The 116,975-nt window shown below is 33.1% G+C and overlaps 6 protein-coding genes and 1 long non-coding RNA gene across 20 annotated transcripts; 5 read left to right on the forward strand and 2 right to left on the reverse strand.

Annotated features, from left to right (window-relative positions):
- The first annotated feature begins 5,647 nt into the window (after nt 1-5,647).
- LOC123693476 (pyruvate kinase-like) lies at nt 5,648-16,256 on the forward strand. Of its 4 annotated transcripts, none has more exons than XM_045638616.1 (11): nt 5,648-5,790; nt 9,343-9,475; nt 9,877-10,100; nt 10,620-10,842; nt 11,360-11,466; nt 12,134-12,280; nt 13,348-13,449; nt 13,789-14,034; nt 14,368-14,590; nt 14,996-15,152; nt 16,024-16,256. In XM_045638616.1, exons 1-11 carry the CDS (start codon nt 5,761-5,763, stop codon nt 16,034-16,036), a joined length of 1,605 nt encoding a protein of 534 aa, XP_045494572.1. In that variant the 5' UTR covers nt 5,648-5,760; the 3' UTR covers nt 16,037-16,256. The 4 variants fall into 4 exon arrangements, with proteins under 4 accessions (XP_045494572.1, XP_045494573.1, XP_045494571.1 ...); XM_045638617.1 differs by lacking the exon at nt 5,648-5,790 and adding an exon at nt 6,211-6,367; XM_045638614.1 differs by lacking the exon at nt 5,648-5,790 and adding an exon at nt 7,901-8,111.
- A 3,743-nt stretch (nt 16,257-19,999) lies between these two features.
- Nucleotides 20,000-86,598, forward strand: LOC123693445 (tropomodulin-1). 9 transcript variants are annotated; one of them, XM_045638545.1, is made up of 12 exons: nt 20,000-20,142; nt 73,535-73,687; nt 76,901-77,068; nt 78,217-78,340; nt 79,344-79,459; nt 80,045-80,149; nt 80,649-80,900; nt 81,491-81,638; nt 82,885-83,143; nt 83,756-83,809; nt 84,313-84,367; nt 85,061-85,186. In XM_045638545.1, the coding sequence occupies exons 1-10, from the start codon at nt 20,065-20,067 to the stop codon at nt 83,784-83,786; spliced, it is 1,434 nt and encodes a 477-aa protein (XP_045494501.1). In that variant the 5' UTR covers nt 20,000-20,064; the 3' UTR covers nt 83,787-83,809; nt 84,313-84,367; nt 85,061-85,186. The 9 variants fall into 9 exon arrangements, with proteins under 9 accessions (XP_045494501.1, XP_045494498.1, XP_045494499.1 ...); XM_045638542.1 differs by lacking the exon at nt 20,000-20,142 and adding an exon at nt 41,842-42,171; XM_045638547.1 differs by lacking the exons at nt 20,000-20,142; nt 83,756-83,809 and adding exons at nt 41,843-42,171; nt 83,330-83,412 and having other exon boundaries at nt 82,885-83,021; nt 85,061-86,598.
- LOC123693448 lies at nt 65,237-80,419 on the reverse strand. The gene is made up of 3 exons (XR_006751688.1): nt 80,409-80,419; nt 75,543-75,546; nt 65,237-65,450 (listed from the first exon to the last, which is right to left on the reverse strand). It is a non-coding gene; the product is annotated as an uncharacterized LOC123693448 (long non-coding RNA).
- Nucleotides 86,599-87,372: 774 nt separating the features above from the next.
- Nucleotides 87,373-93,573, forward strand: LOC123693447 (geranylgeranyl pyrophosphate synthase-like). Its single transcript, XM_045638552.1, has 10 exons — nt 87,373-87,465; nt 88,014-88,089; nt 89,192-89,346; nt 89,640-89,784; nt 90,140-90,260; nt 90,887-91,026; nt 92,129-92,173; nt 92,294-92,402; nt 92,910-93,037; nt 93,393-93,573. The coding sequence occupies exons 2-10, from the start codon at nt 88,045-88,047 to the stop codon at nt 93,453-93,455; spliced, it is 951 nt and encodes a 316-aa protein (XP_045494508.1). The 5' UTR covers nt 87,373-87,465; nt 88,014-88,044; the 3' UTR covers nt 93,456-93,573.
- A 732-nt stretch (nt 93,574-94,305) lies between these two features.
- Nucleotides 94,306-99,253, forward strand: LOC123693069 (geranylgeranyl pyrophosphate synthase-like). 2 transcript variants are annotated; one of them, XM_045638018.1, is made up of 10 exons: nt 94,306-94,640; nt 95,105-95,174; nt 95,548-95,702; nt 96,027-96,171; nt 96,430-96,550; nt 96,836-96,975; nt 98,067-98,102; nt 98,231-98,333; nt 98,668-98,795; nt 99,052-99,253. In XM_045638018.1, exons 2-10 carry the CDS (start codon nt 95,115-95,117, stop codon nt 99,109-99,111), a joined length of 948 nt encoding a protein of 315 aa, XP_045493974.1. In that variant the 5' UTR covers nt 94,306-94,640; nt 95,105-95,114; the 3' UTR covers nt 99,112-99,253. The 2 variants fall into 2 exon arrangements, with proteins under 2 accessions (XP_045493974.1, XP_045493975.1); XM_045638019.1 differs by having other exon boundaries at nt 95,113-95,174.
- Nucleotides 99,254-100,690: 1,437 nt separating this feature from the next.
- LOC123693071 (geranylgeranyl pyrophosphate synthase) lies at nt 100,691-109,896 on the reverse strand. Its single transcript, XM_045638020.1, has 8 exons — nt 109,545-109,896; nt 109,276-109,430; nt 104,962-105,106; nt 104,519-104,639; nt 104,068-104,207; nt 103,858-103,960; nt 103,183-103,310; nt 100,691-102,578 (listed from the first exon to the last, which is right to left on the reverse strand). The coding sequence occupies exons 1-8, from the start codon at nt 109,587-109,589 to the stop codon at nt 102,486-102,488; spliced, it is 930 nt and encodes a 309-aa protein (XP_045493976.1). The 5' UTR covers nt 109,590-109,896; the 3' UTR covers nt 100,691-102,485.
- A 152-nt stretch (nt 109,897-110,048) lies between these two features.
- On the forward strand, nt 110,049-111,834 carry LOC123693068. 2 transcript variants are annotated; one of them, XM_045638016.1, is made up of 3 exons: nt 110,049-110,495; nt 110,565-110,766; nt 110,898-111,834. In XM_045638016.1, exons 1-3 carry the CDS (start codon nt 110,261-110,263, stop codon nt 111,625-111,627), a joined length of 1,167 nt encoding a protein of 388 aa, XP_045493972.1. In that variant the 5' UTR covers nt 110,049-110,260; the 3' UTR covers nt 111,628-111,834. The 2 variants fall into 2 exon arrangements, with proteins under 2 accessions (XP_045493972.1, XP_045493973.1); XM_045638017.1 differs by having other exon boundaries at nt 110,574-110,766.
- The last annotated feature ends 5,141 nt before the right edge of the window (nt 111,835-116,975 follow it).

A 116,975-nucleotide genomic window follows, 5' to 3' on the forward strand; every position in this document is an offset into this window, starting at 1 on the left:
TATTAAATAAAAAAAAAAGATTGATTAACCTTAAATAATTATCGAAAAACCTAATAATTCCAACTAACTAACTCACTTTATTCTAACTCCTGGGAATATTGTAATTATTGAACTAAAATTTTATTTTATAAAAAAGTTTAAACTTAAGTATATGCGTCATTTTGGAACTGTAATATTATGTTAGATATTATCATTTGTTTTTAACCCACATCTAGTACATGTTCCCAATTCAAGGATATTTTAACCATTAGTTAAATTTATTATTTTCAACAACTATATTAAACAAACATGCGTCAGAATAAAAAATAACATGAATAAATTACACATAGACTTCGTACTTACTGTACAAAATATGAGAAAGCATATTCTCTTTAAGATCTTCGTATATGTAAAGAATGAATGATTGTCATGTAGGTACTTGTTAAAATCTCAATAATATTGTTGTTGACTAGACCTAACAAGAAATACAATTTATTATACCAGTTTTAGTTTATACTAGAGAAATATACGAGGTTAATGTAAGATCATCAATAGTTATTTAATCGATATTATATTAAGCAAAAACATATATTTGTGATACAAGAATATTTTCCCCCCAAATAATTTCCCGAGTTAGTGTAATGTTTTCGATCTTAATTTTCGATGATACTAATGTAGTCGTATATTATACAAATTGTGGTTGTAGGGTTGTTTTAAAAGTACGGTATATCTTTTTTATGAATAGAATAGCGTTTTTTCAAACAGCCCTGTACTGTATAAAAGCATACTCTAATGCTGTGACGTTATTTGAACAATCCACGTATGTACATCGTAAATTCGCTTTATAAAATAGAAAAATACACGCAAGCAAAAATTTTATACATAGTTTCTTGTAAAAGCTAAGTTGGGTATTCATTGACTGCTACATAAATCATTCATTCAATAAAATGGTATGTTTTACAATAAAATTATTGTGTTTGAAATGGTATAAAAAATGAAAAGATTGTACAATTTTTCCTGCAGCTTTAGATCAAACTTTTAAAATTGCTTGCTTTGTGACTGCTATCGTGATATATATTTAACAAATATTAAAACGAATTTGCTGTAATTAAGACATAAAGCCTTCTTCACAACTATTTTTCTACTTGGAGTGTAATTATTATCCTTTTCTAAATCTGTTTATTACCCTTTGTAATAGTTAAAATTTCTAAAATATGTTAATATAGTCAATAATATAAAGACCAGTTATAACTAAAATTGCTAGTTGGTAATACATATTATATTGTACTATTAATTTGTATAATTTATTTTTTGCTAAAACCTTATAAGATTTATGTTATGTTTACTGTACACACACACTTTTTTTTAAGATTCAGCGATATTGTGTATAATATTTTCCAGAGGTCGAAGGTCAAAATTATTATCCAGATTTAAAGAAAACAATCTCGGAATTAGTTATTCAGTTTTGCAATTATCTACAACGGAAAATTTAAATTTCGTAGTCTGTAGACAATTTGTGTACAATAACTTTTATATAAGTAACTAGGGCATAGTTTAAAATGAGTTCCGGACCCCAGTGTGTATTAGCTTTAAACTTAGCAGCTATATTTTGTGTGTTAACATTAAAGTCCAACAATTTTCTAAAAACAACTAAGCAATATTGCATTGTGTACGTCACGTATTTTTATTTTTAAAATTATTGCCCTTGTATGTTTAGTGTGCTGTATATTTGTTGCAAATGCCATTCCAAAACCTTTCAAAAAGGTTATATCTTGTCAGTAGTTATAATTTGAATAAAAATTATTTCGAATGTATATTGTTTTTTCTTGTTAACCATGTATCCAGTTATATTTGTATACCTATGCACGATCATATCACCTATGAAATTATATTTCCTTTTATGGTGATTATCAGATATGGTATCACAAGGTCTACGCGTGCTTGCTATCTGCACAGTATAACAATATTATTTCCTACTATCTGTTATTACTTACTAGCTTTCCACCCGCAGCTTCGCCCGCGCAGTCAAAAAAAACCCGCATAGTTCACGTTCCCGTGGGATTTCCAGGGTAAAAAGTAGCCTATGTCCTTTCTCGGGTATCAAAATATCTCTATACCAAATTTCATGCAAATTGGTTCAGTAGTTATGGCGTGATTGAGTAACAGACAGAGTTACTTTCACATTTATACATAATATAAGACATAAGCTACTTTTTATCCCGGAAAAATGACCAAATCCCACGGGAACGGGAACTATGCGGGTTTTTCTTTGACTGCGCGGGCGCAGCCGTGGGCGGAAACCTAGTAATATTACTTATATAAAATAATAATAGTATGGATTAACTATCGTCCATAAGCCATTTGGTTTCAGGCAATAAATATTACACTAAGTTTGGGGTTTTATTCTCACAAAAATGAAGTTGGCTACGATTCAAGTGTTATTGATCGTTATGCAACCAGATAAAATAGACCTTTTCATTATCAATTATATTTCATCTTGTAATCTGCTTCTCTATCACAAAAATATCATGGCAGTAGTTATGTGAATAATAAAAATTACAAAAATTATGTAAGTATTCAAAAAAATGTGTGCGTGTACTAGTGTACACACGTAAGAAGTGAAACTTCTTTATGACCTTATTTTTCAAAAAATAATTAATAAATATGCAACTTTACAGAAATATTATGTCGAATCACGCGTGGTAGGGATAAGAAAAAGATGGCGCGTAACGGAAATATGTCACGCGTAACGAAAAAATGTTACACTAAGGGCCGATTTTTCAATGCTTGGATAAAACTTATTCGTCGAATAATGTATAAAACTACCATTTTAAAAACGTATTCTAATTGCCCGTATTTGACAGTTTACGTGACATTTTAATATTATCGTGTAATACTTTATTGGAAAAATCGGCCCTAAATTTTTTTCCAACCCGTTAAAGAAGTTTCACTTCAAAAAAATATTGGTAACTACGAGTAGGTACCTATATATAATATTATAGCCTAATTTAGGAATATAATACTACATGCCTACTGATGTCACATGGATGTCACATTACATGTTTCATACCACAGAACTATATCGAGATAGAAGGAAATAGTTCGTCGATTTATATGAGAACCGACCGTGTAACATTTTGCGTAGGTATTTTGACGTCACGCCGCACGCGAGTCTTTTAGTGATAGTACGGGAGCTAGCAACGTTTAAAAAAAAGTCATTTTAGTATAGTTGGGTTTTTGATATACTGTTTCTCTTGCTATTTCGGTTAGAGTCCGGGCTGTCTGGCTGGCCGCAGTGGTTGCGTTTATTAGTGCGCATCTTATCTGCACAGGAAAATATCCCTAATTTAAAGTCATTTTTAACGCGTAATTTTTAATCTATTGCCTTTAGATAGATCCATCAGACATAATTTTTTTATTGCAAGACGTTTTTTTCGTTGTAAAATAGGTGCCATACGCAATTTTTATTTCAAAATAACTAAAATGTCATCGAAATAAGTGAAATTACATCAACATGAGTCCGCTTAAAAGGTAAGTAATAACTTTATTATTTATATTATATTATCCTTTTTTAATACTTATATTGAATAATTAGTAAACTAATATTTTTAATAGATGGTTTCATATTTATTACACTTTTGGGTATAAATATGAATTTGATGATATTTGTATTTTCTAGTGTTTGATTTTACGCGAGTATTATACATTTTGAAATTAAAGACTTGGGAAAATAATACAATGAATAAATCGCGTTTAAAATCCGTTAAAAAGTCTTTAATTTCTTGATGATATTTGGTTTTTATCAAGTTTACATTAACGTCCTATTTGAGGTTCGTTGGGAAAAAGGAGGCGATATGGTAGATTGTTGCAAAAAAACTCTAAATAGTAAAATGAATATTATATATAGTATAAGTAACACAGTGATTACTTATCCTTCACTGGGACTCATGTTGATGGAATTTCACTTATTTCGATGATATTTTAATTATTTTGAAATAAAAATTGCGTCTGGCACCTATTTAACAACGAAAAACACGTCTTGCAATAAAAAATGTATGTCTAATGGATCTATCTAAAGGCAAATGATTAAAAATTACGCGTTAAAAAATTACTTTAAATTAAGAATATTTTCCTGTGCAGATAAGATGCGCACTAATAAACGCAACCACTGCGGCCAGCCAGACAGCCCGGACTGTAACCGAAATAGCAAGAGGAACAGCATATCAAAGAACCAACTATACTAAAATGCTCACTTGTCAACGTTGCTACCTCCTAGAATATGATGTTCACAACGTCAAAATAATTGTCTCTTAATAAATGGAAACTAAGTAGGTAGTTAAAACATTTTATGGAATCGAATTGGGAATCGATTTTGACCTTGACAGAATAATGAGAATAAGTAAAAATGTATGATAATTTTTACAAGCTTTTTATTAACTTAAACTGTATGTATGTATATATGCATGTGTATATGAATGTATGTATGTATGTTCGGATCAAATCTTGCAATTGAATATTATAGAAGTTTTACTCAACTTATTGAGCTGAAATTTTGCATACATGTGCAAGTCAGGTGACAATATTAAATTTTAGTATCATGGTGCTGAGCTAATGATGGAGACGGAAGGAACTCCTCAACCACTTAACATTATTCGCTGAAACTTTGATGGGCCAGTAAACGAATCTTCATGAAAATGTATGGAACAAATCAGACTGTGTTTCGTAGGAAACCAGTTTTTGTTTTTGCTTCCATCCATTTATTTTTCACAAGAGAATCTTTCGGAAAACTGAAACAAATTTGCAATATGTATATAGTAAATATATTTTAAACCATCGATATACCTAACAATAATATAACTTTAAACCATGATATACCTTACAATAATATTATAGGATTAAAAAATAATTATCATTTTTCTGTTTTCAATAGGTATCGATTTGAATCGACTAAGAAATCGGCATTGAAAATCGTGGCGTACAACTCTATATGCTTACTTTTGACAGAAAAATGAGAAATCAACCTTTACCGCGTTTTGACAGTTTGGAATGTTTTATTTTCATTGCTGGTTTTCAATGCATCTCCAGTCTGGCGTGTAAAATTAAAACCGTAATGGAAAAGTAGCATCATTCCGTTACCGTTTACATTAAATTAATACGGAGCACAAAAATAAATTGTTTTATAAGTAATAGCAGATATTTTAGGGCAAAAAGTACTTACAGGTGAAAGGAAATATTTTTATTGACACCTTCAACTTTTTTGGTGGTGTTTGCACAGTTAATTATCGAGCACGGGGTCATTTTCTGTTTGCATTAGTACGTCACACACGGAGAGCGGTCGAGAGAGGACTGAGCATCGTGGCGAGCAAAGACGATGATTAATCGTCTTTTCGCCACGCGAGGTACATACACTCTTTCCTTCTATCTCGATATAGTTCTGTGTTTCATACAATGATGAACCTATTATAAGCCTACCTACTAAGTAATATTTTTTTTGGAGTCTGCGATATCTTGATTTATTATTAGGTATAAAATTAATTGTAGTTAAATAAGTACAAATTTCACTATAAAAATTTATTGCAGGTTGACATCTTTCCAGATTCCTAGGCACAGAATTGAGAATAATATTCCATAAGTAGGTACCTACATAACGTAATGCGTGCGGGGGGTTAAGTTTATTGACATTTCAATAAGATAAGTGGAAACCGAAGATAACTTGCATTTGAACTAAACCGGTCATATAAAGGTTTCGACGTGTTGTGAATCAGTTGTGTGGACTGTAAAATGAAAGCTATAGTGCGGGACGGGATAAAAGTAAGTTTTTAAATATTTTTTTACATAATCAGTCAAAAAGTTTTAAAAATACACCGCCTTTTTATCTAGGTCATTTAAATGAGAATTTAATCTAACTTCGATTATATGAAACAAAAATCTGTAGGTACGGTCTACTGTTTACAGGACTTTTAATCTTAGAGCATTTATAATTTATATTGCTCTAAGCTTTTAGTAGGTACCTATTTTTTTTCTAATTGTCAACTGTCATAAAAAATCGATTTTCGAATAATAATCGATGTTTTGACTTTTCTCCTTACTTCGTAGGTTATAAACATTTTTGTAAATATTGTGTTTTATTTTAATTAAGACCTCATAAAATAAAATAAAAACACTAAGAGGTTAAATAATAATTATTTTTAAAATGTCATCTGATAGCTAGCGTAGAAATGAACCTGTACCTCTGACATTGCAATGACCTTTAGAATTCCATAGAGTTGCTGTCAAAGTATTCCACTACCACTATTTCTGTTTATTCGGAACTTTCGAGTTTCGACGTGTTATAGGTACCTAGTTGTAGTTTAATTTCTAAAGGCAAAATATGGCATCCATGGAAATAGTAAGTAAATTTTATTTTATGTTTAGTTCTAATATAAGTTTTACGACTCTGGTTTATTTAACAAATGAGATATAAAATAGATAAATAAATTGTTGGAGTACGTAAATACTGAATCATCAGGTGATGCCGGTCAACCCACCATCTTTAATCAAAAAGTATCCTAATTCCTATTTAAAAAATATGATTTGTGCAAACTGAGACATTTTTGTAATTGGAAATATTACCTATATATTCTCATAAGTTACTTACCTACCTATATATTTAAAATTTATTTTATAAGAAATTAAAATCCTAACTAATCCTAACGTGTTTGATTACGTGCATCTTAAAGAAGGAAGCATAAAATATAAAGGATTAAGGATATGAACCAAAACAAATTGTAAACAAAATTTTTTGTTTTTGTTTTATAATTTGAGCCTAAAAACAATAAATAAAGATCAAAATACATACAATTCAATGCTCACCTAGCATAAGTAGGTGATAATTTAGTAAAATAAAAACATCACGTACCTATACCTGCTGCAACAGGTACCTAGGTATAATATCTTATTTTAAATAGGTACTTACCTATATGTTTTTACGTTGAGTTACTTACCATTTCGGCATTTAATTCATATGAAAAATTATATATAAGAAACACTGCAGTCTGCATATAAATACATTTGACTCGGTGCTGTGTTGTTGTTGCACACAAAATATAAAACATTAAAATATAATATATGCGCGATCCGAAGGTTTCCAATACCGCAGAAGTAGCACAGAGAAGTAGGTAGTTTGCGCCTTGCTAGTTGCCAATACAAATCACATACAATTAATTATTATATAGGTACCTAGGGTACCTAAGTACACTACATTGAAAATAGCAGGACACACATGACAAAACGGAAGTGTTGTCATGGAAACAAACAAAAAGTCAAATGTATGTCCTGCGTCGAAAACATGTCGAAAATTACGAATTTTACTGCCAATTTTGAAGCAATTATCTACTCACTTCTTTTGCTAGTAGGTAGAACTAATCGAACTACTTTTTCTTCTAACATTGGCACTTACACGGAATACTTAATAACTTAATATAATAAAATATATATATTTTACTGTTGATTGCTCCGAGTTTAAAAATAAAACTGTGTAGATACCTTACTGTAACTTTTACTACACTGAAAACACACTTTAATGTAAAATTATTAAAATAATACCTAAGCAAGTTTCTAATAAGGGATATTGGAACTGGAGTGATTACATTTACATTAGATAAGTATTAGTTAACACTACGTTCATAACAAAGGGTTACAAACAAGTTACAAACATCAGTTTGGCAAACCGAAAGTCTGTTTTGGTTTCTGGCACACCATCAAAGTTTAAAATTAGACAAAATTATATTTTAGCAGTTAGCGGTATTTTAATGTTCGTTCATAGTTTTTAAGAACTTAAAGCAAGTAGGATAGGGCTACGGCTAGGGCGAAGGGTCGTATTTTGAAAAGGGGAGAAAGGGAGAAATAAAACTTGTATTGGTTCGTGTTTCTATTCTCGCGTCACAACTTTGATGCGCGCGCCAACTGTCGTGATTCGACGTTCAATACGCAAGTCCGTATTTCAATGCGGCCGAGAGAAGTTTTCTACGCTAAAGGGCAGTTCAAGATCATATGCACCGTCGGTTTCACCACTTGCGAATTTTCAGAGAGGTGTTCTTAGTAACAATAGTGTAAAAATGGTTTGGTGCACAATTTACGATGGAAAAACAGAGGTATTGAACACAACAGTCATAAAATTTAAGCCCATTAGTACAGTAACTTTTTGTATTTCAAAATGTATTAATGTACCTACAAGCAATTTGGGTACAATTGTTACATTAATTCTTTCACTTTCATCTCAAGAATAAAATACCTATACCAATGAGACCTGGAAAATGTATAAATAAATAAAAAGTATGGCTCCACATCAGCTTGAGTTAATTTCATACAAGTAATAAGTATGTGTAGGTAATAAAATAAGTTTACCTACATATTATAATAATAATTTAATATAATATGTACATTGTACATACCTTGAAAGTTGAAATAATTGTACCTTATCCTTATCCATATATTTTAATGAGCACTACTTAGAAACACTACAATTTTCAGTAGGTAGTTAATCTTTCATGACTATAATTTTATATAGAATATTAACGGCAACTAATATATTTAGCACCTGAAGTTATAGACTACAGTCATAAACAGTGGCAAGGTCAACATAAATACATTATCAGTTCATGTGGAGTGTGTCTTAGAAATAAATGTATGCAGGTATACAGTGTTGTATTGAAATTGCTACCTAATATGTTTTCCACAAATATGCCTGAATAAAAGACTATTCTTATTTCTAATTGGAATCATATTTGATGTCTTGGAAATTGTATTTGGTTTGAAATATTTATAGTTAACAATCAACTCATACTAATGATAGGTGACCATTATTCCAAAAAATTTTTTTTTTTAAACATAGATTTTCATACTTCGATTTTAGTAGTTCTGTAACATTATCTGTAACTGTGTACCTATCTTTTGGAAACTCAAGAAAAAATCAAAATAATGACTCTTAACATTATTTTTAAAGCGAGCATAAATTTCCAATGCCATATTTATTTCAAAATAATTTGTCAATGAAATACCTATATTATATGTACATTACGGATATGGTACTACTTACATACTAAATTTATTCTACAGTAGAATTTTCATTTTTGTAATCATGTATGTAAAGTAACTTCTTAAAACCAACTTTATCACACCTAAATTAAAAATAAGTATATTTTATTGATTTTTTTATTTCATCAGAATAAACTCATCAAACAATTTAGCTTACCATTTTATCCCATTGAGCCCCAAACGGCCCGATCGGTCCCAGACACAATAGATTTTCTATTGTGTCTGTGGTTCCGAGGCATGAGTTATTAATATAGTATCCAGATTATTTATCAACTTAATATTTCACAGAGTGGGTGTGCAGAGAAGCCATGCATGCAGCTGGCTGCATCAAATGCCCTCTCCAACCTAGACCACATGTGCAGCCTGGATATCGACTCCAGGGCTTCATATGTCCGTCTTTCTGGAATCATCTGTACCATTGGTGAGTTGATTACTAAGAAAATAATAGTACATATGTACTAGGTATTTTATATTAGTGTGTTTGATTAACAAGCTCTAGTGGATGTTGGCTATATTGGGTTATCATGTTACAGTAGTGGGTTTTATAAGGTATTTGATTGGATAAAATTGCTGCACTAAAGTAATATTACACTATAAAAATCAATATAAGTATTCTAGTATCAATATATGGTACCATAAGTCTACATCACTTGTCAATTATTAAAATCACTTTATAATAAAAGTAACGAATATTGAATGGTATAATTTTAATTACTTACTACAAAAGAAATATCAAATTCATCAATATCTATCCTATCTTCCAATAACACTTTCGAGAAATTCGTTTTCAACTAAATATTTATATTTTTTTAATCTGAACAGGGCCGGTATCCCGCAGCGTCGAGATGCTAGAGAAAATGATGGAAACCGGCATGAATGTTGCCCGTATGAATTTCTCGCATGGTTCCCATGAATACCACGCAGAGACAATCCGCAACTGCCGGGAGGCTGAAAAGAATTATAGCAAAAAGCTTGGCATGCCTTTCTCGTTGGCAATTGCTTTGGACACTAAGGGACCAGAGATCAGAACTGGCCTTTTGGAAGGTGTAAGTACATAGATACAGCATTTGAAGAGATGAATATTGGTTTAGATGTCAATGAAGCTGTTTACTCCACAATAGGAAAAAGAAGAAAAAATGATAAAATGATCAATTAAGAAATGTTTTAATGTGCATTGAATTATACATATATTGTTGATTTGTCCTTGCTTGTTAAATTGGAATTACATTACTTCCCCAACCATCAATTTTACAATTATGGTAATAAATGTATGCGTTATCACTAATGTTAATTTATTAGAATAGCTATGTAAATTCATGTGCTCATTATTGATTGGTTGTTCAATTATAAATAAAATGAACTTGCATACATAATATGAAAGAATAAAAAAATGCATTTTCATCTTCTACTCTATTAAATAATAGATACTAGATAGTATTGGTTTATGAAATCTGCAAAAACTCTCTAGAAGATATAATATCCGAATAAATACAACAGGACAATTAATTTATATTATTTCTTTTACTTCTTCATATAACTGGTCACTTATTACTTTTTATATACAGGGTGGTTCCGCGGAAGTAGAGTTGAAAAAGGGTGAAACTCTCAAACTGACAACCGACCCGTCCTACCAAGAACGTGGCAACGCATCCACCGTGTTCGTCGACTACAAGAACATCACTAACGTAGTGAAGCCCGGCAATAGGATATTTATCGATGACGGCCTCATCTCTGTTATTTGTGCGTCATCGACAGCTGATACTTTGGTCTGCACTATTGAAAATGGAGGTGGGTAGTTTTAATGAAATCTTATATACAACATCCTGACAAGAAGCTGATTCGCCTATGAAATTAATATATTTTGTTCAATTCGATACAGAATTGCATCCTTTTGTTTTAAATCCTATTACATCCATACTAATATTATAAATGTGAAAGTAACTCTGTCTGTCTGTCTGTCTGTTACTCAATCACGCCTAAACTACTGAACCAATCTTCATGAAATTTGGTATGGAGATATTTTGGTATCTGAGAAAGGAAAGGCTACTTTTTATCCCGGGAAAATGATGCAATCCCAGAAATTCAACGGGAACGAGAACTATGCGGGTTTTTCTTTGACTGCGCGGGCGAAGCCGCGGGCGGAAACCTAGTATCCTATAGAATTTATGTATTTTTTAACCCCAAAAACTATGGAAGTTTTTCTATTTGTAGCTTAGGTGTTTTTTTTTTTTCTTTTTTGCACATATTTATTTTTTGTAATTATATGTTATTACTTCAAATACAATAAAAATATTCCTATATACAGGTATGCTTGGATCAAGAAAGGGTGTGAACCTCCCCGGCCTGCCTGTAGATCTGCCAGCTGTGTCTGAAAAGGACAAGTCTGATTTATTATTCGGTGTGGAACAAGGCGTAAGTATGGATTAATATTATTCAAGCATTTTTAAACTTTTATTTAAACATTTACATGTAGTGATAAGGTCAAAAAAAAATAAAATTTATAAACAATTTTTTTATAACCCAAGATAAATAGTTTAGTTCCGGCAATCGACATACAATTTCCAATACATTATCATTAGAGATTCCGCAATAAATACTTTATCAAGTGTTTTAATAAGAAATAAACCTCGCTAATCAATGTCATTGCCTGACATTCTTTTCGGATGAGTAGTGTTACTGATAAAAGCGTGATATCACGAGAGAACAGCACGTGGTCCATAATGTAAACACGCCTTATCTATACTTGTATATATTTCGTTAATTTTATGTTCGTAAAAGGTGTAATTAATTTTTAGGTCAAACTTACTTGGTGATAATATTTGTTGATGTTTTTGTAGGTAGTCGAAGATTTGTAAAATTAATGCCGGGATCATAATTCATTTAGTTGATATTGATAAGCTGATGATTCATGTTTCTAAGATTTTCCAGAACTTGTATATATTATAGTTTTCATAATGCATACTAACAAATCTAACTATCAGTCTCCTCCAGATTAATTATACTAATAATATTGAGAGTTATTTTCATGAAAGTAGAATAAAATATGATTTCAAAAGATTTCAATTATTTTTTTTCAAAGGTGGACATGATTTTTGCCTCTTTCATCCGTAATGGAGCGGCGTTGCAAGAAATCCGCGGCATCTTGGGCGAAAAGGGAAAGAACATCAAAATCATCTCCAAGATCGAGAACCACCAGGGAATGGTCAACCTTGACGAGATTATTGCTGTAAGTTAAATGAATAAAAAAAGGAAATTAGACTAATGGGGATGAGGATTAAAATTAAAAAATATGGAAAAGTAATATATTATGTAATAACACTACTGTACAAATACTTAAAAAAAAAAAACAAAAAAAGAAACAAACCTAAAACTTCGCAAAATATCGAATGTTAGACAACAACTATTGAACATGTCTGCTCACAAAGCCAATAACGACTAAGAATTAGAATTTCTGTTAAATATAAGCAATAATTCGCCTTACAGCACAGGAGGTGAAATATTTTTGAACATTGTCTATATATAAATTTATAAAGAATAGAAAAAATTCGATCACGAGGCGGGACTCGAACCCGCATCCTTCGCGCCATTCCGGGGCGGATGCCTAACCAACTCAGCCACTCGTGACCCGCCCGAGTAATCGAATTTATTCTATCCTTTCAGTTTTATGTGTCTTAAGGGACACACCGCCTCGTGATCGAATTTTTTCTATTCTTTATAAATTTATATTTATAAAGCATTTGAATGCCATAAAAACCAAAAAATATAAATTCATTGTCTATTATTTAATAAAACATCTGCTCTCTACCAGTTCAAATTGTATTAAATTCGGGATCACATTAAATTGCTTCATACTTTTTCATTTGACACGCTAGAAACTAGTTTCTGCAATGATGTACTGGCTCTAAAACGCGGATGCTGCCAATTTATAGCATGCATTATCTAATGACTTTATGATCTGAATAAGGTTATTCTTCAATTGTCGCAAATTACATAGACATATTGGAACCAGGTTTTACTCAACAGGATTATTTAATTCTATTCTAATCTTTTGTTTTCACCTTAGTTTTTATTCAGTTTTTACGTAGGTTAGATTCATGGCTGCCATCTTGGTATAGAGGGTGCGCATGAACATAAAACTTTCACATCGAGTCCATAGAGATTTTTATGAATGCCAAACTACATATACTGCATTTTTTCATTATTCTATTCCTTTTCACCTTAAAACATACTTTAATGTAAGTGTGTGTAAAGTAAAAATGAAATAAAGTTTGGTAATAATACTTCTTATTTCAGGCATCTGACGGTATCATGGTAGCGCGAGGTGACTTGGGTATCGAAATTCCTCCAGAAAAGGTGTCCTTGGCGCAGAAGACCATGATCGCGCGTTGTAACTTGGTAAGTAATTTGTATGTTACAAATATTCTTCAATGTAAAAACGTAATATTGAAATGTATAAAAGCTTATGTGTTGTTGCATATTGTATTTTGATCTCACTGCTATTTTAGGTGTATTTGCACACTATTTATAAAAGAACTTGTTCTTTCAATAAGTATAATATAGTTCAATTTTTTTTTTCTGACGTTGTTCACACACTTGATACTCGTATTTTTTCCATCGATTTTGACATATCCAAATGAATGGAAGATGTTTCACAACCTGTACTTTTTAATAATAAATTATTTTAGACACAAATTATTCCAAAAATAGCTAATAATGATGCCATTTACCTTCCAGGTCGGTAAACCAGTTATTTGCGCAACGCAAATGCTCGAGTCCATGGTGAAGAAGCCGCGTCCAACCCGCGCGGAAACTTCAGACGTGGCCAACGCGATTCTGGACGGAGCTGATTGCGTCATGCTCTCTGGGGAAACGGCCAAGGGTGATTACCCCTTGGAGTGTGTACTCACTATGGCCAATATCTGCAAAGAGGCGGAGGCTGCGATCTGGCATAAACAGCTGTTCATCGATCTGGTTGCGCAGGTCTGTTTGTGGTGTTTTGTTAAGTATTATGTGCTGTAACTTGGTGCAAGAGAAATTTCAGTACGTATCGGTATTATTGGAAAAAAAGGAAAAAACTGCTACACTTTAGATTTAGAATATTTTCATACTTAATATCTATTTAGATCCGCACGCTGGAAATAAAGTTTTGGAAATGATTTGAAAAATATTATGATAAATTAAAATCGCGTTAAAGTTTGCAGTACCTCTAACAGTTAGAGGAACTGCAAACATTAACGGGTATGAAGAGTCTAACTTAATACCCATTACATTTACAATTTTAAATTGAATTATAAAATCCTAATCTTTTTGCAGGTGAAACCACCAATTGAACCTGCCCACTCTGTCGCGATCGCGTCCGTAGAGGCATCGTCCAAGTGCATGGCGACTGCCATCATTGTGATCACCACAAGTGGCCGGTCAGCATACTTGCTCAGCAAGTACCGGCCCCGCTGCCCCATCATCGCAGTAACACGGCAGGCGCAAACCGCTCGCCAGGCGCACTTGTACCGCGGAGTACTGCCCCTGGTATACGAAGGTAAGACTAACATGCGGAAATACCACCTTTTACAGTTCAATTCAAACTTAATGGCGGTTCGGAAGTTAGGTGCAGGTGCGTGTGCGGGTGCGCACAGATCCCTTAACGTCCGGCTAATATCTAAAATTGTTTTCTTTGCATCGGATCGTACAATGTTCCGAGCCGTCATTAAGCTTGAATCGTACTTGTACCATTGAGATTAGAGAGATTAAACTGATATGATCATTTATTAAAAAAATATATTTTACTACTACTTTAAATTGGCCCTTCCACCCAGATAAATTATTGGTATTCATTTTTTTACACATTATATTACATTACATTATATTGATTATCAAAAAATAAATATAATAAACCTTTAACTTACTTTATAAATAGAATATTATCACAAACAAAAATTTACAGAGGGCGTGGCCAGCGACTGGCTCAAGGACGTCGACAACCGCGTGCAGTACGGTCTGCAGTTCGGTCGCAAGCGCGGCTTCTTGCGCACCGGCGACAACGTGGTGCTCGTTACCGGCTGGAGACAGGGCTCTGGATACACCAACACTATGCGCATCATGTAAGTTACATTACTCACAAATGCACACTTATTAAAAATTACACACGCACACCTATACACAATCACACACAAACAAGCTCGCGGGCTCGGTAGAGCCTTGGCAACACCAATTTGCTATAATCTATGCACATCATATGAGTTTCACATATACACACATTCAAATTGCACACGTATGCACAATCACACACGCGCACATACATGGACAAATACACATATGGATATACCAACAACATGCGAATCTTGTGAATGACACCAAAGTCCACATACGCATGCACACGAATATACACACACACACAAAAAAACAATTATACATGATGTAGATATACACGTGTACGTGTCGTGGCCATATCGTAGATTTGCTCATTTCATGAAATGGCCAACATAGTTTGATCAGATCATTAAATCGTCAACGTTTCACGATTTGGTCATCGACATTTGGCCAGATCGTATAAAATGTAGATTAGGTTAGGTTAGGTTAGACTTTAATAAACAACGCACGAGCCGAGCGAGCAAAGCGAGCGTGCCGCGGCAGCGGCCGGCGAGTGCCAGAAGCGATTCGCTTTTTTAAAAAGAAACAAAAATTGTCGCATTTCGTGAAATGGCCATCCACGTTTGGCCAGATCGACGATCTGGCCAAACTAAATTGGCCATTTCATGAAATGAGCAAATCTACGATATGACCACGACATACGCACGCACGCAAATTTTCGGCTATATACGCATGCTACTAAATCCCTACCCTACACAAAAATGCACACTCATAACTGCAAAATTTACTTTTACATTGATACAACACACCAAACATGTCTAATTATAAAATTTATCTGTTTCGTAATAATAGATTATTAATCCCATAATATTTCTTTTCCAGCCAAGTGGAATAAGGAAAGCTGGTTGAAAATATGCCGGTTATTAAGATATTCCTATGAAGTATTAGAGCAACCAGCAGTGATAAAAGATCTACGCACTTAAAGTGATATTATATAAGCTATGTAATGTATGTCGAAATTATGCCTAGCGTAGGAAATATTTATTAAATGCAAAGTTTATAGAACTATGAGTGTTGCGTTTGTATGTGATACTTAATAAAAGTTTTATTTCTGATTTGGTGTTTTATTGAACTTTTAATGTACGCAAGCATGTTTTAAAAAATAAGCTATATTATTTGTAATAAGTTTTTGACTGAATTTTGCAGTCAAAAGTGGTGGTTCCAAAAAACTAATAATTAAGTAATTACAAAAAACTTCAGGCTGTGATAAGAACGTGCAAAATGTTTACCTTTTTGTAGGGTTGTTACAAATTTATTTACTTATCAGTTTTAATGTGTTTTTAATCCTTTTGATGATTGAATTATCATAGGTACACACTGCAATAAAATAGGTACTACGTTTTTTCCAAAATATAGATTTTTTCCAAAATATAACTAGCAACTGAAAAAAACAAACAACAATGACATTGTCAACTAGATTCAACTGACAGCTGTGGTCAGTGCCTGTCTAAACGGGATTATGTCAAATCATGTCAGAGATGACAGCTTCATAGTGGCCACGCACACATGCTTCGCGGTCGTGTGCTTGTAGTAGTGCAACCAAAGTGCAACCGATTCGCGCGGTTGTGTGAACTGTGAAGATTAATGGGTACCATTCACAGGCGCACCCATCCGCTGGATTTGTAGCTGGCTACAAGTCCGCGGACCAATCTGCGTGTGTATGTGTAGTTGTGCGCGGCTCGCGGCTCGGCGCGGGCTCGCCGTCTGGAGACGCGAGCGCCGCGCCGCACCCGAGCCGCGCCGGACAAATCCGTACGTGTGTGTGCGCGCGCGGATTTGTCTGTGAACTTGTCAAAATAACTAGCTTTCCACCCGCAGCTTCGCCCGCGTAGTCAAAGAAAAACCCGCATAGTTCCCGTTCCCGTGGGATTGCCGGGATAAAACCTATCCTATTTCCCGGGATAAAAAGTAGCCTATGTCCTTTCTCGGGTATCAAAATATCTCTTTACCAAATTTCATGCAAATTGCTTCAGTAGTTAAGGCGTGATTGAGTAACAGACAGATAGACAAGGTTACGTTCGCATTTATAATATTAGTATGGATTAAAAGAATTCATAAATCACAACGCATTTATTTATTTATGGTGGATTCTAGATAACAGATTTCGATTTTTAGAGTAACGTCTCTAGTAAGTATTTAAAAAGAAAAAAGGTTCAGTTCTTTAAATCAGAAAATGTTTATTATGTTAAGAATGGTTTATTAGTAAAATAAAATATAAAAATTACTCGTATCGGTCATTATTATTATAAATATATTATTTTAATTGAAAAAAGTTAATCAAATGTGCAGTTCTAGTTCGTTCGTTCTTTTTTTTCGTGGTAGGATAGATACGTGCAAGGCTCATCAAAGTTCACAGTCGACTGGACTGCAACTCGGCGCTCGTGTAGTGTGTGGGCGATGACGGATTTGTCCATGGATTGGTACGGCTCGGGGCTCGGCTCGCGGTGCGTGTAGTGAATGCCGGGCTTTATAATTATGTCAAGAAGCTTTTATCTAAATCTACATTTTACTCACTCATGTGCTTCAATAAACATAATACACAGGTGTTATACCTGCTTGAACAATATGCTTGAGTAAAATAGTCGCTCAAGCTAGTAGGTACCTATATAAATATTTATATTGAAATCAGTTGCAATAGGGTTCAACGCAGGCGCGGTCCCAGCCTGACATTTTGGGGGGGGGACACGCAGCTGGAAAGGTATGGAATCCCCCCCCCCCCCCAACCGTACTCGCCAAATATCGTATTCACGTGAAGAAGAAGTGATAAGCAAAAACTTGAGAAAATCGTACTTGATAAAATAGAAAAAAAATTCTTATACTGTACAATATATTATAAAAAAACCGGCCAAGTGCGAGTCAGAAGCCGTTAGCTGCAAATTTTCGCAAATTTCAACATTTGCAAGGGATTAAAAACAGGTATAAACAGAACTTTAGGTGTGCGAGTGACTCCGATTTGCACCAGTTTTTTATATATTGTACAGTATAAGAATTTTTTTCTATTTTATCGAGTACGATTTTGGGGGGGGTCATGTCCCCCGTGACCACCCCCCTGGGACCGCGCCTGGTTCAACGAAAATCTGAACTAACAATGAAATTATTTTTGCCTTTTAATCTGAGATTATTTCATGAAGAAGTGTCGGTCACAGGAATAATTTAGGAAAATTTAGTAAATACACACTGAGATCACACACTCTCGAGAGATTTCGAATTCAAACTATTATTAATATTAATTTATACTATCATCTTCTTAACTATTATATTTAACTAAGGGCTTAAATATTTCCGCGTACGGACCATATTAAAAGCGCTTGCTCTTTATAGAGATTATTTAATATGTATTGCAAGTAATTCCATTTAAATAAAACATGACATTAATAATTTATCTCGAAAATTAAATTTAAACTTTAACATTTCTCACACGATAATAATTTAATATCAATGTCACAATGTGGTAGGTATTAGTTTAATAATTCAATTAGAAAAATGTTTACTTTACATTATAAATTTATAAACTATACTATACTATACTTTACATTATTCATAATGATATTATAAACGGACTATAAGTCCGCCTTTTGATTTTGAAAAAGAATTAACTAATGAATTAACTCTACCGTCTACGAAAGCTATTGGGAGCTGAAAATCGTTATCGATGAAAGCTCTACTTTAGTAGTGTCGGGCGCTCCTCGCTAGATGGCGGGATTATAAAAATGATCATTAAGGCTTTTTAGCATGGCTATAGATCTAAGCTCCCAAATATAATGTTTATATATTCGTGTTCTACGAAGTTGGCTAAGTTTCAAGGTTTATTTTTAAATGTAAAGTTCTGGAGTGCGAATATAATAATATTATGCATTTAGAAATATTTGAGTAAAGATTTTAGTTAGTAACTACTTAGCTTTATTTTAGTGATTTATTTATTTTATTTATAAGTAATCGTAGAACATGTACTTAAATAGGAATGTTAAGAGCATTTAACTACAAAGTGACTCTATTATGATAATGAATAATATCTACAGCGAAAAATACTGTGTACTTACCTACCTTATTCAAATAGATACTTTTATTTGAAAAGTATTAAAATAAACAAATATATGTATACAATTTAATTCATTATCTAATTTTCGACAGGATAGAGGCTACACACACAGTCAGCTTCTATTTCCTTTCTATTATTTTTTTACACACTACTCATTGATAGAGTCAACAATAAATATGTTTTTAAACTACCTTACTTATTTAGTTTACGTTCTTTGATACAATCGTTAATTTATTAGAAGATTGAAATAACTCGTACAAATCCCCTAATGAATATGTCCATGACAATGTATCGAGAGGAATTTATTGTATTTTAAACTGTTGTCATTAAAGAAAAGCAAGGTCGACATCAATCGGGGCAACAAACGACCATTTTATATCAAGACATTTGTTTACATGTAATGTTGCATGCTACATTACTCGTCACTATATTTGCTTCAGTATTTATATATTTTATTGCTTAAATGTCCTCGTATATACTTAAAGCTCAGATAAATCTTATGGCTTATTTTTTAATTTTAACAAAGGACTAAGGAGTAAACGTAAAATGATTTGAAATCATGTTTTGTATGAAAACAGTTAGGTAAGCATTTTTTTTCAGACGTTCAGAAATTAGCGCGATACAAAGCAGATCAGAAGCTATTGCGGAGGTTCTAAGTAAATAATTTAGTCGAGCGTCCTGGGTTTATTACACCCCAATTCCCAAGTTCGAATGAGACAGGCACACCACACGGACCGGCGACTGAAAACTAAAAATAACTGCGCGCTCTTCAGTACCGCCTCAACGACCGTGCGCGACGCCCGCGCAACACGCGAATCGCAACCATGGCGGAGACAATCGAAGAAACATACGAGACCGCGGTCACCCGCAAGGTGGTCCGCACGAGCCTCAAGATAGAGGAGGTGAGGACACGACTGCTTTATGTAACGATGCGACACAAATAGACGCGCACGCGTCGACGCGACGCCACCGCACCTGCTCACATAACAGATAACACATTTGACAGTGAACACGGACGTAAACATTAGCGTTATCCTGAACTAGTAGTGTCCAGGCCGCGGAAAGTGCAACGCATCAAGCATAATGGGTTCAAAATTGTTTAGTTCTTCTTCGTTATTTCTAATGCCTTTGTCAATCGTTGACGGATGGGCCGGTTTCCGCCCAACCTATTCCGGGAATGAGACAAGTGGAAGCCGGTCCAAACGGTTTTCAGTGAATCGCCCGCGAAGGTCCTACGTCAGTGGAAGTGCTCGCGGTGTCACCCATATATTTGTGTTGTAAATAGAAATGAAGCTTGAATGAACACCCGTACCTTGACGCGTGTGCATCGGCCTATCTTGTGACACGGACATGACCACGTGTGACCTTGCAAGACAACACAAACAACATATGATTCAGAATGAAACCCACCACACTATTAGGTACATTCCTCATACATTCATACTCTACATTTAATAAGAGCTCTTCATCATAAAAGTTGTTTCAGTATTGATTATGCAATGATAAAGTTTTAATGACCGTCAGTCATCAAGACGACCGGTAGAACATCCATGCCAATACACTACTACATCGACGAAAGACACGTAAGGGCGGTAGTGATAGGACATTGTCGCGTTATCGCATTCCTTGAACAAATTAACAATTAATGTCAGCGGGAACTACTGTCCGTTTCCAAAGCGCAAAATCCAATGGAAAAACGCGCCGTGGCATATTTTCGTCTTGGCTCCCATCCTAGTTTATCTGCTACATTACGATGTTTATTCACAATACGAAAGCGAGCATTAATGTGTGCGTTTCAGCCACTTGGGTTTGGGACTTGAGGTTTAAAAACCATTATTCCAACCAGAGCCCATCTAGACCTACCGCCGAGTCGTGACTCTCTAAAACAACAACATTCTTCTTGGAAGTTAAAAGTAAACACAAAAATGTGCACAATTATACGCATCATGTAAAAGCATCATTTGTTATAATGACTAGAAGATGTAAGAAATATTTTCATGTTATCTGAAACTTCAAAAGTGCCGCTGACTGCCAAATCTACAGATATTTACTTGGCATCTTCATTCTAGACGTTTGCTAATGTAATAGTGTTAAATGTATTATATAGTTAGATCTGTTTTAAAAAAGTTATAAAACTTGATGGATCTTCAGGGATATACGCTTTCAAAGCTCGAACGGGTTGTATGGGTTTCTTGCATTTTAATTTCATTATAATATGTATAATGTAGGTAGTTTTATCAAATCCCATGAGATGATTTTAAATGGATTTGTTTTGACATATAAACCTTCAAACTGATTTAGATCTTGAATTTATTGTTTTTGACGATACGTAGTTATTTGTTAACATTAATGTTGTCTTTGAAGATAGTGATAGTACCTAAGTAGTTGGTAAGTAGGTATAGAGATTTTCTCAATGGGAAAAATTAGTGTCCGTTGAAATACGTCACCTACGTTTGTGTTGTCTTTGGTCTTTAATTTCTGCTCTATAATAAAATCTTAAAGTATACTCTTAGAATCTATCCTTAAATGTATCTAAAAATTAAACGGCTTATGCTTGTTAGTAGAGAACAGTAGTACAGAAATAATAATATTCATGATGAAAACACCAAAAACAATGGCGTTATTAAATGTTTTCGGAATACGAATCATTCATAACGGTATCCGGAGCATTTGTTTACAAAATAAGCGATCTTTCAGATACGCACTGCACACAAAAAAATGCATTCAAGTACAAAAAATAAGTGCATTAATAAATACGAATATTACTATTGCGGTTTGAAAATAGTAAGTAAAATTATCGATAACAAGGTCGCTACATCCCGTATAATATTTTAACGTTCAGTGCTATTAGTGATCGAGATATTTCTAACTATTTCAACGACCCACATCCACATGATAGATGTTAAAATTAAATTAAACTAACAATCTTATAATACCAAAGTGCAAGATGTGTCACGTCGTAGCCCAGCCTCTATCGTAGTTTCGAATGTGATTATTTTTCTATATAATATGCAGAATGCAGATACAAGGTACTACGATTAACAGACTTTGAACTCTTGGCTCCAATAATATAATATAACATAAAAAATTAATTAATAAAAAATAATTATAGAGATGAAGAACCATAGATTATGAATTTAAATGACTAAACTGCTTTCTGTCTCTTAAGTCGTAGTCGTAACCAAGTCGTAACTCATAATATTACACAGATACACACTAAATCACACTACTATCTTATTGCATTAAAACAAATGCATGTATGTAATCATGTAAACAATGCATGTCGATATCAACCAAATATGTAGTGGTAAAGGCGTATAAGATCTGAACCAAGTAGGTAAACCATATTTCGAACGAATCATCATATTATTATCTCTATACTACTAGATATTACATTATATAATGATATGGTTCTCGATTTAGGTAAAATAATATCAAATAGAAATAAATTTAATAATCTGTGATCATGGTCAATATTTTCTACATACATTCATCTAATTTTTATTTTTTAGTACCTAGGTACATATTTCATTTTAACTTACTTCATTTCTTTGCATTTATTGCACTAATTATGTTTATAACAGCCATATGTTTTGCAATTTACGGCTTTTTTATTAAATTAAAAAAAGCAAAACAACGTTTAAGTATCCAATAAAACTTTTTAAAGTTTTCCTTTCCTTTGAGTGTCGAATATACGTTATAACGAAGGGTTTTTAGTGATACAATTAAGTTAAAAGACGACAAAGACACGAGAACATGACCTGATACATTTTCTTGAAACGGATTAACGAGTTTACCAGGCCATTGAGGTTTTGCCAAATGTTTCCTTTCCAAAACAGTCGTACACATTTTGTTAATCTCTCACAAAGTATTTTAAAGGTATTTTCTGAAAAGTTTTGGTAAATGTCTATGAAATATGTTATAAGCTGCAGTGTGCACTGAATCTTCATCAAAAATCAACTGCATATACACATTTTAAGGATTTTTACTACTACTTTATGTAGATAATACCTTTATATTACCGTTAAAATATACACATATTAATTGTTGTTTGTTTTAATAACTATAATAATACTAGCTTACCGCCCGCGGCTTCGCCCGCTTTCTCTTAAACGATTTGAAATTTAAACTATCCTATCTCTCAAGTTGGATCGAACTGCACATAGTGTGCGAATTTCATTATAATCGGTTATGTGGTTTAGGAGTCCATTGAAGACAAACATTGTGACACGAGATTTATATATATTAGAAAAAAAGAAGATTCACATTCACCAGTTTGACAACCTTCATGAACATAAGAATCTAAGACATAAAGTTAATAGTAAAACGGAAGTTTGGCTAGACCTTTTTTGTATCCAAAGCAGGAGTAAATAGAAATGCTATTCATAGTTACACTTATACGTAAATTCATTATGTAAACAATAAATAGGTACCTAAGTACCAAAATGACGAAATTTTGCGACGTATTTATATAATCTAATCACTAAATAAGACTTTTTTATTGTAATGAACAAAAACATGGTTACCATGTTTCCAAGGAGATATCACAGAACATTAGGTAGTTCGTAGATGTCGTAATGTTACCTTGAGGAACTATTGACGTCTTTGATTTGTTTTGGTGTGAATCGTCATCTGGAAGAAAACTATGTAGAGCTGATATTAATATGTACACATAAATTGCAATGTTTCATATACTTATGGTGTTTGTTGTGAAACGTGTTCAAGTCTTTGTACACAGTTACCTATATTAATAAATTGTTGTAGAATTAGAAATAATAAGACAAGATAGTCTTCAATAGCACTAATCTTCAATCATAGAGTAGTTTACAGTACGAATACTATAATATTATAGTTTAATGACCATAAATCAGTCCGTACGTAAATAAAACGGTGCATTACAGTCCAAATAAGGGTGTACGTGCGCTGTTCCGTTCCTCGAATCAAACGCGCAAAACCCACAAGTTGAACAACTGCTCGGGAAGCCTGCCAAAGTGCGATTTTACCTAATTGACTAGCAGAAGCACAACATCCCATCCGTTTGATCGCACTCCAGAGATCACTGCTAACACAGGAATAACACCGTGTAAATTTCATTATTCTATGAACGCGCCGCTTTATTCTGCTGCACTTTACGTCAATTTTGACAGTTAATTAGTGGGGAAATTGCGCTGGAAAATAAATTATGTGAGACACACTTTTTATAATAATATCAATCATGATTCGTGTTAGTTCGACAACCGATCACCATGGCGTCAAGTCGCGGAAGCAACGCAACGCACTGTTGGTTTGCGAGCGCGAAAATGGAACGCAGCGGATATAATTAAAACTGGACGGACACACTGGCGGGGAATTAACACGCGAATTCGGTCAACTATCGAACATTGAACGATCGCTTTTTCTAGACAGATTTTATTGTTGGTCAATACCCTGGGTTTGCAAAGATGAGACTAAAGTGTTGGTTTTGGCAGCATTGGAAAACTGGATTGTTGTATATCAGCCATTTATTACTTACGTAAATAAAATCTGACATGAATATAGATTAAACGTTATTTTAAGCAGGAATGGTTTAGCTCAGTAAATAGTCCATTTTCTGTTAAAGTTTTCGTTTATAAAATTATACCTAATTAAATATTTTGTTAATACCTTGTGGCAGCAGAAATACTTACATCGTCTCTGAATATATCAAATGTCCATCTATCACGGTTCATGAGATACAGCCTGCTGACATTCGGATTTACAGACAGAAAGCGAAGTCTTTGTAACTGGGTCCCATTTTTTAACCTTTTCAGTTTTCCTACAAGACAGGAAAATAGCATTCATTATCGATGATTTTATGTACCTATATACATTATACAATCAATTTTGAAAACATAGAGTTCCAAAAGCAATAAAAAAAACCATATCTATTGCTTTCGATTGAGTATCAATAAAATTCAGACTGATCACAGATATGCACAGGGAATATTCCGAAGGTCATGTTATACGTGCATTGCGCTCGTTCACTATGAATTTACGTTCCTTGTTACGTAGAGTCTAGAGACGTTACTTGTCTATGAAAATGTCATTTGAATATTTTTAACCGCCATTTCTAGTTGTAACTACGTAGTTTCTAAGCGTAGTTTAATGAGATTGGACAGGTAACATCTGAATGTTTACAAAACAAAACAATATTGCCAAGCAAAATTATATTAACTATTAAATTAAAGATTTAATGAATATAAGACGATACACAAGTCGTTTATTTACTTTGTACTTTGATTATTGTTCCTTGAATTTATATTTTTTGGTTTTTATGGCATTCAAATGCTTTATAAATATAAATTTATAAAGAATAGAAAAAATTCGATCACGAGGCGGGACTCGAACCCGCATCCTTCGCGCCATTCCGGGGCGGATGCCTAACCAACTCAGCCACTCGTGACCCGCCCGAGTAATCGAATTTATTCTATCCTTTCAGTTTTATGTGTCTTAAGGGACACACCGCGCGCCATCTATTGAGATGATTTAACAACCATCTCAACCAATATGAAGCACTTTTCAGTGAATACAATATTGTAACGATGGAACACGACCTTTTCTTGAATTTATATTTTTTGGTTTTTATGGCATTCAAATGCTTTATAAATATAAATTTATAAAGAATAGAAAAAATTCGATCACGAGGCGGGACTCGAACCCGCATCCTTCGCGCCATTCCGGGGCGGATGCCTAACCAACTCAGCCACTCGTGACCCGCCCGAGTAATCGAATTTATTCTATCCTTTCAGTTTTATGTGTCTTAAGGGACACACCGCGCGCCATCTATTGAGATGATTTAACAACCATCTCAACCAATATGAAGCACTTTTCAGTGAATACAATATTGTAACGATGGAACACGACCTTTTCTTGAATTTATATTTTTTGGTTTTTATGGCATTCAAATGCTTTATAAATATAAATTTATAAAGAATAGAAAAAATTCGATCACGAGGCGGGACTCGAACCCGCATCCTTCGCGCCATTCCGGGGCGGATGCCTAACCAACTCAGCCACTCGTGACCCGCCCGAGTAATCGAATTTATTCTATCCTTTCAGTTTTATGTGTCTTAAGGGACACACCGCGCGCCATCTATTGAGATGATTTAACAACCATCTCAACCAATATGAAGCACTTTTCAGTGAATACAATATTGTAACGATGGAACACGACCTTTTCTTGAATTTATATTTTTTGGTTTTTATGGCATTCAAATGCTTTATAAATATAAATTTATAAAGAATAGAAAAAATTCGATCACGAGGCGGGACTCGAACCCGCATCCTTCGCGCCATTCCGGGGCGGATGCCTAACCAACTCAGCCACTCGTGACCCGCCCGAGTAATCGAATTTATTCTATCCTTTCAGTTTTATGTGTCTTAAGGGACACACCGCGCGCCATCTATTGAGATGATTTAACAACCATCTCAACCAATATGAAGCACTTTTCAGTGAATACAATATTGTAACGATGGAACACGACCTTTTCTTGAATTTATATTTTTTTTTTTATATTTTATTTTTTTATATTTTATATTTTATTTTTATAAATTTATATTTATAAAGCATTTGAATGCCATAAAAACCAAAAAATATAAATTCAAGAAAAGGTCGTGTTCCATCGTTACAATATTGTATTCACTGAAAAGTGCTTCATATTGGTTGAGATGGTTGTTAAATCATCTCAATAGATGGCGCGCGGTGTGTCCCTTAAGACACATAAAACTGAAAGGATAGAATAAATTCGATTACTCGGGCGGGTCACGAGTGGCTGAGTTGGTTAGGCATCCGCCCCGGAATGGCGCGAAGGATGCGGGTTCGAGTCCCGCCTCGTGATCGAATTTTTTCTATTCTTTATAAATTTATATTTATTGTTCCTTTTTTATCGAAGATTGTGTGCATGAACAAAACATATTTGCAATGTTTCATTCTCATATTTTATTGGGATGCTATTTGAAGATCAATTTACAATACCAAACGACCAATAACACATGCATGCATTTTACATCTATTTCATTGGCCAATTTACGGACAAGTAGGTAACCAGCCTTCTGTTTCCTGGCATTTTTTTCCCAAATGGAATTCTGATCATTGAGTCTCCTTGTTTCAGTTGCATTTAAGCATGATGTAAAAAGACATAAACTACTAATTATAATTTGACAAATATCTAGACTTTAATGAGCTAGCTGCTATTTAGGTTTATGATTTCATCGTTACTGACACTTACAAATTAATACAAATTAGTTTATATTTGTGAGTGATACATTGAGAGATAATTATCATGAATATTCAGTTAAAGATTAATAAAAGTCCTTTTCTCTCAATATTTAAATACTCACTCTAAAACATAGACAAGAACACACGATTCTTCCTCAAATCTCATTATAGAGTCTTTGGTAGAGCTTTGAACAAAACAAAATAACCAAAGTATTCTTATTCTTAATTATTATAAAGCCAAACATTTAAAAAGATAATACTTAATTACAAACTGTCTACAACATTAAAAATACTTTCTTGTTTTAACCGATGTCCACAAAAATTAGAGAGACTGAGATAACCTTATTAAGCCTTATTTTAAAATAAAACAACAAGTCATGTAATACTGCAGCACAAAATAAAATATATTACTATGTAAAATATATTTTATTTAAAGACTTGATTATAAAGTATATATTTTATTACACACTAGCTTCCGCCCGCGACTCCGTCCGCGCGGATGTCGGTCTTTGCGTGGATGGTTTATTTCTCCATTTTGAGTAACTCGGACAATGACATCTTATAAATATCTATTGGACCCAAATACGGCTAGGTCTATAATAATACGCAACGCGCAACGTGTGTTCGCGGTACCTACTAGGTACAGAACAACGTCTTTGGATAACTGAAAAATTGAGATTAATTTTTTTTCTACGTATTTTTCCAGGATAAAAAGTATCCTATTTTACGCCCAGGATAATAAGGTATAATTATACCAAGTTTCATCGAAATCGAACCGGTAGTTTTCACGTGATGTCTTCACATACAGACAGACAGACAGACAGACAGACAGACAGACAGACAGACAGACAGACAGACAGACAAAAATTTTTTTAATCACATATTTGGGTTTGGTATCGATCCAGTAACACCCCCTGCTAGTTATTTTTTCAATATTTTCAATGTACAGAATTGACCCTTCTACAGATTTATTATATGTATAGATTAAAGTGAAATTGTACCTACTTTTTAAAAACTGTAAACAACTTATAAAATGTTAATAGGTTTCTTGACACCGAAAAGTTCAAATAGTTTTCAGGTTGAAATAATAGGTACTTTATTATTGTAATTGAAATATATCAAGTAGGTACTCATTAAATATAATATGCAACGGTAAATTGAAAAGCTTCTACGATTTCCTTACACAACTTTGTATTCGTCTTCCTTAGTTGTTATACTTCATTACTTTCATCTATCTCGATAATTCAATAAAAAACAGATGGATTCTGAGGAATAGTACCTAGTACCTACTGATTGTCAGTCAAGATAATCAATTCACAATAATTCCAAAAGTTTTGGGACGACAATAAATCTCATTTTGCAACCTTGTCCGCTCACTTGACCGAAGTTTGAAAACTTTTGGAATTATTGTTAAATTATCGATGTCGAATGTCGATGTATAGAGTCTGTTTTTAATAAGTGAATAGCTAAACAACAAGCATACAACATCCAAAGAAAAAACGTGGAAAATTCATTGAAAGACAAAGACGTAGGTAATAAACAAAGCTTAGGGTTAAAAACATGTTAAAAACATTTCGAACTAAAAATAAATTTCTTTACGTCACGACTTTATGTTAAAAGATAAAGATAATTAAATTATCGCAAGTTCAACGTGTATGTAAAGACTAAAGTTTTTCTTTGTTACTTAGTACCTATTCGTAAAATTGTGATTGAAAAGATTTTCTAATTACATTGTTTTCTTTTTCAAACTTAATTAGATTTGTCTTTCTATTTTACAAACTAATGCTGTATAAACGCATTCAGGGAATCATTCCTCTCTAAACCAATTGCTGCTAACTAAAGCTCCTATAATAAGATCTTACGCGAGTAAAATTATGCAACTTATCGTTTGTTTTTTGTTTATGAGCGACTTTTGTCGCACTGAGTGAAAATGAAAAACATATCGCGCACAGAAATAGCGCGTCGCGACGCCCGCGCGCCAATGTCGAGGTGATCACTGCATTGTCTGTGTTCTCTTCTATGATTATTTCATTTTACTGAGATATAAAGGGTTTTGCTCTATGAGTATATAATTTTATTTTACTTAGTATCTGAGCATCTTTATAACTTTATTCTATATGCTTTATCTCAGTAACATGAAACTTTGAGTTTATAATTTCATCTTACTGAGATAGGTATTACGGACTAGTTACTAGACTATGTATAATTTTCTTTCTTCTATGAGTTTATAATGCCATTTTACTCAAACACTACGGTCTGTTTAGCGTATTTTGTCTTCTACGAGTTAAAATGTTAGACTTTAGAGAATATTTCGTTGAACTAAAAATTACCCGTACAAACTCCAGCAGCAGTCAACGTCATTCCTTTTCAAACAAAATATGCATTACAGTTTAAGGTGAAATTGTATGGGGCTATTGCACTTTTTGAGGAGACGAAGCCGCGCGGAGAGCAAGATCGCGCTAATATTATTATTTATACCAACAATAAAATTATACACAAAATTACATCCAAGTTCAAAATGGGTAGACACATTCAACAACTAAAAAAGTATTTTATATGGGAATATTTGTCCAGTCCATTAAAACTATTCAAACAACTGAGTAATATAAAAATGTTTGAGTAATATAATAATTTTGTGTATAATGTATAACATCTTGCGTACCTACTGTAAACTAAAAATAAGTCTTTCTGAGGAGTTAATGAAATTAGTTGGATTAGAGTAGATAGGTATTATTTTACTAAGAGTCGGCTTTGTATAATTCCATTAATTATCTACTTACTGTAACTAATCTAATTCGGCTCTACATAACGTTTGTATTCAGATATAAGCTTTTTTTTCAAAGAATGTAACAAAATTATTATAATGTAGATATACTTGTGTTTTGTCTATTTGGTTACCAAAAAGTTAAAAAATAATTATTTCGTTACAGTACCTACTTGTAAATGTAAAACACTTGTATAGCCATTAGCCATGGTACAATTTTTTCTTAAAACTCTGTATTTCAAACTAGATGAAATGAGTCGTGAAAACATTTCGCTTTCATATACATATTCAACAACATTCACACACATTCACAAAAGCTATGTCTCAAAATATGAAACTGTACAAATGAACAGCCCCTTGCGGTCATTGACTCATGAGTCATGACTAACCCCACGGCACCCACATGGCTTCAAACTGACGATAATCTATAAATACAACTTAATATCTGGCGAAAATAGAGCAATCTTCACTTCTTATAAAAACGACATGTTTTTAATTTCTTGTCAACATTTAGAGCAACGCCCGAAAGTTATTTATGATATGTATAAAAATATTTACGCTAATGTGCGTTCAATGTTTTAGATTGGATAATTTGCGAATTGATCTTCATTATAATAATTGATGGCTTTATTTTGATTATTATAGAACAAAGAGAACCCCTAAATTAATAAGTAAATTTTCGAAGCTTTTGATACCTACTTTTAGAAGTACATAATACGAATATAATTAATAGAAATAACCTATGCCTTTAAATTTCATACGTTTCCGATATAAAAATCTACACGTATAATCTTGATTGTTGATCCTTTTGTCAGAAATCAGCAAAAGTTCTAGTCTCTCTGGATCGTAATAATGAACACTGAAAATGTTGGTAAATGGTAATAATATTTCGGGATGAGTTTTTGAAGTCAATTGATTTGAAGAACCTTGTTACAGTAGGTACGTTATTATTAATAACTCAATATGAAATGGAATAATTTTAACTTCATATACTGCAGAAATTACCTATTTATTTTATAGCAATCTCAACAATCTTTAAACTTTACCGCAGTTTATTATAATTGTCACTCAAAAGTCTTTGTTCTCTTTGAAATTTTACAGCGACACTGTGAATATGAAATGGTAAGCACACATTGCTGAAACAATTTAATGTGCGACCCAAATGCAGGCGGGATTAATGAGTCAGCGAGGTCGGCCAATGGACTTTTTTGTTAATACAACATTAACAGAATGACAAATCGCTTCGAATAACTGTGGAATAACTCTACTCACAATGCCAATTGTGATTCATATTTCAATTTCATGTTATCTTTTTCAAGTGATGCATGCAAAGCAATTTCTAAGATGTGCTCGATTTTGTAATGAACTACGCACTTGGCTTCATAATATGGGCACGTATAGAGTAACAATGAGATTTGAGATTATCCTGTATGCGATTATGGTCACCCTTTACAACCGAAGAAAACATCAACGCATGAAATCGTTACATAGAGATGTAAATGCATTTCAGAGTAAAAGTTCAGTTGTTTTGCTCTTAACTGTTTTTAAACTGGACCACTAAATTTTTACTTATTTCATAATATTTCCATAAATAGCAGTTGGCCAGCGTAGGTAATCGATAATGGACGAAAGTACGCCTGTCTCCCTGTAGTGAATTTCGGTTAGGCTGAAAATGTATCTTGTTATGAAATTGTTAATTTTCACGTCATTTTAAGTAGATACCTATTCACTTTTGTATGAATAAAGGTACTTTATTCCTGAAATTTGCAATCACATTTTTCACACGAATAAGCAAACCTTTCATAGGATTAGAAATTCACGCACTCATACAATTGTATCCATAAATTTTCTTCTGACAATAAATACTGACACATCAGTTTTAGATTGACCAAAACAGTGATTGGTACATGTTTAATTTACATGATCAAGTGGCCGCGGTACCGTAGCGACAAAAACAGGATGTACAACAATACATTTTGTTTGTGTTACCTTTGTTTTAACTGGACTATCATTACGCGCTGAAAGGTTTATAGACCGCTGCGTTTGAGAACTATTAAAGGCCTATTTATAATCTACGGCAATCTATTTCGATATATTGCATAATGCGACAACAGGGACCAATTAGCTATTAATTATGCGAGCGTTTCTGCGCCCACTCAACTGTCCGTCACATTACAGTCACATTTGAGATGTTGCGAAATGTGTAAGCTCATTCAATAAACTAAATTGACGTATCATAAATAATAGTACCCAGCGGTACGAATCAAGCATGTAATGCAGTTACTACCTAACTGCTTTGCAGTGCAAATATCATTGGTCTCTCGTTGACTTTTTCATGCAAACATAATAACATTCGAAGTTATACTGTATGAGCTTACTTAGATAATGAATCACCAAATCTTTTGGTGTTTCAAATACAAACACGTTAATATTGTATAGTGTCAGTATAGTTAAAAGACGAAGAAGTTACAATGTTTACTAATTTCATGTTATCCACAAATCACATTGAATCTATTTAAATTTCACCATTGAACTTTTAATATGTATTGTAGTAACAGCTCTACATTTCAACATTGTAGGCATTTCTGTCGCTAATGATAGCCAATAATTTGTAAGTGTTAAGGTTACCGTCATTTACAAGGATTTTCCCTTCTCCATGCATCGATTACATTACTTCCTAGTCGAAGATTCTTTGGCATGGTTCTGTTCGGCCCACACTGTGACGAATCTATGTATATTTCACGAAAGCACAACTCATTATGACGCGGTAACCTACGTGTCACATACGTTTTGTTAATTACACATCGCTTTTAAAGTTCAACACTCATTGTTATATTAGTTTTTTGCATCCCACTTTTACACCTACAGACAAAGAACAATATATTATTTAAATGTCATGATTCTTTATAAGGATTTCAATAATGCATAAAGCTCTTACTTTCAGTAGATGCAACTTGTACCTGCATATATAAAGGACCTCTGTTATTCATTACATTATAAGCAATATGTTTAAGAGAAATTAATGAAAACATTCCTAATTAAAAATAACATAGGTATATAAACTTATATCTGAGTACAATGATGGAAAACGTGATCAATTAGACGTGATCGGGTTTCAATGAAGGGAAAAACTTTACCGTATCTACTTGTAATTCTAAACAGTTACTTTCTCTCGCTTCATTTACATATAATACAGGAATCACATCACGACTGAGACAATACAATAGACATGTTAATTGCATTATAATTTATAAACGACTTTTGCTATTTTCTATTGTGCAACTTTAATTTGTTACCACGGTGGATTCACTTTTTATATTGATGAACTTATTTTAAAACAAAACTAACGCTCTCGTATTTAGTATTGTATTTATATTGTAATAATAATATAATCTATGGGCGTAGGGATCAGAAGCGTAGCGTGCCTTGGCGGGGCCCCGTATAAAAATCTGTTTGGGGGCCCTTAGGAAGGGTAAAGATTTCTCTTCTTTTCTGGGAAGTTTTTAGTAATTTTTGCTTACGCACGTTGGGGGCACCCTTGCCGCGGGGGCCCCGTATAATTGATACGGCAGATACGGCGGTAGCTACGCCCCTGGTAGGGATGTGACGACCCCATCGCCCACGGTTGGAATATCTGTTGTCTACGTGACAACAGATATTCCACCCGTGCAATCAGTCAACCCGCAGGACACCTTGTGGCGGGGTGTCGGGGAGTAGCGACCCCGCGGGAACCGAGTGCTCCCGGGGGAGGCCCTTGTCTTCATCTCCGGCTTGCCTTCACCGGCCGGTCGGAGTGAAGCCTGACGAGGACAGGACCCCCACCTCTGGCTTGCCTTAACCGGCCGGCCAGAGTGGAGCGAGTCGCGAGAGCTTTTAGCTCGAAGGGTGGATGCGAAGCGTAAGTGGCGAGTGGGCACGTGATGCTGGACCCTCAGGGAGCGCGTGATCGGAGTTTAAAGTCCAGGGACGCCTCTCCACCCTTAGCTGCTCACAATATGTAGCCCCCTTGTCGCACTATTGCAGCGACTTATTTCGGGGGCCCATACAGTGAGAGGGCGAGTCACCACCTGCCAACATATTTTTACTTTGTTTTAGTAGAAAGGCAGGTGCCATAGTTTCCCATAGTCCCCAACACCAGTCCATTTAGCATCCCAATCCATAGCCCAATTATTAAATTTCCATACCCTGCAATAGTCCTACATCGGCCGCGGACTGCCTAGGGCTGTATCTCTATAGTGCAGTCATGGGCAGGCTGCGGCTGGTGTCCCATAACACATTAAAATTCTCGAAAGGGCCTCTGCGTGTTGGATCCGTGTCCCCACGTAAGCCTTCCAAAGATCCGGGTACCGTCCTTCTGGTGGTACCCGAGTATTATGGAAATGAGAAATATAATCTATGACAAGGAAAATATATCTACCTAGTAGAATATTAGTTTTTTGATTGTACCGATAATAGTGGCCTTTTATTTTTTAAACCATGTTAAATTCTAACAGATTATAAATAACAGCATTCTTGGAAGGTGGGTTACACTGGTTACACTTGAGTCGTGGGAATAAAGAACATGAGATTAGAAATACCTTTTTTCATTGTTAAAGCCATAATGACTCATACTTTTGCAGTCACAACCCTTGCATTGTCGATGTTTACAGAAAATGGTAATCTTGATGCACATGCAAGCACGAATGAAAATATACATACATATAATATTAGTGAATCGTGAGTCGTGACGTTTGATAGATGGCGACAAAGGTTATTGGCACTTGGCAAGATATTGTTTCCGATAATCGATTTGCCCTTTACGCAATGTGTGCAATGGTGTTGAAAACTCTTGTTTTAGTTTATTGTTTGATTATATTGGTGTCGTTGGAATATCAGGATTTTATATCAGCAATATTGATTGGTTTTTAGTTGGGGTGTATGGCTAATTTTGCCTTCTTTAAAGGTATATGGTTATTTCAATTGACGAAAAGGGTAATCATAGATATTACTTAATTTAACACTTTTATATAGTTAACTACTACTTATAGAATAAAAACATGAACAACTTAAAAAAACAACTAAAGTAGAGTTAAACAACTCTACCATACAACTTGCTAAATATTATAAATATCTACTCCAAAAAAGCTCAAAATAATGAAACTTAGATTCAATTACCCGCCTTTACGATAGATGTCGCTAGTTGCACTGCGTTCACAACAAAAGCTTACGCAAGCGAAGTTTGCGGATTGAGTCATAGAAATAATAATAATTCTTCATTCAGACGCGGCTGAACAGTGAAACAGTAAGCCAAGGTTATTTCAATACTTTATCAACGTTTAAAAAAAGTAGGTAAATTTTTTTTAATTTATTTTTAGACGAAAACTTGGTGTAGTACCGAGAAGTAAGCTTGTAAATCAAAACAATTGTAGTTACAAATTATCTACGAATAAAAAATAATAATATTAAGTATTACATTCTGTAAACTGAAATCCCGTGCCATAGCGGGCGGGTTCTTGTAAACAAGAAAACGAGCAATCATTGCATTTCCAAATGATTCATACTAGAGCGCCAAGCCAACAACTGTAAAGATAATTATATACAAGGATACCCGTTTGGTGACGATTATTTACTTCCTATTTGTCGTAAATAGACGTGGCGTGGCGGCGCATGATATGTGCTCCGGCACTTGCATTAATAAATAATATCTGCACTCTCGTGCACTAGATAAACGAGATTTTAAAACGCATTAAATTAATGAAAATAATTAATTGTTTCATAGAACATATTTATGCAGCAGCAACGTAATATATTTCTCTTCGCATTACCTAGAATATGATAGGTTTATTAGGTACGTGTTTGGAATTTTGGCAAATGCTTCATAGGTATTTCTTTTCAAGTCGTTAGAAACACCAGCATGTGTATGTGTAACTCGCTTATAAAAATAATATAATATATTATATTAATATACATAGGTAAAATAGGTACCTTGCGTAACTATGGGAAAATCCGGAAATTTCGTTTATTTTTTTTAAAAGCTCATTGATGACAAATGACTTGTAGGTTTTAACTTGTAAGTACATGTGGTTGTACACCGTAGATTTAGATTTAAGATTCAGATACCTATTTTATTTTAAAAAAGGCCTTTTCATTCCAATAATATTGTGACAATTGACAATGACGTATGTAGGTAGGTACTTAGGTACCAAGTACTTACCTATAATTGAAATTGGCACACTCATTATTATCACATCACAGTCGTTTGTGTCATTGTAAAGGAATTATAAAAATTCCAATTAAAAATAATAAAAAATACTTTCCCTTTTTGAAATAAATTATGGCGCTTAAACAAATGTCAAAATTATTTCTAAAAACATAAAGAATGTCTTTAAAGTGTCACAGAAAACAATTTTTTGTGATTTGTGAATTAGAAAGCGTGTCTTTAGGTATCTTTACTTGGTCTTTACAATAATTTATGACAGAGAATTCATAACCCTATAATATGAAATCGTTTATGGAATGTGATGAACTTACTCGCGAGCATTGTAGGTACCTACTTGCATCCAAAATTCCAAATGTGTTTTGAATGATAATAATATATCAGAGCTATCATAAGTATAAAAAAGCAATTAACTGCAATGTAGAGATTAAAAAATCCGGAAATAGGATGATTAAAGAACTACATAGATATTTATTTATTTTCAAAATCATACCATTACATAATTGTAAACATGCCAGATCTCTAAAACGATCTGAATTTTGAACCTTAATCATTTATTTTTAGAACTCAATGTCATTTCAATTTAATGGTTTCATACGCGTTCCTACAACTATTTCCTCTTATTATAAGTGTTAACTGTGAATCCCATAAAAATGACATAAAGCACCGATATTTTCATTCGTTTATTTTGTTCCGGTCATTTTTGACCTACAAAAATGTACCTAATTGAGAACGTAGCAAAAAGATAGTTCTCGATCCCAAGAGGAATACAAATTTCTGGCTTGGTTAGTTTCCATGGAAGAGAAATCTTGTTAATACTTGCTAGGTATAATAAAAATAAACATACCTAGTTGTTAGTAATAGAACAAACATAGATTTTAGATACTACTTTCGCTAAAACATTTAAAGAACAATTAAATTAAATGATAGGTATCTATAATTTATTATTTACCAACAAAGATGTTATTCAATTATCTAAAAGTAAAATAATGTTGTGGCTAAGAGCAATGAAGGCTTTGCGGTCAATGCCTCTGACTTCAATATAAAAGTCAAGGATTAGACAAGTGTGCCAAAAATAATAAAAATTTTCCATTAATCCATACATTATTCAATTCTCCATTGCTTCGATTGTTATTGAAAAACATCGTGATGATACTTATGAATTTCCTAAAACCAAAATTTTGAAACCATTCATACCTATATCTTAAAACACTGTGGTGGATGTTGGCTTCAACCGTTATTTACTTTTGTTTTTCTTTATTATTGTCAAGCGCGGATCCAGGGGGGGGGTCACGGGGTCATGACCCCCCCCTGGGCTAGGTCCACGACCTAAGTGGACTACTAATTTAATATTACCTTTTTTAAATTTACAAATTGTAGTGTAAGTGTAATGGTAAAGTTGTAGGTAATTAATTTTTTACTACAATTTTTGCTGTTACACTTTTCACACAAAACCTCAATATCGAAATATCCCAGTTCGTGGATAAGACATAAAATAGCAATTTTTTTTTAATTAACAATAGAAAATTACGACAAAAATCGGCCAAGTGCGAGTCGGACTCGCGCACCGAGGGCTCCGAGCAAACCTATTTTTTTAAAAGGTTGTATCTTAAAATTTTGTTTAAAAAGGAATTTTTTTCTTTATCTGTGCTATAAGTCGTTGCTTTTAACCAAATTTCAAGACTCTGTGTTCACGGAAAGTACCTTGTAGGTTTTGATTTCCTTTCAAGTAGTTGCGAGTTATAGAATATGCGGCTCTATTTGATTTTTCTTCAGATTGCGTTGACATAGATTTTGAATTCAATAAAAGATTTAAGTTATTATAGACCTGAGTTCTGATGTGAATATCAATTTAATACATGTTCATGCGTAAAGGGATTGTAATTTTAAAAATATTTAAAAAATATATTTTTATTTAATTTAATTAAATAATTAGGGTTTTTGCAGTTATTCCTACATCTGTGCTATAAGACGATACTTTTTACTCAATTTCAAGACTCTGTGTTTACGGGACAGGGTGCTCCCTGCAGGTTGATTGATGATTCCCTTGCTAAAGTCGAAATCCTACGATCTACGGTCCCGTGATGCTGTGAAAAATTCAAACGTTTAAGCCAACGCAATCAAAAGATGCAGCTGTAAATGCTGAAATTTTTCGCAAAATTGGACACTCCCTAGGAAATCAAAACCTACAGGGTAGTTCCAGACTCAGAGTACACAGACTCATGAAATGTAGTACAATCTTATAACGCAGACTAGCTTACCGCCCGCGGCTTCGCCCGCTTTGTCTAAAACCTTATATACTATTCCTCTTGAATCACTCTATCTTTAAAAAAACCGCATAAAAATTCGTTGCGTAGTTTTAAAGATTTAATCATACAAAATGACATAGACACAGAGAATACGACGATATTAAAAAAAATTAAACTTACAACCCTGTTACTCATGAACGCTTACATGTATGAAATTGATATTCATGCCAAAAACTCAAGTCTATGATACCTTTAAGCTATAATAAAATCAAACTTATATGTCTACGAATCAGAAGATACAGCCGTAAATGACGAGAAATTTCGCAAATTTCGACATTCGCAAGGGAATCAAAACAAGGTACTTTCGTAAACTCAGAGTCTTGAAATTCGGTACAAAGCAACATCTTATTATTTAGTACAGATACAGGAATAATTGCAAAAAATATATTTTTTTTAATTACATCATATAAAGAAATATAATATTATCTTGAACAATTTTCAAGTTTGTCTGCCTGTCAAGACCCTTTTTCTCAGGAACGCGTGGAGGTTTCAATCTGAAATTTATACCGAATACTCAAATCTACGGTTCCTTGAAGCTGTGAAAAAATCAAACTTATAGCCAACGCAATCAAAAGATACAGTCGTTTATGCTGAAAATTATCGCAAAATTTCGACATTATCGCAAGGGAATCAAAACCTACACGGTGGAGTGGACTACATCCGCAGGGTTGCTGGCCACAATTGGCGGCAAAGGGCCGTCGATCGGGCTCAGTGGCGTGCATTGGAAGAGGCCTTCGTCCAGCAGTGGACGAACAAAGGCTGTTAATGTTGATGATGATGATGAATCAAAACCTATATTGTACACCTCACAGAGTCTTGAAATTTGGTTAAAAGCAGTGTCAGCACAGAATATGGAGGAAAAATTGCTAAAACATACATTTCATGCTTATCAAATTTCTCAAGTGTCGCCAGGAATAAAAACCTACAGGGTACTTCCCGTGAACACAGAATCTTGATATTTTGTAGAAAGTTACGTCCACAGAACAGTAAAAACACTGTTCTGTCTTATAGCACAGATAAAAGAAAAATTGCAAAAAGCATGAATTTAAAATTAAAAATGTTTGTACGGAACTCTTGGTTCGCGAATCCGACTCGCAATTGACCGTTTATCATACTACATATCACCACGTACTATTGACCACGACTATGTGACCCCCCCTGGCACTAAAGCTGGATCCGCCCTTGATTATTGTTTTATGAAAACATTTATTTATTTAATTAAATGATTTTTAATTCTTTCGTGATATCCAAATAATTAGTTTAACGGACACAGTTTCGCATTTGCTTTTTTACATAAATATTAGATACACACATAACACAGTCATATTAGGATTCAGTCCCTATATGATTTAAATACAATATTTATAACGACTAAACATTATATTATATTATACTAGGTTACCGCCCGCGGCTTCGCCCGCGCAGTCAAAGAAAAACCCGCATAGTTTCCGTTCCCGTGGGATTTCCGGGATTGCGTCATTTTCCCGGGATAAAAAGTAGCCTATGTCCTTTCTCGGGTATCAAAATGTCTCCATACCAAATTTCATGAAAATTGGTTGAGTAGTTTAGGCGTGATTGAGTAACAGACAGGCAGGCAGAGTTACTTTCGCATTTATAATATTATTATAGTATGGATTATAAATAAATAAATAAATAAATCATTTATTGCATAAAAACATGGTACATACAAAGATATTAAGATCAGAATTAAGGAACATTCATGTTTTTACTATAACTACATAGCATACAATAATTATTATTAATTGACAAAATGAATGAAAATGATTAGATATTTATGGTAAAAATATATATTATAACGACTAAAGATGCGTAAGTACTTGCTATCCAAACTTACTTAATACAATACTTGTAAACTTTTAATTCAATTTGTGTTTTACAGGTAAGTCACCTTGGATGATGAAAGACGTCAATGCGGAAAATGGACGCAGATCAAATCATATTAGCAACATCACGTGAGTTTTGACGACTTTGTACGAATTCTTTTTATACTCATTTTATGTCTACTAAGTCTAGAATCGTTGATTTGCTATATACCGAAGCATCTCTACCAAATTTATACAAAACACGTTAATTCTTAGTCATGCTGCAAAAAGCTTCATAAAATCGAAAGTTTAAAGGCAATATGACCCATTTACAAAAAATGGATATTAAAGATGCAACATCTCTTCCTTAATTCATTAGAGAAAATCTCATTATTAAAGCTAAGTACGTGTAGGTGAAAATGGACTTTAATAGTTTGGTATCAAAATTGATTTTCATTAAGCTTTCGCATTATTGCGAAGCGTTAGAAGAGCCGCGTTTATACTAAGTGGAAAGCTGTCGGCGCCTACGCTTTGAATGTGGATGGTAGCATACAATATATTTTATATGAAAATTATTAAGGATTTAATAAAGATTTAATAAACATGTTTATGGTGATAATTTCTCTATAGGAAAGTATAAAATAGGGATTAAAATATTCCAGATTACGGATGTAAATTTCACCATTTAATGTTGCAGATAATCAGTTAAATAATTATTATTTATGTAGGAAAAAAGAAAGATTACCACTTAAAATAGATAAGTATTTGTGGAACTATGTAATATGTTCAATAAGAAAAACCTTTCATAATGGCCAAGAACTTGGAACAAGTACGTAACAACTTGTAAATGATAACATAATAATTCATATAAGACTTTCTTACGGTACCAAAACATAAAAGCTCTACGATAAACGATTTGTCAAGAACTGAAAATTATATTTCTGTACTGATAGATCCAAAATAAACGTACAAAAGAAATTTTACTGTCTCTTTATCCATTTAACATACAACGCATACAGCAGAGACAGCGAAAACAATAACTGTCTCATAAAACTCCGAAGACCGTAACACACGTATGGGCCCTCGCGCTAAAAAAATAGCAAAACGCTGTGCGTAGCAAAATTATCATTAAGTATCAATCTAGTTTTATTTGCGTAAAGGTCGCCACGACACTTAGCTCTTTTGACTAGATCGTCCAACTAATAATAATCCCGCATGTGAAATGTTTTGGCTGGTGGTTTTTGTTCGCGGCGGTTATTTCAGTTTTCCAGTAGGATTCCGGGCAAGATCAGCTCTGGCCGTCTCCGCGGTGCAATTTAATAAAACAATCGTAAATGAAGTAACCCGTCCTAGAGTGCCCTAGAATATCGGTGGACAATTCTGACAATGGATACAAAACGATGGTGATCTAGTGCTTCTGTGAATGAGTGATTTAATGTGTGAAATTGAGTGATTGTGAAACGTTCATTTACACAAAATGACGGAGTTCTTTGGCTCTTGGAGCAACAAAGATGACGACGGCGAAGATGTTGAGGAAACAGTGGAGACTGTGGAAACGGTCACCACGACGAGGACCACGAGGAGGCAGTCACACGTCCCATCAGTAAGTCTCAATATTGGTGGCAATTCTATTCGGACCGGGCGCCCTTGATCGTGACTGCCGCAGGTGTATTTTTGCCACCACGAATTATTTAGCACCGCTCTGGTATTTAACGATAATTTTCACTTCACCTGCCTTTGATCTTGGCAAATCCTGCATCCTCTTCGAGCGGGTGATATATTCTCTCTCTAGCATCATTGTTGAGGTGTTTATTTTGGACAAGTGTAGCAGTTTGATGTCATGGACGGTGTCACTGCAAGCTTTGATATAAGCCAGAACACGGCAAGGTGAAGGCGACGTATATGTCACGAAAATCTTTTTAAAATTAAATGACGCACTGACTAACTACCTCTAAAAATACCTACAGAATCTTCTAATGTTGAATTCTGAATGTGCTCGTATACAATAATATTTTTATATCACGGGAGCATTCCAACTGTTTCTCAATGTTGTATTTTAGGAGAGAGATAAAATATGTATTAGTTAACAGTAATTATTTGCTGTTCAGCTTCACCGTCCACATATTTGTTGAAGGTTTTCTTATTTATGTTTTTGCTAGTGAGAAATGCATTCTGTATCGTTGAACTTGGATAACAGAAACATTATTTAAATGACAAATAACATAATGAACGTATGTATCCTTCTAAGAAATAAAGTAGACGATACACATGAATAAAACTTAATGATATCCGCAATAATGAAGAAAATTTTGTGGCAATGTCTTTTGTCTCTACTTCTATTTACCTCCCAAAGGATTTCAAAAAAGTATAAAATCGTTAAGGAAAACACTAGAAGTATTAAAAACAGGAAACCTCTTGAACGCTTCCTTATTAGTGTCTCAGTTTTATGCGAAAAAGTTGGAAGTATAGTCAGTTTATCACTTCAAGAAACTGCAACTTAAATTAACCATTGTTCGACGAACACAAAAGTACAAAAGGCTATTCACATTCAGTAAATAACAATGTTACATTGTGTAATCATATACCTATCAGTGCACATTATTTCCAAGATACTAATAATTAAGAATATTAACCCCAGAATACCAGCTAATAGGCATGGGTTATGCCAGATGTTTAAAGATGAAAATTATGACTTTTTAATAACAAAATCCAAACCCAATAGCACATTAATAAGAATACATATTTGAAGACTCCTTAATCCTATTATACCGTTTAATAACCTTATACCTAATAAACTAATACTTAAAAAACACATAAGCACATGACGATGCACTTACAAAATAACCTAACTATACATATAGGGATACATCAGGATACGACATTAGGTACCTACTTCCATGATTGACGTAGGTAGAGAATGATAACTTCACCGAATTATCCATTAATAGAATGCTAAATTGTTTCAATTATTTTAGAACTGGTGTTAATTCTAGCCAGTTACCGAAACGGGGTTCTTAGAAAATCTAAGGAAAACAAAGCTTTGATTTATTGAGTTGTTCTACATTCTAAAAACACTGCAGTAACTCGACCAGCCTCGCGGGCGCAAATACATTACATTGTAAATACTCCATGAAATTATTGATTACATCTGTCCTGTACAAAATGAAAAGTACAAAACAAAACAATTAAGACAACTAAAATGTGTCTGTTATTAATGATTTTTCTTAAAAATAAATTTACGTGGTAAAAACATGTTGTTTTTTGTCATGACGAATAAATCTAAATCACGCTTCAAAGTTGACCTAGAAAATAGTTAATAAATTGACTAAAAGTACGATAGGGTCTTATAAGTTTACATTTATAATAGAACCTATCGCTATATGCGAATGTCTATTGATTTTTTTTAATATTTAACTGAAAATAGAAGCGAAGCTGTAAGCTTCAAGCTAGGAGCAAGATATAAAATGTAAAATACTATACTATACTACTAATAATGTTTTATGAAAATCTTGTGCCAATTACATTTGTACTTTTAATACAAAACGGGTAAGATACGGTAAACGTTCATATTTTCGGATAAAACAGGTGAGATAGCTAGACATGTAGGAGTTAAATTATACCTCTTTACCTGCCAAATCTAAAAATTCTGGAGAACAAAGAGCTGAATTTTTACACCTCCAGACACAAGTAAGTAGGTTGGGTGCGTACAATCAACGTAATACGTAGCAAATGGTGAGGAATGTCTCGTATATTTCTAGCATAGTTTCACCACAAATATAAACATTTTTGTCGTTTGAGGGCGTCAGAGCGTCGACCCCGACTGCAATTTGCCCCTTTCTGTGATTCGTACTTATTCATGGAAACAGTTTTAAACAAATTACCTACGTAGGCTACATTATGTTGAGCAGTTCGTAGATATGGCTTTAAAATATATCTATATATATATGCCGTTAATATTACCTATACAATGCTGCATTGATGTAAAATTAAATTATACCGTGTAAAAATTAAAAAGAAATGCTTTAAAAAGATGAAATTATGTATTATGTGACCGATCCTCGATAAGTATACAGTTTGAATTATAATGTCTTTTCAAAGGCGGTCAAAATCGAGTCTAAAGTCAGTGACATACGAATACCTATATCTACAGGTGAAACTAATAAAGGCGACTACACCACCGAAACTAGCGCCCCCCCAACATTTTATTTTTTTACTCCTAAACCAGATCAAATTTAAAAAATGTAGCTCGGTACTTTGCTAGTATATTACTTGTAGTATTTTTGGTATTACTTTTCATTATTTTGCATTCGGTAAATTAGGAGAACTTTTGATTACCGCCAAAAGTGGCCACTTTTGGCGGTAATCAAAAGTTCTCTAGAATAATGAACAGTTAGAATAGTGAAAAGTAATACCAAAAATACTACAAGTAATATACTAGCAAAGTACCGAGCTAGAATTTTTAAATTTAATCTGGTTAAGAAGTAAAAAAATAAAATGTTCGGTGGCGCTAGTTTCGGTGGTGTAGGCCTCTAACAGAATGAAATGGAATTGTAACTACGAGTTTTTTCAACCAAAACAAATGACTCATATTGCTGATCCCGTTAATATGTGCAATTAAAAAAATGGTCTTGAAATAAGGGCTCACGTGTTGTATAAACTTTTTATGGAATAAGATAAGCAAGCATATGGCGTTACTTGTGTTGATACAATCTCTTCGTGTTGCACTTACTAGTATACATACTTTATGCATTTATTTTTCTTCTCCCGATATCTTGCTTATTAACCCTATTTGGAAAGGCTTCAAAATTGCCCATCATTTCATCATATAGTACTAGATAATTTATGGTAGACGAATTATTACGATTCGTATTAATATGTGATAGAAAAATCAGGTATAAGGTCTCCATTTACATTATAATCCTATCATGAACAATGAACATTGATAAATGAATCTTTGCCAATTTGAAATTGTGTTTATATCCAAACAAAGGACTGTTGGTTTTACAATCTTCATAAAGCCACATTATTCTCATAGTGTGGCATTTTATAGTTATCCAAGCTCTTCCAAGTAATGTTGAAATATAAAGAATTCATTACGTCGTTAAAATACAATTATGCGACATAAAATTAGACTGTGCATACTTTAGTTTATTTACAACCTTGAGGAGGTGAATCTCTCTAACAATAATCAACGTACTGCGATAAAAAGCAAGGACTTTTTACAAAATATTATACTTAAGGAAAAAGTCTTTATTTAAGTTTTATACAATATTTTCAAATGTAAATGATTCAAATATGAACCATCATCATCATCAGCCCATATACGTTCCCACTGCTGGGACACGGGCCTCCTATGAGGGTACAGGCCATAATCCACCGCGCTGGCCAAGTGCGTGTTGGCGGATAAATATGTACCACATATCGTAGCAATACACGCTTATCAACGCTGTAGCCATGAAAAATTGATTTGCAATATGCATTGATAACGTTTAATCTATACGTTACCCATAAATAAAACTCAGTTCTATAGAAGATAAACTAGGTAGGTAGTCAAAGGTCTCAGTAGTTATTTGCTTTAATAAGACTTCTTACACCTACTGTTCTTGTTAACACACTTACCGACCTACGATACAGTAATAACAACTTATTTACTGTTATGTCTTGCTCCTCATTTCCACGCGTGTCTGAGCTCTAACTCAATGAATACATTATAACAATTTAAGTTTCTTATAATAATACTATCACTACCATTTATAACATATTCAGGGTGTCCCACTATTGGTATACTAAGCACGAAGGAACTTGTAGTTTTGCATACACTGATCATGAAAAAAAATACAACAAAATTACGTCAAAAAATTTTTGCTAATTTTTTCCTGGAAATCCATGTTTTTTTCTCTAGCTTCGCGCAGCCGGCATATATCGCTTCGCTGATTTGAGCATTTTGTCTATGAAAACATAATCTTAAACGATAGCTCACGTGCTGATGGCAAAGCTGGGCGGGTTGCTTGTTATGGGTGTACACATAGAGTTTTAAGACTTTATCTACTTATTTGAAAAAAAATACGTCTGGAATTTTATAATTATTTTTTACGTACTCATCGTATGCAACACTATAACCTACTTTGAGCTTAGTATATCTACCAACAGTGGGACACCCTGTATGTTCTAAACCGTTCCATCTGCTTGATCTCGTTAAGATAATTAAACATTTACGAATTCAAAACGTATTTCAAGCACCTACTAAATAATAGTAGTAATATGTTGACTTCTAAATAAAATTGACTGAATCTAATGTGTTAGTATGATTATAATGTGAATTTAGAAACGTTTCTGCAAATAGTAACATTAGGGTGAAGAAATAACGTATGTAGAGACAAAAAATAGAGAACACTGCACTGCACTACAACATTTTGTAGTGCAGTGTGTTGTTTGTGTTGTGTTTTGTTGCTTATGCATGATATGTACCATAGTATTATCACAATTCACACCCCGGACACTCCATACAAAATTATCGTTTTGACAGTCACAGTGTAGAGACTGCAAATGTGTGTGTTAACGCTTTATGGTTGGCACATTTGTGACTAGCGTAAAAAAAATTCGCGTTTTTCTGATGAAATACATCCGTAAACAGCACAATATCTAACCATTTTCTACGAAAAACGATTATCACAAATCAAAAAAATCTTCGTTGCGTATCGTCCTTGCAGACAAATGCGGACCATTTTCAGGCTGATCGTGCGGGGTGAGGTAAGTGTTTAATTTTGGCGGGAGGCGGAGAGTGTCCGTTCTGTAGCGTTTAGCTACTATATTATGTAATCTGTGGTATTATCTTTATACTATCATGATACGTTCATCATATTCATAACTAGACAATTAATACTAATATTATAAATGCGAAAGTAACTCTGTCTGTCTGTCCGTTACTCAATCACGCCTAAACTACTGAACAAAATTTCATGAAATTTGGTATGGAGATATTTTGATACCCGAGAAAGGACATAGGCTATTTTTTATCCCGGGAAAATGACGCAATCCCGGAAATCCCACGGGAATGGGAACTATGCGCGTTTTTCTTTGACTGCGCGAACGAAGCCGCGGGCGGAAACCTAGATAATTATATGTCTTTGTAAAATATAGATATATAGGAAACTCTTTCATGGTATTAAAATATAATTCTTTGGAACCAATGGGGAAGTGGCGCTAATTTTTAAATCTTGGCACAGTTTGACACCCGCTTTGGCTTAAGTGCTGATTTACACAGGGTCAGTAACTGACTACAAATTCGAGGCAAATCAGTGTTGACCCGAAAAAAAACCCTGTGTAAACAGATTTGAAGTCAGTACAGAGGCTTGAAGTCTATGTAAACAGTTTAAAGTCAGTCGCGGCGCCGAATTTCGGACTTGTCTACTGACCCTGTGTAAATCAGCACTAACACTCGTGAGAAATAATTATGATAATGTATTGTCAATAAAATATTATTGAGATCCCATATGCTAACATTTCTACTATCAGCAATAACTAGGTACTATGATGGTCAAAAAACAAAGCTATTTATTCTATCAAATCATCATAATATACCTAATCTACACTAATATTATAAAGCTGAAGAGTTTGTTTATTTGTTTGTTTGAACGCGCTAATCTCAAGAACTACTGGTTCGATTTGAAAAATTCTTTCGGTGTTGGATAGTCCATTAATCGAGGAAGGCTATACGGCATAGGCTACATAATATCATCAGCATCATGCTAAGATCAACAAAAGCAGAGCCACGCGGGAGAAACCGCGGAGCGCAGCTGGTCCATCATATATCTAGAGACTCTATTGTGCGTCTTCTGTTTTGTCCAATTCCATTAGCCCCTGAAAATGATTGCATTGATAAACTTTTATTTGAAGATATGTACTTTCAATATAAACTCGTTAATTTATCGATGCAATTATGTACTTTAAAATGTGGACAACAAAGACGAATTTTATATACAATCTTGCCATCTTTCTGGTTCAGTGTACTCATAAAATTTCGTCAGACTGGACGAGCGCGTTGACAGCCCACGAAAGCGCTAATTGCTTGCGACAAACAAACTAAATACGTTATTATGTGCGAGCCAAAGAGAATCATTTGTATGGTAAAAACTTCAATTTTTGTAATTATTTTTAGGTATAAAAAATTTGGACGCTATTTGTAAACAATGCAATTTAAACGAAATAAAAATAAAATTTTAAATTAGGTTATCTGCTGAAAGAAATTTATGATAAAATTTTTAGGATAGATGTAAACTGCACTGTATACTATTTCAGAATAGTAATTTGCATTTTTAACACAATTAGTTACTTAGTTAACTACTTCAAAAATTGTTCTCGAGTGTTTTTTAGTGGTTTGAGAAATAGCCCAGATTAATACGGTGTGGGGTAACCTAACTGTATTCTGTATATTACAAATAAGTTCTGAGTAGAATATTTAAAACTCCTTTGTCTGAGCTCTTAGTTCTAAAGAAGGTACTATGATTATGATAGTGAAGGTACTATATATTTGTGAGTGGAGACGTTATTGTGAAGTCTCTTTAAATATTGTCTTACATAAGTCATCAAATTTTAACAAAGTTGTAAATAAAGGTTTGTAACCTAGATCAGTAAGAAGGGAATTATTTTTTATTGCCTAAGAAAGAATTAGTAAAAAAATGGGTTTTCGTTTGATTAATAATTCGCTTTGTTGTGAGACCATCGAAGGATGACGTCGAAATGTACAAAAAATTTAGAAGTCAATAAATTTCTTCGCACATTCTATCACACTGACGGGGTTCAATATAACAAAGTGTAGAAAAACAATAGAAAATATATAGGTGTTAGATTTGTATAGCTGTCTTCACGCAAAAAAGTACTCTCTGTAGAGTCAACAAAGTTTAAAATCGCTGTACAATGTTCTTTAGATACAACGTTATAGTATGACTCCAGGTTGATTCGAAAATAGCACGGGCGGCTTCGCCCCGCGAGATAGGTACATTTTTGGAAGTCAAATAAAAAGTATGCTCTAAAAATAGACCAAATGCAAGGTTAGATAAATAAAAAGAGTTGACGGAAAACCTACGTTAGGAAAATCTTTCGGCTCATAGAGGAGATAGGTACCTTTCATATATAGGTAATATGCAGGAAATGCATTTTCTTAATCATATTTTGGTACACCTGTAATGGTTTAATTAATTTAAAAAAGGGACAATAATAATTATTTAAAAAGAAAGTTTAAAAATCGCGTCACTATAATCAATCCTGTATATTGTTGCAGGTGTGTATATATTGGTATCCACCTCTAGCATAAAAATTTATGATTAAAAATGCTTGCATGCAAAATGATTGTTCCATCGTTACAATATTAATAAGTCCAATTACCTTCATATTAAAAAATGTGCCACTGTATAAAATTAAAATGTCCTACCAACATCATCATTATATTGCAGTATCCTTACAAATAAAAATCGCAGTCGCAAGGAATAATAATTTTAATACGTTATTTTGCATACAACCCTTTATCCTTACATTTATATCGATTTCCCGTTCTGCTGCGTCAAATGAAACGAGCAAGTCGACGCACAACCACAAATCCGCGGCTAAATCTGCCTCAGAACATCAACATTACCATTATAATGTACTAAAGCCGTGCACAAACACGATCGAGTACACACATGACGCCAATGCTGCTATTAAATTAATAACAGTTATGTTTATCAAATAAAACACGCATGTTTTAAATACGGTGACATTCTAAGGGCCGAGGTAAGGAAAATTTGGCTGATTGGAGATACATGTCATCATAAATACTCGTTATTTTATTTATATAACAAAACCTTTTATTTTGTAATCTAAGATACAAACAACTAGCTTTCCACCCGCGGCATCGCCCGCGTATTCAAAGAAAAACCCGCATAGTTCCCGTTCCCGTGGGATTCGGTATAGTTCTGCGGGATTTCCGTAATAAAACCTATCCTATGTCCCGGGGTAAAAAGTAGCCTATGTCCTTTCTCGGGTATCAAAATATCTCTATACCAAATTTCATGCAAATTGGTTCAATAGTTAAGGCGTGATCGAGTAACAGACAGACAGACGATTACTTTCGCATTTATAATATTAAATATATAAATACTTAGTAGGTATATGGATTAGTGACAAGTATTTAGGTTGCATGAAAGGACGACATATTTCATGGAAAAATATTTTAATACAGCCTATATTATAATAAAGCTCTATAATCTATATTGTAGAGCTCCTGCGATTAACATTTTTCTACAAATGGTTTTAACTTTTAACCCATTAAAATATACCTACATACAGAACAATTGGAATAAGACATACCAAAGAAAATTGATTTATAGTTGTAAGAACTATGTAACTATTTATTAATTTACATTTAACATAAATTAAAAGAACTACCTACGATCCTAACAAAAAATTCCGATTGTTATCGCTTTAAAAATTATTAATTTTCATATCATGTCAAATCCATGTTGCCAAATCCATAATGCCTTTTCCGTTTTTCACATACATAATGTTTCATATTTTATCTATCTCGAGGGCACTTTCACCGGCAGTTAGCTTATCTTATAAGGAATTACATGCTAACTTAAATACATTTAAATGTTCAAATTATATAATTCGAACGTACTCGCACAAAACTCTATACATTAACGTTATCCAAAAGATTAATTGTATCATGACTATTTATGATTTTATTTGTTTGCTGTATTTTTTCGTTTTAGGGTGATTTTTCACCAATAATATGCGAGGAATGTGTTTGTAAATAACCAATTGGTTAATTGGTTAAGCGATACAATTGTATCGCTTCAAACGCTAAACGCTTCAGACTTCAAACTAAATGATGCGTTATGATTGGTTCTTTACAAACACATTCCTCGCTACACATCCTCGCACATTATTTGTGGAAAAGCACCATTACGAGGGCATAGCTGCACTGACTTTGATCTCATTTATCAGTACATATTTGACAACTAATAACAAATGAAAAATGCGACTCATGTTAGTTTAAAAATCGAATAATAAATAATAACAGTGTTTATTCATCGAATATATCTTGTTGTATTTGAGGTATAAATCAATAAGTCACAAAGTGTAGTCCAGATATTTTGGGAAATACGAGTCGACGCTTGCCCTAGACAACCACTGACCTCGAATTTAGGTCTATGCTCCCACTTCTTTTACAACACACGTATTTCAGCTAGAAATGAAAGATTTGTCGACACTCCTGAGAATTATACGTAGGTCTACCAATATGTGACTAGATAATAATATTATATTTTATGTTGTAACTTTTTATCTCAAAATTAATGGCACCTTCTAGTCTACTTTTAATGAATTTGACATGCAAATTGAAAATCGCAAACCGTTCGAAAATTAATCTCACTTACTGACTATTTCTGATTCTGACTTAATATTTTTTTACTCTGTGGATCAATCATTTTTGTATAAAATAGCAATTAGTTTTGAGTAAAGATTATTATAATATAGTCGCATAAATGTATAATACATAACAATAACCGTTTCATATTAATAACTTAGCAAGTCGCGCAATCTCTCATTTCACGCATCAAACGCACGAACATGGCAACTGTCACAAATACATACTTACTCTAAACGTCTGCATTTTATACGATTGCTATTGAGAAATAATGATGAAATATTTACATCAAGATGAAAACTTTGATCTAGACTTTTATTGTTATAAATTAATGTAGAATCTGTCGCGGCATATACATGTACGTGGTGTTAGGAAATGACTCAAATATTTATTAATTCTGACTGTGGGCGGAGGTCGGCCTTGGGTCGACCATCGCGGAATGTCCACTATCCACATTATCTGTTCCTATTTGCCCTATTTATATTCATACATTGAGCATAAAAATAATTTACACTGATACCCAAATATCTGTTATATTGTGAATCAAATCTTCCAAACAATCATGTATTTTATGTTCTATTTCTAAACACTAAATTTAACTACGAACACAAAAATAAGTTTATGCGGTTTTTTGTATGCCAAGAATACCTTTGTTTACCAAGACAACATGTTTCTCATGATGGAAATATTTTGTTCAAAAAACATGGGTTACAACTACCTTTATAATAAGGTGAACGCAGTAACTATTTAGTAATTAGTGGTATTAGTTGCTTTAATTTTTGCTTTATATTATTATGTTAAATATTTTCAACCTTACAAGTATGGGAAATTACTTCCATTATAATTTAACCTGTAACAGAACATTGTTGTAATCGGTCATTAAAGAAAATTCTAGGTACCTTTTCATATTGTTTGTGTATTAATTCAAAAGGTTATACCGATATAATATTACGCAATAATGCCAACGACAAAATAATAATATGAATCAATTCAACGCTCAACTAAATATAAATGAGAATAAAATAGAATAGTTTACAACTAACACCTCACTAAGTAACATAGCAGCATTGAACCATTACAAGTTCATTTTAATAGAATAATGATAGTAATAAAGATAGGTCATCTATATTATGTTGCTTGACGATTCATTGATATTTATTATGGTTGCTATTAGAGTAAACGATTTTCTAATATTTGTAAACGACGCCTAATCTCGTTTTAAGTGACTTCAATTAAATGATTGAGATTTTTTTTTTCACCTAATATAATGAACCTAACTACTTAGGGTATCATTATTGAAAATTACGATCTAGCCTTATACTATAGGCTAATGAGTAATATAAATCTAACTTAATTTGCTAGGTAAAGTATGTCTAAGAACGTGTCCATTAACACTTTTCTTAATGTCTCTATTAAGGCGAAGACACTTCGTTCATGTGTTCTTTATGAATAGCACTCACTATATTACACTAACACTTCACTAAACTAACTCAAAAGGTTTTGTCCTTTTCAGTCTTCTCACTATGTCCGTGTTGTCAAGGAGCTGGATAGCCTCGACGTTCACATGGTGATGAAGTCTGCGTTCGTGAGCCTCAGCGTTCTTTTTAATTATGTCCGTGACGAGATCTACTTTCAGGTCCCGATGTAGGTCGTCATTTCTAATGTACCAGGGAGCGTTTACGATCTCCCTGAGTACTTTATTTTGAAACCGTATTTTGAAACAAATGATTGAGATGATGATCTTTCTTTTGAAAATTGTTTACTTCTGTTCCATGTTTACAAACCTGGTCTAGCAAATATATATTTTATTTTATTTTATTAGAATAAGCATTTATAGCATTCTGTCGCAACTAGTTGCTAAATAGAATCAGTATTATTAAAACCTTGCACATTTCCAACAAAAAATAAATAAATCTAAGGCTTAGTAGGTAGGTAGTGGTACTATTAGATAGCTACAAACCTAGGTACCCATTTAAACAAGAATTTTATCAAACTCGTAAACGTTAAAACTACGTATTTCTTGTTAAGTAGTATACGGTTTCAGAATCAGGAATTTAATTAATATTAGTCTCAGAACTATTTGGTCGAAAACAACACATTTATGAAGTTTAAATAATCGAACAAAATTATAGTAAGAAATTTTATTATAACGCAACGCTACCACAGAATATAATATATTTTAGGGGAGGAGTTATGAGTCAAATCTCATCTAATTGAAAAAAACAACCTCACGTAATTTATGGACGCTCCCTTAGTTTGGATAGAGCATGGTGATAAAAAAGTAAATCAAATCAAAATCAAATCATCTAAGTACTTACATAATATTATAAAAATAAATTACACAAAAATATCGATTTTTCCATCAACAATGCATGGGCATGGCAAAAAATATAATATGAGAGAGATTTGAGTACACTATGTTTTGTCGCACAAATTGTGATTGGCTTTTTTGAATCTTTTTTGTCCATTTGAATGAAACCAGACATTGTAACGGAACGTTACTGAATCACGAAACACAAAAAACTTAAGTTCCCCGTTATTTATTATAGGCGAACGATAGTAATTACCTGAAATAAATTTATAAATATCAGAATATTGTGTTTTTGCCAATTCTAATTACTTAGGTAGGTACCTACTTCGAATTATTTTTGCGTAGAAAACACACATTATTTTTTGCTGCGTTGTGCTACGTATTTTTACCTAGTTTTTAAGGCTTTAACATAGTTAGTCTTCAGATAAAAAAATAACTATTATTATATTAATAACATTACATAATTAGAATATCTTCAGCATCAGTGTTGGCACAAATATTAAAATTGTTTTTTTTTACTTATAGTACTTAATCGTAATTACTCGGGCAACGCTAGCACGAAGTACCTATGCTTAATTTGTAATTCAATAAACCCATGATAATACCATAATATGATAATATCCCTAGAAAAGTCCGATAAAATATTAGGTATGCCGGGCGCATATGCGTATATATGTATAGGCGCGGGCGATAAAACACGTTTAGATAATATAATATGCAAATTGATAATGTAAGAATTGCATAATATCTTACTCTAGATTTAAATAATATATACTAGTATATATTTAATTTATTAAATTATTATACCTACTATGTGATTTTATTAAAATCATTCTAATTTTTTTAACGGTGGTTAAACCTAATAGCCGTTTGAAACCGGCATACATAGCAGGAAGTGAAAATATATAATTTAATGTGTAGTTAATTATATAGGTATATCTATGATTGTACCTATTTAATACGACCTACCATTTAGCCGGTCATAATAAATTGCATGTCTTTGAGCTTATGTGTTGCATGAATTGGGTCACTCTTGACCTGGCATAATCTCCAACAACTCTACAACATTTTAAGCACCCGTCATAAAAAGACCATGGGGCAAATTGATATCAAAAAAATAGGTAACATAAAACATTGTGATCTGGAATAAGAGCTCATGATTATACATCTAGAGCTCAAACTAAGGCAATAAAAATTTTATTATGCAGTATGCAGTATCAAGCTTCTAGATAGCAATGCATGTACAAGAAGTATAATGATAAAGAGGTTTGAACTATTATTTTTGGCTGAAAAATTACTAAAAATAATTGCAATAGTGCCTTTTTTACTTAAGAAACCAATTATCAAATATTTAAAATGTTAAAACTTGTTAGTTTGTCCTACATTTTTGCAATATCTAACGGCCTTTTAAGTTTATCGAAAAACTTGTTTCAATGGTCGTATTGCGTGTTAAAAAATTATTTCACGGAAATTTTAAATGTATGTGCACATTGCAATTTCCAATCTAGTTTTTCTATTTAAAGGCGTAGAATTATATTATGAATACCTACGTCGATTTTGTTCCACTTGCATGCAAGTATGTAAAATATAGTTTGAACTTTGATAAGATTGGCTACTCATGCTTTGATTGCTTACAGCCATTATGTATAAAACCTAAAGCCACATAGTATATAAATATATGGGGTAGTACTAAAATTGAATAGAATTCCTTATACATAACTACTTCCGGGAAATCGGATGTAAAGAGAATTGTTATATTCAATGACTTTTGTATTTTGAGATATCTTTTCTCCGCAAAACGACACGGTCTTAGCCATAATTTGCATTTATATATAGATAATCACGTAATGCGATTCATGCATAACTCGAGTATTAGCAGAACTGTAATAAGCATAATTATTGTTAATTATAATTTTCTGCGACTTATACACTTGGGAAAGACGCAAGAGTTAATCCTGTTATCCCATTAGTTTTCTTAGGTGTATTGTAATTATGCGAGTCTTTCTTAGCGTAAATAACAACAACGCAGTTTATTTCGAGTGACGAATTGTGTTTAAAAAACAACATAAAGCAGTTTGCTATTAATACCACAGAATATACCTAATAGTTGCCACCGCTACTAATACTATAAATGCGAAAGTTTGTGAGGATGTATGGAACTGTTTATTACACTTTCGCTGCATTTACATCATGAGCGAATGCTTAGAGCTAGCGCGCAAGAGCAACTTTTGTCTCCGCAACTATTTTGTCTCTCCCATCATCTATATGGGGAGTTGCGTCGCTACGTGCGCCCACTTTCTTACTAGCCCATAGAGTTGATGGGAGAGACAAAATAGTTGCGGATACAAAAGTTGCTCTTGCGCGCTAGCTCTTATTCTAAACCCTTTATTATGTCAAATTCAAAGTTTAAACAGGTGACTGAATACGAGTTTTCGTTTACACGAAAAGATCACGAAGTAATGGTCTTGCTCTATGTTCGTTTGATATACTTAAGTGCATCGTTTCACGAAAAAACTACTGACGGATTTGGATTAATTTTAACAGTCATATTATTACATCATAAAACACATGAGCTCTATATTTCTAGGTATAGACAGTGATTTTGCGGGTGTTTAAATATCTCGAAACTGCTAATAGATGAATTAAACTGGTTAATGTGTCTCCCACTGGTTAATGTGTCTCCCACTGGTTAATGTGTCTCCCACTATTACACGCGAAGACGTTAAGGATGTCGTACAGGAGGTTTTAAAGGATACCTTAAATAATTTGTTCGCAAAAATGAATGATAACATTGTGAACGCAATTAATAATGAATTAAAACCTCTAAAGGATGAAATTACGGCTCTTAAGAATTCTATGATGTTTATTAGTGATCAATACGAAGACATTAAGAGGAATTATGACGCGTCTCAATTAAAAATTTCCGCTCTTGAGAAAGAAAATGATGGCTTGGTACATACAGTTTCTAGTCTTGAGCATCGTTGTAACCAAATAGAACAACAGCTTCGTCAGAATAACATAGAGATACAATGTATACCCGAAAATAAGAATGAGAACTTATTGCATATTATTAAAAACCTTGGTAATGTTGTTGGCTGCCCCTTAGAAGATCAAAGCATAATTCATTGTACCCGTATCTCAAAGATTAACAAGACTAGTCCCCGTCCTAGATCTGTTATTGTACAATTGTCATCTACAAGACTTCGTGATCAAGTCATAGCTGCGGTTCAAAATTATAATAAAAAGCATGATAAAAATAGAATAAACAGCGGCCTTATTGGGGTTTCAGGAAATCCATCAACTATATACGTTAGTGAACATTTATCACCATTCTATAAAGGATTACACGCAGCAGCTCGTCTAAGAGCCAGAGAAAAGGGATACAAGTTTGTCTGGATACGGGGTGGACGTATTTTTATGAGGAAGAATGAGGAAGCCCCATATATTCTAGTCCAGAACTTTAATGTTTTAGATAAGTTAGACTAAGAACGAGTATATATATTTTTCTTTCTTTTCTTTTTTGATTGATGTATGTGGTTTGTTTTCATTTAAATTTGGTACGCTAAATCTGTATTATCAAAATACTAGGGGCTTACGAACTAAAACCCACGAATTTTTCAGACAATTGGCATGCTCTAATTATGACTTAATTATACTTACAGAGACCTGGTTAAATGATAATATCAAAAGTAGTGAGCTTTTTGACGACCGTTATATTGTATATCGAAGGGATAGGTGCGATTCCAGTTTCTCATCAAAAAAGGATGGAGGTGGGGTACTTATTGCTGTTTCCTCAAAATTTACATCGAGACGTAAGCCTGAATGGGAAACTCAGCTTGAAGATCTCTGGGTTATACTGGACTGGCCTTTGTCACAATCTGTTCGTCATATTGCAATATGTGCCGTCTATTTACCTCCTCCGGTGGATCGTTCGAAACTGGAGCATTTCTTAGATAATTGTAATAGGTTACTTGAATTGTCGTATGGTCAGTTAATACTTGGAGACTTTAATCTGGGTCATATTAAATGGGACTTAGTTGGAACGAATGAATACATTGCTCCCAACCATTGTCAAATTTTAGTCGACTTCTTATTTCTAAACCATTTAAAGCAGCACAACAATGTCCTTAACTCAACAAATAGAATTTTGGATTTAGTAATCTCTAATAACGTGCCCCTTTGCAGTGTCGTTGAGTCTGTGTCTCCACTGTGTAACCTTGATAAGTATCATCCTCCTCTTGATATAGTAATAACTAATAAAATTGAAGCGAAACTCCCTTATAATAGGTTAGCTTGTAAATTCAATTTCTTTAAAGCAGATTACGAGTCTATTAACAACGATCTTAGCAATTGTAATTGGAATGAACTGTTTTGCGACCTTGATAGCGTAGACTCAATGTTAGATATTTTATATGCTAAGATTAGGAATACTATTCATAAATATGTGCCTAAAATTAAGCCCAAAAATAATAAATATCCTCCTTGGTTCAATAATAATCTTAAAAAAATGTTGAAGGAGAAGTTTAAACTAAGACAGCGTTATAGGAAGTACAACAATCCTAGAGATAAAATTGAACTGCATATAATAAGCACTAGGTGTTCTAAAACTGCAAATAACTGCTATAATCTATATATTAGGTCTGTGGAAGATAAAATTCATTCTAACCCCAAGTACTTTTGGTCATATATTAAGTCCAAACGAGGTGGTAATGGGGCATACCCACCTACTATGTCTCTAGGTGATGAAACCTCCTCGGATAGTGTTCGAGTATGCGAGCTTTTCTCCAATTATTTTGGATCTGTGTATTCGAAGAGGGGTCCCAATCCTGAAGAACAGCAGCCATCAACTATAATTTCCGATAATAACGACCTTCTTCTGACGTTACCGCATATTGAGTATGGGCCTCTTTTAAAAAAACTCAAGGCTATCGATGTTTATAAGGGCGCTGGACCGGATGGCATACATCCAAAGTTCATTGTTGCTTGCGCAGAAAATCTGGTTCAGCCTCTTTTAAAAATCTTTAACTGTTCATTGAGTTCTGGTTTCTTCCCTACAGTCTGGAAACTGGCTAAGGTCATACCTATACATAAGTCTGGTCCAAAAGAACTAATAAATAATTATAGGCCCATATCAATTCTTTCCACCTTTGCCAAGATATTTGAGTCGTTCATTTGTCCATCTCTCACTAACCATTTCAAACAATTTCTCTCTTTTCATCAACATGGTTTTGTTCAGCATAGATCTACTATGACCAACTTGACAGAGTTTACCGAAACCATTACCCACGAGCTGGATTCGAATAAACAAATTGACACTATTTACGCTGACTTTAGCAAAGCTTTTGACAGGGTTCCACATCACATCTTGCTGCAAAAATTATGTGGATATGGACTCTCACCGTTGTTTTTGAAGTGGATAAATTCCTACCTAAGCGATCGTACATTCTTTGTCGCTATTAACGGGTTTGATGCTTCGCCACACAATGTTACCTCGGGAGTTCCTCAAGGTTCGCACCTTGGTCCTGTTCTTTTTAACTTCTTCGTTAATGACATTCCAGAAATATTAAAAAATTCTCGTTGTTTCATGTATGCTGATGACCTAAAGTTCTGTAGAGTTATTAATTGCTTTGAGGATGCTTTGAAACTACAACAAGACCTTGATAAGCTAGCCTTATGGTGCTGTAGCAATGGTATGGAATTGAACACTGAAAAATGCTTTTTTATCCGCTTTGTTAGAAAATCTAAAATTATTCCTTTTAAATATCAGATAAACAATAAGGTAATCCAGGAGAATTCTGTCACTAAAGACTTGGGAGTGCTATTTGATACCAAGCTAACTTTTAATAATCACCTTGAATATGTTACGAATCGTGCTTCAAAGATGTTGGGTTTTATTGTGAGAAACTCTAAAGGATTTCATAACATCAAAACTAAGATTATGTTATACAACAGTCTCGTACGTAGCATTTTTGAATACTGTTCGGTTGTCTGGAGACCACATTACGCGACTCACATTTTAAGACTTGAACGTATACAAAAGAAATTCTTATGGCACCTGAGTTTCTCTAGCAGGTTATCTCACAAAAGGATCACCTCTTACCAGAGGCGTTTGTCGCATTTTTGTCGACAGCGTGACAATAGTATTGTTAGTAAGTGTTAGTTAATAATTCAATTGAACTACGTAACAATTAGACTAGTCATAATTATAGAGCGTGACGTTACGTTACCACTTTTCAACTACCTGTTTCCAAAAACTTGTCTCGTACATATACTTACTCCTACAACTAAATAAAGGTTCATACATTTTTTTTAGCATTTGTCTTATTTTGTGTTTGTTTTTGGTGTACTACCATGTCCTACTGATATTAAAATGCGAAAGCTTGTGGTACTTGGCAGTGATGCCTACCAGAAAAACAAAAATTAGCTATAGAAATGCTTGGCTTTGTCCGCGGGTTCGTTGACACAAATAAAAAAACATGATAATAATTTAGCTGTTAGTGGTGATAAAGAGTGATGGGGTAAACACGGGGAGGAAAATATACTCAAAATCGTTCCTATTTTAGAACTTATTTGATAAAAACAACCTATGAGAAATTTCAATACGAAGGAATAAAGTAGTAAAAGAGCTGTTGTCTCCACTATGTGTTGATTCTGTGTGATTCATTCAAATTGCGTGGGAGTAAAGCAATAAATCAAAACAATAAACCTGTTTAGTTTTTTTTAAGGTTTCTCCTGATGGCAAGAATATTTAATCTTAATTTTTTTCGCTTTTATTATAATTTATTTTAGCGCAAAGTTGGTTTACTTATTTTAAAATAATCCTCGAAAATAAATAAAGTAGGTATGAAAAAATTAACAATATCACTATTTTTACAGGTTCTCTTTTTTTATTTCGCTACACTCATAAACGTATTTACGCAGTACGCACGTACTTGTAGATAATAAATATTCATTAGATCTAATGCTAGTGATAACAGTAAAACGCACACGTATGAATTAATGGGTTATTGTAAATTTGCCACAAAGTTAATTCGTCACGTTTTTAAAACTCCATACATTGAAAGTAAATTCGTCACATGCCTTAAAAAGTATGTGTAAGTTCGTCACAGGTATATTCGGGTTATTGTAAATTTGCCACAAGTAGTAAAGTACCGCCAGCAAGCAAGGCAAGTGAATTATACCTTTCAGCCTGCGATGAAACCAGCAATATAATGATTTACATTTTAATATTACAGTCATCATTCACATAAGGTAAATTCATCAATAACACAAGGTAAATTCAATATTGAGTCAAATTGATTTGCGCTTTTTAAAAGTTTGAAATGATTTTTTATGTATTAGAATTTTTATTTTTATGGAAAACCAAAGTTGACTTATAAAAATAATTAATGTGATTTTAACTGTGATTTATTAAGTGTCATGATCATGAAACGCGCTAGTCTGTTTGAGTTTTGATTTTTATTTGCTTTGTGTTTTTCTAATATTATAGGATATGATTTAAGTAAAGTAAGAGCAATATCTTTACTTGTTAAAATAAAAGAATAATATTTTATCCTTATTTTTATAGGATTGTTATAAATATTGTAGAGCTGCTTTTAGTTCATTGCATTTTAAAAATATTTATAGAGAGAACTGTGATTTTTACGATTACCTATGTAGAATAATATAGATGTTAAGTAATATTTTTTATAACTGTTGTATATTTTTAGAACATTCAGGGTGTAAGTGACAGTCTTTCGAAAACTTTGACCATGGACTCAGGTCATCTTTCTGAGCAACTTTCCCAAAGAAACCATATTGCGGAAATGAAAAAAAAAATCGGCTTCCCATACAAAATTTTCGAGTGAGATGCTAATTTTGTATGGGAGGTTGAAATGTTTTTTTCATTTCCACAATATGCTTTCTTTGAGAAAGTTGCTCAGAATGATTCCATGGTTAAAGTTTTCGGGAGGCTGTCCCTCACCCTGTAAGTATACAAAATAGGTGAAAAATATTTTATCCTTATTTTTATACGATTGTGATAAATATTATAGAGCCGCTCTCATTTCATTACATTTTAAAAATATTTATAGAGATAACTGTGATTTTTACCATTACCTATGTAGAATAATGTAGATGTTAAGTAATACGCTTTATAAATGCTGTGAATTTTTAGAACATATACAAAATAGATGTTCCTTGGTTTTTAGCAAAATTTATCTTTGTTATGCTTTTCCTTATGTTTTTACAAAGTCCATCGCCATCCAATTTGACTGTGATTTTTTTACATGTAAGGTTGAAAATCTAAAACTGATTAAGAAATAAACATTTTAAATTAATTTATTGTTTAATTTTTTTGCTATCTGTACTTAAATTGTCGATGTGACGAATTTACAATACTTGATATTAAATCGTGACGAATTAACTTTAAAAAAATAAAAGTGTGGCAAATTTACACATACTTTTTTAGGTGACGAATTAACTTTGTGGCAAATTTACAATAACCCGAATTACCGTTTACCGTTACGCTATTGAATATGATTATGAATCATGGTGTGTTTACCTTTATCTTGTTCTTTGGATACTATATGAGAAAGAACTACAAATCTACAAGTATTCACCAGCGCTAGGTTTACACAAATTTTCAGGGGAGGAAATACTCAATGTTTTAATTATATATTTACGTTCTTTACAAAAATATGCAATTAATCTTATTTAAGTATCATAATAATATAAAAACAAAAAAAGAACGATACAACTCTTGATACGTTGCGATTTAAAGTACCTAATTCGTGAAAAACTCCCGTGAGAGCATTTAACTTTAGTGAAATTAATTCGTTTAAAGTTGCGTTTAACTAATCTCGATATAATCTATAGTATTATAATATTATCTGTGGCATAATAAAAATAACTGCTACCTATACAAAATATTTGAACTAGGTAGGTATGTTCTGATCACTATAAACTCAAGTCAATTGATTTTTTCCGAAAGTACCTAGGTACGCGTTTCAGAAAAAACAATTACAATCGTGGCACTGGCAAAGACATAAAACTTCGCATTAGTTTGGAGGAAAGTAGTTTCGAGGTTGAATTGAAATCGTGGAAAACAGTAGCAACAAAAAATTGCAACAAAATTATAGAAAGTAACCAGATTTAACAGTAAAAGAAGTCAAGGTGAGACTCACTTATTTCAGACACTAAACCTGAATTACCTAGGTATCTACCAATCTGCTTGGATTACTAGGTACTAGGTAGGTACTTGACGAGGTACATATTTAATTTATATTTAGACATTTATGCCTCTCATCTTTAACCATAGATAAATGTAAATATTGTCTAATTGTTAAAATATGATATAGGTAGGCAATGACCTATATACCTAGGTAAGTATCATTATTTTCGTCTTTTTCTTAATAAACAAACAGTAAATATAAAAATAAAATACCTAGATATAATTATTATAATGTTTATCTTCCAACTATTATTAAAGTAGGTAATGTTAGTTTCATGTACTTAACTGCCTACTTACGCAATAAAAATATTTTATTGTGTTGTTTATTTGAATAATTTAAGCATTTGTAATATTTAAATAAGTATCTATAGTAGGTAAAATTAGATACATAAGAAGGAATAAATTGAATTAGTAGATATGTATGTTAATTTTCGTATGTATGTAGTTAGTTATTCCTAGCTTTGTTACCAGTTACGTCGTAAATACCTAAGTATCGTGATAACATTTACATAATGATCACGATTATTCCAGCCCACGTTCGAGTCTGAAAAGCAAATTGAAGGAAAAACTCGATCGTGCAAACCCACCATAAAAGGTAACTCGATTAGTCGATTAATCGAGTGAAATTATTTGCAGCATGACCGGTAAACAGGCTTCGCTTGTCCAGTATCCATTACCATCAATCTTGACGCGAGATTCGAGAGAAAGTCGACATAACCATGTGAATTCACAAACAGTTTAAACTTAATGCACGTATTCCGTTAAAGGTTGTGTATGGCAGTATGGGAGACTTTGCGACGAGCAGTGAAAACTTGTTAATTGCGCACTTTCGCATTTCGAAAGCATTGTTATTTAAATGAATCGAAATAACTTTTATGGTTGATATTCATTGATACTTTAAAATATTACGTGTGTATTTTATAAAGTATTAGAAATTTTGAGGTCATAAACCTTCAATCTTAATTCATTCATCAAATTTTACAACTTGCCAAAAGTTTATAACTAGTTGTAACTGTTTGCTAGTAGGTAGTGTGAATAAAGTAAACAATAAATACATAGTTCAAGTTTCCTGGTTCTCTGATATAATTTTAATAATGACATAATGAGTAAACATACGTATCACTACAGTCTCCCAGGCTTAAACAATTCCCCTGACTCCATTTGCCGAACAACTTCCCTTTCCTCGGCCGCAATTTTTGCCCTCAATTTAGCAAGTTCTTTATCTCGTTGTATTTGTCTCACGGCTTCTTCCTCCCTCCATCTCGCTTCCATCGCTCCATATGCAAATTGTTTAGCTATGCCATACATAACGCCTGCAGCTAACAATGCGTATCTTATTCCTCTTATCAGAGGAGAAACTTGCACAGGTGGTCCGAATGGTAGTGACATTATAATAGACAAACAACAACGGACACAGATTTCTTTATTAATTATGGAACAAATACCTAATTTAAATGTGAATTTATTTATGTGGCTCATGAAATATTTTTAACACTTTTATTGACTTTCGACAATTACTGTCGACTGTTGGTCGACTGACAATCTTGTCGCATTTTTTGTCATAGGCAAGTCATAGGTTTCAATCTGACAAAAAGTTCGTTGCTCTATTTAAAAAACTGAATCGCTAATGTTTTATTTTGCCCGTCACTACTTCTAGGTCAAGTCGAAGTCTTTATAGTTCAAGGAGTGTGTAGTTATTTTGTTTTGTTCATTACATTACCTATCGCGTCAAGTACCTAAAAAGAACGCTGACGGTTAAGCTGCGCATTGGCGATTTATCGGTATATTTGGTGTTATGAGGTGGTATAAGAATAACAAATAGGTAGTTGAGAAGCCACGATTCGCGAGCCTAGTTCAAAAATAAAATAATCGGCACATAGCTTACGTGCAAAACTCGATCCATGCGCAAACACACCCCATCACTTTCATCCAGCGTACTTTTTACGTGACGCGTACCTACTGTACACGCATTGATGATTTTCGGCAGGCCAGTGGCCGAGTGCAACTAAGAATACCGTTTGTCTCTGGTCTGCCGACCACCAATTATAGCAGACTGGCGTTCCGCCAGCGGTCGGCCTGTCGTAGTAGTGTGGTCAACAGGAACAACCATTTAACGAATCAATCACTTCACAACAAATCAAATTTCACATTTAATTGATTCAAAATTATTTAATTAGAACAACCAAGACGTTAATTAATTATTGCAATTGGTATCTGGCAGTTATAAGGAACATTATTAAACAAGACTCTTAGAGTCTAGACTGTTGCTTTAATATTATCTAAGTACTTAGGCACTTCTTAGATTACATTTCTTGGATTCTTGATAATCATTCATATATCATCATTATCATCATAATTATAGGTAATTTTGATCATTGCAAAAATTAAAACAATTCTATTAAATTGTTACTCATAATATATAATATAAGCATCTACCTACTGTATAATCGTGACTCTTCTGGCCTTTTAGAAGCTGGTGCCTGGTAAATTCACATGACCTTACGTCTATTATAGTATCTACCATATCATTGCCTTGAATAGCTTTTCTGATTTTTGTTTATATTACATGCAAATAATTCAACTTCTATGATAGATTGGTTACAAATGCTTTTTACTACAATTTTACTATAGGTACAAATAAATAATAATAGTGATTTTGTATCATTAAAGTAAGTACATAGGTAGTTATGTTTATGTAAACAAGATAAGGCGTCTTCATTTAAATTTGTGTTTCGAATATCGTTCTATTAGTATAGGTAGGTATTTAGTTATTCATGGCCAAGGCAAAAACCACTATTAAATCCATAGACTTATTTTATATTTATTATCATAAAGAGCTGAGTTGTAGGCTGTAGCCGTTATTCAGGCATTTTAGTGAATATTAGACATAGGGTTTTTTATTTTTGTCATCGATACCGATCCTCCAGGAGAGAAGATTTCAAACTTACCATAAAAATTACCCAAGACCGTAGGTAATCTAAATAAGATAATAATATTATGAACATAATAAACTAAACAGTTTACAGTTCTCTTGTATGTCTCTGTTATATCACTTGACGAATAATAAGGAAGGTCGTGACTTCGTGACGGGAGTTCAATAGCAACAAGTCATTAGGCAGGCAAAGAATGAAATAGACCATTGCGTAACCTCCCATAGTGACTGGAGATAATATATTATGACACCCAAATGTCACGACCTCGTATAATTTTTAACAACAGTCTTTCAGACACGCGCTGATATGATAATTGCTTTTGTTCTTAGAGTAGGCAGCTCTTAGCTACCTACATAATATTATGTGTTTGAATTATTTTATTCTTCAAGTGAAATTACTTTCATGCAGATCTTCTCTCTAGGTACTAAATATTTTTTTTATAGTAGGTGATTGGTCATAGGACACTATTTATAAGGCAGAAGACATTGACGATTCCATTTATAATTTACTATATTTAAGTAGGTATATTAAACGTAAAAAAGTCATTATAAAGTGGGTACCTACCTAACCAAAGGGCTATTTATATGGCTTTCAAATTATCAAAAATATGGGATTAAATTCTTCATGTCCAAATAATTTTAATTGTATTAATTGGTTGTAATTGTTTATTGCGTTATCTACATACTTATAATAACTACCTCTACCATGGGCGTAGCTAGCCATGGGCTCAAGGTGGGGCAACAATAAAAAATAATATGTAACTAGCAACTGTATGTACCAAGTATGTACCCAAAGTTATATCCAGGTCTTCAAATGCCGGCGGCCGTACCGCCGGCATTTGCGAAGGCATTCGCGAAGGCATTTGCGAAGGCATTCGCGATGGCATTCGCGAAGGCATTGGCGAAGTCATTCGCGAAGGCATTTGCGAAGGCATTCGCGATGGCATTCGCGAAGGCATTTGCGAAGGCATTCGCGATGGCATTCGCGAAGGCATTTGCGAAGGCATTTGCGAAGGCATTCGCGATGGCATTCGCGAAGGCATTTGCGAAGGCATTGGCGAAGTCATTCGCGAAGGCATTTGCGAAGGCATTCGCGAAGGCATTTGCGAAGGCATTGGCGAAGTCATTCGCGAAGGCATTTGCGAAGGCATTCGCGATGGCATTCGCGAAGGCATTTGCGAAGGCATTCGCGATGGCATTCGCGAAGGCATTTGCGAAGGCATTTGCGAAGGCATTCGCGATGGCATTCGCGAATGCATTTTTTCTAGTGTAGGCACTAGAAAAAAAAAGTGTAAAGTAAAAAGTATCAGTGAGTTGTAGAACGTGTAACACAACAAAAGTGAAATTGGATAAGTTAGTGGGGTAACTAATTGGGGTACTATACTCATTTTTCTTAGAGTTCATGTAACATAGAAGCCTCAGCTATTTTCTTTTTTCGTGTGTAATTCGTTATTCGAATTATTCTTATTCAAAACCACCTTATTGTTCACCTACCACACTACGAAATAGATCCAAAAATCTTCAGCCGTTTGGTCGCTGGGCGTATGACACTTGTTAGTTGTTAGTCAGTCAATTTAGAGGTAAATAATACTAATTATAAAGGTCGCATTTTCTGTGTCGCCTGTCGACTTTCGAGAATCGAGTGTGAAATTTCTTACGGATATTAAGCTTAGTAGTTAGTAGGTACTTCGATTTTTATATAGATTTGGTTAGGTATCTACCTACCTTCCAGGTCAAAGCTAGAGTGGGGCAAGCGCCCCACCCTGCCCCACCGTGGCTACGCCCATGACCTCTACATTATTTGCACATATATGTATGAGTATTTTATATGGTAAACAGTACTGTACCTACTTTTGTTATTGACCTAGCAGAATGAGATGTATAAGTAGGTAGGTACTAGGTAGTGTCATCTTGGTCGATTTAGGTTGTTTATTTGTTCTACGATATTCACTGTGGATATTCATCACAATCACATAGACATGTCGCAGTCATTTTTTAAATCTGCTATTTCATTGAATGTCTAGCACGTTCATTGAATGACGGCATTTAATGAATGAACTAAAGGAGAACTCGTAATGAAGTGTCGTCTCGTAGTGGAGCCATCAGTTCACTTCAGCCCCCCTAGCCAAGTGGCTTTCTGTTAGCGTAGCGTTCAATAGAATAGACTACGATTGTATGAGATTGACGTAAGTTGTAGATATATCTATATCTACAACTTACGTCAATCTATATCTATATCTACAACTTACGTCAATCTATATCTACAACTTACGTCAATCTCATACAATCGTAGTCTATTCTATTGAACGCTACGCTAACAGAAAGCCACTTGGCTAGGGGGGCTGGTTGCTAACACTGAGTGGAGCGTCGTTCAACGTCGTGACTGAAAATCATATTTACCTAAGCATAAGGTTTAGATAAGGCGTGGGCTAGGTTAGGTTCGTATTTTTTTAACTACACATAAATTTATTGAGCCCCGCTCCATTGGCTCGCAACCGTCTTCTTGTAGACGTTTGGAATTTTGTCGTCATTCAATGAACGCGCTAGACATTCAATCAAATAGCAGGTTCAACTAGATTACAAAGACACAATTATACCTAGTTTTGTTTTTGAAGTAAAACTTCTTTAGCGGCGTTGGGTATAAAATCTTAAACTCGCGTCAGGACACGTGGCCTGATCGAAAAAACGTAAGACGGATGTTTTTTTTTTAGCCCTTTTATTCCATGCGTAAAGACGGATACCATTCCAAAATATCAAACATGCTGAACGTTAATAATCAAGTTTTCACTTCTGCCGGCACTCCCGGAGTGCAACACGTCTTTTTTTTTTAAAGATTTATTTATGGTACTTATTTCATTAATTTCATACATAGGCTAGAGGTCCGCGCCACGCCGGCGTGCCGCCGCCGAGAGACCCCGGCGCGCCGCCGCCGCCGCCGGGTCACAGAAAAATTGGCGCCGAGTTCAAATTTTGCGCGCGAACACAGCACGCGTTGTTGTCTACAACACGGCAACGATAATAGACAATGTCTACTAAATCGATGCCAGATGTTTTACTCCAAAAGCTAGCCAAAAAACACTCCAATAGATTTATTGATGGGGATGACGACGTCGCTCAAGAGTGTTGGAGATATTTGGCTACGGCTAACCCTTCAGATTTAGGAGATGTAAAGGGCAACATTCTTAAGTTCTGGGAACAAAAAAAAAGTTGTTTTTCCTGGGCTTGCCGAATTAGCGCGATCGCTTCTATCTATCCTAGCTTCAAGCACGCCAAGTAAAAGGGTTTTTTCTGTAGCTGGGCTAGTCTTAACTGCGAAGAGATCGCGTCTAAATCCTGCAAAAGTTAACAAAATTATTTTTATCCATGATAATTATAAACATGATTTGTTACAAATCAGTAACATTCATTGCTATGCAGACGACAGTAGGGGGGATGCTCTTTATCCCGGCCGTGCAAACACCTCAAAGGAAAGCCTCAATGAGAGTCGAAACAAACTTGTGCCTGAAGTCGAGTCTTCTCTCCAAGAAGTCTCGGATTGGGGCGAACTTAATCGAGTTCAATCCCCTAAAGACACAGGTTTGCGCGTTCACCGCTAAAAAGACCCCATTTGTCGTAGAACCTCGATTTAAGAGTACTCCCCTTAGTATATCGCCGAAAATCGGAATCCTCGGAGTTGAAATCTCGAGTGACGTTCAATTCCGCAGTCATTTGGAAGCGAAAGCTAAATTAGCCTCGAAAAAACTTGGTGTGCTGAGTAGATCGAGACAGTACTTCAAGCCGGCCCACCGACTTCAGCTGTACAAGGCTCAGGTGCGACCGCATATGGGGTACTGTTCTCATCTCTGGGCCGGAGCCCCACAGTATCAACTCCTTCCTCTTGACCGCATCCAACGTCGAGCAGCTCGAATTGTCGATGACCGTAGGCTTTCCGATAGGCTCGACCCACTGTCAGTGCGGAGAGACGTTGCGTCTCTCTGTATACTGTACAGAATCTACTATGGGGAGTGCTCTGAGGAATTGTTCCACCTTTTACCAGCCGCACAGTTCCACCACCGGACCACACGCCGTAAAAACCAGTTCCATCCGCACCATCTGGATGGTTGGCGCTCCACCACTGTCCGCTTCACCCGCAACTTCCTTCCGCGTACGGTGAAACTATGGACCGATTTGCCACCTGCGGTGTTCCCGAACAACTACGACATTGGGGCCTTCAAGAAAAGAGCTTATTTGTCCATAAAAGGCCGGCAAAGCACCTGTAACACTCCTAGTGTTACAAGTGTTTATGGACGGTCGGTGATGACCACTTAACATCAGGTGGCCCACCTTTGCTTGCTCTGACATAAAAAAAAAAAAAAAACATTGCCAATAAAATTATTGGCAATGTTTATAATTATCATGTTCATCACTAAATAGTTAAGCTACTTGATTTTAATAAAAATAATTTTTTTATTAAACTTAAAGAAAGATTTTTTTACTGCCCGCCCACCCCCTAATAACTTTAAAAATAACTAGCCCACGCCGGCGACGCCGCGCCGCGCCAGGTGCCGCATCCGGCGCGCCGCCGCTGGGCTTTTGGACTGCGGCGCGGACCTCTAACATAGGCTAGAAATATCAAATAATTGAGTAGGCACCCCTTTTTTGAATAAGTGCATAAGAAATTATAAAGTTCGAATCGGAAATTAGAAACTAATTTAGAGCTTCGTAAATTAAAATACTTATTAATTGTTGATTAATCAGTAATGTGTGTGTTTATTGCGTTTAAAGGTGTATTTTAATATTTTAATAGCTACTTAATCAATTTTAATTTGTATAATGCACCTACCTACTACCTAGTACTTAAGTACACGAAAATACTCGTTTAGAAAGTGTTTTGAAAAATAAATGCGTACCTATGTGTAAAACTTTACCTATAATCTATATATTTGTCGTATACAATAAACTAAGTGCTGATTTACACAGGGTCAGTAGACAAGTCAGCGCGCCGAATTTCGGCGCCGCGACTGAATTTAACTGTTTACATAGACTTCAAGACTCTGTACTGACTTCAAATCTGTTTACACAGGGTTTTTTTTCAGCTCAGCACTGATTTGCCTCGAATTTGTAGTCAGTTACTGACCCTGTGTAAATCAGCACTTATACTAGTGTTAGCTTCTATTAAGTATTCTGTGCTAATACGTAATAATATTATTTATAGATTTTTTATTTAAAATCGAAACTTGATAAGAAACCGGTAATGGAACAAGCCTTTCTTTGTGACAATACAGACGCTTCCCTAGATACTCTGTCTCTTTTACTCATGTTGCATTTTAATAAGTTTTATTCGGTCTTTCGTATGTGCATTTTCCAGTCTCTATTTGGCGTTCATAGACGTTGCTCGTGGCGTTAAAATAATAACCATATTTGGATTTTAAAAATTTCATTAAATAAAATGTAAGCAAACAGCGATATCTAAACTGAAATGATGTTTTTGCGCGTTTATAAAGTAGTTGTTTAACAAATACGTCAACATTCGTTTTGTTAGTTCTTCGTATTGATTAATTGGCCGTAGATAACCAAAAAGGATCCAACCCACAAAATGTTACTTTTGAGTTATTGAAGTTTGAAGTTTAACCTGTGTTTGCTCATATAAAGACTTGCTTGTGTTAATTGCTTCTTAAGGAAAAGTGTGTGTGTCAATGTATATTTTATTCTTACAAACAAATTTTATTGAATTTAGTTTTATTTCTTGAAATATTCAGCTAAATGTGTGTTAGGATCCTTTTTGATAAAACCTATTTTCAATTATGATAAGTGAATTTTCATTTCGCAAAAACGATTCAAAGTAGCTAATTGCTACTAAGATCCTTATTTTTTTTTAATTTCATAAATAAAACAACTAACTTTCAATTTTTTTTTTTCATTATTTATATAAAACATATTAATTCTATCCGATTTACTATTCTTCTTCGTGTGCGAAGTGCGGTTCATCGCCATATCTACATCGTCATGAAGTCTTGGATTGCCCCCTTGGATTGATTTATAGAAATCCAGGCAGTATTTAGATAAATAGTCAAAGATTGACTCCAAATCGTCTAATTGGGCTTTTCTTTAACATTTGGCCATATTCATTGAAAATCATTATCAGATACCTCCGAAGATTTACTTTTCGAGCCCGCCCATACATACAACTTTTGCATCGACTAAACTGATCTGTCGAGCTGTATTCTCCTCTTGAATTCAACATGACTAAACTGTTTAGTCGATGGAGGTGCGCATACAATCGATTTCAGTCTTAATAATTTATATCCCCAACAAACCTTACAGTCTTCTATAGGCAATTCTTGAATGAAGGTAATAAAGATCACATGAGCGCGTGATCGATAGTTGTGCGAGTAATTTTTTTTTTGTTACTTCGACATATTCGTCAGCTTCGTAAATTTTTTCAGGTATTTTCAAAGTTCTTCTATTTTCGAAAAATCGGTATAAAAAAGGCAAAGATGTGTGACCCGATCAAGATACTTGGAGTGTGAACTTAATGCATGCCTAACGCCTCAAGCTTTAAATACATAATATTCAGTCTATCCAAATGTTCTGAATCGTTTTTGTTATTAAACCAGTATACATTTCTACAAAATTCAGTTTAACAAAAGAGATCCATGCTTTCTGAATCTTTTTAGTGATTTATCTATTGCATCATAATATCATAAAAATTAAATATCTAAAAGGATCCACATGCTTTGGATTTTTTTAAACATTTTAGTTTTGTGTTAGTTTCTTAGACTGAGCGTTTTACAATATGATCCAAGAAGAATGGATCGTTTTTACGAAACTAAAATATGGCTTCTCCATACATGTGGGTTGGTACCCAGTGTCAATTTAACGTCAAAATATTCATATTTTACTTGGATTGTTTTTGCTAATCGAAAATATAGACCTAGACGAGCAGTTTGGTATATTTAACTCATTTTCGGTCATGTTGTGGGTTGGATCCTTTTTGCTTATCTACGGCCAATTTATATTGGGTGTGGTGTACTGAAGCTTGTCATGTTTATTTACCGTAAAAATACTCCATTATGTAATGATTGAGCGTAAAGCCAGTGTGTGAATTCGTGTTAATTTGTGGTTACAGAAGTCGTCAAGTACGAAGACGACGACAATGACGACACCGGCCAAACTATACGGAAGAGAGTTGTCTACATACGATGAAATCGATGTCGATGAGTTACTGGCCAAACTATCGCAGGAAGAGCTGACTATGCTCGCCAAGGAAGTTGATCCAGATGTAAGTTTTTAACATATTGATATAGGTATACTGTTAAACTGTTAGTACTTTAGTAGCATAATTTTCTGTCAAGTGAAAAAATAAAATTCATCTTTTACTATTTGTGCAGTACCTACTATATTTATTAGATTGAAGAGCATTTGTCCTACTATAACTAAGTTAAAACATGTGCAGTATGAAATATCTGATTGCAAAACTGTTTCATAATAAATTCCAGAAAATAGCATTACATATTTCTATTTTACCTAGATAATAGAAATACTTAGATAGTAGGTAGGTAGGTACTTAAAAAGTAACTTGAAACATATTTTATTGATATGCACTTAGATTATCCAAGTGCTTTAGATTTCTGTCCTTAAAACCATTTTATCAATTGTAATTAAGATTAGCCAAGCCCTACTTCATTTATTCTAATAAAACATGTGACAAAACATGATAAGATAATTAATTTTGAGTACCCAGTACTAAGACATTAATAAAATACTTTTGTAAACACCAAATTTCTAAATGAGCGATCTGATTTTTAAATGTACAAGTATATTTTGTATTAAAAGCAATGATCACTAAAGTTATTTATTTTTTTGGATTTTGATACTGCTATAAATTTTATAATTTAATGTTTATTCAAATCAAAATCATCAATAAAATTTGCAAACTTAAATTTACCATGGCCACACTGCAATACATGGATTAAAATGAGAATCTTTTAACACAATTGTCCGTATTTAAGCAAAAAGGAACCACCCAGCAAAAATGCACTTCTGAGATATCAAAGGATTTACAAAAAAATTTGCAGCTCTGTTAGATGAAGTAAAATTAATATTTATTTTATTTAAATTCATTGATAAATTACTTATTTAAGTATGTGTATATAAATTTGCTCTGAATACTCTTAAACTTTCTAGATAATTAAGAAAATGTGCATGTGGTTCCTTTTAACATTTATCAATTGATAGGTTTTCTCTTATACAAAAAAGAACCACAACCCAGGAATTTAATGATATAAATGAAACTATGTATTTATAATATCGGAATAAAGCTTTATTAAAAAAGATATATAAAATAATACATATAGAGGACGTTTATTCGACGTTATCATCAAATTGGATTTCAAAATCCACCGTGTCTAGTCCATCTATGTGGTCTTCTATTGCATCATCACTAATAAGATTGTTATAAAAACTCTGTGCATATTGTGGAATGAGATGTAATATGGCCTGAATATCGCTTGACGGTGAAGAAAGCTTCTCCAGAGGCATCGACGTATAAGGTTCTTCATTATCTTCTGTAATAAAAAGAAAAAAGCTTTAAATCAAAACAATAAAGCCGTGTGGCTTTTATACGTAGATATATGGTGAAAGCAAAATATTATTAGTTCTAATAAAGTCTTGTCCCTACTAGACGACTAAGTATGTTGTAGGTACATGCGCCATGTACAAAAAACTGGCTAAGTGCGAGTTGGACTCGCGCAACGAAGAGTTCCGTACCATTATCCATAAAAACGGCTAAAAAATCACGGTTTATTGTATGGGAGCCTCTAAAATATTTATTTTATTCTGTTTTTTTAGTATTTGTTGTTACAGCGGCATCAGAAATACATCATCTATGAAAATTTCGACTGTCTTACTATCACAGTTCATGAGACAGAGGGACAGACGGACAGCGGAGTCTTAGTAATAGGGTCTCGTTTTACCTTTTGGGTACGGACCCCTAAAAATCAACAGTGACCAAACCTAGCAAAAATTAAATAAACTTGTTAAAATTTTCAATTTCGCGGGCTAGGGCCTTGTTCCGGTCAAAACAGTGGCAGCGCGACTTTTAAAATCAAACAAATAATTATATGCGCTGCATGTACTGTACTGAATCTGAATCTAAACGTATTTTACCAAAATAGTAGGTAGGTACCTAAATAGATCATCGACAGTTGTTTTTAAAACAGGGTTTAGTAGTTTCATCTCACAATGACAGATGAATCGTAACAAAATGACTCTTAATAATTCGACTCGCCTTCGTGAACAACAACAGTGTCGTTAAAATACGTAAATCCACACAGGATTCCTCTTGTACTTACTAATTAATGAACTATCTTTTTAAAATCACTCCACAATCGGGAATGAATCAAAAGTGGATAAAGCGTATATAATACCTGCATCTCATAGATTCAATAAGTACTTATATGCATTAAATAAAACTACTTACCCGTTGTATCTTCATTATTATCTTCGGTGTTCGTCTCCAATGCTTTTCTTACCAATTGCTTCCTTATTTATTTATTACTAAACATTTTCACATTTAATTTTAAAGGTAATAATTAACAAAAACAATAGAACTTACTTCGCGGAGAAAAAAAAACGGCCGTGACGTATTCGAAATACTTCGCTGAATGTCACCTATAGGTATTGATTATTGACAGATGTTCGACGTTTTACTTAAAAAATTGGAGTTTTGCACTTTGAGCTATTAATTATGACGTAATGAAATACGTTGTTTAAAGATGAGAAGCATTCTGCATTGTGCACAAGTCAAGGCATTTGGTACCGTATAGCGATGATGGGTTTCAGGATGTTTTACAATATTTATTTATGCATGATAGAACCGAATGCTTGTGGTTTTATTTTGCAATAAAAAATTACAATTAAATTATGAATTTATTTTACGCATAACCATACCACAGAAACCTGGTTCCATTTTGTGTATTAAAAATAATTGTTATTAATAGAAATATGTGTAATGTATAATGGTACCAAGTATGTGCGGATCTGTTTTGTATAAAATGACATGATAGTAATATCGTTTATTTGTTTGAACAAAGCAGTCCCGTGGTGCTGTGGTTCGGTTTTGCTTCATATGTATTATTCTTTGTTGCTGGTGGTTCCTTTCTGCTTTTAGTATACCTTGTTTCCAAGGTAAAAATCATGTGGTTCTTGTTTGTATAAGAATTTAGACCACTTTTAAATGAGTATTCTTCAAGAAACGTAAAAAAGCAAATTTGTCGAGTGGTTCCATTTTGCATAAATACGGACAATTATAAAATAGGAAGTATCTTAAATTATCAAATTTGAATGCAAGATTATATTTATCTGATAAACAATCAAATCCATCAAAGTTTATAATAATAAGAAATCTTTGTTTTCCAATAATTCTACATCCGAAACTACCATGAAATGCGATATACTTTCAAAAAGATGTTTCATAACTGTTTAACTATTCCAGGACACCTTTTTACCACCATCACAAAGGACAAACTATGCTTGTGAAAAGGATCCCACTGGCCCATTGAACCGTAAGAAGTTAATTGAACACATAAACAAACAGGCCCTCGAAACACCTGACCGTCCAGAGGTGAAGCCCTATGTCGCTGGTGTCATTCGAGGGAAGAAGGTACAATATTTGATATTTAGTTTCTATAGCATTCAAATTACAATGAAATTTAGCACACATAAAGAGGGTAACTTAGATTAACACATAGGATGGGTTTTATCCCGAAATCCTTTGAAAACGCAGGCGAAGCTGCGGGCGGAAAGCTAGTGCTAATTATGTAAATTTTTAAAGAATAGGACAAATGGATCATGAGCCGTTATTCGAACTTGTGTCTTCCGTCATTCTGGAGTGTTGGCTGAGTGGGCAGGCGTTGCCCCTGAATGGGGGGTTTGAATACTATAAATATATAAATTTCTATTCTTTAGAAATTTATAAGGTTTACCTTAAAAAAAATATAACATAATAACATATAATATTTTTACATAGTAATTAATTATTATGTTATACTATTTTTTTTAATTGCATAACTATTTTCAATATTTAATGACTTGCCTGATGCTCATTAGTGTTTTCTAACATGAATCTGTTGATTATTATATAATGTCGTTTATATTATTCTAAGTAAGAATATTAAAGAGCTGAATAGTAAGTCAGTTTCTTTCACAAATGATGAAATGATAAAATGATGAATAAATTCTATCAAAATTATGTCCCAAATTACACTGGCTTTGAATTAACCAAATCATAGTATTTTCTTGTTTGATTATAAGCCATCAAAAATGAGAAATTAGTAGTTTCTTTTTTTTTGTACATTTATAAATTACCACCAAATCAGTTTACATTATATAATTGCTAGATTATACAAACATCTAGATTTTCATTTAAATAAATCTAATACTTATAAGCCTCATCATCAGTTTTGTTCATTATGTTATGTGTATGCTTAAAAATACCCATAGGAAAACAACACTGATAAGATATTTCCTAATACTCCTAACAGTACTCCTAAATATTTTGTTGGTATTCATTCAATTAGTAAGAAAGAGTGTTTATTTGGGCATTAGGTGTTTTATTGTCTTTTATATTAATAAATTGAACGGAATTAATTATGTACTATTAAATTTATTAGAAATTTAGTTATTTAATTTTTAAATTCATGAATCAAATCAATATTCTTTGTAGTTCATCAAAATAAGATTGCAACAAAGATCTTTTTCAGACAATCTAGTGAAGTATATTTTCTTAACATTATCCCCTTATGTTTTCAGTGGATCCCACCACCGCCTCCAGAAAAAATTCGCGATGCCGACGAACAAATAACAATTGATCTCGGTGACGAATATGAACAAGCACTAAGTAGCGCCTCGCAGGAGGAAATAATCGACCTTGCGGGTGAGTCATTTTGATAATAACACCCAATGCCATACCTATGATACTACTCTAATTGCAGTAAGAGCGTTATCATTCTTGTTTTGTTAAACTGTTCACTACTACAATTATTTTTAAGCAGGAAATTAATTAATTTCACTCATAGAAATTAAATTGTATACTTTTATGCAATATGAATATGATTTTAATATGTTATATGATACTCAATTGATATGAATATTATGTATATTTTAGGTTTAGAGATATTTATTCCAAAGACAGTTACATTACAGTTCATTTATTTTTGAAATTGTTAAGAAAAATAATGTCACATGAGTATATAATAAATTGGAAGCTATTGTGTGCTCCATTTTATATCTATTTTATTTACATTAGCTGGAGGTATTGGCAACACTTGGCGCATATCCAGGATGTTATTGATGACTTTAATGTTGAATTTTCTAAATTGTTAAACATTTTACAAAACTGGGATGTTGAACTTTTGAATTATAATCCTATAAGTGTTGTGATTTGTGATTGTGTGGGAAGATAAATGGTTGTAAACTATTGAGCTAATGTTTTGGAGTTTTGAATTAATCTAATTTTATAATGGAAAGAGGAAGGAAAAATAGGTTCCTTGGGTAGGGAATTTAATAGAGATTTTGAATATACAAGTATTTTTATTATATAAGAATAAAAAAAAGACGTGTGGCACTCGGGGACTGCCGCGGTAAAGCTATTGCATAGCATGCCTACAAGCCACACCTCCGAGCCCGTCGGAGTGGGAAGCGTGAGGTTTTTTCGTAATGATAAAACCTATCCTATCTCTCAAGTTGGATTGAACTGCACATGGTGTGTGAATTTTATTATAATCGGTTAAATGGTTTAGGGGTCCATTGAGGACAAACATTGTGACACGAGATTTATATATATTATAAGATTAAGATGTTAATAATTTTTATTCTGTTATATTGTTAATACATCCAAAGCAATGTACATTCAATAATATGCCAAAATTAAATTGCAGCTATTCTCGGTTTCCACTCTATGATGAATCAAGACCAATATCACGCATCATTATTGAATAAAGGACAACCCGTTGGCCTTGGGTGGGACGGTATCACTAAAGCTACTAAACCTAAGGTATGGAGTATTTTTTTTTATTTACAGTACAGTATTTTTCCCATAAATAAGCGCAAGGTAAGCATTGAAAATTATAACAATTGAAGTTAAATTGTGTATTGTGTACATGTGATTCAAAACCAGAATATATTCGTCAGAATACTTACTTGTGCTTATACGTCTTATTCAATAATAGCAGTGATTTTACTAAAAATATTTTTTTTTTACTTTAATTTCATAAACTTGGTGTATGATGTTTTTTTTTAATAAATAAGCTACTCACGAAGCGAAATATAAAGCCTATGTGACTTTTGAATTTGAATTTTCGATATTGGTCCATTAGTTTCTGTGTGAAAACATTAAAAAAATTCATACAAAAACAAGAATGTTGCCTCTTTAAATTGAAACTTTATTTCATCTTTAAACTAGCTGTGCCCATAGCCTTCCTCGATAAATGGGCTTTCTAATATCTAACACCAAAAGAATTTTTTAAATCTGACCAGTAGTTCCCGAGATTAGTGCGTTTTAACATACAAACTCTTCAGCTTTATAATATTAGTATAGATATATCTTCATCTCGTTAAATAAATGTTTGTTATTTTTCAGGTATACCCAATGGACCCGCCAAATGACGCTGACCCCGACGACACCATCAAAAGGGTGCAGGAGAATGACCAGAAATTCACAGATCTCAATTGGAATAATATTAAGGTAAATGTCATTGATTTACATATTTTTTATTTGAATTAGATTATATTGTTTTCGTTTATTTATTCTAAGTGGATAAAATATGCTAATTAAGTTGATATAACCAAGGTCCAAGCTGTTAGTATTAATATTGAATTAACCTTGAATATACTTTTCCTTTTTTGTTATGGTACTAAGAATAAGAATTTATAATCGAATATTGAAATGAAATGATCACAAGGCCACGTTTATGCTTGTGAAACAAATAATCGATCCATTAAACTCAACTGATTTTAATGTTTGATTGAAGGATTGATTTTTATTTTTTATAATTATTCAAATAGATATAATATTATTTACATGTAAAATAATATTATATTTGCAATTAACAACTTTCCACACACGTAAAAAAATTAGTTTAATTTTGAAATTAATTTTTTTGCCCAGGTCGCATCGAAATAAAAAGCATCTTTACCTATCCGTGTGTAAGAATAATTTCACACCAATATCTCGAATATTCCAGAACATAAGCGATGAGAAATTCGAGAAGCTCTTCGAAGCGCTCAAGACGAACACCAATCTGGAAGTGTTGTCCCTGGTGAACGTCGGTCTCAACGACCGCACAGCCCAGTTGCTGGCCGATGCTCTTGAGATGAACTCGACTCTACGAGTGGTCAATGTGGAGACGAACTTCATCAGCCCGCCCGGTGTAGTGCAGCTAGTTAAGGCTCTGCTCACTACCAATACGGTGGAGGAGTTCAGGGCTTCTAACCAGGTAAATGAATATTTTTTATAGTGATACCATTATTACAATAAACAACTCGATTCACAAGCACGCTCAAAATTTGTCCGATGCAAAACTCTGCCTACGTGCGAGTGTATTAAGCAGAGTTTTCTAATAGATGAATAAAGGTATTAAATTCAATGAAAGTGTTGTACAACACCGCTCGGACATTTTTCAAGGCTGTTTAATAGGCGATTGTGAGTGTATTTGTTCCTAGTATGTTAAAGATATAATGGTAATTTTTTCATGAATGAATTTAGCATTGGTTGCGCTTGATGGTTTTTTTTTTAATGTAGCTATGTTATAAGAATGCACACACCCAGTACAGCAGTGTTTTGCAATACTGATTTTCGTATTTGTTTGTGGTTTGAAATCCATACTAATATTATAAATGCGAAAGTAACTCTGTCTGTCTGTCTGTTACTCAATCACGCCTAAACTCCTGAACCAATTTGCATGAAATTTGGTATGGAGATATTTTAATACCCGAGAAAGGACATAGGCTACCTTTTATTGCGAAATATGTACCACGGGCGAAGCCGGGGCGGACCTCTAGTTATACATAAATTCCATACTTCCAGCGGTCGCAAGTGCTCGGCAACAAGATCGAGATGGAGATCACGAAGCTGGTGGAGGCGAACCCCACGCTGCTGCGGCTCGGGCTGCACCTCGAGTACAGCGACGCGCGCCACCGCGTCGCCAGCCACCTGCAGAGGAACATCGACAGAAGTCAGTGCACTTTTGAGTTTTTAATTTTTCGAATTTCGAATTCGTTTCCCGCCATGTTTTAGTGGATTTTTTTTTTATTACCGGCCAGTGACGCGTAGATATTACATGGATAGTTTTTTTTTTGTTATTATTTTAACCGGCCAGTGACGTGTTGGCGCGTGGATTAATTTTTATTTCACGGTATACGTTTTTTTTCTAATTTGACTGCGGCCAGTGAAAAGAATTGAGTTCGTAGTATTTTTTTTTTCATATATTTGTGTATGGCCAGTGAGAATTTCTGTCAGGTGGATAATTAATAATGTTTTTTTCCGCCATTAATAACTAAAAGAGAGCTGTTTTATAATTAGTTGGGTGTGTTTGCATAAATAAGTGGGTCAACAAATCAAAAAATGTCGCCCTCATGCATAATTTTACTTATCAAATTGTTTTTTTTTTTATGGTGGGAAACGAATTTCGAATATGTGCTTAATGTAATATGATTCTATATTATGTGATTTTTTTAAGATACAGAAGGTTTAGATTTTGATAAATTAGAATTCATAGCCTATGATTTCCAAAAAAAAAAGTTTCTAAGTATTCATATACTTTTGAAAACTTTTGATGTACTGGATTAAATACCGATTTTTTTCTGTTAAATTTTTTACAAACCATTAAACCATATAGTTTGTTGTTCTATTGCAAAAAATATTTATTCATAGATAATGTTTTCGCCAATTTGACGCATAAAATCTTACTGCTGACAAACAAGTTGAAGAACGAAAATACAATTGTATGGTAACGAGCTCTAGTGTTTGATTAATGTTATTTTAATTTAGTTATATATTTCTATCGATTGACAGATTATCATTTATATGTATTTACATAAAAAAAAATTAAACTAAACATTTCGGATTATAGCATTTCGAACTAAATACCTACTTCATTTATTAGTATCATTTCAACGTCGATACATTTAAAAACTATACAGATGGAGGAATCAAGTGGCCAGAGCATCGCCGACGCTCACACACGTAACAATACATTATTTTTACTTTCAATCCCATAACGTAACCTTCGCCCGCACTAGCGACCGTAGCGCACTAGGCGACCATCCTCGCTGATTAGAGACCATCGAAAACACAACAATCGAATCACGCTCGCATCGATTCATACACGCAACCGATCATTCGACGCACCGAAACGCGTCCGGAGCGCGCGGCCGAGCGATGTGTGAATCGATAATCGACGTCGATATCGATATTGTCAGATTGCCGAGTGCAAAAGCGCACTAGCGTGTCGCTTCGGCTGCGCCTGCCGCGCGGCAGGCCGGCCGCCGTCGGCATCGACCCTAGCCTGTTCAACCTGACGCCGCCCAGCGCGGAGACGCCCACGCCCACCGAGACGGTAATACAGAGACGGGGCGACGAGAGCGTGGAGGGAACAGTCCTCGTCCCGGCCGCGCCCGCACACAACGGCGACGCCCACGAGCGCACGCAGTTGCCCGACTTTAACCCCAACCCGTACTCGTGAGTAGTCGCGAGTCGCCCAGTGTGTGCCGTCTGTGACGCCGGTCAATAATGCACTCGTGTTGCCGCTCGACGCCGGCCCGGTCGCACCGTTTGACTTGCGATTTCGCATTAACCCCCCGGTCCGCCCGGACCGACTCCTGTATTATATGTGTTGCATAGTGACAGTGTTTTATTCCATTGCAGTACGGAAAGACCTAACGCTCCGACTCCAGTTCAGGTTCTTTAACCTGCAAAAGGAGGCGCGTAGCCAATAGAACTCTGATAAGGTCAGGCCCTGAAGGGACACGATGTTGGCACGCCGGCGTATAACATACTTCGCTTCGATTAAAGCTTTTTTACAGTGTCGATTGAGTTTCACTCACAATAATTCACTGCAGTTTCACGAGCCGAGAACCGTTTCTGATCAGGTTTCCGTAAGGCTGCATCGCTAAATATGTCCCTCGCTCTCGTGTGACATATCTCTCTAATTACTCTAACAGTTTCATTATTTAATGCACTTTGAATAATTCGATTTGAATCTATCTAAATTTCTTCTATGTTACACTTAACAAAATTTATCTTCAGATTTTTTGTCTTTAATATTTTAACCGTAAACAATTTGATTTTTAGCCGAGAGGGGAGCGTAGAACAGAATGATTAAATGTAGAATCGGCGCCAAAATCGGTAAAAATCTATTTTCGTTTGGCGCGAGTGAGATTTTTCGGGAATAGCTATTTTACAGCAGGCTTCAGCTAATCACACGCTTCGAACGATAGGCCTTCTAGTAGGGTCTCGGATAGACATACTATCTGTTACGCAAATAAAACCCAAACGTTGTTATGTGACTCTAATTCTACGCATGAGTGTTACCACTAACAGAATGACAGTGTGACTTTATCTTATTTACAGCATGTAGATATTGACAATTTTTTTTACGAGTATGTTATGCTTGATAAGCATCATATGTTTTTTCGTTATCTTTATTGCGCTATCGATGATCACGTTATATTTTTAATTAAAAAAATAATTAAATGAGAAAGATGATCCTGAAGATCCTTATCTACGTGAACGCATCTTTTCAAAGTGATTCATATAATTTTGCGTATTTTTAAAGTGTGAACATTGAAAGCGCATGAAGTTTGTATGTATGTACATAAATGCCCTTACGATGTGTGTGTGTATTGCAGTACGCCAGCAGCGACGGAGCCAAACTAGCGCTTAGGGGACGCATCGTAACATGTGGTGAGTTTTCGAGAATTATACGCTGAAATAAGGGTTCAATAAACTATGGGGTAGTTTTATATCGCAATTATAATTGTAGTAATGGCTCATTCGATTTTAATAATATAATGAAACGATGTTATCATTGCGCTAAACTATTGCAACACTCTTTTACTTCTTCTTTACTTTCTGAATAATATTTATTTTGATATTTAATAATCTCTTCTTTCTTCTATCTACTTCTCTTCTTTCTTCTTCTCTGCTTGGTAGCTGCTGTTGTAAGAAAGCACATTGAGGTAGTGTTATTCATTCGTTGCATTTACAATGTACATAATTGTTGTGTTATGCATGAATATATGTTGTAATGGACCTTGTGTGTTCTTACAAAATAATTACTACGACAAAATTAATATTAAAATCACAATACAAATCACACTTTTACATTGAAAGTACATAGTAGAAGATGCTTTGATACAACGCAATAATACACTTATGGAAAACAAACATTTGATATTCATATTTTTAAAAGTAAGTAAATATTTTCTACACGTTTTGTGCCACTACTCAATAATGAAAGTTATTAAACTAAACATGAGACATTACAAATTCAATTTCAACGAAATAGTGAGCAAGATACAAAATAATAAACAATGGTACACTATACTCAACAAATTAGAATTAATCAACGAAGTATTAACGAATATTTCCTTTCAGGTGGGAGGGTTCTGCGCTTGACTCGATTCACACGCAGCCGCAGCTACGTAGTGGGTTGGATCCCGTGAATCCATAGATTTACACATTTCTCTCAGAAATGTCGACAGGAAACATTATGATCCCATTTCTGATGCAATTGGATTGGCTAGTTATTTAAATAAAGAGCTCTGATTGGTCGTTGAAATTGTTAAATCGATTGATTTCGTGTCGATATCTTTGAAGAAACTAACGTTCTGAGCTGCTCTCGCCCCGCGCTCGCTGCCTATACCTGTCCACAATCTTTGTAACTGTGTAGTTCGATTGACATTTATATTGATAAAAAAACTTTATATTATTCAAAGCTTCGTCACTTCGCTTGAGTCGGACTATAAGCTTGTTTCACATGACGATGTCAATTTTTTATTCAAATACATTTTTAACGTCGTTCTTTGGAATCTAGCTTGACGCTTTGCATAATGTTTTTAAAGTGTTCACAGAGGTCGCTTTCAAAGTGTTACATGTGCGCTTTACGACACTCGTATTAAATTTTTCTCGTATATTCTTATTGGAATGTTTTGACTACACAATCACAGAGACGAAAGAGACAGAATTATGTTTGTATGTGGGTATCTGTGCTCGACAGGAATTGTGAATTTATTACCATAAATAATAATTCTTTATAGCTAGACGATGGCCGGCCCATCCCTAGATTGTCTATGGTGAACTAGAACGAAATAAAGTCACAATTTTTGTCCATGTCCGAATGAATGTATGTTTATTAATTCTTAATCTAGTGTGCTAATGAATCGTATTAATTTTATCATTTTAATGAATTGTAATATATGTTAATTGTGTACATTCCGTTAACGCTTAACATGCTTCTCCTTTAATATTAAAAATTGTAAAAAAATACATCATAAGATTTTTGGGATATAAATATATATTTTTTTTACATTAATTTATTGTTATAAAAATGAAGTGTTAAGGACCTAATCTGGCTGAAATTATAATATCGACCAACCTTATATTATTCTATGAAAAGTGACATAATTTTGTAGAATGTTTCAACGAGAAGTCATGTTCCGCGTAAACGGAGGATAAGTTTCAATTATACTATAAATCATTAGGTTTTATAATCGCAGATTTTTAATACCGCATCGAAAACATCTTTTTTGTACAGAGGAATCTTTTGATGTAAAGAAATGAAAAGGCTTTAGGTGTTATCGGCTTCATATATAACCTGTAGCTCTTTGAAATTTGCTAATCTTTTATTCTTTGTATATTAATAGTTAAAACGTTGTGATAAACATCATGTTTTTTCCATTAAAAATGCTTTGTTTTTCAATTTCATTTTAAGATTATTATTTGTATATGAATTTAGATTTTTTAAATATTCTTTTATTGTACCGATATTGAGATGAAATTTTATTATTTAATGTAATGATAGATTTTATTTATGTTTATTTGACTCGGGAGCATTTTGGTTCAAAGAAAACCTCGATAAGTAGAGTCGCAGTTCTGTAGTTTGTGACAAAAAGTAATAAAGTACATAAACAATATTGTGTTCTTTCATTTGATATCCCTTTGGTTCTTTTACATTATTTAATATACTTTCAATATTAGTAAACCCCCCCCCCCCCAATATTATACGTATATATTATACGATAAATTGATTAAACTCAATCTCAAACATTCGAACTCAAAGATTTATTTATTCAATTGGACTCCTTCTAGAAGCACTTTTACTTTTTACCACGGATTCGGAAAGCAGTTTCTACGGAGAAGAAACTGCAAGTCAATTAAATTTTCATTGCAGAAAGATAGTAATTCCATATTTTTTAAGCGAGTGTGAACTAAGAAGTGATTTAGAACACATAAGTTGGTATCCGGTAGTTAGAAAAGCAAAAGCAAGAAAGATGAAACACAAATGCCTGCCTGCCTAAAAAACAACGAAACTTTATTACAATCTAATGATTTTATTCCGATGATAGGTACTGTATGACTAAATATGGATCAACGAGACATACCCGATTTTGATTTAAATTATTTATCGTATAACTTCTCTTGCACGATGTCATATCAAGAATCTTTATATGTAAATTTTGAAGATGTTCGTGACGTCTTTTAGATATCAGGCTGTTTTAAAATGGCATAAAAATGTCAAGAGGGCAAAGTCACGAATAAGCCTGTTTTTGTTTCACAAATAAGAGGTGTAAATTATTAAAATTAGGAAAGTACAGCTATAGGTATAAAACGTGAAAGAATATTAGAAAGCGTATCTTTTGGATTTTTAAACTGATAAGTGATTTACGTAGCCATTAGTAAGCCATTAGTTAACCGATGATTAAACACTGCATATTGTTTCTCGGGTTCAGTATTAACTTCTACTGTAGTGTAGAGAGGTTGTGTATCACAACACATTTACAGTAAGTATATTATTAATGAGAATTTTATATCTAGTATCAACTTTTAAACTCACTATGAAGTCTTTTATTTAAAAATCAAGGGTGTTTAATAATTATTTCAGTAAAGGTTTTTTTTATTTTATACATTTAAAACAATGGCAACTAATCATTATTTAAATTGATATATTCTATATTAATATTGAAAATATATAAAAGTTAAATTAAGGAGCTTTAAAGTTCATGCTTTCGTTTTAAATAATTTTTTAACTACTTATATCTACATATTTACGATATCCATCGTTATTATAATAAATGTTTTTAATTCACTTAAATATAAATTCGATCAATAATCTTATAACTATATTATTTATTTGTTACAATTTATTGTGGTACAATCATTAAATACTTATAAATAAACAATAAGGTACCAGAAAGATGTAGCACAATAATTGGCAGCCTTATCACTAAGCAGTGATCTATACCAGGCAACCAAGGGGAGAATATTATGTACTTACTATGATAAGTAATATGAAACTACTTTCAGTTTTACATTAGTTTATATTTTTTAGGAAAGTATCAAAGGAAACAAGTACATAAACGATGAGTAACAAAACTGAAGCAAGAGACGAACTATATATGGAAAAGGTGAGTTTTTACATCCACAAACCTACGATTAATATCAAGTTAGACAATCTCTGAAGATTCTTCATCCCAGAAGAATCGAATTTTTCGGAACTTTGGGGGGCTGTTTAATAGAGTATGGTCTCACGAAAATCGGCTACTTATATTATAGACTTGTTTAAGGTCGGTTTGCATATCTATACATATAATAAATCTGTAGAAGGGTCAATTCTGTACATTGAAAATATTGAAAAAATAAATAGCAGGGGGTGTTACTGGATCGATACCAAACCCAAATATGTGATTAAAAAAATTTTTGTCTGTCTGTCTGTCTGTCTGTCTGTCTGTCTGTCTGTCTGTCTGTATGTGAAGGCATCACGTGAAAACTAGCGGTTCGATTTCGATGAAACTTGGTATAATTATACCTTATTATCCTGGGCGTAAAATAGGATACTTTTTATCCTGGAAAAATACGTAGAAAAAAAATAATCTTAATTTTTCAGTTTTATCCATAGACGTTGTTCCGTAGAACCGCGAACACACGTTGCGTATTATTATAGGCCTAGCCGTATTTGGGAATTGGGTCCAATAGATATTTATAAGATGTTATTGTCAGAGGTACTCAAAATGGATAAATAAACCATCCACGCGAAGACCGACATCCGCGCGGACGGAGTCGCGGGCGGAAGCTAGTACTTACTAAAGTTAAGTGATAAAGCTTTTTACAGAACATTATATTTTGAACCCAGACAAGATTTTGTGAGTGAATGTTATGAAAGTACTTTATGATTTCAACTTTCCACAAATGAGGATCTTTTTGGAAGATTTTTGTTATGCGTGTTTTTTTTTTAAGTGGTAACGTGACTCATATCCGAACCCAATACAAGTATTAAAAACTACTAAAGAATTACAGGAAAAATAATGCTAACCAATCACTAATTAAGTATCGTTATTGTCTGAGCTAGTTACTAAGACTATTGTGTGATAAGATGTGTAGGTATTCGAGATTAGCGCCAAGCTATCTATTGAGGCTTAATAGATTTTTAATGGAGAACTTTTAGTAATACATAGTATTGGTGAGCTATTATGATTGGTAAATAGTAGTAGATATGTTTTCTTATTTTAGGAACTCCTTTTGCCGTATACACATTTGATGAAAATTCGCAGTAAACAGCTGCGAAGAAAAATTCCGATGTCTTTTAATCATTGGTTTAAGTTGCCTGCTGAGAAGGCACTATTTATTGTGGACACTGTAGATATGCTACACAATGGGACTTTGTTGTAAGTATCATATTTTAATAGTTGAAATACATTTTGTTTATTTTTAAATGTCAACCATATGTAATTAGTAAATAGTATAGAAAGCATTGAAATTTTCGCCCAATTTGAAGTGAAAGTTCTTTAGGCACTTTGGGAGTAAAATTTCAGTGTCACGTATAAGCGTCATGGAGTGGCGACGATTTTGGTATCTTTAAATCTTGCCAAAGAGGTTTCACTTCTAACACGTGTGCTCGGCACAGCGTGTATGCTTTTTTTGTATCATGGAACTGAAAAATGAAGTGCGACTATTTCAGGGTCGACGATATTCAGGACAACACATTATTACGACGAAGTATCCCAGCTGCTCATCTTGTGTATGGCATTCCCTTGACCATCAACGCTTCTCTTCATGTGATGACCCTGATGCTTGACAAGCTATTGACGTTGAATCACCCGCGAGTACGTTACAACAACATTTAATTTAAAGGATAGATTATAATTGTTTATTTATTACGGACTTATCGATAGAAATGTATTGTTGCCCGCATGTAACTTGGCAAGTTATTGGTATGCAAGCTTTCCTCACTAAACCAAAATATTCCCAAGCTACGTGTCGGCAGGGTACTTCAGGCCATTCACCATTAATTAATGGTGATTGCTTGATATATTAATATTTACTAGTACCTATAATTAAAAAAAATATGAATTATAAAAAATCCTTACATAAATATATACTTATGTATTATGCATAATGTATAATACATAAACAATAGGAATTGATTATGATAAATCAAGAATTAATATTTCCTTATAGCTGACAAAGGTGTACTGTGAAGATTTTCTAGAAATCGTTCGTGGTCAAGGCATTGAGGTATATTGGAGAGACAATTTTCAAATACCAACGGAGGAACAATATGAAAATATGATTAAACAAAGTTAGTACTCAGGCCATCAATTTACAAATCATTTATTTTATCTTGTTTTTATTAACGACTAATTTCATTATATTTTCCCAAGTTATTATATTTTCTTGTTTATTTAAAAGATGGATATATAATGAAATTAGTCGTACACTACAGAAATGTTACTCTCTCGGATAGATACTCCCTGAATTTTTGAAAAAAATCAGGTTATCTCCAAATTTTATGATTCATCTTTTACCGTGCAAGCCGTAAGATTGTTGAACTCCTTACTAACCCCAATAAAGCAAGCGCAAACTGAATATTTTTAAAGCTTTAATTAAAAATATTATCTCTCCTCATATACTTGAAATTTGTATATATCCTCTTCTGCACGTTTTCTTTCTTTCTTATGTTATATGTAATTGTATACCTTGCCTATAGGTATCTATTATATTTATGTGTATTCATTCTTGCACCAGATCTACCTTCCTCAATATTTTCATTTTCCTATATCCCAAGGTTGCCTGGAAGAAATCGCTTCAAAGCGCCAATTTGTACGGTGAAGATAACTTTTGTAAGATACTGTATTTTATATACGATAGATAGATACTTTGCATTGTACAATAAAGTGTTTTTATTATTATTATTAACAATTTCAGAAACCGGTCATATGTTTAGGCTAGCAGTACGTGTGATGCAACTTTTCAGCGATTTTAAACATGATCTTAGTGAACTTCCTTTGCTAGTGGGACTGTTTTTCCAGCTGAGAGATGATTATTGTAATCTACTAGAGGAAGAGGTTAGTTTATTTATTTTTGTAAAAATTAAGTGTTATTAAAAAATAGGTAAGTAACTAGGTAGTTCCAGGTGGATATCAATTTTCGTTATTATCCAATTTTCATGAAATTATAAGCTTAATATAATTATTACCTACCTATGTAACGGCATACGATAATATAATGAAACCTGGAAAAATAACAGCTCTAGCACGCATTATTCTAAGTATATCAATTATATCTAATTTCTAAAAAAAAAACAAACAAAGGACACATTTCGTAATTATTGGTCTCTATTTTTCTAATATAAGGAAGAAAAAGATGTAAATTGAGTGATATTGTTTATTTTTTACATCAATTCTAATCAATAATTGTTCTATTGTTTGTTTGTAAACTTAAAAAAATATACACGTTATTAGGTTAGCCATCTTTGAAGTTAATATCAAAAAACCAAACAAGAGAAAAACGATTTGATTGTTAAGGTAATAACGCATAAACAAACTGCATATTAATTATTGTAAAACGTTTGAAACATAAGTAAACATACATACCTACCTACTCGCATGTATGTTTTTAAGTTGATTGTTGAAGATAGATCTAATTCATAACCCTTTAATTCATTTAAAATGTTGTCAAATCGTCATGGAACAAAATTTCTTTTTGTATTGTACGTACTACGGTAGGTTGCTTTATATATAAAATGGTCTGTTATAAAAAGTAGAAAGTAAATGGTTGGTCTGAGGTGTCACATTTGGGACACCCGATTGGAACCGAAGTTCCCTTCGTTTTGTAATAAGTAGGTACCTATAGGAGGATATAGATTTATAGGAGGTATAATTAAATAAATAAACAATATTTAGAAGTTAAATGACCAACGAAATAAGCGAAGGAATGCTAATACACTATAGCAAAAGTGTTGTTAGAATTTTTCGTGACGCTCGCCTAGCCCCCAGCCAGCGTACCGCGTGATAACCACGTAGGTACGAACTTCGTTCCAAAAAAACGACGACATACTTATAAATCTAAGAGATAAAATTAACGTGAAATCTTACCAGTCCCGTTTCGTAGTACCTAGGATATACGTAGACCTTTTACCTTCCATAACTGATAGTAATTTGTTTTTAGGCAGTCGAGGAATGGCCAGCTGAGAGTACTGATAATGGTAAAAAGGTAAATCGTTGTATATTTATTTTGAACTTGAAAAATTTCATTCATTATTTGTCATTTAAACGCATTAAACATAACATACCAGGGAACCTATAATTAAAAATTAACTTATTTTTATTCAAGGCGCCATCTATACCTAACCCAGATAATTTTTGCGAGGATCTAACGGAGGGAAAGTTCACTCTGCCTATAATCCATGCTGCTAGTACCGGCGACGGACAGGGTGTGCTCAGTATCCTTTTTATTAAATACTAGCTGCTCCCCGCGGTTTCACCCCTCTGGCTCCGCTCCTGTTGGTCGTAGTGCAGCGTGATGATACATAGCCTATAACCTTTCTCGATAGCTCGAAGCTTTCTAACACCGAAAGAATTTTTTAAATCGGACAAGTAGTTCCCGAGATTAGCGCGTTCAAACAAACAAACAAACTCTTCAGCTTTATAATATTAATATAGATTATAATATAAGTAGTCGTTTTCTAACGTCGTGTATAAAACTCTGGCACAGTATTAGAAATAATAAGTAATACTGTGGTATTACAACATATAGGAATGAACTAAGTATAGTGAGTGATATGAGATACCTACTATTTTACCTACTGTCCTACTAAGATTTGAATGCCATGTGATTTGACTGTTCCTATAAGACTTAAACTCTTCAATCGTCAAATATTAAAGAAGATATTGAACAATCTAGTAAACTAATTTTTTTTTTCATTTTTTTCCTTTAACTCGCACAAAAGATATTCTCCGCCAACGCACTCGCGATGTTTCGCTAAAGAAGTTCTGCGTCTCCGAGTTAGAGAGGCTCGGCAGTCTGGAGTATACGCGAGAGCGTCTGGAGCAAGTTGAAAAATCACTTCGAGCTGAGGTAACTATATTATAATAGATATTCACGATACCTGCAATGCACAATATGATGTCTATTGAAAAGCAATGCTGAAATAAGGATGCCAAAAGCCTAAGGAAGTTGTTAATAGAATGTTAAAAGTGAAAAAAATCAAAAAGATTGCAAAAACTGCAACGATATTCATCATAAGTCGTACCTAATGGATTACCCATTATATATTGAGGATCTTTCTTTTTTGTCTAAAATTTTTCTTAATTGACGTGTCCCAAAGTACCTTTGATCAATTTTTTACTTCCCCAATCTTACTTTATACTGTAGGAAATATGTTCGATGAGGAAATTAGTAAGCTTACAAATGAAACATATTTTTATTTCAGATAGCACGTCTGGGCGGGAACCCGATGCTTACATCTGCACTCGATGACTTGTCTTGGAAGTGACGTTATTGCCACAAGATAATACGGAAATTAATTGGGAATTATTACTTAACAGTATTTAATTATGTACTTAAATACTTATAAAAATTCATAAATAAAAGCTGGGTGTCGGATTTTGCAACCACTTTTATTAATAACCTTTAGGTACCTTATCCTACCTTTTACCTAAGTTGTATCTGTCGCGTCGTTTCGTCTAAACTCTTTAACGGCAAGCATTAAATTAACCTATTAACGGTATAATAGTTTAATTTAATAACGTGTATATTATTAATAAGAAGAAAATATCCGCCATTATGGTATTTTTTTTTCATTGGTATTTTCTTCTTATTATGGTCATCAAAGGATACCTAAGATTGTTTATTTAGGTAAGTAGAAAAGCTAAATAATTTTTTCACAACGCTCAATTTAACTAGTTCCTTTGTCGTTTTTCCTATAAAGAATATTTCAACGTATTATTGTTTGAATAAAGATTTCTTCTGGTTGAATTAATTCATTGAATTCCTTCATATTATAATTTCTTATTTAGATTCCTTTTCAGTTTTCATCAGTACCTATAGTAGATCTCATAGTAGATCTCCAGTTAAGTGTCAAAACCTTTCGAAGTCTGTCAACGCTATAAGTTTTTTTAATCCTTTGAAGGTCTGTTTTAGAAACAAGCATATTTAACTAAAAATGTGTCCCATTTTTCCTTATAAGCAACAATACAAAGGTACAATGGTTAAACAATTAACTCATTTTAGTAGTCTCGTTGAAGCATAAGAAGCTTGTTTAAAAATATAAAAAAATCTTAAAAAAAATATTAAAAAAAAGTCCTTCACGTCTATAATGTCGCCGTGATTTCTTAAAAAAAAACACAGCATAAACTACAATGAGGTTTTATAAAGTAAAGATTTTATAAATAGAATAATGACACTCACATTCTTAATACATGCAGATGTTTAACTTGCCAGATTTAAGCGATAAGTTACCTTACTTTTACCTCAAACTTACCCGCAATACTTGTAATATTCGATGCTAATTTTATAAAAAGGAAGTGTGTCCGTTTAACGAATTTATTTCATAGTGCACAGCGGCTTGGGATAAACGGTTTTAGATAGAAGAAAGTTTTAATTAATTTCTTAATAATTCAGTGCATCTGTGTTAATCTCAGGACATTTCGTTATTTTCGAACATATTGCCGGCCAATAAGTAAGTATTTAAATATTTTATTCACACATTTTAGGTAAATTAAATATGGCCTTCTTTTCGTGAAGCTTAAATATTCAGCATGAAGATTTGGACATAATGATTTAATTTTCATTAAAATTGGACAAATAATTAAATTACTTATTTGTCCAATTGCTGTTTTAATTTGAATAGAAGATATACACGGATCATTTAATTAACAAAAGAGTTTATTTAAAATTAAGGTACCTACCTAGTTACCTAGTTATAGTAAGTATTATATGCATTTTACTTTTACAAATCTATTTTGTTACGCATATTTTTTAAACGATCGATGAATCGATGATTACGACGTTACGATTTTAACGAACGACCTACCTAAGTACGAATAACTTAAAATGTACCTAGTTACTAATTAAAAAAATATTGATAAATATAATAGATTAATATTTTGTCATGTGATTAAAATATTAATAACACTTTCTAAGTTTTTCAGAGATGTCCGTGAAACTGAACAATGGAAAAGTTGAACAAAATGGAGAATTGTATTTAGAGAAGGTAGGAATTTATTCATAACTTTTATTTTACTTTCAACGAAGTATTTCATCTTATAAAAATAAATGTTGAAAACCGTTGTAGGAAGTAGGTACCTACCTATTATTACACGAAGCAGATTTGGCAGGTAATATCGTGCCACAAAGTCTATTTAGATTTTTTAATTTTTTTTTTCTAATTCAATGAGAGAGAATTTGATACTGAATTGAAGTTCCAAGTCGTTTCAATTGAAATTTAGCTGAATTTCATACAGAACTGGGTCAAATGGATTAACAGTCTCTTACAGCCGTTATATCCATTCTTAAAAACAACAACAACAATATCTGACATTTATCCTTTATTCTAATTTATACAATTATGTAATAAATGTTTTCAGGAACTTCTAGCACCGTACACTCATATAATGAAAGTGCGTGGCAAGGAACTACGCAAGAGACTTCCAACCGCCTTTAACGAATGGTTGAAACTTTCCGCGGATAAAGCAGAGTATATTATTGATGCTGTGCATATGCTGCATAATGGAACTTTGTTGTAAGTGAAAGTTCAAATTATAAGTGTATATAAAACTTTATTTTTCATAAGGTTGGTTTACACTTTACGTGATTCGGGTCAATTGCTTTACAGATAATCAAAAACGCTTGGCCATTAAACAAATAAATTGGCCATTAACTAAAACATTTTTTTTTATATTTTGCATTCAACATGAGCCGGAACTATTTATCATAGTTAGTTACTTTTATAATCATTTTTTTATATTCATTCCGTTATACTTGTGTATGGTATTGGGTTATATACTTATCAATTAGTTGCAATCTATAAACAGAGGGTTATTTATAAAAGTATTTTTTTTTGAAGATTCGATGATATTCAAGACAACACAATGGTACGTCACGGTCTGCCTGCTGCACACATCGTGTATGGTCTCCCGCTTGCCATGAACGCGGGGATTCATGTGATTATCCTAGTTTTGCAAAATCTTGAGAAGCTAGGTCATCCACAGGTAATTGTTTATTCTTATCTTCTGTAGAATTGTATAATGTATTACTTTATATTATTTTAAGGAGAATATTAAATGCATATAAGCGTAGGTACCTATATTATAATCATACGGTAAAACTTGTCGATTCTATGCAGTGAAATACTTTTGAAAATAGTAGAGGAATTCTATACCCAAGTCAAAATTTCCAACAAATCTCTAAATAAAACTCGATGCATATCAATTATACGTTAACTAAATGTTCACAATACACATTTACAGATTGGTAAAATGTTCAGTGAGGAATTTCTAGAAATAGTTCGTGGTCAAGGATCAGAAGTGTATTGGCGAGATAATCTGCAATGTCCCACACAAGAACAATATGAACATGTGGTTCAACAAAGTAAGGAATAATTTCGCATTTTTGCGATAAAAAAACAGTACCTTTTTAATTTGAAATTATTTTAGTTTCTATGTTTTAACTTCTAATATAATGCTGTGAATATTCCTATAAACATAGGTAATTTGTATAAGAAATTGCTATTGTTTACAAACGAATAATGAATTGGGTATGTCCCATTATATTTAGGTATACGGTGGGAAAAAATATATATACCAAACAAAATGAATGAACCTACTAAGTACATACTTCAATGGCATCATTAAAAAAACATTAACCATTTTTCAGAATCTGGCAACATGTTCAGACTAGCTATTCGGTTGATGCAGCTCTTTAGCGACTATGAACACGATTTAAGTGAACTAGCCCTTACCGTGGGCAAGTATTTCCAGTTCAGAGATGATTATTGTAATTTGGCGCAAGAAGAGGTACTTAAACTGAACATAATATCTCTTTAATGTATGATAAAAGTTCACATTCTATTGTATAACAATATATACAGTATCATATTAAATTCGGTTCATTGAAAATTAAAATATTAAAAAATAAGGACCGATGTTTAGTACAAACTTGAAACTAACCAAAAGGCAAAAACATTAAGCACTCCAATAAAATTGGCGACAAACGTATCAATTTCACTTCATTCATTCACTAGCAGTCTAAACTTTTAAACGAGTACATTGACGAGTAGGAACCCGGTACTACGGTGATACGGTCTACATCTATACATAGGTATAATAAATCTGTAGAAGGGTCAATTCTGTACATTGAAAATATTGAAAAAATAAATAGCAGGGGGTGTTACTGGATCGATACCAAACCCAAATATGTGATTAAAAAAATTTTTGTCTGTCTGTCTGTCTGTATGTGAAGGCATCACGTGAAAACTAGCGGTTCGATTTCGATGAAACTTGGTATAATTATACCTTATTATCCTGGGCGTAAAATAGGATACTTTTTATCCTGGAAAAATACGTAGAAAAAAATTAATCTTAATTTTTCAGTTTTATTCATAGACGTTGTTCCGTAGAACCGCGAACACACGTTGCGTATTATTAGAGCTAGCGCGCACGAGCAACTTTGTCTCCGCAACTATTTTGTCTCCGCAACTATTTTGTCTCTCCCACCCATGGACTAGTATGAAAGTGCGCGCACGTAGCGACGCAACTCCCCATACAAATTGATGGGAGAGACAAAATAGTTGCGGAGACAAAGTTGCTCGTGCGCGCTGGCTCTTATAGGCTTAGCCGTATTTGGGAATTGGGTCCAATAGATATTTATAAGATTTTATTGTCAGAGGTACCTACTCAAAATGGAGAGATAAACCATCCACGCGAAGACCGACATCCGCGCGGACGGAGTCGCGGGCGGAAGCTAGTTATAAATATGGCTGTGGTAATTTTGTAGATCGGAATGAGTGATAAACTGTAGTTAGGTAGTTACCTAACTACAGTTTACTTACAGTAGGGTTTTTTTTATTTTTTATAATCGTATAATGCCTATCTTTAATTTATTTTAGGCTGTGGAAGAATGGCCAGAGGACCCTAGTAAACAGGTAATTGATTATTATTGTTAATTACTTTGGACCACCTCTTTTTATAAGTGTTATGATAATTAAAACTTTGATGTTGAGACTAGATACCTATTATAAAATTATTTTCATGTGATTATTTTATTTTTCAGCCCAAGAAAAACCAAGATAGCTTTTGTGATGACTTAACCGAAGGAAAGTTTACGTTGCCTATTATACACGCTCTCAATACTCCGGACGGACATACAATTCTCAGTATCCTTTTATTGAAATTATAACCGCCACATTTTTTTTGCGGAAATTGCGTTTACGCATACCCAAAATTTAGCACTTCTACTTTTGTAACACCACAGATCAATAAAATACTTTCTTATTGGTTTACACAATTTATATTATGGTGAGAATGTTACGAAAGCTAAAGAATAATTATTGCTATAATTATTTTTAATACAGTCCAATCTTGATATATGCCTATTTCCTATACAGTAGGTACTGTAACGCAGAAGCATACAATCTACCCTGAATTTATTCTCCGATGAAACTAATTACTAAACATCGTTCAATAACATTTTCTTACCTCACACCTAAGATATTCTACGTCAACACACCCGAGATTACGAGTTGAAGAAATTCTGCGTCGGTGAATTAGAAAGACTAGGAAGCATGCAATACACACGAGATAGATTACGGAGCATTGATAAGCATATAAGAGATGAGGTCAGTTCAAAGTTTTTTTATTTAATTCTTGATGTATGTATGGTCACATAGAGATACCCACTTCTCGTGAATGTCGTACCGTGTTTTATACCGGTAAAGTTGTGTGTTAGGTACTTATTTATGTGTGGACTATATAGGTTAGTTAACAGAAAGGAAACAAAACAAGTACTTACCAAGACATTTTTTATATTCAATATACAATTAGACACAGTTTGATTTATTCTCTTTTTCCAAAAGGAATGTTCGTTTTTTTCAGGTTCGTCGTTTGGGCGGAAATCCGAAGCTAATATCTATACTGGACGAAATGGCCGTATAGGTAATTAAACAAAGTCCAAAGCATTCGGTTTTAGTATGGCCGGTGGTAAAAGCAGCGTTGTATTTATTTTAATGTAACTATATTGAATGTGTTATTTATTATTTTCAAAATCTATTATTTTAATAAATAGGAAGTGAGTTAACACCAATATATTTCATTTTTCATACGCTCTCCTAAATAAGCTACACTGTAAGATCTATAAAATATATGAGGGCTAAATTACCAAAATACCAAATATACTCTAACTTTTTGATTGTACGACGTACAGGTTAATCACGATTTAAAAAAAAATGGCACAATGTTGCTTTACAGAATATTGCAGATATAAATAAGACGAAAAATATAAAATAAATTTAATTTTTAACACTCGCTCAGCCTTGGAACCTTACGCGTTATTGATGGTAACTATTGAAATCACTCAATAACCACACATATAAATATTATTCGTATTAGCTAATTTTCAAAGAATAAATGAAAGGATAAACCACAGGGATAAACATAATTTAAATAAAACACTATAACATTCATTTTACTTAAAGCTTTATTTCTTATAGATTTATATAAACATGAAGTCATTCTAATTATTAAGAGATACAGCACTACAGCTAATTTATGTATTGTCATTAATTCGGAAGACATTTGGTATTGGTAAATGGTGTATTTAAAAATAAAAAAGAAAGACAAAGACAATTATGTACAATAAAAATATATTTCCAAATTAAAAAAAATTCCACATTATGCAGATTAAAATAAAATCGAAAATTGTTGCTGGCAGCTTTGTTTCTTTTATAACACGACAGATTTTTATATCTGTGGTAATGGTGACCCGTTATGATTTCGATATCTTTTTATAATAAATAAAATAAATTATAACTAATAAAAACCACTCAGTAACTTTTCCACATCTGAATTTTTAGTTTGAACATTTTAACGATAGCAGTTGATCGTTCTGAACACGTGATTTTCAGTTTTTATTTATATTGATATGCAAAATACAGGAATAATACAAATAAATTGACATTACACCAATAAATCATTATTATCTAGGAATTCTACAACTATTATTATATAAATAACTGCTGGATAATAATGTGAAATTCAAACAACCTTGCCTACTTATAGCCTTTAATTAAGTGAGCTACCTTACTGCATTAACTTTCAAGCGTAATCATTTCGGAATAGATAATTCTAAAGGTTATTTTTCTTTAAACGATAGTAACTGATCAGAGTAAACAAACAACAGAGACGTAATAATTTACTGTTTCCAAATTTTGTTTGCTCAATGTCATGCCTGATGCCATATATACGAATGATATAGGTACCTACCTCAGTAGGTAGGTACCTGACAGTTCAGTCGTATTCTGCATCTACTATTTATTACAAAATATGATGTAGAAAATTGATTTGATTCAAAATACACTTAGTTTGGAAACTAAACAGTTGAATAACTTACTGCTTTAAACAAATCTTAGCGTATTTGACAAAGGCCTTTAGGCAAATAATTAATAAAGTAACCTGACCGTGCTATGTAATGCCTAGCTTGCTGGTAAAAGGTATAAGTGATAACTATATAATGACTATATATCGACTTATCGTAATGCAATTTGTAGATTTCAAGACCATACGATAAAGTTTATAAGTAAGGTAGAAAATATTTCATAATTAACACCCACGACTCCCTATATCTAGTACAGCGCTATGCCCTAATAGTTATAATTGCACATAAAAAGCTTACATTACCTACTGAGATTAAATTATAAATGCCATACATACGCAATCTAAGTACTTTATGACCTAAACTATCTTATTTTAAGAATTTTCACCAATAAACCTTACATCTCATCGAAGAACCTAAAAATCATAGACGAAACTTTATTTCTTCGTAACGTTCAAAAGTAATGCATTTTTAACTAAATTCGAAGCATGCCGTATCAAAAAAAAGCACGTTTAAATATTTACTTATTACGTATTTGATTGTATGTTTTATTACCATACTTGAACAGTTATTTTCTTGGTTGTTTATTATTTATTGAAAACAATTAAGTAAGTAATTCAAATTCGTTGTTTTATTGAAGAAAATCATAAGGCAAAATGTGACTTCTTAATCTGAAGATAAATTAAATATCATCATCAGTTGTATTCAAAATTGAACAAGTACTTTTTTAATAAACGTATTATTTGTGTAATTTATTAAATTTAAGCTTTTGTAATAATACTTGACTAGCACACTATGTAAAATATTCATTAAATAATATTAAAACCTGAATATTATAGTTTTACAAATAGTTTCATAATATTTCTCTTTGGTCATTCGAAATAAAAGGAAAAGGTTTAATATTTTGACAAAAAAATAATCTTTTTTTTTCGATGTTTTGAAATAGCAAACTAAAATAATATAATTTTTTAAATATTCAGATTTTAATGAACAAACGTCTAGGCATATATTTTATTAAATTTATTAACAATTTAAATAACTAAGTACTTAGATAATTACATAATTAAGTAGTTGTAAACTATAAAAATAAAATCTTGAAAGACAGTTAAATATAAACGCAAGAAAATTTCTGTAACAACTAAGCTAAGCCAAAAACAATGTTTGACAAAACTAAGACAATTTGCTGTAAGATTTTTCAACAAAATAGTAGTTAATGTTCCCTAAAATTATTATAATTAATAATAAAAACGCATTTAAGTCACAGACAGCCTTCTAGATAATTGTCGAATCTAGACTAGACTATATTTGCTATTACGAATCTAAAAAAAAAATAGCACAAAAATTTACATTAATAAAAATGTGTAAATCAAGAAATAATTTCGCTTACAAAGTGATTGCATCATTATTTGATATTTGCATAAAGAGAAGTCATATTTATAATGAAATCTACACGTTTTCTTGCGAACTCATGTTAATATATTTAAAAATAATATTTAATTTATTTTAAAGTAGGCCTAACGAGTAAACGATATTATATTCCATCAAAATACGTTAAGAAATTTTAATTGCGTGAATAAATACCATTAATAAAAAATAATAAGTAATTAAATAATAAAATGAACTATTATTTGATTATATAACACTATAAGATGGTTATTTAAAGAAGACACAATGAGACAAATATGGCTTTTTGATACGTAGGTAAAAAACTTAAAGTATCCAAGTAATAACTCAGCCCCCGGAATCACAGACAATAGAAAATCTATTGTGTCATGGTCCGATCGGGCCGCTCGGGGCTCAATGGGTTAATTATCTATTAATAAGGTAAAACAATAACTTTAAGAATTAAATTAACATCATTTCAAATTTAAATGCCAAATCGATAACAATAAATATATAAATTTGGTTAACAACGAAAAAAAATCTGATGTACCGAAAATTATTCCGATGTCTTCTTGGTGTCGCTTCCGCCAACTTTCCGAAGTTCGTCCAGGAACTCCATTAGATGGGGATTGCCGCCTAAACGATCAATCTGAAAACATGAAAATATATATTTAATAAAAGAAAAACTATAATGTACATTTCCAATTCTCCATGTCAACATTTTATTAGTCAAATGTGAAAAAAAGGAAATTCGCCATAAATAAATACATACTATAAAATCGCGGATAAAACAAAACCTAATACAACAAAAATACGTGTTAAAATTATATTGAACTGTAAAAATATTTAGTAGTAGTTGAAATATGACGAAAAACAAAAAAAAATAAACATTTTGAGAGGGCATATTCTTAAAAAACCTAACGGCCAACAACTCATTAAGTATACGGAAAATTTGCATTTTTAATTAAACCTTAAAAAATCGACTGTGGTAACTAGATTAATTAAAAAAATAAATCATGAAGGAATAATTTTAACTTTACATACTAATTTATTAAATTACTAGCATACCGCCCGCGGCTTCGCCCGCATTGTCTAAAACCTAATAAATTATATATACTAAAACCTTCCTCTTGAATCACTTTATCTATTAGAAAAAACCGCATCATAATCCGTTGCGTATTTTTCAAGATACAAAGAGACATAGGGACAGAGAAAGCGACTTTGTTTTATACTGTGTAGTTAAGTGATAGTACCTCAGCTCTGGCTTCTTTGTCCAACTCTTCAAGCGTATCATGAGTGTATTTGAAGCTTCCAGCTTTTTCTAGAAGCTTTATACAATACCGCTTCACTTCAATATTGTGGGTCCGTTGACGAAGAATATCTAATAAATACTTAGGAAATGTATTGCTTATTTTTATCACAAATTAATTATGTTGTTATAATGAATTACTAGCAATTTTATTATTTACTAGCGGTCCGCCCCGGCTTCGCCCGTGATACATGTTTACGTTTTCTCTCCATAAGAACCATCCTCGTTCTTCAAGGAATATAATAAAAAAAGAATTATCGAAATCGGTTCAGCCGTTCTAGAGTTATGCGCTTACCAACACATTTTGCGATTCATTTTTATATTATAGAAGATAATGAGTATTATAAAAATAAAATTGTCTTTCTCTTTAATTAAAATCATTAATACTACAAAAACAGGATAATTGTAAAGATAAATAATTTAAATATGTCTTATCACGCCATTAACATTCGTTTAAAATTAAGTGTACTTACAAAGGATTTGACTTAAAATTTTTAGTTTACGGTTACGTATATGCAAAATTCGAAATCAAATACACTTACAAGGAAGTTTTTTAGGATATTATTTTCTTTGAATAAAGAAAGGAAAACTCTTTAAAAACACATTTTAAAAAGGATACGCAGTATTTGATTATCGCCCTCCTGGTTTCTGATCGCGTGTATTATTGGGAAACTAAATTTTCCCTCGCTAATGTCGTCGCAGTAGCTCTTGTTCTCAAAATACTGAAAGCAATTAGCCAAAAAAAGTGAAAATTCTAAAATGGAAATAATAAAAAATCATGATAAGTATTTGATTATTGGATTTGTGAATAAAGTGGACAATAAAATACCTCTTGCAAGCACAGATTGCAATAATCGTCTCTGATTTGGAAATACAATCCCAGGATCGAAGCTAGCTTGCTGAAGTCAGACTTATTGTCACTGAACAGTTGCATCAAACGGATTGCCAACATGAACAGACCTCCAGTCTCTGAAATTAATGAATTTTTCATTTCATTTTTTTTTTTTGAAAAATAATATACTTAGTACTTACAGAAAAAATAGTAAGGAAAAATATAAATTTATTAAAAATACAAGAGAATATGTGTGTGACCATCTCCATGGTACAGTGGTGAGAACCTCGGGTGCTGGGTTCAATGCAGGTGAAAACGAAAAAAAAAATGTCTGGGGAAGGCTGATTGCCTATCTGTCCCTATAAAATCGATCGGTGATCCCTGGATACGGAACTTCACATTTTAATTTTTTTTCTCCTGCAAAGAATATCTAGTTAATAATACTAACTTTTAATAGTCATCTCTTTGTACTCCTCTTCTGAAGGGCACTGGACATTGTCTCTCCAGTATATCTCCATTCCTTGACCGCGATGTAGTTCCAACAGTTGTTCTGTGTATACTGATGTCGCCTGTACAACAAAAAATATAAGTGTGTAGGTAAAATAAATACATATATCTATCTAAGATCCTCCTGGATTAGATTGATCTTGCATACTTCAGCAATTATCTTTTTAGTTAACTTATGATTATATTTAAGTTTGTTACTTCAGTTCCTCACTCAGTCACACAAGACCGAAATTAAAATGTATCTTAGTTAAATATATTATCCTAATGCTTCACTTATGTCAAATTAACAAATAAATGATTAGCATGTGTTATTTTACTTCCAAGTTCAAATGCCTGGCTTCTTACAAACAACATAAAAATCTCACTCTATATTCAAAAAATTACCAGTGGATGTCCCAAATTGAGGGTTTTCTCGAGAGCTATCATCATCACATAGTTAGCTGCGTTGATCGTACTAGCGATGCCGTATATAGAGTGCGCCACTGGAATACCGCGACGCAGAATCGAGTTATCCTCAATGTCATCTAACCTGGAACGTGATCATAATATGTATTGTTAAGTTGCATATTGTTAGTCCGTATAAATGGCTATTATTTGTAACAAAAAGTATAGACTAAGAATAAATATCGTTCAAAGAGGCTGGACGAGCGTGCAAAGTCAATATAATATATGCATTTAGTATAGAAGCCACTGAATCGGTCAGTGAAAGGTTGTTAGCCTTTATGTTTCAGGCTTTGATGACCCGCATATCATAGACCCAAATAGTACAACGACATACAACTCTTAGCTTAGCAAACAGAACTAGATATCTGGGAAATAGATTATAGCTGAAACAATCATAAAAGTAATGAAGAATAAAAAAATAGGTCAGATGTTTACTTTGTTGCAATTCCCAGAAGAATTAGCAATGTAAAAAAAATCTCATTGAAAGAACTATTATTAAAATTATATAATGACAACAATGTCGTTTTAAATCTAACAATAGAAGCATTATACAAATGAGCTCTAACACTTTTTCTAAATTGATAAAACTTTACTTAGTTGTATAAATAATTTTTCTCTTTAAATAGATTGTAATTAATCCTGAGAGCAATTATTAGCCCACATTCCAATTATTTTCAATTAACTTCACATTGGTTGCTGTCAGTGCTTAATTGGCGAGTTTGATAACAACTGTTGAAAAGCTATACTAATTGTTTATAATTAGTTAATTAAAATTAGTTATGAATTATTGTTGAAAATTTATTTTATGGTTTACTGATTTCACAGAGAAATTTCAACTATGTTTGACATAAATAAATCATCACTACATAGTATAAAACAAAGTCGCCTTCTCAGTCCCTATGTATGCTTAAATCTTTAAAATTAGGCAACGGATTTATATGCTGTTTTTTGAGATATTATTTATTAATTATTAGACAAAGCGGGCGAAGCCGCGTGATGTTCGCTAGTATTACAGAAAGTAATCATAATATTTTAGTTTTTACACATTTTGCAATAGAGTAAAAACTTAAATGTAATATGATTGGAAATAATAATTAAAAATAGCTTTAACAAAACAGACAATATTGAATAGATGAAACAAAGTTCAGGTAAGTAGGTATATATATCATAGTTCAAAGATTAGGATACAGTAAAAAAATATTCTCTACCATTTTTTTTTTTCGTGAATCAGAGGTAAATATTAAGAATAGTTATATTCAGAAGTAGGTCAAATACAGGGTGGCTCTGAAATACGTTGACAACTTATTTTACGATTTATTTTATTTTTCTTTTACACAGTATAACGGTGACTACTAAATAATAAAAATACAGTATTATTTTAATGTAAATATATATTTATTTTCAAAATAACCACCTTTAGCTTTAATACAAAGGCTTATACGTTTTCTGAAGTTTTCGACGATTTTCCGTAACTCCTCTTCAGATATTTTGTCCCACTCACAAGTAAGTGTTGCCTTCATCGCGTCTACACTTCTGTGTGAAGTTGCACAGGCCCTCGCCTCTAGAATTGATCATACGCTGAAATCCATTTGATTAAAATCTGGTGAAAATGGAGGCCATTCCTTGGAACTTATGAACTCTGGGAAATGGTCCATACATCACTACTGCACATTTGAGGCCCTATGAGATGGAGCAGAGTCCTGTTGAAAAGTCCACGGTTGGTCACTGAAGTGCTGCTGGCTCCAAGGAAGAACTACACTCTCCAAAATATCGCGTCGGTATATTTTTTGATTCACTTTCACACCTTTTTTTACGAAAACAAGAGGAGTTTTGCCTGTTGAGCAAATGCCACGCCAAACCATGACTGAATCCGGTTTTTGCCGAAGGGGGATAATTGCTGTGGCTCCACGGCGACTAGAAGAGTAAACTCTATCGTTTTGGCGGTTATGAGATTGTTCAATTTGAAAAAAAAAATTCATCTGTGAAAAAAATATTTTTCCACGCTTCACCAGCGGAGCGCGCTTTCAGTAAGCGACATCTTTCAAGGCGTATTTTTTTATCTTTATGATCCACCCGCTGTGCTTTTCGCAGCTTGTATTCTGTTAACTTGAGCTCATTTTTAACAACTCGTTGTAACGTTGAATGACTTAAAACTAAGTCTCGAGCCATTTTTCTTACCTCGGCTTGTGAATTGCGGGTCAATCTTTATTTGATGATATGTCGAAGCCTAGGCGTCCTCACAGTTATTTTTCTGCCTCTTCCCAGACGGTCACCGAGATGGCCAAGCTCATCGAAGCGTTTAATAGCAGAAGAAAATAACTGCCGACTGATACCGAGAAGTCGCACTACCTCGCATTGCCGCTTACCAGCCTCATATAAGGATATTATTGCACCTCGTTGAGCATACATAGTAAAAAATGACTAATTTTAAATTTATTCTTTTCACAAATAACGTTAATTTGGCGCCAAAACATGTGAAAATAATAATTATAAAACAATAGTAACGCAGCATGTACCATTTTTGAAATTTATTATTTTGAAATTTGTCAACGTAATTTAGAACCACCCTGTATATTGTAAGCTAGGTCAAGGACAGTTTAATTGTGAGTTTTATCTTCATAGCAGACAATGCTTAATAAGTGCATGAGAATAAGTCTTGAGTCAGTAAAGTACTGTATAATTTATTACCATATTGGAATATAAGTATTTCACGTATATTTAATCCTAGCTGATTTAATGTGATCTAAAATTGTTAAAAAATATTACAATTAAGAACCAAAAATAGAATATCAAACTATAACTGAAAATGTGAATCTTTTATCATTAATTATTGAAATCTCAACTAAGCTTGGAGTATTTAATAAAAAAAATATAAAAGCATAATTTTTTATTTATAATAATAATTTAAAATTTGTTTTCTAACAAATATATGTATTTTTTTATTTTACACACTGTACACTGTAGCTTATCGGCTGAGTTAATACACAAAATACAATAAAGGACGTCTCATTGGCATAGTGATTAGTACATTTTACTGCAGAGGTATTTGGATTGGGAATTTTCAATTATACCTTGAAGTCAGGAAGAACTGAAGCTTATTCTTTCTGGGTTCAATGAATTACAAATATAATAAAATTCACAATTCATATGAATTATTAAAATTAATTTTGTATGTAAAAGGTTTTTCCAATTAGAAATTTTCCAATTTTGAATGACTTAATCACCATGTTCAGGATCCATCGCCCATTTTTGCAAGTGACTACTATCAAGCTGATTTTCCGTTTGTAGCTTTATTTGATGAGACGCCCATTAATTTCGTGTACGAAACTCTGGATTGTGGTAGCTAACAGAGATAACAAGGATAAAATTTTTTGATTTGATGGTTCTCAAATATTTATTACTAACTGAAGTTTTTTTTGTTCAATCTCAAGATAATTGTCTAAATTATCCGAAAAAATATTTGTACTACACAGGCGCGGTCCCAGCGGGGTGGTCACGGGGGACATGACCCCCCCCAAAATCGTACTCGATAAAATAGAAAAAAATTCTTATACTGTACAATATATAAAAAACTGGTGCAAATCGGAGTCACTCGCACATCTAAAGTTCTGTTTAAACCTGTTTTTAATCCCTTGCAAATGTTGAAATTTGCGAAAAGCAGCTAACGGCTTCCGACTCGCACTTGGCTGGTTTTTTTATAATATATTGTACAGTATAAGAATTTTTTTTCTATTTTATCGAGTATGATTTTCTCAAGTTTTTGCTTATCACTTCTTCTTCACGTGAATACGATATTTGGCGAGTACGGTTGGGGGGGGGGGGGATTCCATACCTTTCCAGCTGCGTGTCCCCCCCCAAAATGTCAGGCTGGGACCGCGCCTGGTCCTACAAAATCTATGGTTTGTTCAAAGTCCCCCTTTCCAAAGTGTATTGATAACGATATTATTGATTACTAACAAGCTGATTTTTTGTTTTCACTTAGTTAATGTTTATATAATTCAACAGACATATAAATTGTCCTACAAATTGCGTAATAAATATTTGAGAAACATCAAATCAAAAAATTTCATCCTTGTTATCTCTGTTAGCTACCACAATCGAGAGTTTCGTACACGAAATTATTAGGCGTCTCATCAAAATAAAGCTACACACGGAAAATCAGCTTGATAGTAGTCAGTTGCAAAAATGGGCGATGGATCCTGAACTATTATTATAAAATTGAATATAAAGTTTAAATTAAAGCAAACTACTCACAATAAACTTGAATTGTGCAACATCTGGACAATTTCACCGATAGCTTTTAGTTTATCATCATTAACTCGTAACCAGTAGTTAAATGCAACTGTTAATTTGGCTCTCATCTGCTTTCCTGGCACTTGCTGGATATATGTGAATGGCAACAGCAGTTTCTTTAACAAAAAAGTACATTAATATAAAAATAAAGTACCCTTTTTTAAATATTTAATGAGTAAAAGCTTCAAATATAGATTAGTTTTTAAAATATATTTTTGATAATAATTTACCTCTTCTTGGCTTTTATTCCCAGATTTAGTAAGTAAGTGCGTCATTTTTGTTTTTATGTGTTTTAATAATCGGACAATTGGAATATTAAAATGAAAACGATGTACAAAAGGTGTAAAGATTAATTCGGATACTGCGGTTTGCGGGTTGCGGCACTGCGGTGTAACGATTATATATAGTAAACACAGTCATAAATACAGTTAGAGTATATTTGTGAATATGATAGATACGATAGTCTGATACACGGTCAAAATAATTAAAGAAGATGATCAATACAATAATATTTTTAATTGCCGGCTGAAACGAATCACACAAATTCACATCCACATTATCCACAGAGACAGAAACTGACAGAAACTGGGGTTCTTATAATTTTCTAAAATCTGTCATATGTCATCGTGAACATTTGACACTTGTGACTTGAGTAAAACTATATAATATTGTCATCTGTTTTCGGCCAAGTCCAATAAAATATTTAGGTACATATTATGTCTGAAGATTGGTCTGAAGACTGTGAGACTCTGTGGTCAACAATCAACATCAATGTCAAATTGTGATTAATCAGATCATAGCTTGTCAGGTGTTTATCAATAAAATAATTTAATTTGAATTATTTTCACTTTACTGAAATTGCTGGTTTTATTTGTTGTATATCAGGTTCTTGTTTATATTGAATATGACAAATAGATCGTGTTTATTAGTATTTTTTAATTAAATTATGTCTGCCCGAAATTATTTGTCTGCACGAGAGAAAAGTAACATTAGAGGAGATTGTTTACCGTATATTAACCATCAAAAATTTGCTCGTCGTTCAGAGGTGCCTGTGCTCTCTGCAAATGAATACAATTTGGTAAACAGAAATTTAATTTATTCGTACAATCATCATTTTGCTGGAGATAGTTTAGAGCGGTCAGGCACCCCTTTTTCAGATTTCTTCTCTGAGAGCGAAACTGGTGAGGCTTTTATCGGTCGACATTATTTCTGTTCGTAAATCATAAATTAAACAATTAAATTTTGTTAAGGAACTCCAGACTTTCAAAGTGAAGAGAGTGACAGTAGTGCAGGGTCGGTGTTGAAAAGAAATACAGCGGAAGCGACGAAAACATTAGCAGACGAGTGGGACCGAATAGAGAGAACGCTCTACGATGAGGACGGGGAAAAGTGCATGCGCCCTCAGATCATTGAGGAGTGCAAACAGTGGCAACAGTTGCATCCACAACTTAGGTTATTTTCTTTACTTTCTTTTGATTCATTGATCTTATAATTCATAAATATTAATCAAAGCTATTATTGAGTAATCAATTTCCATGTTTAAATTAATGTATTGTTATTTAATGAACATTTAATGCTTGCAGGGTCATTGGCAAAGGTCTGCCAACACCAGACAGAAGACTGCATTATAGACAAATTGAGCATGAGGAGATCATTGCAATGCATTACAGTGACTATGAACAGTTCAGTGAAAGTGAGGAACGGCAATCACAGAGCAGCACAGACGTCACACCAACCAATTCTCCCAGAGCCTCTCTTGAAGACATGCACAATACAAAACTTTCAAGGGAGAAAACATCTTACAGCACATATGGACCAGATATTGATGTTTCAGACACATTTAGCTCCCTCTTACACATCACCCCCATACAAATCAGAAGTCCTTCACATAAGAAGAAACAGAGTCAGTCTATTCTTAGATCAGACATAGCTTCATCCAAATGGATGAAGACTCATCGGCCAGATTCATCTATTAACTTTGGAAGGAACAGTGCAAAGTCATATATTTCGTTGGATACAAAGAATTTGTGTAATCTAAACTCAGTGGAACAGAAGAAAAACAACAACAGGGTCTTTACAGCAAGGTTAAGGGATATGTCTCACTTACAGCCTTTAAATTCTCCCGACATTCAACATGGAATATCAAAATATCAAAATGGAATGCAGCCACAGTATAATATAAGAAAAGTATCATTACCTCCTTTATTATTAGAAGAAGAGAAAAAAAAAGTTAGTTTTGGATCTGCCAAGAAACAAACTAAATATCGAAAGAACAATAAAATGCATCATTTTGATAAATATAAGCACTCTTAATAATTGTTAGGTGCATTATTGTCTGATATTATTATCTTGTTGAATTTGTTAAACTTTACACTGGACAGAAATTATGATCATCTAACATGATCATTATTTACTATTTTAAGAATTGCAATTTGATTTAACATTATCCACAATATGAGATACATTCCTATAAATCTATTTTTATCAGTATTACAAAATCTAGTCATAAATAATTATAAAATATTTAGATTTCAAATATTTAATAGCATAATATGTATGCTTTGTATATAAGAAAAATTTATGAATATTAAACTTATTTTCTCAAATATTATGTCTCTTTTATTTTAACAGGGTGATTTTAATGGTTTAATTTTTAATAATATTGGGCAAATTAAACTATTCTGCCAGTGCTTGGTTCTGTTTATCTTCATACCAAATTTAATCCAAATCGGTTCAGTTATAGACCAGGGTCGATAATTTTTGAAACAAAAGAAAATAGAAGTAGGTTGAAACCAATTAGAAAAGGAGGGGAATGTGATAAAAATTAAAGGAAAAATAAATTACAGACAATCCGAGTTCGGGAAGTGGGAGCTTTTAAAGCTAAAAAATGGTTTCTCTTGATTTCCGACAAAACTACAAGTCCTATGGAAAAAAATTCAATAGCAAAGTTGTAGGTAATAAAAAGTTCTACAACTTTTCTATTAACAATTTTTTCACATAACCTCAAAATTTAGGTGAAAAATTCAAAAAACCAAGTTTTTGGTTTTTTATTTATATCTTTTTCAAAAAAAAAAAATTTCTACAAAATTTGGTGAAAACTTACTTTATTATGTCCCAAATACACTGTAATTTATTTGATTGAAAATATTTATTTTTTCGCCTTATTTCAACTTAATGCCAAAAAAACAACCAAATTTTCAATCGAAAATTCTGAAGTCAAAATATCAGCTTTTTTAAAAAAAATTGGGGGCTTTTTGTTCGCTGAAATATCTACTTTCTGATGGTGTAAAATATAATGTAAATTAGCATAGTAAATTTACTCAGAAAATGCATACAAAAATTGTGATAATGAGCTTTTACTAAATCAGGCACACTTCTCGAACTCTTTATTTTCTCTTGTATCGGCTTTTCGTTAACATTTCAAAAGAAATATTTTCAATCAAATAAATTACAGTGTATTTGGGACATAATAAAGTAAGTTTTCACCAAATTTTGTAGAAAATGTTTTTTGAAAAAGATATAAGTAAATAAAAAACCAAAAACTTGGTTTTTTGAATTTTTCACCAAAATTTTGAGGTTATGTGAAAAAATTGTTAATAGAAAAGTTGTAGAACTTTTTATTACCTACAACTTTGCTATTGAATTTTTTTCCATAGGACTTGTAGTTTTACGGAAATCCAGAGAAACCATTTTTTAGCCTTAAAAGCTCCCCCCCTCCCACTTCCCGAACTCGGATTGTCTGTAATTTATTTTTCCTTTAATTTTTATCACATTCCCTTCCTTTTCTAATGGGTTTCATCCTACTACTATTTTTTTAGGTTTTTATAATTCTGGAAGGAATTGGCCCTGGTGTATTAGGCGTAAAGCATTTATGAGTCACAATAGGTATAATATATCCAACTGCAATATTGGATCATTTTTAAAATCGGTAGTGTAGTTCTTAAGATATTAAGTAAGTAACTAATAAACTTGTAAAACATTTTAAATATCGCGAAATCTATCGCAATTTGATCGCAATTTTTCCTAAGAGTAACTAGATAGGTACCAGCATCACAGATAATAAAATACTAGTCCTAAATACTAGACCAGCTCCAGCAGTCAGCACGCTATTTCACAGATCATTTTCAAGTTTCATGCCTCCTAAGTCCTAACGATCCTTGGACCTAAAAATAATATCGTAAAATCGCTGCATTTCCATTTTCCTTAGTTTCTTACACTGTTCAGGCACAGTATTACCGTGGTTCAGGCTTCAGCATCAGCAGTTCAGGCAGCGATTTATATTAATTAATACTTTCATTAAAAATTTTCAGTGGTTTATAATAGGTAAGATTTGTGATCTAAATCGGTCAGTATGAAGTTATGAGAATATAGATAGGTACTTACATAGAATTTATAGATACACAATATAGAAGTTCACTTATTTAACTCAAATGTATATAAAGCATAAAAAATAAACAACTCAAGTGTCAACAGGAAACAGAGCTTAGCTCCTCTACATATAAAAGACATACAGATTCAATTTGGTGTAGCAAGAGGTATTTTTGGAGAAAAATCAAACACAATGTTCAAATACAAATACAGAATTTATTTGATATTTACATTATTTGCAATTTATTAACAATCAACATCAACAATATTAAATAATTTGTTCTTGTGGTGTGATACATATTTGAAACAGTCAGGTAATTTTGCCCGCGTTGTGCAGTCAATAATCATTTTGCAATTGCTTCTGTGCATAAAGCAACATTTTCATTACGAGAATAAAATAAATGAAAATGTTGCTATTAAGATTTGTGTCGAGGCATTAAACTATGTAAAGTTAAGATGTTTTAAATGAGCAACAATTAAACTAATAGGTGTCTAAAATAAGAATTAATAATGCAAAATAATGAGGTCAAATAATACCACCATTTCTATTTGATTATTGCTCATTTTAAATGCTTATCAACATAATATTATATATTTTTTATTGCACTGAATTTGCATAACTTTACCTTTAATCAACGTATATATGAAGATATATTTTTATGAAGCATTTTGGTCGAAACCAAACTTAATAGTAATAATAATTAATGCGCCTGAAGAAATGTTTTGTCCAATGTTTGTTGTTACCTACGCTAAGTTTTTCGGACCAAAGTTTAGGGCTACGATGCAATAAAAATTGCAACAATAATCCAGCCTATCAAACCCGTTAAAAGGCGGTTCTATCGATCGTTGATCACTTTGGACTGAATTATCTATTGCGCCTGTTCACCGCTACAATGTGGCCACCACAGCATCATACTTTAAAACGTACACATTTATTTAAATATCCTCTGTAGCACTCTTGAAGAGAACTCATTAGATTTTCTCGTTTAATATTTCAAGTGTCAGGTGTGTCTGTAAAAATAATGACATAAATGGACTAGTAAATTATAATGTATAAGTAATACAAGAAACGCAGCAAGCTTAAATACTAGGGCTGTCAACATCTACGACGACTTCTATATTGAGGCAAAAATAAGCTTGGTTTAAATAGATACATAATTTTTATTCTGCGTATTACAAATTTAAATATATTCAGCTGTTTGATGGCCACACGAAGGTTTAGCTTTGGCACTGGTATTATTTTAATGATCAAGCGTTAGTGTTTATTAGAATGATTTTAAATATCTATAACTCTTAATACCTAGAATTCATAAGAGGTTAAATTTAAGCTTAGGGTTAGACCATTTAACGTTTGGGCAGTCTAGATTCCGTATGGACGCGTGTGCCACACACCGTACCGGACACCGGACACCAGACACCGGACACCGGACACCGGTACACGGGTACACCAGTGCCAACTCAGAACGAAAAGGGCAGCGTCTGACCGTCATTGCCAGAGAGCAATCGTGATATTAGTTAAGTACTATTTTAATTTATATATAATATAATAAAATGTTATAATTTTATTTACCTCACAGCCATCATTATATATTGATACTACGTTAATTAAGAGAAGACTATGCGTGTAACGTTAGAATAGATGGCATCAGCTTACAAAAATGGTCTAGCGAATATTCGTAGAGCGTTTAAGATTTCATATACGTATATATAGTACATAAAAAATTCAATCTGTTCTAAAAACGTTAACAACCTCAAGCTATTAGCAATAGTCAACAATGATGTTAAATCTAGGATTTTAATGCACACTGAACATGAAACTACCTATGTACTTACAAATAGGCATTATGTGATTGATATCGAATTAGACGTCGCGTCGTTAACTTGCCTGAATATCGTTGATTAGCAATCGTGATCAATACAGGAACTAATATAACAATATCAGAATTGAACCGAACATCTTTACCCGTGATATTTAATGGTATTATATCTAAATAATTTTTGTGCGTGTGCACAGAAAATTGAGTGAAGAATGAATAATATAGTATAATGAAGAAATTGTGATAAGTATTCCGATTGGCACAGAATTATTGAAAGTCAAGATGTGAAACTTGGTTTACAATAACAAAGGCTATGATATTTAAGATCCAATTTGTTAAATGTAGTGTACCGTGTACATTAGGACAGTTAATAACTTTTTACAGAATTTATAGTTAGAGAAAAGGTAGGTACTACGAATTACGAATGGTCGATGGTAGTATAGTATGGATGGTTTTACCAAACTGGATCCATGGATGAAAACAATGACAAATAGTGATACAATTTACACCTAGCAACACGATTCATACGACTCACGAGTCACACATCGTTAAAAATTACGTACGACAATCTCAAGCAAACACGCAGGACATTGGGCTATATTCTCTCTCGATAAGGCGATTATACAAATTTAGACACTATTTTAAATTGCACACCGATCCACCTCTATAAACTTTTAATTGCGATATATATCTGTAATGCTGTATAAAAATATTAAAGGAAAATCGTCATTTATCATAATCTTAGTTTATAACTCGTAATTAATCCAAAATATCTATTTAGCGTGTATTTTACATTTTTACATTGAGACGTCCGAACTCTATTCTTACTAGCATACAGTTAACTATAAGCCTAGTTCACAACAAACTACACACGACAGTATTCTCAAATATTAACTTTAAAGCAGCCGTAAGTAACTATTTTAATGCGAAGGAGATGAGGAAAAAATTCTTAAATACAAAATTACGTATGACTATGTACAACACACTACATTAATTACAATATAGATCGGTGATTTAAATTTTAACGTATACACCTAAACCTAGTTTGGCGGCTATGGGCTTCCTGTGGCATGCAATGGTTTCTACCTATTCGAACCAACAGAAACAACGTATTCCCTGGTATAGTAAAGATTTCAGACTAGTGTCCGCTCGCCTGTAACCTAAAAGTATTGTTTGGTCGACTTGTTTAAATCTCATTAAAACGTTAACATAAACTTTCGATAATTTGAATTAATAATATCTATCGTGCACAACCATCTCAATTTTATACATATTTCCATCTCTTACTTATTACTTTTACTTACTTATAATAATAATTTCGCGTGTTCCGTGATTAGTGATTTGACGACGTATTAATTTATTTATTAACGATTTCCTTGTAAGCTTGTTACGCGAGTGTCGGTACTTATTATATCATTCGTTTAAAACGAATAAAAAAAAAACAAAGGAAAAAATTTAGGCGAGTTTCGAGATAGA

This window comes from Colias croceus, chromosome 7, assembly GCF_905220415.1.
Source record: "Colias croceus chromosome 7, ilColCroc2.1".
Taxonomy (NCBI): Eukaryota; Metazoa; Arthropoda; class Insecta; order Lepidoptera; family Pieridae; genus Colias; species Colias croceus.

Coding starts and splice junctions, on each gene's coding strand:
- LOC123693476 (XM_045638614.1), top strand. CDS start 7,911: ATGCGCGCGCCAACTGTCGTGATTCGACGTTCAATACGCAAGTCCGTA. Junction 11,467..12,133: donor TATTCGGTGTGGAACAAGGC/GTAAGTATGGAT, acceptor TTTTTTTCAAAG/GTGGACATGATTTTTGCCTC. Junction 14,035..14,367: donor TCATCGATCTGGTTGCGCAG/GTCTGTTTGTGG, acceptor ATCTTTTTGCAG/GTGAAACCACCAATTGAACC.
- LOC123693447 (XM_045638552.1), top strand. CDS start 88,045: ATGAGTAACAAAACTGAAGCAAGAGACGAACTATATATGGAAAAG. Junction 88,090..89,191: donor ACGAACTATATATGGAAAAG/GTGAGTTTTTAC, acceptor TTCTTATTTTAG/GAACTCCTTTTGCCGTATAC. Junction 92,403..92,909: donor CGACGGACAGGGTGTGCTCA/GTATCCTTTTTA, acceptor CTCGCACAAAAG/ATATTCTCCGCCAACGCACT.
- LOC123693069 (XM_045638018.1), top strand. CDS start 95,115: ATGTCCGTGAAACTGAACAATGGAAAAGTTGAACAAAATGGAGAATTG. Junction 95,703..96,026: donor CTGCATAATGGAACTTTGTT/GTAAGTGAAAGT, acceptor TTTTTTTTGAAG/ATTCGATGATATTCAAGACA. Junction 98,334..98,667: donor GGACGGACATACAATTCTCA/GTATCCTTTTAT, acceptor CTCACACCTAAG/ATATTCTACGTCAACACACC.
- LOC123693068 (XM_045638016.1), top strand. CDS start 110,261: ATGTCTGCCCGAAATTATTTGTCTGCACGAGAGAAAAGTAACATTAGA. Junction 110,496..110,564: donor CTTCTCTGAGAGCGAAACTG/GTGAGGCTTTTA, acceptor AATTTTGTTAAG/GAACTCCAGACTTTCAAAGT. Junction 110,767..110,897: donor CAGTTGCATCCACAACTTAG/GTTATTTTCTTT, acceptor TAATGCTTGCAG/GGTCATTGGCAAAGGTCTGC.
- LOC123693445 (XM_045638542.1), top strand. CDS start 42,046: ATGACGGAGTTCTTTGGCTCTTGGAGCAACAAAGATGACGACGGCGAA. Junction 42,172..73,534: donor GGCAGTCACACGTCCCATCA/GTAAGTCTCAAT, acceptor TTGTGGTTACAG/AAGTCGTCAAGTACGAAGAC. Junction 80,901..81,490: donor AGTTCAGGGCTTCTAACCAG/GTAAATGAATAT, acceptor CCATACTTCCAG/CGGTCGCAAGTGCTCGGCAA.
- LOC123693071 (XM_045638020.1), bottom strand. CDS start 109,589: ATGACGCACTTACTTACTAAATCTGGGAATAAAAGCCAAGAAGAG. Junction 104,640..104,961: donor TCAATTTGGGACATCCACTG/GTAATTTTTTGA, acceptor TTTGTTGTACAG/GCGACATCAGTATACACAGA. Junction 102,579..103,182: donor ACAAAGAAGCCAGAGCTGAG/GTACTATCACTT, acceptor TCATGTTTTCAG/ATTGATCGTTTAGGCGGCAA.